At 29.2% G+C, this 138,061-nt stretch overlaps 2 protein-coding genes, 1 long non-coding RNA gene and 1 pseudogene across 3 annotated transcripts; all 4 read right to left on the reverse strand.

Moving 5' to 3' along the window:
- Positions 1–9,257: 9,257 nt before the first annotated feature.
- LOC147812565 (phospholipid-transporting ATPase ABCA1-like) lies at positions 9,258–19,025 on the reverse strand. Its single transcript, XM_087161918.1, has 8 exons — positions 18,953–19,025; positions 18,438–18,531; positions 15,725–15,864; positions 15,520–15,642; positions 14,483–14,674; positions 13,402–13,598; positions 11,451–11,627; positions 9,258–9,408 (listed from the first exon to the last, which is right to left on the reverse strand). Exons 2-8 carry the CDS (start codon positions 18,478–18,480, stop codon positions 9,396–9,398), a joined length of 885 nt encoding a protein of 294 aa, XP_087018044.1. The 5' UTR covers positions 18,481–18,531; positions 18,953–19,025; the 3' UTR covers positions 9,258–9,395.
- Positions 19,026–35,291: 16,266 nt separating this feature from the next.
- Positions 35,292–65,354, reverse strand: LOC147812566 (uncharacterized; annotated as a pseudogene).
- A 13,905-nt stretch (positions 65,355–79,259) lies between these two features.
- Positions 79,260–88,572, reverse strand: LOC107457123 (coatomer subunit gamma-2-like). The gene is made up of 4 exons (XM_087162352.1): positions 88,530–88,572; positions 85,874–86,019; positions 82,642–82,810; positions 79,260–79,322 (listed from the first exon to the last, which is right to left on the reverse strand). Exons 1-4 carry the CDS (start codon positions 88,570–88,572, stop codon positions 79,267–79,269), a joined length of 414 nt encoding a protein of 137 aa, XP_087018478.1. The 3' UTR covers positions 79,260–79,266.
- Positions 88,573–98,322: 9,750 nt separating this feature from the next.
- Positions 98,323–110,972, reverse strand: LOC139425778 (uncharacterized). The gene is made up of 3 exons (XR_011636922.2): positions 110,685–110,972; positions 108,067–108,161; positions 98,323–98,414 (listed from the first exon to the last, which is right to left on the reverse strand). It is a non-coding gene; the product is annotated as an uncharacterized LOC139425778 (long non-coding RNA).
- Positions 110,973–138,061: the final 27,089 nt, after the last annotated feature.

Below are 138,061 nucleotides of genomic sequence, written 5' to 3' on the forward strand. Positions count from 1 at the left end.
AATATTTTTTAAAAATAACTTTGCTTCACAGCTTTTCCAGGTTCATGACTGACAATTATAGTGCCACACTCGGTTAGAGAAGCTAATGTTTAACTTGGCATAGAATGCCTGTTGGAAGTCGTTATGGAGAAATCTTCAGAGGAAGGCATTGGCCCACATTGGGCGGTCTGGTCAACTATGATGATTCTGATGAGAATGCCAGTTGAGTTCACTTTCCTTAGCATCTGAAATGAACTCTTCTTCAAAATTTTTGGGTTCATTTGAATCTTTAAATTCTGAAATGAATTTTTCTGGGTTTCCATTGTATAATAGTTCTCTAGGTCAGGTCTTAAAAGTGATGATTAAATAGGGAAAAATTTTAAACACTAAACTACTTTTAACTATAGTTAATGTATAACACCAAAAGCTAAGTATGGGCAATATTTATTTTTAAAAAATTAGAATTTGAACTGCATTTTTAATTTTATACAGATATAGCCATTTTTTTTATCAGTCACTTATTTTTTTTTTAGTTTCAGAAAAACTTAAAAATGTAATTTCAGTAATTGTCGCACCCCTTGACTTAATGGCTTACGACAACAACAGATAATGGTGCTTTAAAATGCTTTGCCTTGTTTAAAAAATATGTTATTATCATTAATAAAACAAACTTCCTAAATAAATAGTTAGAGATAAATAAAAAAATACATTAAGCTAAAAAATCATACAATGCATTACCTGACTTGTATTTCAAAAGCAATTCCCAAATGGATCTCCTGGCATAAGGATCTACACCAGCAGCTGTGGGCTCATCTAAAATAACTGTTTGAGATCCACCCACAAACGCTATACCAATAGACAATTTTCTTTGCATGCCACCTGAAAATTAAGATAAAATACCGCGGTTTCAGTTATGCACATTATAACTATTACTCAAATAATTGACACCAAGAAAAATAATAAGTTAGAAAAGTTTGATTGGTTTAATAATTGATCTCACATAAAAGTTCTTACATTTGCATTGCTGCAAAAGCATGGAAAAAATCTAGTAGATTTTACAAAATAAAATACAAATTTCATGAATACATAGTAATACAGAAATAAAAAATAAATAAAGAAAATAGATACATGCATACCAGAGAGATTTTTTGAATATTTCATTTGTTTTTTGTTTCAGATTCATGTCCTTAATCATTTCTTCCTCCGAAACTTCGTCGTCTCCTTTCTACCGAACCACAAATGCTCACGAACAGTCAAACTAGTGAATTATAAAGAAATATCATACTTTAATTTTGATTCACATGACAATTATATTTAAATTTTATTTCAAGCATATTATTCATACGAGAACAGATTTCTAATACAAAATCTGGCTAATGTTAAAAAAATAATACTGTATTATTTTTCAAGAAAAAACCTCATTTAACTACAAAAAGAATTAAACGTAAGTTCGAAGAAAAATATTGGATGTTTTCATTCAAAATTAAAACAGAATTATTGGCATGAACAGGAAAAATAATAATTTGAAGTCAAGAAGATATATTATGAGAAACAAAACAAGTGAAAGTAGAAATTTTGTTTTGAATCCTGAGTTAAATTGTTTGCACGTAACATAGGATATCAAATCAGAATATCTGATAAAGTTCTGCATGGAAATTTACTGCCTTTTCCATGTTTTCCAGATTTATATGCAAATCTACCAAATTTCATATTTTCTTAAATATACTAGTTAGTCGAGTAAAAAACAGTTAAAAAAAATTTAACTTTAAAAGCACACTTTTCCTACCTTTTCACTTACAAAATTTAAAATATAAAAAAAATTTATAATATAATTAATTTAAAATATAATTTAAATATTTACGCATAGAAGAAATGTAGTAAAATTATACATATCTAAAGTAAAATAAGAAAACTACAGAGGTAATGAATATTAAAAGTAGTAAATTTTATTTTAACATGAAGTAGTTTTTTTCTATTTTTTCTTTATCATTTACTAACATATAGTATCTCTCTTTTTTTACTAAATATACACAAATTGAAAAAAAAATTACATTTTGACTAAATCTGTTTTTCTTATTACAAGCCCCATTAATTAAATTAGAGCAATTTCTAGTTTATAAGTAAAAGCAAAAGCGAAAAAGAAAACGTATTGCATTGTTTTACATATTTTGCATGAAGTGATTTTAAAGAGGAAAACATTGTTTCAGTTTAATATTTTCAAAGTAATAATAGGGTAATTTTTAAAATTTTTTAAGTCATTTTTTGTATTTTTAAGAACATTTATGGGGATTTTTTAGATAATCAAAATCTGAGATCTAGTTATATGAAAATATTGGAGGGCACAAAAATCAAAATTAAATACATTTTCTCTTGGTATTAAGAAAAAATGCAAGAAATAAAATTGCATTATGAAAATAAAAATTTCTTTCAGTTAGAAATTTCTCCTGATACATTTTGTATTAATTATATACAATCATTTACAATTCAGCAAAATTTAAGTTCAAAGAATAATGATGAAATTTAAAATCAGAGAAAGAATATTTAAAATGTGTACAGAAAGCCCGATGAAAATTAATACAATCATGCGTTTTAATCAAAACATTTATGTCAGATAAAAATTATAATATGGCTAAGCCTAAATTCCAGTATTCTCAATTATATTAGAGGCACAATACTTTTTAGAAAAAAACATTCAAATACAATTTTAAAGCAAAATTTTTAGCTGTTTTATGAAGACTTCTATAAATTCATAACTATTGCCTAATTTGGTTTATTATTTAACAATTAAAACTGAATATTTTTAATTAAAGTGTTAAAATTATTTTAAATTAAACTACAAAATTTAAATAAGTTTTTCTGATTATAAATTGCTAATTGGATTAAAAATAGCTTTAAATAAATAGTCGAAAGAGATTGACTCAAAACTATCATATAATAGATTTTAATTATACTTACAAAAATAGCAAGTAAGTATACCGCTCTTGGATAATGTGATATTATTTGCCCTTAGGAAATTTCATAACAAAGTTTCATCCAGCAATAATTATTTTTATTATTATTATTCAAGTTTCCAAAACATTCTAAAGCAACAAATAGGGTGGAACAATACTTTTTGCCGTTCATTAGTTCAAATGTTAAACACTATTGGAGTAAAGAATTATTAATCAAGATTTTGACTAAAATCTGGCAGCAGAGAAAATTCTGCAGAACCTGAGAAAAATCTGATCTGAAAATCCAGAGTTTTCACTTGATATCCCCTCAGTTACCAAATAGATAGAGTCAACCCTCATAAAACAGTTAAGTTTGCATAAAAATAAAGAAAAATGTCTCAAATAGAACATTATGGTGAGGGCATGTTCCTAAACTTCGTCGAATACAATCCATGTCTGTGCGAATAGCATGGCCATAAATCTTAGCAGTTCCAGTCGTAGCAGGAAACATCCAAGTCAATATTGATCTTAAAGTAAAAATTAGCCTCAATTAAATAAAATTCATAATTTAAAGAAAGCAATTTTTTTAATCTTTAGAAACTAGTTATCTATAACTAGTTATCTTTCTAGTTATTTTATAACACTTTACTTTCAACTGTTGATCATAATTTTTATTATGGATAACTTTTAAATACACACATCAGCATGATTATTCCAACATCACTATTTCTTTCATCAATTATCAAACAAATTGAACATCATTTCATCAGCCATCAAACAAATTAGACACTCAGATGTAAATGAATTAGATAGTTAAAAGCCTTTAGTATGAAGTTTTTAAATAAATATATTGCAATATAAATACAAATTAAACACTCAGTTGTGAGTGAATTATAGATTTTTTTGAGTAAAATCATTAATGGCCCATTTCAAAAAATTAATGCTTTTATGAATTCAAATCATTGATATTTTCAAAACAAGAAGCTCTAAATAAACTATATGCAGCATAATTTCAATGAACAATTATGTATTAGTTTACTTTTACCTCTAATCACATTTATTATCCCACCAGAAAAAATATTTACAAATGTAAGAGATGCCAAGTATAAATTCTAGTTCTAATATTTTTTTAAATAAAATATACAAGAATATTTATACATAAATGTGATCGACGATTTCTTGAAACTTCTGAACAGTGGATTTTAATCCAATCCAGAAGACATGAGAACTACTAGTTCAAGTATTGGAAGAAAAGAAAAAACTCTCACGATTAGTCTAACATAGTGAAAGCAGTCATGTTCAGGAAAGTTTAGTCAGATGAACCGATTGAGGTAAATATTTAGATTTTGGCATGATTATGCATATTTCTAGAAATACACAGAAACCTTTTTACAAGCAATTATAAAACTTGTTCAACTGAAGATAATTCCATCCAAATACAATTTCTGACAATTATTAACTATTATTAATTTGTTATTTCGTAATCCTCAGAGTATTTAAATTTCTTGAGTTCAACTTAGACAAGTCGTTAACGTGACAGGTTTCCCTGCTCATGACTTTTTCTACACTTTCACAGAGCAATTATCTGTGTAAAATATCAACAGAATTTATACTGCAAAATTTACTGTAAAGAAGACCAATCAGAATTTAATAAAGACACGTTAATTATTAAAAGTTAAAACTTTAAAGTTTTGACTTAAAGAAAGAGTAGATCCTTTAATTTCTGAGCCAAATCTTTCAACAAAAAACAAGCACCTTTATGTACTTTTTAAGCATGCAAAAAATATTTTTAAGCTCTATATACAATAACAAAATGCAAACATGATTTTACATGATCATGATGAAATGACTAGTTTCTGACAAAGAACGCTTTTCTTGATTCTATTGGCCATCATAAAATGATCAAGAGATTTTTCGGTTTGATATCAGGGGATGGAAATGAGACTATCATGCAAAATGCAGCAGAGTTGCACGCGAGAGTGCAATAATCTCTCCGAACCCAGTATATGCACACGCAGAGTCACAAGTATTTCATCAAACATGCAAAATGATTGGCGTTTTTATATATGGACAAAGGGTACGCCGAAATAGATTTTGGTTCAATGAATTGTGAATAACATTAAAATAGAACAATGTGAAAAGCACGTTTTTGCATAATACACATAGTAAAGAAAATCGACATAGTATAGAAAAAAAATCTCATTTTCAAAAAGGGAAAATGAAGCACTTTTTAAAAACACCCAATGGAAAAAGCACCCTTAAGGGCTTTTAAAAACTGAAAATAAGCACCTTTTAAAAAGCGCTACACATCATATTTTTTTAATAATTAGTAAATAAAATAACATTTCTATATGTTCTTCTAAAACAAAGACTATTTATTATGTAAACTTACTAAAGTTGGATCTTGCTTCTATATCTGTCACTGGTGCTTCTTTCAATTCTGTACCACACCAATAAGATTTAGTGACAAAGAAATACCATGGTTTTGGAAAGCCATACTGACCTGAAAAATTAAAATTTCATTTACTAATTGATTCTCTTAAAATGAAAAGGTATGAATATAGAATCTATTTAATGATTTGCATAGTACCAGCTCCTGCCAGTTATTACAATTATCACCCAAAATTATTTATCAACTCTGTGGAACCTCACATTGTTTCTCTATCTAAGTACTGTGGCCAACTCAGCCTTGTAATTTTGAACCCAATCCTGAAGACAAGGGAACTCCTGGCTCAAGTTTTGGGAGAAGTTTGACCTTCTTGGAGGACTGTATGATGGAACTAACCCATATTTGCATTATATGGAGCGGAAAACAATGAAAATCTCCCTGTTAGCCTGACTGGAAGGAGACTCTAACCCATGATCCTTCTACCACTGAGGATATTTCACGTCAGCACTGTGGTCTGTGCAAGCCGGATATGGAATTTGTATCGACTGGGATTCGAACCCGGTTAGCCTCATTGGAAGGCGAACGCTCTATCCCCTGAGCAACCATGGCTCTGGGAGAGATTCATTAACTAGAAAGTTCACTTACATGTCAAAGTTCGTACTTCCAACCACAAAAACTATTTCCGACAAAACTATGAAAATCACTAGCCAGATCCATTTTATATAGGTGTAAGGCTATCAGCCAGAATTGACTTTAGATCATTGTTTCTCAACGGGGACGGTGGGAGTATGCTGAGGGGCAGTGAACTTGTTTTGGGCTGTAGGGGGGGCGTTGGATATGCTATGGGCAGTAGGGGGGCGTTGGATATGCTATGGGCAGTATGGGGGCGAAGAGCATGGTTAGTCATTCAAATTTAGTTTTAAAACTCCCAAATAAAATTATTAAATTAAGATTAATTTAATAAGTAAAATAAATCTTAAATTAATATTAAATGAAAAAAATAAGAATTTTCTAAGACTGTCTCCAATAGCTGTGACTCATTCAAGCCATTTGGCGAAAATTGAACTCTTTTAGTATGAATATTTGATTTGATCAGTATTTCTTATGATAGTTTTCATTCACTTCTTTCAGTTTTTTCCCAGGTTTCGATTCGATTTCATTGTTTCTTTGGCCAGGTACGTGTGTGAATTAGTTTTCTATAGTATATTATTCATTAATTTTAAGAAATAGCTGATTTTCTTTCATCTTTTGCATTTTGCTGCCGCCAACAATGTCGTTTAACAAAAAGAAGTGTCGTCAATACAATGCCACTTACTTGAAGTTTGGATTTGTTCAATCACCATCGAACTTTCAACTACCTATGTGTTTACTTTGTAACAAAGTTTTATCGAATAAGGCCATGAAACCTTCTCGTTGGCAGGAGCATTTGCAAAAAATTCACCCTGACAAACAGAATAAAGACTTGTCATTTTTCAAGAACATCAAGGACAAGTTTCTGAAGGCACCTTCGGTCTCAGGCTTACTAGCAACCTCGTCCCAAAAATGCGACGATGGTTTGATAGCCTCTTATAAAATGGCAAAATTGCCAAATCTGGGAAAGCTCATACCATCGGCGAAGAGTTGATACTGCCGTCTGTTAAGGAAGTCTTAGAAACAGTTTTACACCATCCAGCAGCATCTAATGTAATAAAAAATATCCCATTAAGCAACGATACAGTTCGGCGACGAATTGATGAGATGGCGGAAGATGTTGAGGAGTCCTTATGCAAACTTTTGATATCGAATGAATTTTCCCTGCAAGTTGATGAATCAACCTTGCCAAGTAATGAGGCTTTATTGTTGGCGTATGTTCGGTTTGTTAAGGAAGGAAAAACTGTTCAGGAGATGCTTTTTGCTCGAAGCTTGATTATAGTTACCAAAGGAGAATCTATTTTTAACACTGTCAAAGATTATTTTAAAGAGAAAAACATTCCTCTTACGAATATTATGTCTGTTGCCACTGATGGAGCTCCTGCAATGGTGGGTCGACATCGTGGATTTATCGCCTTTTTGAAGAGGGAGGTACCAGATATTTTAGCTGTTCACTGCGTAATTCACAGACAGCATTTAGTTGCAAAAAATCTCAGTGACCGCTTGCATCAGTCATTGCAATACGTTATCTCTGCTGTGAACAAAATTCGCTGTAATGCTTTCAACGATCGATTATTCAGACAGCTATGCAAGATAAACGATGAAGAATTCAATCGTTTACTACTACACACTGAAATTCGCTGGCTTTCCAAAGGCGCCTGTCTCAATAGGTTTTGGAATCTTTTTGACTCTGTGCTTGAGTTCCTGGAAGACAAAGATGTAGTTCTGAAAGACAGATTGCTAGAATTTAAGATAGACGTTGCCCACATGACGGATTTATTTGCGAAATTTAATGGTGTTAATTTACAACTTCAAGGCGACGAACTCAATTTGATCACTTCAAAATCAGTTATTTCTGCCTTTCTAAAAAAACTAATTTTGTGAAAGCAGAATTTTGGTAGGAATGAGTTTAGCCAATTTCCGATCTTATCGAATATTAAAAAGAATGGTGAAATTTCCTGTGATGATACACAAGAATATTGTCAACATCTTGAGTCTTTGCACATGGACTTTTCTAATCGTTTTAAAAATGTGTTGACCCTGGAAGTTCCTCAATGGGTTATGAACCCTTACGTGAATATTGAAACAGCAGAGGTTCATATTCAGGAGGAATTGGTTGAACTTTCAACTAATGAAACTTTGAAAGCTAGCTTCCAGAATGGTGATCGTCTCACAGAATTTTGCCTTCAAGATAACATAAGTCGCCTCTACCCTGGACTGTGGGCTATCGTCAAAAAATTTTTAATTGCCTTCCCTTCCTCCTACCTTGTCGAGCGAGGATTCAGTGCTGTGACGGATCTAGTCACAAAAAAGAGAAATCGACTCGAAATTGTGCAACGAGGGGACTTGCGTCTTCATCTCACTAAAAATATTGAACCGAATGTTAAGAAACTAGCTCTGAACCATCAAGCACACTCCTCCCACTGACATAGTTACTTGATTGCTTCGTTGATACCACGTTTTAGTGTAAAAAATTATTTTTGATGTTTTTTTAATTATCTAATTAAGTTTAAATAACTCTTTTTAGCATAGATTTCTTTGTTTGTTTTCTCATTACCGTATTTATTTTTATTATAACAAAAAGATTGCGATTACCTGCCGGGAGAAAAGTATCGAGTTAACGTTCACACTAATTTTTTTAAAAAATCAAACAAAGTTAACGCCTAAGAATATTGCTTAAAAATGTTACCTCTTATAATTCAGCTCACCCTATGCTCCAAATAACTGAATTTTCACAAAGGGGGCGTTTAAACTCTTTTTCACTCCTTAAGGGGGCGGCAGCGTTAAAAAGGTTGAGAACCTATGCTTTAGATAGTATGCTAAAGTCTATTCTCAAATCGTAACCACCTCTATTTTATATTGCAAAGCAGGATTTTTAGAAAATTTGGGTTTCTATAGACATATATGCTGTTAAACACAATAATTAAAATAGATCAGTATTATTTTAAAAAGGATCAAATTACCAGGGCACATAGCTTCTATATACCATGTGAGGACTCCATAAATAAAACCATCAAAGAGTAGCATTACCATGACCTGTAACATACTGTAATCATCACCAGGAATGGGACTTTCGTGGATATTGGACCACTGAGCCCCGACACCCTCTTCTTCATAATGGCTGATGTAACTGCAACCGAACCCAAAAGAAACATTGGAAGACAGACTCTAAAATCACAAAATTGAAATGATCACTTCCAATATATAAAAATAATGAAAACAATTAGGATTCCTAGTGCATAAAAAGTGAGTTCTTACATTGGCTAGTTTTTTGCCGAGCGACATCTGATCCTCCCACATGACTAGAAAGGGATATGGGATGTATATGATAAAGAAGAGCATGCCACCTGCTGCTGCAGCCAGGTTAGCTCTAGAGAACAGTGTACTAAACAGAAATGATAACATAATTGTGGATACAGAATAGCACAAAAGAAACACAAATATCACACCAGGATCACTGTTCTCCATCACTTTTCCAAACTGAAAAATAAAACACTATAGTAAGTTTGAAGTCAAAAACACATTTTTGCTATAATTTGTCTACGGTAAGAACTCCCCCTGCCACAAAGTCTGAGGCTGTCTGCTGCTACGAAAATAAGAATAGCGTATTTCAGAGAGGGCAGGGTGAGTAGCCAGATTTTTCAACAAAAAATAAGCACTTTTTAAGCACTCAAAAAGTATTTTTAATCATTTTCCAGAAGGAAAAAAAATCATAATTAGGATCTGTGCATCAACAAAAATCATTTTTTTCTATCGTTTAAAGTACTTAATTTATAAACAAAAAATCAATAAAATTCAAAAACTTTTACATAATCATGATAAAATAACTAGTTTCTGATAAATACTGCAGAAACTTGTGAAATCATGTATTTTTTGTCACTTAGAACGATAATTGACAAGGCAAAAAAAAGAAATAATAATCTTTTTTTAAAAGACAGAAAATTCAGCACTTTCACAAACCCAGAACAAAAAAAGCCCCTTTAAAGGCCTTTAAAAAATGTAAATCCATTAAACATACATACATAAAATGAACATCACGAGACGAATCATTTTTTAACATAAATATATATCTTAAAGTACATCTTACAAAGAAATTGCAATAACTATACAGTTGGACTTCTATTTAACGAACTTCCATTTTGTGATTATTTTCGAGGAACCAAGAACATTTTGGAAATTTCTTCGTAAAATAACTTCCAAATAATGAAGTGAATTTTCAATTTAACGAATCTTTATTTGAGATCCACTATTCCCAAAATATTTAGGAACATTTTAAACTTGTTAACGTATTTTATGAGGGAAATGACCTTGAATTGATTTTCAAAACCACTTAACTTTTAGAGAAAGCAGTAAAATCCTTTACTTTTTTTTGTTTGCATTTCAAAAGAAAAACTCACACAAAATTGAGGGATAATATCTATAGTTATTAAACTTATGAACGAATGTGGTAATGTATGTTTAAATTTACTTTTATAATAAATGCATCTATAATTTAATACATAATTTAGCTTATTTTTAACTAAAAATGTATGTAGCATGATAGCGTAACACTTGATAATGTGTTGCTCTATTCTTGCTTCTCCATGCAGATTTCTTTTATGGTTAGGATTAATAAAATAAATAGTAGATACTAGTTTCCAAGATAACGGTGTATCAATTGTTATTTTAATTATGTCTAGTGTTGATGAATTTAAAACCTGTTTTGTGTATTTCAAAAAGTTATTTCCTATTTAACAAATTTTCCATATAACGAACTTATTATCATGATTTAGCAACTTTCTTAAATAGAGGTGTTGATCTGCATGACGGTGTTGATCGCCATTACTAATATTTTAGTGGTAGCTGAAATATCATCATTGATTTTTGTCCGTTACATATACATCGTAATTTGGATGTAATAAAATGGTCTCAGTGAAATAAATGAAATCTTTTAAGAAAATCGGATTTATTAAAAATGAAAATGGCCATAATTCAAAATTAATAAAGAAAAGAAATCCCTTAAAAGGATAAAACATTCTCTTACACTGAGATTTTGGTTAGCATGAATTTTCAGTTGAGATAGATATTCAACGGTTGGGACTGAGAGGCCCAAAAGGGCACACCCAGTCACCACATTTTTGAAATTGAAAGTGAATGAATTTGTTCCCATTGAATAGAACAATGATAACATTGAATAGAACAATGTAAAAAGCACGTTTTTGCCTAATACATGGCGAAAATCGCCATGGTGAAGGAAAGAAAATCTCTTTTAAAAAACACTACCCACCATGTTAAATGAAATTATTAACATTTGTGAGCTCATTTTAATCTGTTTGGTACATAAATGTAGCACATAATATGTATTAATAGTACGTAATAAATTATTTTCATAATGTATCGAATAAGATGAAATCTGGTAAACACAAATAATTATTATAGTACCACCGATTTCACATTAACGAGGTTCGGTTCGACTGTGTACATAGAATATCTAAATTACAAAATTAGAAAATCAGGAAAATGCATTTCTAATGGAGCCTTACTGATCAAATATGTAGCATGGATGTGAAAATTGCTGCAAGTAAATTCCAGTTTCCTGTGTTCTTCCTGTCTGTTCTCTGATGATTGCATGCTCAATCATGTCTTGCAGATAAGCAAATCCAAATGTGATATACTTCATGTCAATCCCTGGTCTTCTTCTTGGTCCAGGCGTATGAAACCTGTGTCACAATAAAAATTATATCAGAAACTGCAGGCAAAAAATATTTGTAATTAAATTTTAAACAGGCTTCTAAACAAAGAAAAAATACAATACAATGCAATTTTTTTCAAATAAAAAAAGAATAGTCATTTATCAATCATAAAAATATCAAGTAATTATACTTATTTCTTGACTAACTGCAAACAGTCTTAACAGACATGATTAATTCTTTAAATTATGTTGGTTTTAGTCTCATAAATATGAAAATTGAGTAATTCAAGCATGAAAATTTATTGAACCTATTAAAAATGCAAAAAAAAAAAAAATTCCTTTATATACCACCAATGCAGTCTTTAAAGTAATAAATAAAAATAGCTATTTACATTTGTTTGCTTTTTTAATTTTGCTTAAAAAATTGAGTTTACAAATGTACTGCATCAAAAAAAACATGCATTTAATTTATAATGAAAAGAATGAAAATTATAACATTTTTATTAAATTCAGTTTTTATGCATATAAAGAGCATGAGGCATTGTAGCAATAACCATACTTAAAACAAAAGGTGAATTTTTTTATACACATCAGGCTGTTCATTAGTATTGTTTCCAGATACTCAATGAGTGTCTGAAGTGTCAACCATATAACAGCATAACACACAAAAATATTTTATTAGCTACATGGAAGTGAGGGTGCTTAATGCTTCAATGAACTATTTAGAAATGTGGTTTATTTAACCCAATCCCTTTTTACAGTTTTGAATACAATCCAAAGTCAGAAAAAAATATGAAAATACTCATTAATGAAAATACATATGAGATTTATTTAATTTTTTTGAATTATAATTCCATTACTTTTTAGTTTTGCATACCACTACAACTTTTTTAATCTATCACTATTTCATAATAAGTTCTTCTACATTAAATTTTCACTACACAATAAATAAAAAAAATTAAAAAAAAATTAAAGTCAATTCCTACTTAGGTCAACAAAGAAAAGTTTTATTTTAGTTACTTTTTATTAAATAATAAAATTTTTTCCCCTGTATAAAATTAAAATTAATTAATTAAATTTAATGAATGAATTAATATTTAAAAAAATTGTATTACCATCATGCGTTAATCACTACAAGTTTAAAATTAATGAATGAGTCAAAGTATGTTTAATGGATGAATAAAAAGTATTTTATTAACAATTAAAAATTTGAACAAGATATATAAATATATATAGGGAGAGTATGAACTAATAGAAGGAATTGAAAAAATCAGACGACTATAAAAAGTATACATTTGGTGACGTGGACCACACGTCATGTTCTTTATTGAATTTATCTGACACAACGAATATAAAACAATTAAATATTTAAATGTGTACAATAAACTATCTTTTTGTTCAAATAGAGCTATAAGTTAGAAATTATTACAGATGTTATTTTTAAAATATGTGAAAAACTGAATCGCTTATAGTAAAATTTAAAACAACGACTAACGCTTAACCCATCAGAAAATTCCATTTCGTTTTTCGCTCATCCCTATTTAATGAATGAATTAAATATTTGGAAAAAACTGTATTAACATCAAGTGTCATCGATTACAAGTATAAAAAAATGTATTTGAACACTTGAGTGGATGAATAAAAAAGTATTTTATGAACGATTAAAAATTTGAACGAGTTATTGGGAGAGTGTGAACTAATTAATAGGAATTGAATAAAAAGTTAATTTACTGAAATAAATGCAACCATATTTAAATAAAAATAGTAAATGGAATTAGATCATAACCAAACACTTGACAAACCCGTCTCTCTTCGTACTGTCCACTTTACTGGACGCCATTCTTATTTTATACTGTATGAAATGAGGCAGTTGATCTCGATTTTCTATATCGTTGAACACAACACCAGCCCAAAGTTTGTTATCTTTAATAAGATCCAATTCAGTCATCACAATGTCCTTCTCTGTATTCAGCGCAACAAAACGATTCAATTCAAAACACTGCAAAGGGAAAATAATATTTTTAATCATTTAGTGTTAGAGGAAAAAATTACATGCAACAGAGATGCTAATTCAAATAGATTGCTCAGCCTTTCTTGCAAAATAAGCAAAAACCCAAAAATTTATGCTTTTTTTCCCCTTCTAAGGGAGAAAATAAAGATCAGTATAAACAACAAATTAGTTGTAATTAAAGTACTTCAATTCTTCTCATACCTGAACTATAGCTCAATGTTGGGAATTGAGTATGGGAATTAAGAACTATGTAAATTTTATTTTTCATTCAGAGTCCTATTTTTTTGCTTTCCTAAAAGTTGTAGAAAAATAACTGTAACGCCTGGCTTCCATACAAATAACTACACCAGATTTTAAAACAATAAATTTAACTTTATGCAAAAACAAAAGAAACTAGGCATTATATTTGACTCAGAGCCTCCAGCTCTTACATAACCAAGGGAGACCCTCTCCCGACCAAGACAAACATACAACTACCTTGATTTCTAACATACCTTCGAGGAGGTGACAAAGTGCACCCCAACGATCGCCAAACATTACAATAACAATAAAATTAAACTAATTTATTTCAGTGATATATTATTAATAAATTGGAACTATATTGGAAATATATTTATCTGTTTTGTTATTACTTCATTTTCACTAACTCATAATGAAATGTAGTAGGTCTTGTAAAAAATATTTATAACACTATATTTCAGTAGCCTTCTTATATGGAAATTGTTGGAGTAGGTCAAACTTTATTTTCTTACGAAATTGGTTTTAGTAAACTTATTTTTAGTAATATTTAGAGTAAATATTTTTTTTACATTTGATTAACTTGCTTTTACTTTTAAAGGTAATAATGATTTGAGAAAACAATTTCGACCTACCTCTAAGTAATCCCTGACCTCCTCAATCATACTGTTTATTTTATTTAACCATGCAGTTGAATTTGAGAGAATTTCTTTGGCTATTTCATTCATGGTTTCTATCACAATCAACAAGGTCTCATTTGTTTTTCCGGTAACAGTCACATTAGACAACAGCTCCTCCAACAAATCTTGAAATGGCAAGTTACCAGGCTGCAATAATTCATAGAAAAAAAAGTAGATTTGAAAATTGTTATGAGCATGCATTTGAGATTAAATTAAATCATGAATGATTGTTTAATTTTAAGAAGAGATTGATACGGATTGTTGATACAGTTTAATAATGTGTTAAGAGGTAAGTTATTTATTTTGTGATCATAATTGTTTAAGTAACGATTGATACTGATTGTTGATACAGTTTAATAATGTGTTTAATTTTAAGCAAAGATTGATACTGATTGTTGACATAGTTTAATAATATGTTCAGAGGTAAGCTATTTAGTCTGAAACTCGCCAAAGTCAAACTTACTTAATAGGTAATATTGTTGGAAAAAAAATGCCTAGAAATTTTTTGCAAGCTTTGTTTCAACAAATTGTAAATAATTTAAAAATTACAATAATTTTGTAACTGGTTGTAGAGAAAAAATATTTTGCTTCATATTAGGGTAGGTACTTTAATTCCGTCACACTAGAGCTGCACAATGGGGTATTAGCGGCGATCTGGAAAATATCACAGATCATGATCTTAAGACCTGTCATCGCAATTTTGATCCTCTGCAGCGGAGATAGCTCCCCTGCTTTGGTAGCCTGACGATCCGAAAGGTGAAGTTGAGCACTTTACAGTAGAACAGTTAAACAAGGACCGATAATGTGCATCTTCGGTTTCTACACAGGCTGATCAAAGTGGTCACTCACCCCGCTTACTGACTGCTGCCAGTAATGGTTGACTTCGGCGTTCTAACGGGTCTTTACGACCAATCCACTTTGGGACTCATATTTTTAAGAAATGTATTTAAGTTAAAGCTAATTTGTTTTAAAAAAGTGAAATACATAACTACTTCAATAATAGCTAATTGCTCATGGCTTTTGCTCAAAACTTCAGATATTTTAACAGACCAGGTGTCAAGCCACTGGTTGCTCAACTCAACGGCATTTACAAGGGGAGAAAAGGTTTCATTCTCCTGCAAAGTAAAAAAGTTTCAAATTTTTGAAATGCTTATTACAAATTACATATTTGAACAATTAATGAGAAAAACAACTTACTCTGGTTATAATTTTGAAAGCAGCTTTGCTGTTGGGTGAATAAATAATTTTCCCTCTCACAAACGGTTTCATCTGACTCCATAGCATACGAGTTAGTCTATTTTGTTCTAAAGTTCGAAACAGGCTGTTGCATTTGGCAGCTGAAAATAAAATAAAATAATGCTGATAATTTAAACACCGAATTTCAAGCTTCGGCAAAAATTCAAAATATTACTTAACTAACAAAATTAATACAAAAGAAAATGAAAATTTTAAGTTTATCAATGAATCAATCATAACAAAATGTTGTAAACACAGACATTATTTATTCCAGTAGTTGGAAAAACAACATTAATTTGAAGTTAACTATCTACTTTATTACAAACTACTTTTTTAAATTTTGTGAGTGCAAAATACTTTTGAAATATAGTTACTATTTCACTACTTTTAGGAGATGAACTTTGCAGGAGAACTTAATTTATACCTATGTTCAAAATAATTTTGAATAAAAAATTGACTTATTTAAACATGAGAAATTATTAAAAAATATTATGCATGTTTACATAAAAAATTTTTTTGCATAGAGACTTTTCCACAAATTCCTTAACTAATTAAAAATTAAATTACTCCTTATTTTTTTAATAATAGAGTAATTGATTTCAAAATTACTGAAACACTTTTAATGTTGGCCTTATTACAAAATAGAAATTTTAACCTTCTGAGCATATAAACTGGAACATTCTGGATTTTAATGTAGCATAAAGATGTTAATGAGTATGCATAACATTTATTACATTACGTACTGATTTAATTCAATTAAAAAAAGTTATAATCTAATACCTTCAATAATTTGTTTTTAAAGGAAAATAATGATTAATTTACGATGAGGAATTTAATTGAAGTAATGTATCTCTTGCATCTTCTGTGTGCATAGTAGGGTAACAGGTGTTATTAAACGTGCGTATAGAATTTTGTAGAAAGGGTAAAATACCAGCTAAAGGCATACCTTTTTCATCAAAATAGCCTGGAAATATAATTTTGATTATAACTATGGCCCAGAATTCAGTCAATGGCATTAAAAAATTTAAAAAATCTTGTGTAATTGATTAAAATGTTAACATAATTAGGGTGTTTAACAGCTTAAAACTTCAAAAAAAGAGACTTAGAGGGGATAAAAGGACTTTTAGATAGAGACCATTTTTAAAAACTTCTTCCAAAAAAAATACTAATTGATTTTCTCTATATTGATACAACTAATAAAATTAACATATGAACACTTACTTAAAACCTAGGATCTGCAGAAACTTGCTAATTATTGCCAAAAACCATGCTTTTTTTATCAACTTCCAATTTTCAAAAAAATGAAATATAAAGAGGTATAAAAGATATATTATCAAACATAGGATAATCTTCAACTGTTAAAAGAAAATTTTGAAATAATAGATTATAATTATTTCAAAATTTTCTATTGTTGTTTATTGTCTCTCCTAGTGAGACCATTATATGATTAAGAAAAGAATTTCACTTTAACTATCATAAAAAGTTAACCTCATACACAGTATCATTCAGCACAAAGGAAGCAGATGCTATCAATCTTGATTAACATTTCAGCACATTTATTAATCTCAGTTAGCATTTAATAGTCCAGATTAACAACAATTATGTAATTTTTCCTACGGTTTGGCAGTTAAGTACATAATTTACCATTAAAAAAAATTGAATTATCATTAGTTTTTTTAGTCTAAAAAACAAATTGAACTATCATTAGTAGTTCATGGTATCACTTTTCTTATTACGGTTATACCGGTTAAAAAATTATTTTTTCTAAATTCCGGTTAAAATACTTTTTTTTTGTCTATCTATAGATAGAAGAATAATGAATGAGACTATCTATAGATGGTTGAAGAGGTACAGAATTCATATTTTGAATAGGAACTCGTTTTAGTAAAAAAAAACAGTGTCCACTTTCACCGATGAATGTCAACAATCACATAGTGGCATTGGTGAATGTCCGAAGTACTTGTTATATCTAATTTGATTTATTCGTTGATATTATTATGTTTATTCGATATTTTAATATCTGCTGAGGATAGATTAGGAGAAACATCAGTTTGGAGTACTGGTTAAATGTATGTTAAACATAAACTGGTTAAATGCAAATGGCACTGAACCTTAAAATAACATCAGAGTAGGGTAAACTGTATACCGGGCACTTAATTAGACCTAGTAAAGACATTTACCAAAGTGAAACTGTCAACATTCACCGGTGGAAGTCAACAACATTTTGGTCATTCACAGTAACATATACACAAATAGAGTATAAAAGGCAAAAATATTAGAAAATTTCACATAAAGAAATTATCCAACATTAAAAAAAATATATGAATGTGAAATAAAGTTCACTAAAATATTAAATTTCAATGACAATTCAAATTTAAAAATAAAATTTGAGGAAAAAAGTCACATTTTTAGTATTTTAGTTTTTTTAACATACTTTTTTGTAGCCTAAATATTACTATTAGTAGTAATATAATTCAACAGAAATTGCTATTAATAAATAATAATCGCATTTAACTGATTTAAATTTAAAAGGATATTAAAAACTGTATTTATGTAAATATAATCACAGTTTTCAAATGTCTTAACCGATTAAAAAAAAATCCAAAATCTCGTTGAAATTACAATATTAAAAAGGTAATTTGTTACACAGGGATTGATAAATAAATGCACTTACATTGATGGGCAGCATACTTTAAGCCTTTGCTTCTAACCCACATAAGAATACGAAATAAAGATAATGGCCAGACTATTTCCACCACTAACCGTACCTAAAACATAAATAATATTTATTATAATCATCTACATCCTTATATGCACAAATATTGTTGAAAATGAATTGCTTATTAGTAGCTATAAATTTTTTCTCCTAGCCGGATTCTATCAGTATTTTATCTTAGTTTAGGTCAGTGGTTCCCGTACAGTGTTACACGGTTCCGTGGAAGAGTGAAAAGGGTTCCAAGAACATTTTAGAAACTTGTACTTATATTTAGATCCAATAAGTAATAAAAATATTTAATTAATATTTTGGTTGTATTTACGAAATTATTAAAAATAAAATGCCTATGAAAAATAAATTGAAAGAATTGGAATCGTCCTCATTTAATTCACATTAGCGAGATATTCGGTAGATTAACTGATTTCTGCACTTAAACTGTAACAAATACATAAAATGAAAAAATATATAACTACCTTTTGTCTCTTGTGAAGCGTAAAATTCTTCCATAATAGAAGGTACAATTAGTTCTAAAACCCCATTATAACTGCAAAAGTTAAAAATACATTGTGCTACAAAAAATAGGATATTATAAAAATATAAAATATTTAAAAATATTACAAAAATAGGACATTTAAAAATATTGCAAAAATAGGATTTATTAAAAATAAGATATTTAAAACCTGAAAAAGAAAAACATACTTTAGAGCTCAATTCAAATATAATCCTGTTAATTAATTAAATTTATTATTTATGAAATGGTAAAAAAGTTTATATCACACAGAGATTTTTATTGAAAAAGCTAAATATATATATACAACACCTTTTAATATGATAACTAGAGAACTGAAATTAAGTAAGAATGATGAAAATCATAAATTTAAATAATTTTTTTTTTCTAAATTGAATTTTTTTTTTAAATTTATGATACATATACATTTATGTGTGTGTGTGCTATTTCTTTACAACCAAATTTCTGTTTAACTATAACTATATTAATAATAACTCAATATTATGTTTATACTTCTAATTAAAATTGTTAACATTATATATTATTACATTGTTATTGTTATAAAATACTATTATATATAACAATAGCCGTAAAAATTAGCACACCAGAATGAAACAAAATTTTACTTATGTTAGTATGAAGTCAAAGCAAGTAAATTATCATTTAATGCAAGAAAAAAATACAAATGAATGGAGGCTTTAGAATAACTCTTTAGAATTATTGCAAATATTGCAAATGTAGGATATGCGATAAGGTCGTAAACTGAGATAAAAGCTCCTGTATGATGTACTGCTGTAAAAACACCGCTAAATCAACTTAACTGTGTAACTTGTTATTCCGAATGGTCCCAGATATGTACATTCAATTCCAATTTGGAGAAGTGACAGTATACAACAACATACTATAATGTACTTACTATATACTATTTTACATAGTTATTTTATTTAGAACATAAAGTTTTAAAAGTTTTTAGCACAATTTAATTAATAGAACACTAAACATTTACTAATAACTTAATATCAATATATAGAAAATTCTTATAGCAATGTTGCATAAAAAGAATAAAAGGCATCAGTTAGTTAGTAATCTTTCGTAATAGCAATCATATTTTATTAAGATTTTTAATACAGTTCAAGAATTTCTTAATCAAATAATATTAAAGTAGGATTTCAAAAATAATAATAAAAAAAAAGAAATGAAAAGAAAGAAAAAAAATTTAATTGTTAAATGATCTCCCAATTCGAAATCCATAAATTCCATTTTATGATTACTGTACTTTATTTTATTTTATTTTATATTCTAACCGTCGTTGAACAGCCAACCCAATTTTTTTTATTTATGATTACTTATGTTTAACTCCAAAGCCTTGTGATTTTAAACCCAAACCAGAAGACAAGGGAACTCCTGGATATTGGGAGAAATTTGCCTTCGCGAAGGACTTTTTGATGGAACTAGCCGCATTTGCGTTACATGGTGAGGTAAACTACGAAATACTCCCATAGTTATTCCGACGGCAGGTGACTGTAACCCATGATCCGTTTACCACTGAGGATATTTTGCGTCAGCACTGTGGTCGGTGCAAGCTGGATGCGGAATTCGTATCTCTTTGGGACTTGAACCCAGTTCACCTCATTATAAGGCGAACTCTCCATCCCCTGAGTCATTGTGGCTCATGATTACTGTATTGATAGTAGCCAATCAATTTTAAAATCATAAGATACGATAGTTGTAAAACTACGAAATTCAACCTACATGATTTGTTGCTGGATCGGCTGAAAATATTATAAAAGTGCATGAACTTGAATTCATCACCTCTAAAGTTAGATTGTGTATCAAATTTTCATTATTAATTAAAAATAGAGAGATGTTGGGTTGAAAATCGATATTTTAAAATCCTATTTTATCCAGCTGACCACCTATATCCGACTATTTTAAAATCCTCATTTACTTGAGTAGAAAACAGTGGTCTTCTGAACGTGCACAAAATTCGGGAATATCTGAACCTATATCTACATTAAAATTTTAAAGTTTGCGATTGTTTTTCCTATTAAAAAAGTCCCTTGTAATTATACAAGTACTAATTTTGAAATAAATGTTTCTTAAAATTTCAAATAGCATATAATTGTCTTAAAACATTTATATTTAAATAAAATGAGATATATTTTTCAGTAATTCAAACATAACAAAAGAAGAAGATTAACTATTTTGATACACTGTCAAATTGAATTCAGAAACTAATGTTTTTGCTTTTTCTTAAACACTGTACTTCTGTACTAGCTATAAATAAACTAAGGATCTAAGTGATTTGCAATTAGAACGGTCTACAGGTGTTAAAGTGAGAGGATGTTGCAAAACAGGGCTAGTCTAAAAAGGCAAAAAATAACTCGTGATGGGCTCAGGGGATAGAGCCTTCCAATGATGTGAACCGGATTCGAATCCCAGCGATGTTTGGTCAATACGAATTCCGCATCCAGCTTGCACCGACCACAATGATGACATAAAATGACCACAGTGGTGGACGGATCATGGGCTAGAGTCACCTTTTCCTCTGGCTTACCGTGGGTCTCGTGGTCTTCCTCTCCATGTAACGCAAATGCGGGTTAGTTCAGGGCCGCCTCGAAAGAAGGAGGAGTTATAGTTGAATAGGGGGTACTGAAAATGATCTTCCGCTCAGACATCATGCATCACGATCGATGTTTCAGTTGGTTTGTGTTGTATGTTGTGTTGATTACATAACAAAATTGTTTTTTTTTTCTTTAGAAAATAATGAATCCACTACTAGTATGAATGCACTACTACTAGTAAATAAATTATTACTTTAATTGTCCGTGTTTTGTTCTTATTCTTTGTTATATGATTGCATTAAAGAAATATTAGCTTTTGGAATTTTAAGCATTTTCATTAAAATTCTAAGGAATTTCTTCTAAGGCTTATTTAAAATTTGTTATTTTACGAGTGGTGATGAAAAAACAAATTATATTTTGCTTCAGTTGGTTAAAGCATCTAACAACACTGTCAGGCTTAAAAACTTCCCTTTGAATGATTTCTTCTGTTTGGCTATTTTGGTAAAACACATTTCAAAATGTAATTTTTTTTAATTTTTTTTTTTGTATAATACAAATTGTGCAAAATTGTCAAAAATGCAATGCTATTGGTAAATAGTTTTTAAGCTTTTGGTGGGAGAATTCAATGTAATTTTTATACAATTAGGGGAGAAAAAAATATTTTTAAATATTGTAGTTACCCATGAAATTGGTTACATAATACCAGTACATAATAATTTTGCTCATTTTATTAATAGTACAATACTTAAAATATGTTTCTAATACTTTTCTTTTGTTATTCTATATATTTGTTTTTAACCATGACAGGTTTAAGTTTTCTTTTGAATAGTTTCTTTTGTTTTGCTAGTTAAGCAATATTATTGCAAGATAGTATTTATAAGAACAAATGATTCACCGCCAGTTATTTTAATTTTTCATATCTTGTCTGCATTTTTATTTATTTATTTTTTGTATGATTGCATTAAGAAAACAATTTTAGCTTTTAGTAGCAATGCTAACTTTTCCCCTCTACATTTCTATAATTTAGAGTGATGTGACAATCTCTTGTATTTATATCTTGATACATAATGTAAATGTAAAAATAATTATATTAATGTCATTCATGAAAAAGTATTGTTTGTATGAAGAATGAGTAAAAAAATTTTACTGTATTCTGCACCTGCAAAGTTTATATAACTCATTTAAATTCACCTACACATTTGACGAAATATGCCTGATTTTTTTCCTATATTAATTTTTAAAAAAAAAAATTTTTGAAGTTTTAATTTCGGTATATACATTTTTTTTATCCTCTTAAATTCATTCTTTAGTATCTTATAAAATATGAATCTTATGCCTTTTAAACACTATTTTAAATGTTCAACACGTTTTGTTAAATGTTCAACACGAAATATTTTCACAATATAAGAATTAATTCTTATTATTATATTTTTTTTTTTATGTGACTAGTCTCCCACCTGAAAGTATTCCAATTATTTGGTTCAAAATTTCTTACTAGTAAATATCAATAGATTGAATAAAGATTTATTTGAATCATAAAAAGTATAGTTGGTTGTTCAACTTATGTGGATTTAAAATATAATTTGCAATAAATAATTGTTAAGCAACATCATAGCTAAATCACATTTTTATTTCTTTAAATTTAAAAAAAAGGTAATTTGGAGAAGAAATATTTACCATCTGTAATTAAAATTTTTTAACGGAACTCATAACATTTATCAAATTGACTAGTTAACTCTCTATACATTTAGATTCAATTTTTCTTATAGATGATAATTTCATTTGCACTAAATTTTATGAGGTTAAAGGTTTGGTAATTCAAGATGCAAAAGAAGCTGGAATACATGTATAAAATAAATTATGTTTAATTAGAATAAATTAAATTCTAATTAATGTCTCGTAATTTAGGCAGAAGAGAAATTTTTTAAAATTACTTGAAATTTGTTTTAAGTCAACTTAACTGATAACTTATGAATTTGCAGATAGATGAAAAAGTTATTTTTCTGCACTACTTCACATACTAACAAGGGAAACTAGGGAAGTGTGGCTCGTCAATTTTGAAATAAACTAGTAGGATGTATGCCTTATGAAGAATAATTTTAGGGGGCAACATTCGTTTCGGCCCATAGAGGGTCCTATGAGAGATAAAAAGTAATTAAGTATGTAGAAAAATCGGTATTTCATTACTATTAGTTAATTAATGCAGACTATTAGTTATTGTAATTATCTCATACTCCAATTAATTTTGTGGTACTTTCACGTACTATATAATGCATATTACAATATGAAAAAAACAATATCAAACGAATTCAAAAACAAAATATAAACGATCTAACAATATGAAAAAAAATTTTTTTTTTTATAAATCACATTTTTGGATAGTTTCCCTTTTTAGTTTCCCTTCTAAATATGAAAAAATTCCATCAGTTTGGAAAAATGCGTATTATATTTCGACTCTCATATAAATGAAATTTTTTTCTGTTTACTAGTTTTAATATTGGAAAATTTTTTGAAAAAAAAAAATTTAAAAAATTTGATGCCAAATTTTTTTTTTTTAAAAATGCCAAATTTTTTTTTCTTCTGAAAAACTACAGATATATTAAATTTTCGAAATCAATTTTGACAATAAATATGCATTATATAGTACGTGAAAGTACCACAAAATTAATTGGAGTATAAGATAATTACAATAACTAATAGTCTGCATTGAAGTAATGAAATACCGATTTTTCTACATACTTAATTATTTTTTATCTCTCATAGGACCCTCTATGGGCCAAAACGAATGTTGCCCCCTAAAATTATTCCTCATAAGGCATACATCCCACTAGTTTATTTCAAAATTGGCGAGTCACACTTCCCTAGTTTCCCTTGTAAGTAAATACAATCTTTTCGTTAAAACGAAGATTTCCTTTCTAGCCCAGATTGAAATTTTATGAAAAAAGCTATCTCTTTTTGACAACATTCAAACTACTAAAGAGAAAGTGAAGAAACGTAATGCGTGGCGTCACAAGACAAGTGCCGTGGCCCCCTGAAATGTAACTCCTCCTTCTTTCGAGGCGGCGGATTGGGTTCAAAATTACGAGGCTACGTAGTTGAACACTAGTAGTCGCAAACCCAAAAATTGGGTCTATTCAACGACAGTTATAAAATATAAAATAAAATTGAAGATTATTTTTTTAAAAAAAAATTCAATAACTTTTAAAATATTTAAGATATTTGTCCATTTTAAAGCCAAATAATTATTCACGTGAAACGGTATTTATAGCTTAAAATAATCATTTTGCTTCTAGTAACAGTCACTTAAACTGCGAATTTTTTTTATTTTCCTTGGCGACAGAACTTCGAAAGTCGACGTCAACCGCATGCAAATTTCGTCAATTAACGAAAGCACCTGTCACTCTTCCGGCAATCTAATTTTCGCGCAATGTAATTCTCCTGCGTAACCTTGATCAACTTTTTGAATTTCGATAGATTCAACTAGATTTTTAGACTTACTAGATTTTTTCGCCAAAACGAAACTAACATTAACTGTTTTAATTCCTTTTACTTAAAAGAATAAACGGATTTAAACAACAAATACATTTTCAGGCAAAATTCATAGTTAAATGGCACTTTTCAAGAACTAAAAGAAGTGTAACCAAGTAAATGAGTTTTTACGTTAAAAAGCTAAAATCAGTCTTAGCATTTATTTGACTTGGTGATTAAATTTCATTACTTACTGCATTGGTAAATAAAATGGACTTTAGCTGCCAACCAGTTATACACCGAAGAGCCATTACATTATGACCACCCTATTAATAACATGTAGGACCACTTTTAGCCCTCAAAACTGCTAGCACCGGCCGTGGCATTGATTCCACAAGGTGCTGATAGGTAGTCACCAACTGGTCCTGCGATTTCCTCACATTGCGAGGGGGTAGCGTGGCACCACGAATTTTGTTTTCCAAGTAGGACCACAAAAGCTCTTATTGGATTAAGGTCAGGTGAATTTGGGGGCCAAGACGTGACTTGAAATTCACTGGAATGTTCCTCGAACCAATCCATGACGATTCGACACCTTATGACATGGTGCATTATCCTGTTGGTAAACACCATCCCCTGCAGGAAAAACTGTTGCCATGAATGGGTGAACCTGGTCTGCAACTATGTTCAAGTAGCTTACAGACGTCAGGGATTGTTCTATGAGGATTATGGATCCTAATGTGCTCCATGAAAACATTGTTCCTAGGCTAGAAACCATGAAAACCTGGGCGAGACCATTGTTATAGATGGAGGGCGGTCATAATGTAATGGCTCTTCGGTGTATTTGATTTTTGTAAGCCCACATGAAAGATTTTTCTTTTCTTAATATTGAGACCCTTGTTTAAGTCAAAAATATTATTTATTTACAGAGCTCAAAAAAATAAATAAAAGGAGTACCCTGAATATTTTTTGATCTTATAATCGGATCTGTTAAGTTTTAAAACTGAATCTTAATGGTTCGAGGAGGGGGGGGGGTTCAGATATGCCAAATAATTAGATCAGACTATATTTAGGTAACGAAATAAAACACAAAAACTGTCACTCTGAATATATCTTTTTTATTCGACCTCCAAAATCTGGAAAATATGTCGGATTTTAAAAAAACGACTTTTCTAAAATTCAATTTCTCAAATACTCTTCTACCAATTTTGCTCAAATTTTACATTTTGCCATGTAAAACTATGTTCTTTGAAATGATGGCGAAAATTGTACCTGCAAAATTTGTTTGACTCTAATTAAATAATATAATAAAAAAACAATAAATATATACTGAAATATACTTTATGCATGAAATTAACTTTGGATAAACTAATTTTTTAACTGTTTGAAATTTTTTTTTTTCAATTAGGTTAAAAAGTTCTCGAGTTATGGCTAAATGCACAATAAATAAAATTAACATAAAGGGATTTAAGCTTAAAACCGCTCTCTGACCAAACTATGGGGACCATGCTTCCTAGATTACAGCTACTCCCTTAATTTTTGGATCAAAAATTCGGATTTATCTGAAAAAGATCTATTTATTTCGGAAAAAATACTTTTTTGTGTCGGATTTCGTAACTTAAAATATCGTATGAACTTATTAATTAGCATATTTTAAATAACTACTTTGAACCTTTAGATTGAGTTCTAGAACGTGAAGATCCGATCAAAAATTATTCTGGGTGGTCCGTTTATTTATTTGTTTGGCGCTCTGTTTACATATTTAAATATTTTAAATGAATTTTGCATTAAATATATTGGAATTTTGTTAAAAATTAATTTAATAAACGAAAAATTGTCATTCACTGTAGTAACACGTTATGAATTTATAAACTCATTCACTTGCCCATAGGTAAAGTCACTGCTGTTAATATTCTTACTCGTTTTTAATAAGCTTATTCACTGATCTTAAAGCGCGAGCCACACCTTGTTTGTTGTATGGAAATGATCCTATCTGGAAAATGTAAAAATTAAATAAAATTGTGCTTTTTCTGCTGTACAATTATTAAAACTTTTACGAGAAGAACTCTAATTATAAAGAAAGTTAACATAACAATATTTTATTCCTTTATATTTTATTTTGTAACCGTCGTTGAACAGTCGACCCAAATTTTGGGTTTACGGTTACTCAACTCCGTAGCCTTCTAATTTTGAATCTAATCTTATCAATGGAATCTTGGATCAAGTATGGGTAGAAATTTGCCTTCATCTAGGACTTTTCGATGGAACTAACCCGCATTTGCGTTAGATGGAGAGGAAGACCACGAGAACCTCCCACGGTTAGCCTGACCGCAAGGGAACTCTAAACTCGTGATCCGTTTACCACCGAAGATATTTCACGTCAGTATAGTGGTCGGTGCAAGCCGGATGCGTAATTCTTATAGCCCAGCCATTGCTGGGATTCGAACCAGGTTCCTCTCAATGGAAGGCGAATGCTTTATTCCCTGAGTCACCACAGCATTAAATTAACAATATAAACATATTATTTCAAACAAATATTTTTTTAAAAGAAAAAATTAATAATTTCGAAAATATTAAATCTGGGTCTCGTTCGTCGTCCCTTTAAACTGGCGACCACCCGCCCCTTTCTGCTGCCTTGATTAAAATTAAAAACATCTATTACCACTGAAAAACGACGTCTGTCGAAAGTACTGAGCTTTACGTTTTTTGTTTCAGGCCTCAGAAAAATAAAATTATATCCTATTTAGCCCACATGAAAAACTTTGTTTTAATGCATTTTAATTTTTTTGCTTTTAAATGTATTTGAGACATTTATGAAACAGCTATTATTTTAATCTGTGCGTTCTTAATAAACTTCAGTCAAAGTAGTTTATCTTAATTTTCTTACCAATTGTAAGAGATATATACTTATGTCGTCATTTTTCGAATTAAAGTAACTTAACTGAGATTGCCAGTCTATTTTTGGTTTTGGCGAATCAATAGGTAAATAAGTGCCAGTGCCAACGTTCCCTGTAACTCTGACTTACGTACTTTAGATAAATAAGATATCGTAAATTAAGAGAAAAAAGAAACATAAACAAGAAATTACCGTTTTTTTTACCCCATTTCTGAATTGTAAGAGATATTTAACATATATTTTAAATATTTTATTTCCAATGAGCTGCACAATCAGTCTTGCCGATGAGCAGACCTAGTGCGTTCTCCAGAAATGGTATCCACTCTTTCAGGACCACCACAATGGGTGAGATACCGTTGGCCATGTTAATTTGGACATCTAGTTTCTGCCACACTAGATGGCAGCACCGAGACTGTATTTGGATGCTAAAGTGCACTAGGAATTTAATTTTGCCGGAAGTGCCAAGAGCCAATAAGACACTCCAGGGATCTTTTACATGCCGCATAAGTATTTTAAGTATATCTTCATTTAATAGTATTTGAATCTAAACTAGACATAAAAACATAATAATTCCAAAACAATATTTACGCACATTGCAACAAGTCATACTTATGCTCGCCCTTGAAACATTTAACTGCTTACACAATTAATGTTAATAAACTATTCAAACTTGAAGCAAAAGTTTGATCAATAAAAAATTTAGATGCTAACTTGCATCTACTATTTGTATTCAATTAGTTAATTATGACGTCAACGTGGACCAATGTTTCCCAAATTGTGGTACGCATACCCCCAGGGGTACGGGAACAGCTTAGCGGGGGTACGCGTTCTTATGCGAAGTATCTTGCAACAAACAAAGATTTCAAAAAATTTTATTTAAAAACAAAGCTGGCCGTGAAAATTTACTATTACATATTTTTCTATTGGCCATTTTTTGCAGAGTTAACAGTTAATAATTAGTGTTGTCAACAGCCAGTTGTGATTTTTGACTGATGTGCAATTTTTTAATAGTAAAAATTAAATTCATTTTTTATTAGTGGTACACAGCGTTACGTAAAATTTAGAAAGGGTACACTAAAGTCATAAGTTTGGGAAACACTGACGTAGACAAGTAAAAAAATCCATTGATTTTATTTACAACCAGAATAATAAAATCACTCTTAAAACATAACTTTATAAAATTATTCATCACATCGTCAACCATATTTCGCGCTTTTATTCGTCTCATCTCTAAATTTATTGAGCTGTTACTTGTCAGTTGTTGGCAAAAATTAAATTAGAACTCTAAGTGATGTCTGATTTAATTAAAAAGAGATGATATAAACCAATGCTGATTTTTTCAATGTTAAGTGTCCTTGCTTTCCACGTTACTGACAGTTGACGTGAAACGTTGCGTTTGAGACCTTGAATTCGTTCACCGTGATGTATAACGTGCAACAACGTGTATAACGTAAAACTGGCAAATGTCTGAAAAGAAAATTCAAACTTCTGGTTTGCCTTGCTTGAAAATAAGCTTAATATTTTTACCGCAATATTTTTGTCAGGTTGAGTAACTATTAAGAAACAAAACCAAAAGACAAATTATTAGATTTAAAGACAAATTTATATCACGTGTTTTCTAAGCCAAAAATAAGCTAAAACTCTTTTTAGCCTTATTTTATTTTGTAATGGGAGGCATGCTTCAACTTTTTACTTTATGGCAAAAGTAGCTAATACTTATTTTGGATGTAATCTTTTTTGGAGAATGGATTGCTAATTTTTTTGGGGGTTAATGTTTGAAGGACAAATTTGAGTTCGCGGTTTGTAGGTTAAAAACTGGCTAAAATTTGTTTTAAACATTACTTTTTATAGAGAGTGAGGTAAGATTTCCTAAATATGGAATAACGCATAAATGCAGAATTGAAACTTATGAATTTTTGGATAAAATTTTGCTAACTTGTTTCGGCGTTGTAGAGTTAAAATGGACTAATGATTTTCGTCTATCGTGGGCACACAAGTTTTTTAATTTGATCAAAACTTGAAGGCAATATTAACCCTTCTGTTACGGTAACCTGCTCTGCTGAAGTACCACCAAACAGTACAACACACCAAGAAATGTTCACATTTCACACTATACTTTTACACCTAACTAATATTTCACTCTGAAATATGATAAATAGAAACTTGTTAAATATTACGGCCTAAGTCGCGATGGCTCAGAGCTAGAGCGTTCGCCTTCCAATCAGGTGAACCGGGTTCGAATCCCGGCAATGGCTAGTCGATATGAATTCCGCATCCGGCTTGCACCGAAAACAGTGCTGACGTAAAATATCATTAGTGGTAGACGGATCATAGGTTAGAGTTCCTTTGCCGTCGGGCCTACCGTGGAAGGTTCTCGTGATCTTCCTCTCCTTGTAACGCAAATGTGGGTTAGTTCCATCAAAAAGTCCTCCACGAAGGCAACTTTCTCCCTATACTTGATCCAGGAGTTCCCTCGTCTTCTAGATTGGGTTCAAAATTGCAAGGCTACGTAGTTGAACATCAGTAGTCATAAACCCAAAATTTGTGTCGGCAGTTCAATGACGGTTATAAAAAAAATAAAAAAATATGTCATTTCAATTGTAAGGAAGTAAAAAAAATATAAAAGTGTAAGGAAAAGGGAAGGGGGAAGACGCCGGATAACCCGGATTGTGTGAGAATCGGTTCTGTTTTCTAGTGGACAAAGTCTGAATTACACTTCAATAGTAAAAAAGAATGATCTACCATATTGGCGAATTGTTGTTAATTTTATAAACAAAAGCAATTTAATAATATTGGATCCAATCAGCCTGATTCAGATTTTACCTGTTATAGGGAATTTCTTAAAAAATATTTCCCTGAACGTAGGGATATTTCATTAAAGGTTAAAAAAAACGAGAAAATTTTAATTTATACTGGAGAATCACGCAAAATCCAGTAGTCTTCCCTAAAATTCCAGTAGGGTTGGCAGCTATGTGTGTTGAAAAAAAACGGACCACTTTGAATAACTTTTGACATAATGATCGGATCTTCACGTTCTGGGACCCAAACATAATTGTTAGAGAAGGTGACCTCGAATATACTAATTAGAGCAGACAATATTTTAAGTTACGAAATCAGACATAAAAACGCACTTTCTCCGAATAAACATGCCTTTTTTTTTTTTAACGGATTTCGGGTTTTTGACACCCAGAATAAAAAAATATTTTTATTATTTTTATTTTTAGCAAATATTTGTTATATTTTATTATTTTATTAAATGATAGTTGAAGAGATTTAAATAGTTAGATACTTAATATCTTACGTTTTTTCAAAAGTACGTAATTTTGCAAAGCAAAATACAAAATTCAAAAGAAATTGGTAAAATAGTTCTTGAGAAATCGAAATAGTTTAAAAGGAGACGAATATTTATAATTTGATTTCTCAGGAACTATATTCAGCCGATTTCGCCCAAATGTTTTGCCATGTAAAATTACAACCTTTAAAATGATGTAAAAATTGCATACCTTACAATTCAATTTCCGACAATTAATAAGTAATGTTTAAAAATAAAACATTAAAAATTTACCAACATTTATATTTTACTAGGAATTATCCTTGGAAAAACGAATTTTATATTTGTGAGCAAATTTTTTTTAAATCGCTTAAAAAGTTTTTGAGACATGCGAAATATACAAAAAGTGAAATTAACATTAAGGGGTCCAAAATTTGGATCGCTCTCCTGACCAAACTATCGGGACCATATTTCCTGGGTTGCGGCTATAATACGAATCCGTTAAAAAAAGGTATTTTATTTCAGAGAAAGTGCATTTTTATGTCTGATTTTGTAACTTAAAATATCGTCTGCAATAATTAATTAGCATATTTGAGAACACAGCCCTCAAACTGTTAAGTCAACTCAAAAAGTCAAGCTGGCGAAAAGGAATTTTTAGAGAGCAAAAAAGTTTTTTTGAAAGTGTCCTCGTAGGAGCAAACATTGCATGATAAAATGTTAAATTTCGTTGCAAAATATTAGATACTTTTTAAAGCTAATAAAAAGCTATTATAGCCGTAATTTTATTTTTATTTTGGTTCAAAAAAAAATTCTGGTTAACGAGTTTTTTAAGGTTAATAATCATCTACAAGGGTTCAGCGTTTCGAGGCAAAACTCAAACTTGAAGTTTCCAGGTCAAATATTAGCTAACACTTGCCATAAAACTGTTACTAACAATTTTTTTATAGTTTAACGTATGGATTAACGATGTATTAAAAAGGCTATAAATATGGAGTCAAAATTCAAACTTGTGGTTTTTATTGTTAGAAATTAGATAGAACTTGTGCTTTTCAGGAAATTTTTTTGTTTTTTGGGGATGCAATTTTTTTCAGATGATTTAACGTAGAAGTGCCAACAAACGACTCACGAAAGTAGTAAAGTGGCAGGCGGACCCATGTAAATATTAAAATTTTAAAATGTATGTTAGTTTTTCCTATTTAAAAAATCCCTTGTCAGAGATGCCAACTGCTCCGGACACGCCAAAATAATTAAAAAAAACGGTAAATAACTACAAAGTTAATTTTTTCAAATATTTGACTATTTTTGCTTGTTTTTAAAAAGGCATGACATAAGTAATACAAAGTGGTGAATTATATAAGCCTACGAATTATTTATAAATAGTGGTGGATAAAAATCTACTAAATTGAATTTATTAAACCAAGAATTATAAATGATAAACTACCACTTTAAAATATATATTTGCTGTCCGGAGAAAGTTGGCATCTCTGACTTGTACAAGAGTTAAATAGAAGAATTAAATCTGAAATACATCTTTCTTAAAATTTCATATAGCATACAATGGTATTCAAACATTTATATTAAAATGAAATAAGATAACTTTTCTTTCTTTATTTTTGAATTAGTGAAAAATATAACTATTTTGATGCACTGTGAAATCGAATTCAGAAACTAACTCTCGTTTTTTTTAAACACACTGTACTTCTGTACAAACTGTAAATAAATAAAGGCTCTAAACTATTTGCAACTAGAACTGTCTGCAGGTCTTAAAATGAGGGAATGTTGTAAAAATGAGCTAGTAATAATGTAAAAATAAACTTCAAAAAATGCACTGAACAAGCAGAAGCGTCTAAAAATGAAAAACATGGCTCGTGTTGGCTCAGGGGATAGAGCGCTCGCCTTCCAATTAAGTAGACCGGGTTCGAATCCCAGCGATGGTAAATCGTAGACAAGTTTCGCCCCCAGCTTGCGCCAACCACACTGCTGACTTAAAATATTTGCAGTGGTCGATCGTGTCTGGTTAACCGTGGGAGGTTTTCGTGGCTCTCCTCGCCATGTTATGCAAATGCGGATTAGTTCCATCAAAATGTCCTCTACGAAGGCAAATTTCGCTCAATACTTGATTTTGATCAATACTTCGCTCAATATTTACAATATCTAATGCAATAATCGTGGTAAAAATCTCATTAATAACAGTACTTGTCGAAAGAGTCATGGAAGCTCAGGAGATAGAGAGTTCGCCTTCCAATGAGGTGAACCGCTTCCGAATCCCAGTGATGGCTGGTTGATACGAACTCCGGCCACAGTGCTGACGTGAAAAAACATCAGTGGTAGACGAATCATGGGTTTTAGTCCCCTACCCGTTAAGTTAACCATGGGAGGTGTTCATGGTTTTCCTCTCCATGTAACGCAAATGCTGGTTAGTTCTATCAAAAAGCTCTCCGCGACGACACGTTTCACCCAATACTTGATCCAGAAATTCCCTTGGCTTCCGGATTGGGTTCAAAACTTGAAGGCTACGGAATTGAACATCAGTAGTCGCAAACGCAAACTTGGGTCGTCTGTTCAACGACGGTTATAAAGTAAAATAAAAATGTAAATAAAAAGAAAAAAAATGCCGATCTCATCAAAATTCGGGCTTTACTCATATGTTATGTAAACTTTGTTTAAAACCAATATCGCTGAATGATGAGCAGCTTAAAAAAACTGTCGATAATTTCAGATTCCCAAAAGTGGTCATAAATAGACGTGGTCGCTACATAGATGTGATCTTTCCTGGATGTTTCACTTTTCTTGTTAAAATAAGCACAACAAATATATTTTTTTAAAACATTAGTTTAACAAACAAATGTTACCTAATCAAGAATGAGTATCTTCTCAAGCTTCAGCTTTTCTCTTAGCTGTTTCGCTGCAATTGCTACAGAATAAAAGAAGCAGAAACCCCTGTAATATTAAAGAATGTTGGTGTAAAAATTTAATCTTAGTTTTTAGAGAAGATTCATTCTGCTTTAATAATATAGAAATATATTAAAAATTTTGAAGGGCAATGTAAATGAAAATGTTTTAATTACTATTATTTATTTATTTTTTAGAAATGCTATAACTAGGCTATAGCTTTTTTAGAAATGCTTTAGCTTTGTAAAAGAAAATATTAAAACAATTTCCACAAATATATCCTAGACAGTTTTGAGTATATTTAAATTTAGTAAAACATTGAAAATAGATTGATAAACTAATTAAAATATTGTAATACATTTTTGAACTTATTATGAGGGCATTAATTACTTTTGCTAATTTAAAAATTATTTTTGTAGTTGCATACTGGATAAAAAAAGTGCAAGAAACAAAACATGATGAACTCTCAAAACTATTTACAAAGTAAAGTATTTCAAGATTAATATGAGCTATTTTTAAAAAGTCCACCAGTATCTAGAATTTGTTGACAATTACTATATTACTAGTTGAAGTCATAGTCTTGTATGAAATTGCCTTTTTTTATTTCCTAGAAGGTTTGAGAAACATTTCTGTAAAAAATTCTTTTCATGAAACAATCTGTTTTTCCTATCTTGAATAGAAGGCTCCATGTGAAAATGAGAATTGCTCTTACCCTAATCCCCCTAATTAATTTATTCCCACTTAAATTCAAATTATATTCCCCTTATAATTTTAATTTATGAATTATCCCTTTATTTTAATAGCATTTTTTTAAGTTAGAGACCAAACCCTTGATTTTTCATGCATAGCATAACTTATTTTTTTTCTATCGCTCTGATACCTTTCTCTCTCTCTAGCACTCTTTCTGATACTTTAAGACGATAATTTTAAAATAATTATAAATATCAAAGGTTATTTTATTGTATAGAAAATATGTAACACGATAAATTATCTTTGTCAGTGTGATGACTGTATTATTGCTACAGGTTAATTAGATATCTGCATATAAATGCATAATGCAATTGATTTTGGTTAGAGATAAATGCCATTTATTTCAGTTAAAATATATCTTTATTGTAATTTATATATTGTTATATGATATATTTATACGTTATTATTATACGATATGCATATATATTTCAATAAAAAGCATTGAAGGAAAAACGTACATTGCCTATTAATGTTCCGCATGATGTCCAGGAGGACGGACGATAGCAAAACCATTCTACAAATAAATAAAATATTTTATTGAAAAAAAAGTAGACTATTTGTAGATTTATGTACAAATCTTGTAAAAAAGACTAAACAAAAAATGTACTTGGAAAAAACATTAATTGATTTTCGAAGTTTCTTATATAAATTATTTTAAAATATCAAAATAAGTATTTCATTTAAAAAGTGCTGTTACCGTTAAATCTGTTACTCTTTTTTCCCAAACTGTTTTAACCAACGTTTTGGGGCTTTTTCCCCTTAGTTAAAATATGTAATGATGAAATTATTTGTGTTACTGCATTTTATTGCTAAAGTCTTCAACTCCTCAGTAAGTTTTGTCCTTCAGTGACCTAAAGTATCCCTAAAAACTTTAGTCTTGGAAAAAAGTAATGTTTGAAGGAAAACGAAATTAAATATGTAAAGAAACAATGTAAGGAAAACAAAATTATTCTTATAGTAGTAATGAACAAATTAATTAGTTGATTTAAAAGATGTAGCAAAGCAAAAAATTTTCAAGATTATTTATATACTAACATTTTTCTGTAACATTCTTGCAGCACTTGCTGTGTGTAGATCATTCCAGGTTGTGTCAGAATCTACACCAATGCCACCACAAGGCAACATCACAAAATTCTTCATTGGAAGATCAGCTACAGTTGATTAAATATTAAACTTTTATTTTTAATTACTATTATCATTAAATTATAAACTTATAAAAGTTATTTGAAGTAAAAGAAAAGTTTCAAATTACATTAAAATAAGATTTAAAAATTTTTTTTTAAAATTTCCATTTTAAATTAAAAGGGTTACAAACAATAATTTCAATAAAATAAAATAATTATATTATTCAGTTTCTTAAATTAAAAATCTTTAATTTTATACCTATTTAAACTGAGAAATGTATTTCCATGCAGTTAGAAGTTAAGTAGTTCTTTATTAAAAAAAGAAAAGATTTATATTTCAAACTCATATAGTTTGCCGATACAGAATGTTATTAGAGAAGTAAAACAGTGCTTAAATAATAAAGTTCCAACTTCATGATTATCTTTCATTCAATTTTTTATCTTGTTAAGTTAATTAAAATTAAATATGAACAAGAAATTGCTTGAAACAGACAAAAGAATTGGATGATTTGGTTCTTTTTATTTTAAAATTTAAACTTAATGTATATCTCAATGAAATTTAAAAACTGATAAAAAAAAGTATTTACAACAATGAACTGTTTAGTTTCTGTACCACCATATTCTGTGTTCACCATATACTGTAATCTAGTCTTAATATAACGTAAAAAATTTTTTCAATCTTTGTATGAATGAATAATCATAAAACTGTTATCAAAACAAAAACCATTTTAATACCTAATTTGCTGGCATCAAGTTTCGGTCGATTCAAAGGATTGGCCTCAAATAAGAGAGTATATGATTCACTAAACAAGCAAACAAAAAGAAAATGTAATATTTTAATAAACTGTAAATTTAAGATTTAATATAAGTTATAAAAATGCACATTAAAAGTTTTTTCAAAGCATACCTATGACAAGACTGGATTTCTTCTAGGGTTTCTTTCCTGGATCTGAATCACTGGAAAGAATAAAACAAAGTTATAATTTAAAAGTTTTTAAACATTGAGAATGAATATGAATTTATTTTATGACATAAAATATTTACAATTAGAATATATGTCATTAAGTATTACAGAAATTTAATTACATGTAATTGCCCATATTTTGCCTACTTTCATAAATTTACAATGTGATTGAATTCTTTTAATATAAGCTTGTTAAACTTATAACCTCTGTAGTTCTAATGATCTTTCATTCCAGTCTTCTTTAAATCATAACAACATCCTTTTTTGAAATAATTAAAAATTTATATGATTACATACCTCAACAATTCTATTTCATTTAGGCAAAGGAAAATGCTATTTATAAATGACTGGTTATTGCAGTAATTTAATAATTAGCTTATAATTATAAGAAATTAACATTACAGTTTATGTATCATATAGCGAGATATAAGATTTTAGACATATAAAAATAACATATTTTAAAATATAGCTATCAAATTTCGTTCAAGAATGCTTTAGTATATTTTTCATCGAAGTTGCTAAAAAAGCTTAAGTTCTTCAGCATCTTGCAAAAGTAAAACTGTTTTCGGAAGCATTAAAAAAATATATATTAAAAAAAAATGAATAATTACATTTGCCCCTCCCTAAAATGGCATACATTTGTTAATATTTTTCTATTTATTAAGTTAATACTTTTCTATTTATTTCTACATACTAAGTTATAAGGATACTTTTGAGGAATTAAAATATGGTTAACTGTAATAATTAGAATGCAATAAAAAATATCCAAATACAAAACTCTTCAATAAAGGCAATTTTTTAAATCTGACCAGTATTTTGTTCATAGGAGTCTATTTTTTATGACACTCAGTCAATTTGAGTTCTATCACAGAACATTTTGTCTTTCTTAATATATTACCTCCTAATATTTGTGGATTCTCCTTAGGTAACACTTTTCTTATATTTTTATCTATACTAGAATTTTCTCTTGAGCTAATTTGATTGATTAGATATCCAATGAGTTTACTTTTGTATTTTTGGCAATGATAAGATTTGTTTAGTATAGACAAAGGCTATTAAAAACACCAAATGAAAATAAATGCAAATATTGTGAACTTGACAAAAAATTAAGTTGAGATCTTTTGACTATTTTGAGCCATGGGATTTGGTTATCTGTATTTGTTGCACCATTTAATTTTGCATCGAATCATTAAATAATTGCATAAGTATAAAAATGTGGCATTGTAAGATTATGAAAATGTTAATGGACAAAAATAAAAATTATGTATTTATTTGTTTTATATAAATGAGATTTCTTTAATATTCGAAATTGCTCTTACCTCGCATCTATTAAGAAGACTGGCTTCCTGTAACCTTGCCCATGTACTTTGTAGGCGACCACCATGTTCAGGATGATGAGCATTGTTACCACAAACACATTGATGTTTTAACATTAAACTGTCGTACAAAACACCTGTTAAAAAGTTAAATTTAGTATTTTTTTTTTTAAAAACAGAGCTAAAACTTTAAACAATAAGGGGTCGCAAATAAATACTTAAATGATTAAAAACAAATTTGTTATCAAATCATTTACAAATTCAATCAGAATGAAGGTGGGATTAAAATCATCAAAAGCCAGTTTAAATAGAGTTACTGGAATGTACTTGCCCTTCATTAATAACTAGCTTTCAGCTTCAATCTTAAATAACCAAGGTTTTTTATAATTTTAATCCATCCTTGATCTAATTCGCTAATAATTCATCTGATTTCAATAGCTTGTTTTTCTTTCTTTTAAGTATTACTCTGCAGTAGCCGGAATGTTTTTAATATAATTTTTATAAAGTTATTCTTTGAAGAAAGAGGTTTGTACCTGTTGTAAATGTATGAGGAGAATGAGCTTGCGTTTCCTGAGGTCTTCCAATCGGACTAAGAGCAACAAGAGGACTTGATAATGTTCGAGACAGAGGCCTTCCCAAATGATGCCTGATGTAGGTACCTATAAATGATCAACTAAAGTCAGCTTTTTTACACATATATATTGAAGTATGTATTTCTTTAATTATAAAGTTTTTTTAATATGTTTTCAATTCATGAAGTTAAATAATATAAACATTGAAGTCATCTAGTTGTGAAACCGGAAAAATTATGAATAAAACCTATCAATTAGCTTCAATAGGAATATGCTCTCATTTCTAAACTTTTTACAAAATTTTTTAATACAGCAGCTATATTCTTCATGCTTTGTATTAAAAGCAGCAGGTTTTGCATCTAGAGTATTTATCAATAATTTTTTGGGAAAGATTTCAGTATCGTGATCAATGGAAGAAAAATCGCCAAGTCTTGACAATTTTCAAGTAGTGGCCCAAAAAAAACTGAAAAAAAAAGCAGAAAGGGGGACCAACTCAAAGGGTATCGCTTGTAACTAACCTCTACATGTTTTTTGAAAAAAATTTGCAAGTTTAAAATCATTTGGCCCCTTGGAAATTGTAATTGAGGTGACAGACTACGTACAAAATATTCCCATTCTTTATATACCAATGTGTTCTGTATGGAGAAGAATTTTAAATCATTATAACATTTTTACATAGATATATGCTACATAAAGACAAATGTTATCGACAATGTCAACTTTCATCCATGAAAAGGTGTCCCAACGTAGAATTGAGTTAACATGTCTTATATACTAGTGAACTGGAATTAAATAATTGTAGTGGCAGACACACTACATTACCCCTTCACCAGAATTTTATCTGTGATAGAATCGATGAACAATACCACTAGTTGATTCATTGCTGTTTTGTGTATAGACTGGAGAGCTGTATTAAGTTCACTGGATTTTGATCGCTGGCCATGACAGTTACATTAAGATCATACATAGCTCCTGCGTTGTCATTAGCAGTTGAGTGTATACAGAGAAATATTGTGTAATTGACACTGAATAGCAACAGCGTGATGAGGACGGATGACTAATCTAAGTTTGGAACAGAAATAGTTTAGAAATGATTTCTTTATTTAGAGAGGGATAACGACATAAAAACTACACACTTAAAAATTTAACTATTTTGAAGAAAAGAAAAGCATCGAAAGTACTTTTTTTCTTTCTTGATATTCCATAACCTGTTATTAGTAGTATATATTTTATAAATTCAAGTTAGATCTTATTTAGAAAAAGAAGAACAATTTTAAAAAGTTCTAAAAGCTTTTATTTTGGAACTAAAAATAAAAAAACTGATAGGGAATGTACAAAAGTTTTAGACAAAAAATATTTTAATTCTTGAAGTTGCAAATTAAATCAATCAGAAGACCTCTTACTTGTTTGAGTAGATTATGTTGCTGCTGCTCACAGAGTCTCTTTTCGCGAGCATATTGTTCATTTTGTTGAGATGATAAAAGTATGGCTTGTGGTTGTAGCATTGAATGACCAAGAGGTAGTGGAGCTGACTGTGAGAGTCCAGAGGTCTTTGAATGGTTCTAGAATTGAAATTGAGGTAGATTGTTTAATAAACTTATGAAACTAACAGATTGAAATACATTCCAGTTCATTAAAATATCTCAACAAAAAATAAGCACCTTTAAAGTACTTTTTATACATTCAAAAGAAAGCTTAAGCACTATTACATTAACAAAATGCAAAATAAATTTCAAAGACTTTATATGATCATGATAAAATAATTAGTTACTGATAAAGAACTCCTTTCTTGATTATATTAGCCAAAATGAAAAGATAGAGAGATTTTTTGGTTCGATTTCAGAGGGTGTTAAATAAAGCCTGAAATTGAGAATATCTTGCAAAATGCAGCAGAGTTGCATTTGAGAGTGCAAGAATCTCATCGAACCCAACTCGGTAGTCAGTCCCAAGTATTTCATCAAACATGTAACATGCTTGGCGCTATTATACGTCACGGGCCAACGGCATGCCGAAATGGATGGTGGTTGAATTAATTGTGAAAACGCTGAATAGAACAACGTGAAAACCACACTTTTGCATAATACACAGCAAAACTCGACAAGGTAAAAAACATATCATTTTCGAAAAGGGAAAATTAAGCAAGGGTTTTTAAAAAACGAAAATCGAAAATAAGCACTTTTAAGGTCTTTTTTAAAACCGCTATGAACCATGAACATAACACTCTAAGTTATATTTAATCCAGTGATTATACAAACTTACCTATGTAATCTCTAAGCTTGAGCAACTTGATGCATCAGTGATTGTGGTAGGATATACACTCTACGCATACTTGTGATACCAGTAGAGCTGTCCAGTATTTTAGTAGGTTGGATATAACCTGGACCTGTTGAAGGTGTGAAGTCTTCATCAATCACTGTAAAAGACAAGTACATTTTTATTTATCAAAATAAATATTTTAAAAAAATTAGAAAATACATAAATGTTTCATATAAATTCATTAATTTATATGCTTGAATATATTAATATATTTACTTTTATTTCTATAAACAAAAATTTTAGAATATATATTATAAAGTTTATACAGAGTAACTAAAAATTCAACTAACCAATTCAGAGGGATAATAAAAGACACTAATAGAATAAAAACTGATTGCAGAACATGGTGCAGCAAAACGATATTCAGAGGGTTGAAATCGTGAATGGGGCAAACGTGACCTGTTTCTCAGTCCATGCGACTTTTTCCTATGAAGTCAAATTAAATCACTAGTTTAAGCAAGACTTGTGGACACACTAGAGAATAGTACGGTTTGTCATTGATTTGGCAGACTTCAAAAGCATAGGTGTCATCTCCATGTGCATTTGAGAATCGTTTTTATGTCGTTGTAGACTGTAAAATCCCATTTCCCTCTTAACGTGGTTGGCAATCCCTTGTTCTGCGTTGCGTTTTTATCCTTTTCATATCTAATATCACCCCTATGAATTTGTGAGTCAAATTTTGTAACATGCTGTATATTAAAGCATTTATAAATAATAAATTAAATTTATTAATGTATTTTTATTTATGCACGAATTATAAACAGATTAAATTTAACAAAACAAATTTAAAGAAATATAGAAATTTTAACGTACATTAATATATTTATTATAATTTAAACACATACTATATATCGATTTGAACGAAGTATTTTTGCATTTAAGTTAACAAAGAATCAAAGTTATTGTAAAACAAAGCAATAGTTTGAAGCTGATATCTTTTCAATTTGACTTAAAATTAAAAATTTATTACGTTTAAAAAAATTGCATGATTAATTACTACCTGGACAACTAGATTTTTAAGAATAAGAGAGTGTACCTGGTAATGCTGGGTAATATGTTAAGGACTGTAAGACATTTGATGCAAGAGGCATTCCTAGTCTTATGGTGGAAATATCTCTTTCCTGTACTTCAGAACCAGCTGGTACAGCACTTTTACCAATTTCCTGTAGAGTGGATAAAAATATTCAAGATTCAGTATAGAATATAATAAAAATAGAAGTTGCTTTAAAATAAAATTGAAAGAAAGCTCATTATTTAAATTAACTTAAAATTTAATTCACCATTGTATTGCCCTTAGCAGAAGAGACATATGCCTAAAGTGAGAGTTTTACAGAAGTGAGCAAGAACTGTGTACTGTTGACCTCTTTAATCCTTTGCTTACGGCTGGTACAACATGTGGACCACATGCGATGGTACAACATGGTTTACCGTAAGCAAAGGGTTAAGTAATGAGGGTGTTTACAACTTAGCGCCTAAGGAACTTGGAGGGTATGTTATAAGTATTGGTTTATATTATTTTTCAGTTCATTTTTCGATGCATTAAAAATGACATTTCTATATAAAAGTCAATCAAAGAAATTTAAGATTTAGATAATTTCTTTTTTAGAAGAAGTTGCTTCACTTGCTCAGAATTTCAAAGATTAAAAGAAGAAGAAGGATTGCAACATAAATTCTAATAAGAATCATTGATTATTTCATTTCATTTCTAAACGCTTAAAAAACAACAAGATATTATTTTAACATAATAAATGTAACCTGCACTAGAATGCACGTTACAGATATTTGAAGAAAGCATTACATTAAAAATATGAGCCCCAATTTATTTAAGAGGCATAATTATTTATGCCTACAAATGCAAAGGATGTTGCAAAAATTGAAATCATCGAATCACTACTGAAGAAAGCAGGACGAAAAACTTTTTTTTCAAATCCACTGTTTCCTCTGGCAATCAACCAGGTTTCAATGCTCTCAATAGTGATTTGTTATACAGTGTTTTTATTTCTAGTTTATATATTAATTAGCATCCGGTAATGTATGCAATTTTTTGAACTTCATTTTAGGAAAGCAATTCTAAAAATGCTTATTAAGAGGACCATGGAAAACTTCGTATATTGAGAATTTTTAAATATCAAAAGCTTGAAATTCCTTCACTTAAAAGTTGTGTATTCAAGCATTCAAAAAGTAAAATTTGTGCCAAAGTAAAACTTGGTAATATACAGGGTGTTCCAAAATTATCTTTACAACTTACCTTACAAATTATCTTACAGACTGGAAGTGCTTGGGGCCACCAATGGTGCGCACGTTGAAGTGTACTAAACAAAACTTTATTAGTTGCAGTAATACATGCAAAAGAAAGAATATAAATATCTTGTTTATTTTCGAAGTTATGAATTTTTGAAGTTGTAAAGAGAATTTTGGAACACCCTGTATAATAATTCAATGTTAAAAAAATGTTTCATAATTTTAATTATCGATTTATTCTTCTAAAACACAAGAAATTTCAAAATTGTGACTGAAGCTAGATTTCATAAGATATTTATAAAAGCATTGAATTTAAAATGTCAAACAAAAATGGAAAAAAAAAAATTTCCTCAGCATTTTGAACATAGGAGAAATAAATAATTCACAAGCAAGAGAAAGATAAAATTCTAAATAAATACATTTTTTTTATAGAACAAAATATATTTTCCTATGACAGTTCCAAAATAAACTTACAGCAGATGTAGGTACAGGAGGTCTCCCCAATGATATATTTGGCAAAGATGGTGATGAATACAATGTGAAATCATTGATACTACCTGGACTGTTGACTGAATTATATAAGGATGTAGGACTCTCCTAAAAAAAGTAATGATAATAAAGTTGAAGATTGTTTTACAATTTCAAATGCTAATTTGGTATGCTAAACAGTTTTAAGTGTTAAATGAAATTAACATTCTGTTAAAATATAATATTTCATTAATTTTAAGTAATATGCAAGGTACTTACTGAAGCAAAAGTGGTGTCTATGTATTGTAAAGTGACTATACATAACGAAAAGGTAATGTGCAAAGCGCTATTTCTAAATGCTGAAAAAACTTGGAGTTACCATTTCTATCTCAAAAACGATATGAGATATTGGAGATAAAATTGAATTAAAAAGTCTTAGATAGATTTAACACAAATTCAAAGATACCTTGTTGAATTTAATGCTAACAAAGAACTTTTAAAACAGTGAACAGCATTTTCTATATTATTATTTAACATTATAGTTATTTTCAAACAGAAAAATAAATGTGCCATTATTTTTAAAAGCGGAATAAGTCCATTTTTTCAAATTATTTTTTTCCCTCCATTTTCTAAGGGTTAGTCTTTGATAAAGATTAATCTATTTGGATGTTTTTAACACTGCAATTTGATGAAACATCAAAATGCAGCTGTGATTATTAAAATCGTAAGAGAATAAATAAACAACAGGTTCTTTAGCTTCAAATGGACCTACCACGTTAAAAAATAAACGCTCAATTTTGCGACAAACCTTTTTTTTCGATGTCTAAACTTCTCTTAGCATTATTCATTAGAAATAAATGTGTCTCATGTTAGTTAACTCGACACCGAAAACAACCTCAAAGTCCTAAAACTTAAGAACTGGAGGGGAGTTGCCATGGACAGAGGGAGCTGGAGAAGGCGTGCTATTGAGGCAGCCAAGGCCTGCAAAGGGCTGTTGCGCTCCTGAAGAAGAAGTTAGTTAACTAGACATTTTCCCCTAGATCGTCTCATTACGTCCTATTGTTTAAAGTCTGAAACATAAATATGCATTTTCCTTTTTTAATGCGATGATGTTTACAAAGCGTATATTCTTTTAAAATCAATACACTTTATAGATTATTTCCTCCCTTATTGTAACGCTTTCGTGATAGGAATGCTGACACTGCAATGTTCCGCTAGGTGGTGCTGTTGTAAGTATTCACATCTTTTAGCGCACAGCCTCTTTATTATACATAGGCACCATTTGTATAACTATAGCTGCAACCGTTCGGAAGTTTGGCTACAATGGATATGTGATACCAATATAAAATTCAATACCAAAAATACATATTTATCACATTCTTATACAGGGTGCGTAGCCAAATTATTCAACAAAAAATAAGCACCTTTTAAGCACTTTTCGAGCTCTCAAAAAATATTTTTAAGCACTTTAAAAAAATATCATATTCAGGCAGAGCTGGAAAGTTTTTGACAATTGGCGGTTTTATCTTGTTTTAACCGTCATGTCAAAAAAAAAAAAACTTCTGGCCTTGATTTTGACAATTGTCAAAAATCATGAAATTTTGAATCATGTAAAACGAATGGCGTTTTCATACGCTACGGACTGACAATACGCCAAAATAGATAGGGGTTGAATTAATTGTGAAAACGTTGAATAGAACAATGTGAACTGTGTCTTTTTGTATAATTCGAGATGAAAATCAACATAGTAAAGGAAAAAAACTAATTTTGAAAAAGGGAAAACTAAGCACTTTAAAAATACCTATAAAAAATAAATATGAAAAAAGCACCTTTTAAGGGCTTTTAAAAAACGAAAATCGAAAAAGAGCACTTTTTAAAAACGCTAAGCACCCTGTTATACACATAGTTTTTACTATAATAGTTATTCTGATAAGCAGTTAAGAGCTAATTCTATTCTGCTAACTTTTAAAACTATATATATTTGCATTTTAAGCAATATATTTCATATTGAAGATCTATGTGGCAATATATTTTAAAGATCTATTTCAGCGATCTCTAAACAAAAGTCATGCATTTAGAATACAGTAAGAAAAATAATAATTAAAATAGAGGGAGATGCTAGGATTTTTCTAATGGAAGGCAGGAAGTCTCCAACAAAGGGGCATCTTTAGAGTTCAACATAATTTTTTTTAAAAATATTTGCGGCGACTCAACTAAATCGTAACCGCGACAGTTATGATCAGTAATTTTAACTCTAACTTCTCATTCGTCAGAAGAATCCTAACTGTCTCTGTTGCACGACACACACACGCTGTACTCATTTATATTACTGTTCTTTATACTTAATATTTTAAATGTAAATTAATATAAACTTTATCAATTATTCTCATGAACTAGTGGGGGATCCAGCGAAGGGGGGTCATGAGTTCATGACCCTATGAAATGCGTAAATTGAAAAATAAAATAAAAATAATAATTTTTTTAATAGTTTACAAAAGAAATAAAATATTTTAAAAATTATTTAAGAGGGCATACACACCTAGGAAGGTCGGAAAAATCGATTTCCCCCCCCCCATCTAATTATGTTCTTCACTGTTTCAAGAATCATAATCCAAAAGATTAAAACGAAATTCGTCATAGTTATGTAATGTTCACTATGAAAAAAATAAATGAGAAGACTAGTATTAAAAACCCTAGTTTTTTTTTTTTTTTTTTTTTCAGAAATATTTTTAAAAAATTAATTGTGGAGGGGGGAATCTGAGTCTATGACCCCCTCCCAGGAAAAATTTCTGGATCCACCCCTGCCCTGAACACAACCAACCACCACATATTTAAATGAATTTGTTTTATTTTTCGATTAAAAAATTTAATAAATGTCCTTAATAGAAGAGGATATCTGATGCTGCCTGGGGGGATGATTAACGTAAAAAAAAATAACAATTTTCTCCTGTCTCGAAACTGTAATTCTATTAGAGACAATCGTTTACCCAGCTCTTTTCTTCTTTAAAAGATCTAACCAATAGAAATTATTGGAAACGTGTTTGAAATAAGTCAGATTTTAAAAAAAAATTTATTGCCAATGGCACGTTATAGATTCGAAGTGAGTAAATTACATCATTTTTGGCAAGGTTCCAAAATTTTTATGTTAAGAGTAGTGATTGCAGAACAATGTGTATTTTAATTGGAATGCTTGAAAAACTTGTATACATAATTATAGATTAATATTTAGGCCTATATCCAGACTATCTATATCCAGACTTTTAAATTAAATAAACTCCTTTCATATTTTTATTAGATTAATAGATTTCTTTACGACTTTAATGTAAGAAGGAGAAAAAAAACTATATTTTCATGCTATACATGTTAATTTTAATAGTAGTTTTAAATTATTACTTCAGTTTTTATTTTTATTAACTAATGCTGGTTAAAAAGAAACATTACCGCAACATAAATGCTAAAGCTTCACAATTTCGTTACCAATGGCATGATTATGGTTATGTGGTTAGGATTGAGCATAGGCCACCTTTACTTCGTAGACAAACTGGTAGTCATCCATCTGAAGCTGGGTATGTTTCACGCCGTCACTAGGGATTGAATCCCGGTTCTTCACTTTGACAGCCTTAACCACTGAACCATTGCGGTTTTACTAGTTTTGATTAGTGCTAAATTTAAACCCATTATGCATATACATTTTTTTATTATTTGATAATAAATAAAACATTAAATTATTAAAATTTAGAAATCATTTAAAAAAATTTACGAAAACAATGGCATATTCGAAACATTCACATACTTGTTTACCATTGTCACGGATTTAAATGATCAAAATAGTGTGATACTGCCCTTAATGTATACTCCTGAACTCCTTGTTAAAAACGAGGGCAATAAGCATACACATTAGCGGCCTCAAATTACTATTTATGCATGTAAAAAACAAAAACGTCATCAAAATTGGAAAAATACTCTCTAATCTACTGACAAATCTAATACCGAGGAACGGAAAATTCAAAACAACAAAACCTGTTTGAAAAACAGATAAAATTTTTTGGTGTTTCTATGAATAAGCTGCCTTTCAAATTTTTTCAGCAATCGAACAAGTTTTGATGTCAATAGTCTCTATTTCCTAGTTAATGATTTTCCTTTTTTCGATACCATTTCTATTTTTTTTCTCGCTTTTCTATTTTTAATTGACGTCCCTAAATTTGTATGTTTTTTCTAAGTTCATTTTTGACAAGACGTCAAAAATGTATACACCCTTTATTATTACACGAAAGTTCAACAATTTGTTAAAGATTAAAAAGCAATATACGCATCAGAAATTACTTTTACGTTAACAGTAATTTCATAATAAAAATAATATTTTAACTCTAAAGCAATTGCTGTCTAAGATTTATTAAAAAAACAAATTTTTCTTAGTCATTTTCACCGAGTTCTCTAACCTACTAATGTGTTATGTTAACCTCACTAAAACGGGTGGAGTTCATATGAAATTACGATATAGTAGAAAGTTGAGCAAGATTTACGTGATGCGATTAAAATAACATTTTAATAAGAGGGCGTATTTTTTATGAATTATATTTTGCGATACTTTAATTTGTCATGATATTAACCCTGAATATCGTAATTGATATGATATTAACCCTGAATATCGTAATTGATATGATATTAGTTACACGTTGTTCATAAAAAGAAACATGAGTAACTAATTTCTAAACGTTGACTCATACGTGTTATAGAAAGCTAAAAGGTCGTTTGGTTGGGCCTTTATTTATCGATACGCAATTTTTATTACTTTAATCCTAACAGTAACCACCAAATATTGGCAACTAATTACCAAATGTTGACTCATACGTGATCTTGAAAATTAAAAGGTCGTTTTATTAGCCCTTGATTTAATAATCGTGATTTGATTCATCTTATTACTTTTTCAAAGCAGAAACATATTAGCATGAAATTAAGCAGTTTTATCATTTCTTTAAATTGCCCTAGAATATATAGGGTGTTTGGTAACGACCGATGTTAATATAAATCTTTAAGATGATTGTAAAAAAGTATACACATTAGAGGTCGTGAATTAACAATTAATCTGGGGAAAAAACAAAAACGCTATCGATATCCGACGAATCCCAACTGAAGAGAGTGGGACTGAGAACATAAAAACCTGTTTGATTGCCGAAGGAAACTAAACAGGCTTAAAGAGCGATAACTAGAAGCACGATAGTTTCATTAGGCAAGAAAACTGCTTTTAACCTTTTTCATCTCACCTTCCTCCCTAGTGATTCGTCATTGATAAGTATTTTATTAATATGTATTTCAGGCTGTAATTATTGAACACCAAAGAGTTATAAACACATAAAGTACGGAAATGCGCGGTTAATTTCATGTATCGCTGCAGATTACTTAACAAGAAGAAGAGTTACTAAAGAGTTATTAACTTTTTGATGGGTTAAGGATTTTTAAGAAAGGGCGTACTAATTTTAATCTATAATAATAACACAAGCCTGCGAAATTGAACTTTTTGAAAAATACAAGAGAGGTTATTGTTGATTTATATGTTATTTGATGTGCTGATTTTGAAAATGACCTTCATTTTTCCCAATCACATCAGGATTTTTTATAAAATCGATATTAATGTTTTTACTAAAATCCTATTTGGAAAAGAATTCTCTCAAGCAATTTTGCATATACTAACCGGTAACTGTTCTCTTCATTCATTTTGATCTATGTAAAATTTAATCTTGTGAAAGAAAATTGATTTTTGAGCTATCAGCTAATTTTCATAGGTTAGAATGAATAAAAAATACTGTTACCAGACCGCAGAAGTCACCTCTGCAATAAAACAATAAGTTCCTTGTGTTCAACCTTTTTACATCAGTTTCTAGAAGAAAATCACCAACATACCATTTTAATTTGTTTTTATTGAGATAACTTACGTAAAATTGACGATTAACCAAGAATAACAAATATTGTGTATGTGTATATGAAAGTTTGAAACAAAAAACAAAACAAACAAAGCAAGCAAAAAACAAAAGAGAAAATTCTCTATTTAAGTATATACTCGTTTTCCTCTGAAACTTATTTTTGATGATCTTCTTTTATGCTTAATCTCAGGTTTATTCCGAGCTATAATCCAAAAGTAGTCAGCGAACTTGTTCTTGTCCCATCTTCCTTGATATTTACGCTCCTTATCTCTGATATCTTGATGGAGCCTTTCCCCTCGTTCTTCGCTGACTACTCCTAAATTTTCAAGGAAAAAGTCCGCGTGAGTGAAGGAAATGCATTTTTGCACTCATGGAGCAACCCAACGTTTTAAATTTGTCCAGCATTTTCATTACAATTTCCTTATAATCATGATCCTTGTAATAACCCAGAAATTTACTGACGACATCTTTGAAAGCAGCCCAAGTTTCTTTTTCCGCTTCTGTCATGTTAGTCTCAAATTTTTTATCCTTCATGAGTTTGCAGATATCAACAAATATCTCTGGATCAACAAATATTCCTTCTTTCAACTTAGCTTGGGATAAACCGGGAAACTTCTTACACAGGTATTAGAAACAATTACTATCTTTTGGAACAGCCTTGACAAACTGCTTCATTACACCTAATTTCATATGTAGCGGAGGTAACAGTACTTTTCTCGGATCAACTAAGCTGTTTAGAATAACGTTCTTGGTACCTGGGTCAAAACGTTGTCTTTTCAACCATTCTTTTTTGACACAATGTTGAGTCTTGTCACGGCTGTCCCACTCACAAATGAAACACGGGTACTTTATAAATCTCCCTTGTTGACCAAGAAGCATGGAGATAATTTTCAAATCAGCGTAAATGGTTCAACTGTGGTTGATATATTTTATTTTGTTCAGGACGAGAGCCAGGTTTTCGTAGCATTCTTTTAAATATACTGAGTGTCCAACTGGTACTGATGCATACTGGCTCCTATGATAAAGAAGAACAGCTTTGAGGCTTCTTTCAGATGAATCTATAAACAGCCTCCACTCATCTTTAGATGACATTAAATTTGCTGATCCAGGAACATCAGAACAATAGACCAAGTTCTCCTCTTCATCAAAGTACTTAATAAATTCCTTTTCACGATTCCTGTACCAATAAAATGATGTTCCTTTGGCCAATAAGTTTTTTCTTTCAGTCTGGAGCCTAACAATTCAGCTGCCTCTTTCAAAAGGCCAAGATCTCTAGTCAGATCATTAAGATCAACCTGAGAGGAGGGCTGAGGTAAACCGGCTAGAGATGGTTTATATTCGATATCGGAGCCTTGAACTTCTGGATGTTCCGAGTCTGAAGACTCTTGAGAGATGATTGGTAATTCAGCTGGAGGCAGAGGCACATCAGGTCCATGAGGAACGGGGCGTATGGCCGATGGAATGCTATCAGAATAAGATATTAGTCTTTGATTTTTCCGGTTATACCCACGAACATGGCTGGAACAAAAATAACAATCATCAAAGTGGTTTTGGGGCTCCCTCCACGTCACAGGAATTCCAAATCGTAAAGCAGTCTTCTTTCCTTGATGCAATAAGAGTAGATCATTGAGACACTGCACACAAATTTTATGAGGTGCCCAAGATTTGTCCTGATCTCCGAGTTTCATGCCAAAATATGCGAGATAAAGTTGTCTTACATAGTCTATAATGCTCCTCATGCGATTTTTAACAGCATTATATTCGCCGCATGTATCACAAAAGTCATCTGGGAAATTTTCACAATGTTTTGAACTCAAAGCCATGTTTCACGAAACGCACAGAAAAAGCTAACTTTAAAATGACTCCCTATCACGCTTGCTAGGGTTTCTGAGAGGTCAGCGGACCTAGATAAGGATTCTCACGGCGCTATTGGTAGGAAGACATTGTTACAGAGAGAGGGACAGTGACAGGAAGTAGTGATAGAGGGGTACTTTTATAGATTTGACCAAATTAGAATGCTGGTCAGTCAAGAAGGGAAGAAATTCAAAAACGAAAACTTTTTTATGGTAAATGTTCATTAAAATTCCAGTAAAATTGAATTTTTCTAAAAAACGTGACGTGATGGAAATTTTTCATTATTATTTTCCATTTCAGCACCAAAAAATACATTAAGTTCAGCTGTCAGACCTCTTGTATTTTTTTCATCGCAGGCCTGTGTAATAATCTTAATTTAGGAGCGACTCTTAGATGTGAGCAGTTTATATAAGACGAATTCCGGTTGCCAGCACTCTTGAGAAAGAACTTTCCACCAACTATTGTTAAAATAAAGTGTAAGAACTGAGATATTTAACAATAATCAAGCAATTTGAAATGAATTGCAAAAGCATTTAATTCTGGGGTTTAGGAAGCAATAGCTAGTGAGGGTATATTTTGCCGAAAATGAAAAAGAAGTCGTAACTTTGCTTAAATTTCTAATGAATTTTGGATCATCTATTCTGTAGCTGCTGAATCTCCTTATTTTTGAGGTAGATGTTTTTCAGTATCTAGAGTATTATCAAAATGTCTACTTTAATATTTTCTCATAATTTAACAAAGTTAATTTATAAAAAAATTTTCCACCATTGCTTACAAATAATTGAAAAATAAATTAAAATACTAACATTAACCGTTTGCGGAGATAATATAATTCTTGCTTTTAATTGTATAATTCTTGCTTTCATTTCGTTACCACTACAAAGAATCTTAATCAGTAGAGATTAGAGAGGCAGATGTATTTTATTACCGTCGTTAAACAGTAGACCCAATTTTTTGGGTTTACAACTACCAATGTTCAACACCTTAACCTTGTGATTTTGAACCCAATCCAGAAGACAAGGGAACTTCTGGATCAAACATTGGAACAAGTTAGCCTTCGTGGAGGAGGCGCAGGTATTATTTAAATATAAACACTTTTGCGATACATCACAAAGAACTTTTACAATTTAATTTTCCTCAGACTTAAAAGTTGCAGGAAAAATAAAAGAGATAGTGTGGCATATTGCGAAAACGATAGAAGTCATAAAAATCTTATAAAAAACTTTTAATATACAGTAAAATATCTTTCAAAAACCATACCAGCTCCAAAAAAGGAAAAATTCCAAAAAAAAAAAATTTTTAAATGAAATTTTTTTCTTCTTTTAAAGCACTATGCTATCCAGAATCTAATTACCAAGTTTAAACTTAATTGATTTAGTAGAAGTGGAGAAATCTTGTGCGCAAAATTGAAAATCTCGAATTGTGAAAACCCGATTTAAAGACATAACTTTAAATACTTTTGAAAAAAATAAGTGAGTTTGCAGACGATTCCTATTTAGAAAACTGGTGTGATATATTTATTGCTTTCATGAATGGGTTTCAGAATTTTTGCTGTAACTTTGGAAGTTATTTAGATATTATCCTATACTTTGTGTCTAACTGCTCAGAATAAAAAAGTTATAACATTCTTTTTTCTTTTGAAAAAAAAAATCGAATTTTTTTTTAGGAAAAGCTGTCTAGTCCTATAGGGTTAGGACCCCCCCCCCCTTACTGATAGAATTATCTGAGAAATAAAAAACTAATATTGTTTAACAATAAATTACTTTTCGCACAATTATAACATTAGTAAATTAAGTAAAAATTACCCAAAATTTGAAAACTCGGTTGGTCGGGGTGCCTGAGACAGAAGTGGCCCTTTACTACTTCATCTTGTGATGGTGGATCCTTGTGGTATTATCTTGAGGTCCTTGTATCCTAAAAATGAAAGTAGAGAATTAATATTGAGCACATTGCTCAAGTGATATTATATAATGATACATTATCACAATAAGTAGATAAAAAATTATAAACGAAATATACTTCTTGTAAGACGTTTGTTAAAAATTTAATTGTACATCTCAGGTACGATACACTTTCTCTCTCAACATTCTCACAGTTCACTAATTACTAAAGCATTGTCAAGTTTGTTACAAATCAAGTTGATTTGAGTCAACGCTTTCATACAATTACATGTCCGTTTCTTTCTTTTTGTATTTTTTCTTAATATATATATGATATATAGTTTAATATATATTTATTAAGGCCATTTTGAGATATTGCCATAAAATAATTTTCCACTATATTCGTGAATACTCAGATGGTCAGTGTTAAAAAAAGTGAGCTACTGGCCTCAGGGAGGCATTTTCAGCTAAGTTTTCGAACTCAAAAATTGAGTCAAAATTTGCGGCTTTGCAGTCTAACGCTTTCTTAAAAAAGTTTCGATTTAGTTTGTTAAAGTGGTGATCAAAACTGTCAATCTCTAGGTTCGTGTGTATGTCTACATTTCTCTGATACCACTGAGCACCAGTTATCTTTCATAAAATCTTGTTCTGCCTTCTTCTGAGTTTCCCAAACTCACTTTCTGAAACGTTACACCATGCTGGCGAGGCATAGGTCATGATTGGTCTGTCTAATCATGGAGGTGAAAAGTAACCTCTTCATTTTAAACTCAGTTTTTCACTGTACATTATTGATTGCAGTTCTAAAGTTGCAGCATTGGCTTTATCTTTGACATTTTTCACACGATCCGATCAAGTCCGACTGTTGTGAATGACCTAAGTATGCTGCTTTAGTTACTCCTGGTATCACTTGGTTTAAGAGTACTAGTTCATTATGCTCTCTAATTGGATTCCTGTTGTTCTGGATCAGTTAGGACTTTTGAACATTTATTTCAACCTTCCAATCTAAGCACCATTCCTCGTTATCGTATATCTTATCCTGCAGTTTTTCTATAACCCTGTTCAGGTTACTTGATCTTATTATCACACCTGTATCATCTGCATAAAATGCAGTTAAGCTGTTCCAATCGACAGGAGTGATCCTGTCGATTGGGAAATCGTGTGTAAAACGGATATATAAAATTAGTCCGAGTATGCTACCTTGTGGTACGCCTGCTCTTATACTCCTCACCGTGGAGCATGCGTTTTTCATTCTAATCTGAAAGTTTCTTTGTGCCAAATTACTGTAAACAAATTTTATTATTCCCTTTGGGAATTCAAGCTCAATTAATTTAAAAATTATTCCTTTGTTCCAATACTCTATTAAACGCTTTACTAATATCAAGTATCAACAAGCCGAAGTCTGCTTTAAGACTAATCCTCTGCCAACATAATCAACTAAACGTAACAACTGTTTTGTTGTATCCAGTTTCACCCTGAATCCATGCTATTCATCTGGCAAACAACTGAAAAATGGTTTGAGCCTAGTGTATGCTATTCGCTTCTGTATCTTACCAAGAGTGCAAAGCAAAATTATAGGTCGAAAACTGTTCTGAGATAGTAAATCTTTGTTTGGTATAGGAAATAGAATTATATTTGCAGTTTTACATATTTCAGGAAAGAAGTTCAACGACAGACATACATTAAATATCTTGGTTAAATACTCTACATAATGATCTGATAGGGTTTTGTTTGTTTTGTTCTTTATATTGTCTAAAAGATAATTTTTTTTTAAAAATTATTATTTGTAATATTTTAAACTATAAGCACTCAACTTACTGTAGTACTAGCAATAGTACCATCTGTTGAGGAATAGGAGAAGTATTTTTGCTATTAGCGGATGTTTTATTGCCGAATTGTTTTTTAATTTATTCAACAAATACGGAGAAATTTAAAATGTACTGGTAAACAGGAGATAGACGTAAATTACAGGAGTCTTTGTTAAGAAACAGCAGATTTGGCAGGCATATATTATACATGAAATTCAAATTATGTAAAACTTAATTTCAATGATGCAGAGAAAAACATTTAGAAAACTAAACCAAGTTAATTGCAATTTATACTTTAATCTCAAATAAATAACATAAATTTCATTTTTTTTCCTGATATTTCCTGGGAAAAAATAACAATATAACCATACGTTTAAAAAAGGCAGCAATATAAATTGCGTATAAGTTGAACTTTTCTAAGCAAGCATACCATTTTTACATTGTAAACTATTCTATTAAGGAAAAAGAGATTCTTAAGAAATATAAATGCCTAAAAATGCAGAAGATTTTAAAGTGTAGGTGATACGAAAGAAGTTGCAGGAATTTTTCTGCAATTCATTAAGTTTAAAATGTTTCTTTTTGCAAAATGATGATCGAAATAAATTAAATATAAGATTTAAAAAATAAGATAAAAATAAGATTTAAAAAATTATACATTAAATTAATTTTATTGTTATTTATCTTGATAACAAAATGTCAAAATAATGTCCATCATTGTTTTATCAAAGATTTCTAAATCACGAAAATGGATTGAGTAAGAAAGAAAAATAATTTTTGAGGATGATTCTAAAGCTAACATAAATGTTTCAGGTTTAACTAAAGCTCAGCTTCTAAATAAATTTATATTTCCAAAAACAATCTTGTAATCAAAGTACTTACTAAAATTTACTTAACATGTTAGCTTTTACTATACTAGCAAATAAAAGGAAATACTCGCAGAGTATAAATCTAAATAACTACAAAATTATCAAGATTCTAATGGGCTGAATAGTTTTTTTCTTAATATTTAAAGTAGAGATGTATAAAAAAAAAGAAAAAAAAAGGTGCAGTACAACTAAAACTTTTAAAAAAATTAATTGCTTCGTTAATAGTACTTAGAACTTTACAGAATAATGGAAATGTTTTTTTTAGCACCTACAGTCTAAACATTAATTAAGTACATTAGTTTATTAAATTTCAAACGAAAATAATAACGTGAAATTATTATAACGGATTTGTTTTTACCCAAAAAATAAAATATACTGATGGAAAAATATTACTAATTTGTTTTGCTTTTTTGCCCTCCTTACGAAAAATACTAAATTTTAACATTCTTTATCACAGTTCCTATTCTTCCAAAAACTAATTTATTGAAAAAAAAGTGCTTTCTCATAAGTTTAACCCTTAACACTAGGTTAAGATACCCTAAAAAAATTAAGTTTGAAGTAACTCTGAATAAAACTTAGTGCAAATTTAATTTTCAAGTATAAATCAGTGATTCTAAATTTCAGGAGTAAATTTGTTTCAAGCAACTTATGCAACAGTTGTAACATAAGTAATTAGTGGCACAGTCGATTTAGATGTTCACACAGCTGATGGAAAATTGGAGTCATGAGTTTGAACCTGGCAGTCGGTAAAACAACTGGAGTGTATATGCTGCAAAGTGTGCATTAAATCTCTTATGAATTAAAGTACTCTTGTTGGTTGGTTGTGGTGCTGAAACTTGGGAAGAGGGGAACCAGCTATGGTGCTGTCCATGTTATCTGACCAGGGTCAAAATTCTACATGAAATTGGAGTTAACGTTATCTGACCAGGAGCCAAATTACATGACATTTCTACCACGATCATAAAAATATAGAGCACCTGAAAAATGGGATAAGGACATGGTTAGAGTTTGACAATAAACCAACATTGCTCAGTACTAAATATCCATCTGCATTAGCTGGTCAAAATAATGAATAATTGGTAACCGCAGTAACGTAGATCTCTAATTTAAACATAATATCAGCAAACTATAATTTATCTTTCCCACAATACCCTAAACATGACTTTCTTTCTGTAACCCTTTATAATTAAAAATAAACATGCAATTATCGTGCACACCAGGGTAAAACATCAACAGGTAAATATTTCTAAAAAGAAATAGATAAATAAAAGCCGAGCATAAAATATAGTGCTCAAAAAAGCAAGGCAGACAACAATGGACTGGTGTGAAGAAAAGTTATGACATTCCTCACATCTGTAGCAATCTGTTCAGGGGGGGGGGCAATACTTTGTGTGAAGTGTGGAATTCGCACTAGTATTTTACCCAAAAAATAAACACTATAAACTTTGAAATATTCCTTATTAATTATCCCAAGTAAAGATTTTATAGTATGAACAACTTACTAACATTTCTTAGAAAGCATGCGTTAATTTCATTAGGAACAAAGCATGAACATAAATATTGAATATTTTTTTTAAATATAATTTTAAATTTGTGTTATTTATGAAATTGTATTTAATAAATAGCATAAGTTTCTTTCTCTCAAATTAAGATATAACACAAATTTTGCTAGTATGGAAATAGCCAAATCAACAAACGAATAAAAAGTTTGAATAATTGTGGCAGCTATAAAATTCTTAGAATGATCTTTATAAAAACTTTCTTTACGTCAAAAATTTTTAAAAAAAATAATGTTCTACTATAAGTAAACCTTTTAATTTATGAATAAGGAAACTTTATACTTAGAGTGTTATTTTAAATTATATATAATGGACTTATGCCCTTTTTTTAATCTAAACGTTAGAGGAGATAAAATATCGATTTTTTTTAGTGTCAATCATTTGAGCTAATTTTTGAAGCCAAATATTGCTACATACCTCCTTGTAACTTAGATATGGTAGAGTTTTTGCTGGTTTGATGTTGAATGTGCTCACATGGTAGGTAGTCCTGTACATAGCCATGACCCATAGATGGCACCCATTTTCATTGTCTATCACCTTCCTTGACCGCATTGAAAAAAAAACCTCCCACCTTCAAGATCTGAAATTTGAAGTAGCATTAAACAAAGCAGGAAAAGAGAAATAATAAATTAATACCTGTAAGTACAGAGAGATTTTATTCAAACAAAAGTAGTTGCTGGTTCAGAGATGCCATCTTTTTTCTGCACTAACTGAAGTTGCCCTAAATGTTCAATTTGCTTCATTCTTTTTCTTTAATTTCAATAAGATTAATAAAAATATTACAGCAACAGATTTTCTCCAGTTAACAGTAACAGATTTCAGACGACAATTAAATGAAAAGGAAGCAAAACTAGTTAGAACACCATTAGCTACGAGTAATTTTTGAAAACCACTATCACATTAATGAAGATTAATTTTATTATGAAACATTAACTGGTGATTCATCTCAGATCCTGGAGCCAATGAGACAAAAACAATCTGAACAATAAATTACTTCATTACATACTGAACGAAACCACAATCAAATTGCACTCTAGAGAACGACAACTTATACCAAAGGCCAGGACAGCCTGGTTGGTAGGACACTTAGCCCATGTACCGGAGGTTATGGGTTCGATCTCCACGTGTGACTGATGCACGTTGAATCCATCGAATCACAAAGTCCTTCATGTTCCCATAACAAATCATATCTCTGGGGGGTACGGATTTAGGAGTTTCTTGTCTTCTGGATTGGTTCAAAATCACAAGGCTATAGAGCTGAATAATAGCAGTCGTGAACCCAAAAACTTGTGTCGGCAGTTCAACGATGGTTATAAAAAAATTTATGCCAATCTTATTAGTTTAAATCAAATTTCATAATATACAAAACTAATGTCAATTTTTTTAATTACAAATGGGCAGATTTCATATCAGTAAAAAAAATTTTTTTTCAGTAAGTAAAAAATTCAATACAGTTTACATATAGGACATTTGCTATAAATAAAATGTTTCTAAAAAAAAAAAAAAACTTTATCCCAGCTGGCCCAAAACAATTTTGTTTTATACTAGAGTACATATTTGTTAAGCTACACGAGGACCACCATTCCACTGTGTGTGCAGTTCAGCACTGTTTTGCACTGATTATTTATAAAACTCTATATTCAAAATAGACGAGAATAAGAAAAGTTAATCAAGAAGTATGTTAAGTTGAGTTTTAATCGCTAAAGCTTAAAATTCTGCCATTTGTTGAATTGACTTGTTAATTGTTTCTGATTAGTTGCTTAGTGTAATAATGATGCTTTTTGTTTCAGTTGAAGGTCTATCAAACAAATTATTTAGAATAATTTGTAAAGATATAAAAGTTTAATTATTGGAGTTTATGCATATAAATTAAATACAAACTAGAAAACTAAGTAAATAAAGTAAAAAATAGAAAATTTAATACCAAGCACTGGTTTAACATAATCTACAGTATATCCATCCAGCTGCATCATTTCCGTAGGTTCCGACTTCTTTTCTCTGTAACTGCACATTGCAAAAGTATACGGTGGATAACTGTTGGATAACTTATAATATTAAAAGATAATAATTCTAAAGAAAGACACATGCATAAGTTTAACAAATTGAAAAAAGATTATAGCAAAACAAGATATAAGGTCTAAATATTTTGCATATTTTCTTTAGCAAACATCTATATTTTTATTGAATTAATACTGATGCTAATATAACATAGGGATTAAACAAACTATAAATAATATACTATATAGCAAGAATTTGATATTGCTCTATTACTTTGGGGGAAAAAACAAATACTAGTTTGAACATAACATACCCCAAAAAATGCAAGTTATTATATTAATAATAAAAGCTGATAGATATTTTTCATTTTAGTTTTTATTTTGTTTTTCAAAACTCACATTTGAAAAATAATACAACTAAATACTAATCACCTAAATTATTCATAAATTGAAAAGCAAATAATTAGGCAATAGCAAATTCTTTAAAATCTGAAACAGTCTAAACTAACTACTATTTTAAAACTAGAATAGTTTTAAAAAAATGAGTTTAATGTAATTTTCTTAATGATATATGACAGTGTTGGTGACATTTGAACAACATTCCTATCTAATTGTCAAAATTAGCCAGTAAGTGATCAATTTACAGTTTGTTTTCAAATTTTTGCAAATGCAATGCTTTTTAAAATTTGTTTACTTATTAAAAAAGTATCTAATTACCTACTATATAAGTTAACAATGAGTAACAAAGTTGTTAAAAATCATTGTTATTCCCAAAAAATAACAATTTAGTTTAAAAACAGATTCTCAATTTGCATGTTACTGCTATAATATAAATAGAAAAAATAACACAAAATTTGGAATATTTTTATGTTTTTTTTTGCAACTGATTAGTCATGGATCAGGGAACATTTTAAGACATTTTAATAAACAATAAAAACACATACCTAAACCAGCAAAAAAAATCTTCTTTCCCAAACTTGCTTTCCTTGCACAAATAAATACCTGTGAAATAATTTTCAACATAATTTTCATTAAAACATAAAGCACTCATTTCTGAAAAAAATATTAATTAAGTATGAATATGAATTGACAATAAAAATCAAACCAATGAATAATTTTTCAGTGACATTTTATGTCTTGATAAAAAAATAATCCGAAAGTATTTATCTAGTTTTGATAAGGCCTTTTCAAATTCTTATCCTCTGCTGAAAATAAAAGAAAAGTTTCGATCGTTGATTTAAGCTAAATTTTGATAATTATTTAATTCTTAGAAGTTTCAAATAAAACTAGAATTCCTGGGTGTCGTTGGCAGGGTACAGACGATGGGTATATGTGCCCTACAATAATTAGATATCTCTCAAAGTTCCCCTAAATATTTCAATCAAATACAGGAAGTTTTTCGTTAATCATCAACAGTCAGCAAGCCGCACGTTGTGCACCCCTATAATTAGACCAAAGAAAAAAAATTCTACATATATTCATTTTACATACCGTAAAAATTTTTTGAAGAGTTTTAGACCAGTAAGGAGCAAACACTGAATGAGGAGAACCTGAAAAGTAATTTTATTTCAATAAAAGGAGAAAACATTTGACTAAAACGTGAAAATATGATTTAAAATTTTTTTATTTTAAACTAAAAAAAGTTTTAATATAGAATTTAAATTAATCTGAGCTCGAGATAACATAGAAGCAACAGAGTTTCCAATTAAAAAATGAAGAAGGTAAAAATCTTTAACATTCAAAGTTATTGTCAACAATTTAGGATTAACAGAAAGATATCTTAAATTGAAAAAATCACAACCAGAGCTCAAAACTAACTCTAACTAAATAACTACAACAGCTAAAATTTGATTCAGACCATTATAAAATAAATAATCCATGACTTCTTTGGCCAGTAATTGATGTTACCGAATGGTACGCTATTTTGGTTATATGAATTTTGGTCACAAAATAGCATATTTCTTCATAATGAGGAATGAAGTTCCATCTGATGATTCCATATTCTATTATTGTCCATATTCTATATTATATTATTGTCCATATTATATTATTATCGATATTGTAAATATTCTATTCTCCATTTATTTGTTTCTTTTTATTCTCTAAATTCTATGATTTTATAATATTTCATTTAACATTCACGTTTTTCACTTAAAATAAAAATCCAAATAGAGACAAGCAAATAGACCACTGAAATTGTGTATGAATTAGTAATATATTTTTGTTACTTGTCCGTTGTACCTATGACAAAATTTTCTTAATTAACCATGATTACAATAAAGTATCAATCAGAACAAGTTGGAACTCGAGCCAACTCAAGAACAATAGATTCTTCCATTATACAGTGAATAAAATTAAAAATGATTATTAATGCAAGAGAAAATAAGCTTTAGGGTTAAAAAAAATTTTTAGAAAACGAAAATCACGCATATTTTTTAAAACAAAACTAATTGTTATTTGCTTTTGAATAAATATTTTTCTTGCATCATCATTTTGTAAATTCTTTAATAATAAAACACACCAAAGATGCAGAAAATAAGTATGTATTCATATTTCACAAAAAATACAAAAATTATTTAGCAAGCTGCAATGGTTCGGGGTAAGAGTCCCCTTGTCGTCAGGCTAACCATGGGAGGTTTTCGTGGTTTTCCTCTCTATGTAAAGCAAATACGGGCTAGTTCCATCAAAAAGACCTCGGTAAATTTCTCACGATGTTTGATCTATGAGTTCCCTTGTCTCCTGCATTGGGTTCAAAATTAAAAGGTTGCGGAAATGAATATTAGCAGTCGTAAACCCAAAATTGGGTTGGCTGTTCAACAAGGGTTACAAAAATAAATTTTTAGCAAAAACATATGACGCTTCAATTTATAATGAAAAAAATAAATTATCTTATTAAAGATCAAGCAAATTTTGCAAAAGAAAAAAAAAATTCAAAATTATAATCTTTTAAATAACCAAACCTCAGATCTTTCTCTTCAAAAACAATAACTCAGCACCCAAGTGTTCTAAAAATCACGCATTTCCAAACATCGTATCTCATGTTTCTAGATTCTTATGATTCCATCTTAATGACAACCAGCATTAAACAAAGCTTTCCCTTTTGTTGGTTTGTGGTTTTAAATCATTATACTGATAACAAATACAAAATACAAGAAATGTAAATGCACCCAGTACTTATCATCTGCATATTTTTAACATTTACGCTTGTACTGCTTCAAAAAGAAAAAAAAATATTCGGAAAAATCAACTACAGCTAAGCTTAAACAGTATTGCATACTCACACGAGAAAGAAACAAAGGACATTAAAAAAGGAAATGAAAAAACTTTAATAGCCTCAGTGACTACTCATTTTATAATAAATCAAAGTCGTAATAGAAGTAATAATATCTATTACACAATTAAAAATGACAATAATGATCTGAAAACAGAAACAACAGCCCCCAGTGGCCAAAATTAGCAGAAAATTTAATAATTTATGCTATTAGAGGAAAAAAACATCCTCATGTGTCGGCCTCTCACCGAGGAATTCAAAAAAATGGTGTGTGGCTCACGAGACCAAATCTAGAGCTATCATGTAATGAACCTGACATTATTAACTATATTAAACAGCAAAGAATAAAATGAGCAGGACATGTTATCAGAATGGATGAAGACCGTACCACGAAAAGAGTTTTCAATGCCAGACCAGTCGGCACACGAGATGGATAGATTATAGTCTATCTAGAATCTACAAACTAAGGCAAACAACGATAAAGAGCACAAAAATATTTATGAAATACAGACAGCTGTTTCGGATGCTCAAAGGGCAACCTTCATCAGTGCAACAGTGTTGCACTGATGAAGTATTTTTGCAATATTTTTGTGCTCTTTATCGTTGTTTATCTTAGTTTGTATTTTAGCACAAAGGTCGCCCACTTGTGTATTTATCTAGAATCTATCTTAAGAATTTGGAATCTATCTAGAAAATCTGAGATGGATAGATGGCCTAGAAAAAAAAACTTTTCGTCTCAAAAACTATATACTGGAAAACGCTAGCAGGAAAAAGGTTAGCCTAGACAAAACTTCTTGAGAAGGCTAAGGTCCACCCTGGGCTGTCGAGCCATTAATGATGATGAACAAAATTTAAATTTTAGAATAGCAGAATTCCAATAAATTTTTGTCAGAACATAAATCATTGATTTTCTGAAGTTCACGATTTAATGGAAAAATTAATGCCTCGCTAAATTTAAAACATTATAAGTAAAATAAACTGATTACAAAACCAATGCAAAAAGCTACAGCAATAAAGGCAATATCTTAAAATAAATATAATTAATAACATAATGGAGCAGTATTTAAACAATACCTATTGATTTCATTACACAGTCTAATCAACAGCTTTTTAGATTCTGATAACACAACATCTTCAACTGGTAATGAACAGACAACATCCTGGAAATGAAATAAAATTAATATAATACGACACAATTCATAGGCAATTAAGAGCAATGCAAAATAAATGTTTGAATTACCTTACCTAATTTACCAAACTTCCCTTTCACCTAAAATAAACAATAATAAAAGTTTATAACATTAAATATAACATTAAAAAATGTCAAAACCATTTCGAGAAAATAATTTGAAATACATATATGTTGACATAATAATGTGTAATTTAAATTTTATATTCCTTTTTAAATTTAAAAACTTTTTTTTAAAAAAATATATATTTTAAATCCATTTTTTAATTAAAACTAAAAGAAGTGATGCTAACATCCATATAAAAAGTTTAAGCGTATAACCAGATATCCTGCAGTTTTAGTAGAAATCATAGTAAATAGATAGAATTGAGAATAGAATTTAATAATAAGAATTGAGGTAGAATTTACTGTAGCGCTTTCTTTTTGTAGCCAGAGGAAACATTTCTATGTGTCTCACATTCCAATCAAATGAAAATATGGCACAAATTCCATAAGATTTAGCAACTTGAATTTACAAAGGAGTGTAAAAAATATACAAGTTAACAAGGAATTTTACATTTGATAACTAGTTTGAAAATCAGTAACTGTTATACTTGAAGTAAAAGATACGCTACGAACCAACTTGCAATCCTCAAGTATGCAACTAAAAAATTGAATTTTGCGTGTTGAAAGGAGCAATTTATTTATGAACTTGAGTTAAATTTTTTTTTCAAAATTGCAATTTGTTCAAAAATTTACTACAATTTTAAATGCTTTTCAAAATTTCATTTCAAAATTTTTCATTCTTTTTGCTTTAAATACTAACTGTTTATTTATGTTGTAGACAATTTTCTCTCTCTCTTTAGATCTTCATTTCATATGCTCACACTTGAGTTGAAGTTGAAAGTAAAAAAAGAGAGAGAAGGATAATTTGCCAAGTAACTTAACATTTATATTTAAATTATTAATTTTTAAGTTAATGAATTCTTCATTTAGAGTTAAAGAAATTAAGAATTAATTATTTGTTCGTTAAATTCTTAATAAAAGCTTTAATTAAAAAAAAATGTTTCAAATTTAAACTGTAATTTAAGATAAACATTACATATTGCAATCAAATAAAAATATTTCATTTTATTGTAACATATTTTTCCAAAGTTTCCTTTTTTCAAGTATAATTGATTACTTTCAAATCCAGACAATCTTTCATTTTGTTAGGATTAAAAATTTAATAAAGTGTGATTGCATAAAATTATAATAGCTATATATTTTTCTTTTTGTGATCTTTTTGAAAATTAACTTAAATAAATTGACAAACATGGGGATAGGGGAGCCTCTTGGTTACATAAAAAATTACTTTACGAGAAAAAAAATATGCATAAGCAATTTTTTTCACTACTCATTTTTAATATTAAACATTGATGACATTTATACGGATATTAAAAAAAATAGTTTTACAAAGTTTTTTATACTTCTATGAAAGATATGTTCCCCATTAACTTCAATAAAAATACATTTTAATTCTTATAGTTATTTAAACCTTAAAAATAAAATTTTAAAAAAACTCTTTTTATATTTTATTTTCAAACATAAAAATTTCCTTATCAAGCACTTTAAGAAATGGAAAATTAATACAAAACATATTGTAATTTTAAATTTAACAAAATTATCATATTTTTACAAATTAATAAAATGTTGAATTCCAAGCGTAACAGAGGGGAAATCACACAAGTATTTTGTTCTAAAAAATATATTAAATATATTTGAAAACAAAAATTCTACTAGAATATGATATTTTAGGGTGCAATGTTTAATTAATTGGCATAAATAATAAGAGATCCTCATAATTAAATTGCAAGTTAATTAAAAGTACTTGTAACAGAGGGGACAAATAATATCCCACATTTTTGGCATGCACTGTTATTTATGCTAAATTCTGTGATTTAGACCACCCTAAACATTATCAGGATTTTTTTTAAAAATTATCACATTTCAAGTTAAAATAAATTATTAATTGACTTTTAAAATTTCAAACACATTTTTTTAAGTCCAAATAATGCATCGTTACATAGAGGACATTATATGTAACAAATTTGACAAAAAGTAAAAGGGGAATATCACTGTTAAAAGTGACTCTTCGGTTATTTAAAGTTGGAGTTGACAGCACTGCTATATTGAAACCCGTGCTACATCTTTGTAGTTATATTTTAAAGCTTTTACTTTACCAGACCATGTTAAAAACAGTGCATTGTTTATTTCTTTCTTTGTTCAATTATTTGGGCAACAAAATTAACTACCCTAGTTTCTCCTTGAACTTTTTGCACTTGCAAAACTATCTATTGCAACATCAAAAGAATCCCAGTGTTTTAAATGGTGACTGGTGCATGTTAAATATATAAGATCACAAAGTCCTCCAAGTTCCAAAACAAATCAATACCTTTGGGGGGTACTGATAGAGGAGTTCCCTTGTCTTTTGGATTGGGTTCAAGATTACAAGGCTACAGAGTTGAACATTGGAAGCCGTAAACTCAAATTTGGATCGGCTGTTCAACGCCGGTAATAAAACAAAGTCAATTGAACGATTGTAGCAAGTAACTATGTTTAGTAGTTCTATGTAATTATTAGGCAAACAACGATGATTTTAATAGTGAATTCATATTTTCGTTACATGCACTCATTATATGGTGTTTTGCCTACTCATTAAATATAGATAGGTCGTAGCACAGCAAACTTAAATTTGCCAATTTTTAAGTTTGGATGCATCTGCTTTGAAACTTGATATGGTTCCATCAAGGTAAACATTTGGCTTTGTGGACTTTATATCCATTTTATTTGACAGTCATGCACTCAGCTCTACCATAAATCTGGTTAGAAAGCCTACCAGATGAGTAGAAATTTATTAAAAGTTTTTTTTTGTTTCGTTTCATCAGATACTCTGTTACTATAGGCTATTTCCTTTGTTTTTTTTTAAAAGGTTCCAAAATATGCGAACAGTAAAAAAAATTTTTTTTTTTTTTTTTTTTTTTTTGGAGATGCAGGTAATGCACGATTGGCTTTTTTAATAGTTTTCCCCAATGTTTAAGGAATATTATAAATAGAATATCCTTCCTGAATTTCCACTGCTTGTATTAGTGCCTTTTTATTTTCCCTTTGTCTTATTTTTTTTCAATTTAACTATTTCTCTGGTAAGGTTTTTTTTTTCAAAATACTTCTGTTATCATAAATTTTTGTTTTATATTCTTAATCTTTCTTCTGACAATATCGGTCCTTTTTTAACATTCTATTCTATATTCCCTCATTCTTTCTGTTGCTGTTTTCTCTCATTTTGACTACTGACTTAAAAAACTTTTAACTATAAACTAAACTCACTATCAAATAAAAATGGCACAGCTTTGTCTAAAAATTGTGTTCTAATAGTGGAGGAACTAGTTTAAACTAGTTTAATCAGGATGCATTAGCACTTGTTTACATTTCTAGAGTTCCTTTTTAATAGTCAACCAATAAATTTTGTGTAACTGAGGGGACATTTAGTTTCGTCCACTCTGTTACATCCCTTCTATTATATAGGAAACTTTAAAATGTTAAAAAAAATTTTCTTCACAAATATAACATAACAGGATTTTACTAATAGACTTTACTGTAAAAAACAAATATTAAGTTGTTTTAAGTTTTTTGTGTCATGAATAAAGTAAACTTTAAAGAATAATTGTAACAGAGCAGACAGTATATATTTGAGATAATTTTTGACTTAAAAAAAAGGAAAAAAACCTTTTTGAAATCACTGCATAATTAGACTCAGGAAGAATATATTTTACAATATAAATCAAACTACATGTAAAATAGTAATATTTTTAATAACTTATTCTTCTTTAAAATAGACAGTTTATTTTGGTAGAATAAATTAAGATTATGAATGCTCTCTATTTATGATAAATTTTACTATAATCATGCATAACTTCAAAAAAAAACTTCTGAATTCATAAATTACTACAAATTTCCTTTAAAATGATACCAAATACAAGGATAGTGCGTAAATTTTAAAAATTCACTACTGGTTTCAGTTGGCATGGAATTCAACAAATGCATTTAACATCAAACATCATTCATTTAAAGCATGCACATTTATATGTAAAACATGTACAAATTATTTATTACATATGCTCTTCTTATAGAAATTTTTTTTTAGATTTTTTTAATAGACATTTTCACAATGTTGCTAAAAACAAAGAGACGCATCACACACACTAAAATGGCACTTAAAATCAAGAAGACCCTCTAATAATAGAGGAAAAGAAATACTTTGTTACGTAATTGTAAAAGCAACCAGTTTAAATGTTATTTGTAATAAATTTATATAAACAGATAACTTTCAAGATTATGCATAATAACTATTAATGTATTGTTGCACTTATGCCAATTCAAATCCATGCAAAGCTATAATAAGCTTTCTTCTTATACATAATGTGATATGAATATTCTTTAACTTTTTTTTTGTTCCCAAAAGATTTAATTTAAATTAATAACTTTATAATACATTATTGTTATTATAGAAAACCAAACTTTTTTTCGTTTTTAAAATGAATGTTAAATGCCTTTATTTTCCCTTTTTTTTTCAAGAAATGAGCAATTTTTGAAATACTTAAAATAAAATTAATTTAAATACTGTGTCAATATTTGTGGCGTTTAATATTCTTCTAATTAATTTATAAAATGCAATTTTTAGTAATCTAATGTTAGCCTATAAGAAATAAATTAATAAAAAAATTTTAAAAAAAATTAAAATGCATGCTTTTTAACAAAGAAATTTCAAAATAAAAAAGGAAATTAATAGAAAATTTGAGAAACATCTCAATAAAAAGGAAATTCAGAAGAAGAAAAAAAACTCCAATTCTTTGGCAATTGTAGCAGGCTTTAAAGTTTATGAAAATATTATGAACACAGTTGCTAGAGAAAATAATTTTACATAGTTTGTGGAAGTTTATTTATGAACTATGTTTGACGGTGCACATGTATCAAAATAATTTTCCTTTCTTTAGTCTTTTGCTATTTTAGATCTTCATATTAATTTCAAATTTGAATGCAAATTGCATCTCATTTTTTCAACTGTTTAAATACAATTGTATGTTATATGAAATTTCAGAATATAAACCATGTCTCAGATTAATATTTTTATTTCATTACAAAGGATTTATTTTTTTTCTTATTTCATTTTAAGAACATTTAAGGTATGTTTCTCTTGGGCATTTTTTATTAGAGAATTACTTTTAAAAATACAGAAATAATTTGATAATTTTTCTAAACCTTAAAATGAGTATGACACTGGATTTTGAAAAAACATTCGAAACAAATAATGTTAGTATCAAACCATGATATGAGTCAAAAACAAACTAAGAAAAATTCAAGAAATTTTCTTTAGCAAAATCATACTGCCTATGTTCAGATATTGACAATTTTCTGTCAGAAATTCGGCTATCATTATAATGAAAAATTATTATTTACAAACTGCTTATATACATTCTATACTTTCCCCTCAAAAAATGTTTACTATCTCAAGAGAAAAAAGAGTGGGAGTGAAAGATTGACTATACGAGGACTTACAATAACTCAGATATATATACCAGAATCAGAGACATATCCAAACAAAGGCTAGGGGAAGGGTGATTTCATAATGTTAAAAACTTTGAGTGAGGACAGTAAAATAAAAATGAGGTAAATATTGATGATTTTTTTCATCTTCCTCTTTGATGTGTTGGATATGTTTCAAAGGTTACTTTTTCTAAAACATTTTGAAACATTCCGTGTGGACGATTATAACCAAATGCGACAATTTAGTGCAATTGCCACACAAACATGAAAGTTATAAAATTAATTGCAATAAAATTTAAAAATCCGTAGTTTTTTGAAAATTGAAAATTGGATACCTGAAACACCTATGCTATATGAAATGATTTTAAAAAATTATAATTATTGAAAAATTATAGAATATGTACAGTAATAAAGTGTTTCCTTCTATTGTTTAAAGTTCTTACTTTGTAAACATAAAAATCAACAAAATGCAAAAACATTTTCAGAGATTTTACATAATCATGATAAAATAACTAGTTTCTGATAAATAGTGCAAAGAAAATCGTGAAAATCGTGCCTTTTTGGTAATTTAGGACGACAATCAACGCAGCGAAGAAACAAAAATCTCATTTTGAAACATAGAAAATTAAGCACTTTTGACAGCTTTTAAGAAGCGTTTATTAAAAATAAGCAATTTTTAAAAACTCTACGCATCCTGTTTATTTTCTTATTTACTTACAATTGAAACTTTACACAAGCTATTGACTGAGTCCACACAGGCAGAAAAGGTAAAAATTCGAACCATACATCAAAAAGTAGGACAGTTTAAGAAAGTTAAAAAAAAAAAATTCTGACAACTAAATTCCTTTATATAATATTTCATTGTTATCTTGCAAAAATTACAGATTTAATACATGTCATGATCTGGTAGATCCTTTAAATTCAAACAAGGTGACATATAAAGTGTAATCAGGGGTCTGTCTGGTTTTTTAATGAGGTACCCATTTTGTGAAAATTTAGACATAATTTGTGAAACTTAAAAATTATAATAAAAGCTCAACACAAAAATATTGTAAAATGCGAAAATATTTTCAAAAATTTTCCCTTCAAATAAAAATCCTTTATGACTAAATTTCAGTATATTTTTCCCCATTTAAAAAATATAATTTTGCTATTGTAATATTGTGGGCTTAAAACTGCATCCAATTTCAAAATTCCATAAAAATCATTGTCCATACTTGAATTTCAACTTGAATTTAATAAAAACATGCATTTAACGCTACTATCACTAAAAGTCTTTTTCATTATGAGACATTTTCGACTAGGTCATACAAAAAAAAATTTAACGGAGAAAAAAAAATTTTAGGATAAATTAGAACTGTTAGAATAAATTCACAATAGTGTTTAAGATAATGTTCGAATGTTTACAATAATTTTGAATTTTGACTTTCTGCAAAGTTTACAAAGGGAGACCCTCGTTGTTTAATTTTAAAAAACTCAGCTAAAAAAAGAGAAAAGAAGCTTGCTTTGAAATGGCGTCAGCGGCCGGTTAGGTTTATAATATTGCAGTACCTGACCAAACACGTGCCACCTTTTCCTAAAAGACATCTGGCAAAAAAGCTCCATCTTTTCCCTAGATTGCAACGAGAACGGGATTCGCACGAGAACTTGTTTTATTAAAAGTATTTTGTGAAACTACTGTTTTCCTAAAGTTGAATTTGGGAAGTTACCGCTAGTGGTAGTAAATATACCCTGGACAGACCCCTGGTAATAGTAAAACAAATCAAAATGCAGTAAACTACCAATTTCTATGGTCTGGTTCTAGATGAAAATCCTATTCAGGAAATTTTATGTAGGTTATCAAGAAATATTTGGTACTTGAAGTAAATTTAAATTGATGAATTTAGAAAAATGGCCCGAAGAGCCTGGTTATAAACCCCACAGGACCGTCCAACAAGCAATCAAAAAGGGGAGTATCTTGAGTGCATTAGGAAAGTTAAGGAATCCATGTGTATTGGCTATTAACCGATCAAATTTAATGACAAGACTCTTTTTCTCAGCCTTACTCATTCAAATGTGTTGGTAGAAAAAAAAGTGTGAGAAATAATAACGAATTTTAATGAAATCAAAACATCAGCAACCATATAACGGTTTTAAAAAGTTATAGAAAGTAATAATTTACCAAACGTAATAATATGTAATAATAATTATTTGTAAACGTAATAATTTGAAAGTAATAATTTGAATTCGAAATTCACAGATCGTAATAACATCATCTAAAAAGGTAAGCAGCACAGAAAAATAAAAAAAATTCGAAAAGCTCATGTATATTTACAAAAAAATCGAAATAAAAAATACTGACTGCTAAAACCGAATGTTTCTCATTAAGAAATTTCTACAAAAAATATCTCCATTTTTCACAAAAATACATTTCCCCCCGCAAAACTCGGCCTCAAAAAATTAAATCTGGATCAACCATTGTATACATAACTTTTCTTTTACGTTTTCATGTGCAGTGGCAATGTTATTGATGTACTGAAAATTGCATTCAAAAAACTGAAAACTGATAATTTGACTGAAGAAACCTTCATTTCCATATTTGATCTAAAAAATCTGTTATAATAAATAATGTGCGTAAAAAATCGATTAAAGTAAAATTGTTTTAATATAAAACATAAATCTGAGAAAATGAAAAAATAGTTTACAGTCATTAGTATGTGGCGTTGCGGTCTGAAATGCAAAGTCCGAACTCAGGGCCGTAACTACGCCGGGGCAGCCGGGGCACCGCCCCGGGGCCCCGACGGTCAAGGGGGCCCCATATGAAGAGACCACATCATGTTTTTTTTCCCTTCAAAATAAAGCACTCTAATTATATATATGTAGGAAAGAAATTGTGTTAAGATAGAGTTGATGAAAATTTTCTTTTTTGTAATTGCGTACCTACTATAACATAAAGGGAAGGGTAAAAAACGGTAAAACACCTTTTCACAAATTATTTCCCTTTCTTAAAAGAACTAACACGCTTTACAGAGAAGGGGAAAGGCCTCAGCTGCATGTAGTTGATTGCGTCAGACCCAGTGGCAGAGGGCCCCTCTAAAATTTAGATGATGGGGCAAACGATGAGTTTCGCCTCTCCCAAAATTTAGACACTCACAAAAATAAAATCAAGTAAAATCAGTAATTTAAAATTTTTTTTTCAATTTTGAAGCTATTTTTGAAATAGAAAACTTTATATTCCTATAACATTTACGTGCCTTGCCTCTTCTGATATTTAGTTATTCGCCAAGGCGAAGTCTAGTAAAATAGGTAATTTTAGAGGGAAAGAAAAGCTATTCTTTTTCAGCTTTGAAGAGATATACATCAAGTTATTCTGTTATGGGCGATTAATATCTTTTTTGACGTTTGGAAAAGTAAAGTAAAAGTAGAAAAAGTATTTTATTTCCAATTTTTACTCTATTTTCTTCCGAAATAGCAATGAGGGGGCGAACATAGTGTTCCGCCCCTTCTGAAATTTCAAAGTGCTCAAAAATAATAAAAATTGGTAACTAAAAAAAAAAAAATTTCATCTTTGAATCTATTTTCCAAATAAAAGTGAGGGGGCGAAAAATTTGCTTCTCATCTTCTGAAATTTAGACATTAATAGAATAAAATCAAGTAAAGTTGAAAATTTTAGAAGAAAAAAAAATTTTGTTTCATAACTTCGACGATATTTTCCAAACAGAAAACTTCATTTTCCTCTTAAATTATAGTAAGGGGATAGAAAACTTTAATTTCTTCTGATATAAAGTAAGGAGGGCTAAAATTTTTCTGTATTTTCAGAAATGTTGACATTTGAAAAAATAAAGTCCAGTAAAATTGTTTAAAAAAAAAAAAAAAAAAAAAAAAAACCTTGAAGCTATTTTTCAAAAAGAAAATTTTGTTTTCTTCTTAAAGTGAGGGGGTGAAGAATATACTTCACCCCTTCTGAATTTCAGACATTCGCAAGAATAAAGTCGAGTAAAATTTATATTTAACTCTTATTTTCGACTTTAAAACTATTTTCCAAATCGAAAACTTTAGCCTCCCCTTCTGAAAATTTGACATTCGCTACAATAAAGTAAAGCAGAATTGAGAATTTCAGAAAAAGAAACTACTTTTTTTCCCAGTTTAATAGCTATTTTTCAAATTAAAATAGAAATCCCCCCACCTCCAAGAAAAATGCTTCGTTTTCGTTTCAATTTTTTTCTGCATATTACAACTTTTAATTTATTAAAAAAATTTAAAACAAAAACACGAAAAGAGAAGAGGAGCACATCATAAAAAAACATAACAAGTGTTTAGAAAACTAAAATAAGCACCACTGCTTTGCATCCTGGAAAATGCATTCTACACTGAGACTAATAGATATATTTGAAAGCATCTTATGACTGTGGGTGATATGAAGGTGCTAAAACCTTCTTACCATCCACAGAGTTGACCCACAGTTATCTGACTCCTCAAAAGATAGCCCTTTTACACCATGGGAAAATGACTTTTCCTTCTTTAAATTTCCTTAGTGATTTTTATGACCCTGGGCTCTTTTGTGCTCTTATAAAATGTCCTATATTTACAGTACCATCTATATGTCCCTCAAGTTGTCTTAAACTAGCAATTATCTAGATGTTCTAGGAAAACAGATGTAAGCTTTTAAGGAATCCAAGGGGATGACTCTTGTTAACATTTACTTAGGTCATTTTGTCAAGAGATTTTTTCTGGGACAAACGTAAAACGTTGCAGTTAAATTCCAGTTTTTAACTCATTTAATTGCGTCATTTAAATTAACCATTTTTAATTCAGATATAAATTTTCTGTTACCTTTTGTTTTGTTTAAATTTTGAAATTAAAATTTAACTTTAATTAAGAGTTTTTAAAATTATTTGCAACTTAATTTTTTCAAACATAAATCGTGATATCAATAATTCCCATTCTTAATAAATTTTTTCCTTGGAAAACAAGAAAACCAAATGTAAATTTATTTGTAAGGAGGTAAGTAAATGTTTGCATTAACTCATTTAATGCATTTAAATTTTATATTTATATACTGTTAGAATTCTTTTATAAGAATGGTAACATAAAAATTGCTTTTTTTATGTTCGTATATAAAATTTTATTTGTATAGTACTTTAATTGATAATTTTACTGTTTATTGTGTGCATGGATTTTGTTCTTATTTTATATTTTTGAAATTATTAAGACCTTTAAATTTCTTAAATTGGAACTTCGAATTTTTAGGGTTTTTAACAACTTTGTTTCCATTAAAAAATTTAATGCAATCTTTATTTTATATTAAAAAAATCATATTTAATTTAATAAAAAAACGCATTTAATTTAATAAAAAAGCTATGAACATTAGCTTAGAAATCCGTAGCAGTTAAAATTTATTGCCATGACAAACCATTAAGAAGAATTTTTTTTTTAATTAGCAAATACGCTTTGGCTTTTTCTCATTTTTTTTCATAAAAAAAAAAAAAGAAACTATTACTCTTTGTCATAATTTTGCCACATATCGTAGGTTCAAAACTAAAACGACACTTCTGCACTATCTTCTCATTTTATTTGAATGAGAAGTGAGTGCAGAAGTGTCGTTTTAGTTTTGAACCAGCGATATGATTACATGGCGTCATGAATACATAGACCAAATATTCAAGAACGAATTCTTTTCAAAATGAAGCTATATTTTCTAAGGACCTGTCCATATTGGAGAAAAAAAACAACTTTGTTTTTTGTTAATCGATGTATATAATAGAGAAAAAATTTCTGTATATTTTTTCAATTAGGACTTCTTAAAATGTGGATATATGTGCCGATAGTGGATATATGTGCCCTTCAGTTTCCATAACGCGATCAAAAACTTTTAGATTTGAAACTAAAAAATAATTTTAATTATTATAATGATTTTGTCTTGAAAAGACCTTCCTAACGGTATAGTAACCGGATTCAACAGGTTTATAAAATTGGTATTTTATGATTAGCATTATATTTAGAGGAAAAGGAGGCTACTGTGGACATGGGGTACAAGAGGAGACAACATGAATAGCTTTCCCCTCCCCAGTCATATTTTCTAGGTGAGATGCCGTAAATTGGTAACATTTACGTGCAGTGAACCAAAAACGTACCACCTAGAATAACTTTTGATTTAATGATCGGATCTTCACGTTCTAGGGCTCCATCTTAATAATTCGAGGGTGTGACTTCAAATATGCAAATTAATTAGTGCACGATATTTTATTTTAAGTTACGCAATGAGACACAAAAACATATTTTCCAGTTCAACAGATTTGATTTTCTAACCCCCGTAATATAGGAGGTAGCTGTAATCTGGGAAATATGGTCCCAATAGTTGGGTCGGGTGAGCTATCCAAAGTTTGGATCCCCAAATGTTAAGGGAATTGAAAAATTTTTGCACACTATTATAAAATTCTTTTATCTAAAGATAATTCCATGTAAAAAATAACTTTTAGTAAATATTTATTATTTAATAATAGTCTGATGTTGTTGATCATTTACGTCGCACTAGTGCTACACAATAGGCTATTGGCGACGGTCTGGGAAACATCCCTTGAGGTTTGATCCTCTGCAGAGGGGATGGCACCCCCGCTTCGGTAGCCCGGCGACCTGCACGCGAAGTCGAGCACTTTATGGTAGAACAGTTTAACGAGGACCAATACTGCACACCCTCGGTCCCTACGCAGACTGATCCAAGTGGTCGCACACCCGCGCACTGACAGCAGCCAGTGATGCTTGACTTCGGTGATCTGCTGGAAACCGTGTTTTAACGATCAGTCCACTACGGGACAATAATAGTCTGAAAACTTTTGAATCGTAAGGCATATTTTCCTTTTGTATCATTTTAAAGTATCTAATTCCACATGGAAAATACAAAATTTGAGCGAAATTGGTTGATTAGTTCTTGAGAAATTGAATTTTATAAGTACGACTTTTTTAAAATTTAATTTCTCAGGATTAATCGATTTCGCTGAAATTTTGTATTTCGCCATGTGGAAAACTTACAATGTTTTTTAACCAATTTTATGCGAACAAATAACTTGTTTTCATAAACATATTTGCTAACATAATACATAAATAGCTAAAGTGACGATTAGAGATGGAGTATCTCGATATCGCACGCAAAATATCATAACTGCATGAGTATTGTTTTTTGTAAATCAAAGTGTGAAATATATCTACACATTTGTGCCTGTTAATAACCTGTTTTGTTACACTTCACTTTAATTGTTATTTATTCCATTTTCCACTATTAGTGTAAATTTTTTTAAAAAAAAAACTGTACTTTGTTAGAGATTCACTTACCACAGTTAAAAATTTCAAATTATGTTGCCCTTCATTTAATAGTCTGTAACTTAATGAAAACTGATATTAAGGTATAAGTCATTATTTCTAAATCTTAAATTTTTTGCCTTGGAAATGATAACTTACTCACTTAATATAAAGTTTAAAATTTTGGTCAACTGGATGCCCCACTTGAAACCTGTACAGTACAGAACAAAAATAGAAGGTTTTGTTTTCCTTCTTTCTAATAAACCCATATATAAATAAATAAAAACATTTATAAGTTTATACATCATTTAACACGTTTTTTCTACAATCCTTGGTTTTTGTCAGCTTTTTAGGTAAAAGGAGAAACAGTTTCGGAAATATCTCTGGAATGTAGGCAAAATTTACGAACTTTCGACCTTCTGATTAATACACAATTCGAATTGTGAACAAAAAATCAAATATTTACCAACAGAAGCATTTAATGTTAACATCTAGTTGGTTCATAGAAGAATATTTTTCTTTTCAATAAAATATGCTATAAAAGGTTAAAATGAAATTCAGAAAATTAGCATCAATGCAACAATTGTAACAATTTTGCTATTAACGATTCAAGAAAATAGTGATTGGTTGGCTTTGCCGAGAAAAAATAAATCATTGGAAGAGAAGAAAAAAGCTTTCAGAAAAAGAGTGCAAGATAAAATCTATTATTAAATTATAACCAATTATTTTTTGGAAAGTTAAAAAAACACTAAAACATTTTGTTAAAAGAAAAAAAAAATACCCCCAAAGCATTGGAACAAACAGGAACAGTAAATAAATTCCGCCTAGGGAGCGCAAATATACTAAATCCATCTTCCACCTCTATTACAATTCCTAAACTGCTTAGTCCTATAATCTCCAAAGGTTTCGCCAATTATTTAGCACCATGGGAGAGTTTCATATGGCATTCTAGTTTAGCAGGGTAATAATGGAAAGAATTTTAATGCAAGCAAAGTATTACTAAGTTGATGTTATTTCAACTGTTTGACGATAAATTTCAGTCTAAATAAAGTGGATATAACATATGGCAAAGAAATTCAAATTAAGAAAAAAATGCTAACGTTTCCTTAAAATTCCCCGATTTTTCTAGGTTTTAATCCAAATTTCACTGACTTTTCCAGTATAAAAATAATTCCCTGATAATTCCAGGTTTTCCAGGTGAGTGGCCACCCTGAAAACGTTGAAACTATGTCAGTGAAATAAACTTTTGTTAATTCTGCTGTTAAAAAATTTTAACGAAACCGAACTTTAACTAATTTTAAGTTTAAATTTCACCCCCAAGCGCTAGCCCACTGGTTGAATTTGTTAGCCTAAAAAAAAATTACAGCTCTACCTTTGTTAAATAAAAGAAAAGGCAAACTAACTTTTGTCAGTCCTTTAGTTTCCTTTGTCTCGAACGTCATCAACGGTAGAAACATTTAATTTAGATCACTAAACCATTAAAGTCATGGCCAAAACAAGTTATAGCAAATTTTACCCTATAAACAACAAGTGCGAAATAGAGTACGGCTTTCAGGAGAACTCCTCCAGACATCAGCCTCGTATCATGGTGGGTACTATAGCCAAAGAATATGCTTACCATCGACGCAGACTTTTAGTCTGGAGGAGTTCTCCTCAAATCCACACAATAGATATATCACAAAATAAATAAATTCGTTAGCAAGCCAACCAAGAAAGAGTAATGTACAAACAATTTTTAGCTTGCTTTTGACTTAGAAAGTGTAGTGATTCATCCTAATGATAGTGTACTGTAGGAATCGTAATTTCAATTTAACTTCATAAAATTTATAGTCTGAATTTTTTATCTTTCAAATTTTGCGCATTCATGGTTATAGACGAAGACTGTTCAGAATTTTTCTTTGTGTCTCAAGTTCACGGAGTTTATTCAAACTCTCTTTAGCACATGCTGAAAACTACAAATTAGAAATTAGTCTACAAACGTTACATTTTGTGTCAGAAAATATTTAGCTATCCACAGAATTAACACAGAAAATATTTGTGTTAATTCTCCCATTAATACAAAAGAAGTTACAACTAAAATGCAAATTATTACTCAGGAGTCACAAATCAGAATTCCAAGCGTTAGCCCATTGTAATAATTCTCATCCCAACAAAAAGTCGAGGCACCTTCTCCCCCCATTGTCAGAAAAAATAAATCTCAAATCGTTATATTTAAATAGCCCAAACATTTCTGAAGCACATAATTAAAATTCTTACCAAAACTATGATGCAACACAAAAGACTTTTCCATAAATCTTCCTCTTCATATAGACATCTCCTGCAAAATCCAAACAAAGGAGTGAGTTATAAGCATTTTAAAAGGAACAATTGAAAATAATACTGTTTAATTTCCAACACTATTAATGTATATGTGAATAATACATTTCAGTTTTATTTACTTAAATAAAAAACTGAACAACTTTGTTTAATGAATTCATACTTCCCATTCTTCTGTCTACCAAAATTAGCCCGCTAAGCAAAATTATAACTACTGAATTTTTTTTTATAAAATGTTATTCTCCTTGATAATTTTTTAATTGATTCTGTACTAATTTTATCCTTACTACTTATATCTGATAAATGAAGGTGTCAAACATTTCAAGGAATAAATTATATAAAAAAGTTTAAAATTAATGCATTTTACCTTAGCTGCTAAGTTTATGACTTTAACATCAGATAGAAAAGATTAGATTGCGGCCTCCTAATTATTATCTAATATAGCTAACTATTTCCTTGAACCACGTTATTTTGAAAAGAAATTGCAATTTTTATTTACATTATTTAAAATTCAAGCTAAAATTTGTTTATTTTCCTAATATGGCCTAAAAGGAATTTAAAGAACTAGAAAGTCCTAGATACTTCAATTTTTTTAAATATTCTGGAATATGGTCTTTTTTTTTTCGAAAACCGATTAAGTTCAATTTCTGAATTTGAACACATCGTTTTTTGAAAAACAACCTCTTGTGCTCTTTTAGTTAAAAATTTATAGCCTTATAGTTCGGAACAATAATCCACGAAATTAATGAGTAATGTTTATGCGTGTTAATTAGTTAATATAACACTGTACTGTATGAAAAACTTTATATCAAAACTAGTAAACACTTTGAAAAAAAGAACTTAAATTCTTTTTTTTATTTTTAAAGAGAGTTGAAATTTTTTGTTTTGATAAGTGGCTGGCAAGGAACGTAATAAATGAATTACAAAGATCTGATCTATTAAGTATTTTTTTTCTCATGTTAGCTTTTACACATTACCAACTTTTTACTCTTACAAAGTATAGTTTTATACTTAATTATTACTCACAGCTCCAGTTATTCATATCGTGTTTTAATATGTTACTATTAAAGGAAAAAATTAAAAAGAAATTGCATAATAGGTATATTTAAAGGCAATATGTAAGATATAGTTGAAATGCCATGATGGTTTAGGGTATAGAGCGCTTGCCTTTCAATGAGGTGAAAATGGTGCGAGTTCCTGTGATGACTGGTCGATTCGAAATCCGCACCCAGCATGCATCGACCCTAGTGCTGGCAAAAAATATCCTCTGTGGCAGAAGGATCATCGGTTAGAGTACCCTTGCCGTCAGATTAACCGTGGAAGGTTTTCATGGTTTTCCTCTCAGTGTAATGCAAATGCGTGTTAGTTCTATTAAAAAAAGTCCTCCATAAAGGCAAATTTCTTCCAATACTTTATTGTCGCGTGTGTTCTAGTTGAGGTTCAAAACTAAAAGGCTACGTAGTTGAACGTTGGTAATCGCAAATCCAAAATCGGGTCTGCTGTTCTACGACTGTTATAAAATACCTTCCCTACCGATACCATTTATGACCCAAATACTACAAATTTGTATTTTACCTTTAAACGTTAGCCCGCGATAATTGGCAAAATAACAAAATAGGTTATAGATAAATTTTGACACATAAAACACAATATTTTACCATTAAACATCAGCTCATTTTATTTTCTAGCCGGCCTTGAACATTGAATCCGTAGCCAATGTCAGCTCCAATATGCGGTCAAGCATTGGGGCAAACTAGCCTTCTGGAAGGACTTTTTAATGGAACTAACCCACATTTGTGTTATATGGAGTAGGAAACCACGAAAACATCCTACGATCAGCCCGGAAGCAAGGGTAAAACATTGGCTCATTGTAGGAAGTCGTTAGTTTATAAAAATGAAGGAACATTTAGTATCTTTCATAAGCATTGCTTATTACCTTCCTCCCCATTCGTCAGAAAAAATAAACTTAGAAGCTTTCATTATATTTGCGAAAACCTGAAATTTCATGCAGCATGAAATTAAAATTTTTACTAAAACTATGATGTATTGTATAACAAAATGCAGATCAATTTTATGACCTAACTTAACCTCATGATAAAAACAATCTATTTTGCAAAATGCATGGGAAACAATTAGATTTCATATGAAATTATTATTATTTCAAAAGGTTTTTTAGATTATAAATAAATTTAAATTAATAAATTATAATATTAATAAATAAATTTAAAAAAAATATTAATAAAGTTTGAATCTTTTCCTTACAAATCAGTCAACATTGATAGGAAAAAACCCGGTATACTTTACGAAATATAAACTTCAAGATAATTGCTGCATAATGTGCGAAATATTTTACACATAAGGAATTTAAGGGATTTTTTTATAGTAATCAAAATAGAACTGCAATATTTTACAGTTATGATTGACATTAAACATACTTTAAATACTATGTATTATGTTTATACATGATTTTGAATATTTAAAGGCATTTAATTCAAAGACAGTTGAAGGAATTTTTTAATTAATTTAAAAAGAGAATCCTCATCCCTATTATACTTCATTATGTTATACTTATTTAATTTTCAAGTAAGCCATAATCTGTGCAAAAATTTTATTTAAATAGGGATTTTTTTCAGGAAACTTGCTCAATTCTAGGAAATTTTTCAAAGATGTACAAAAACCATTAGAATATTAAATAAACCAGTAGACCAGGAGAAACTGACAAAATCCAGTAGAGTTGGCAGCTATGTTTTTATTTCTATGAAATCAATTTTCTATTTTTTTAAAATTGTTTTTAGAATTGTTCAAAGAGTAGAAAAAAATTACTATTCAATTAGAACTTGATAGGATTAGTTTTTGGTAGTTAAGGGAAAAAAACTTATTTCAAAGAATAAGTTTTTTTCCCGAAGTTTTTAAGTTTGTTTAAGAATAACATTACGTAAACTCTTAAAAACCATAGTTTTTACAACTCAACCGTTAGACTGTAATAGACTATGAAATTGTAATATTTAGCACCACTGCATACAATTTGCCAAAAGTAAGAAATCCCCGAGTCATTCATCAAGACCATGTGGCGGTGACTATGGTAACGAGGTATAACTATTTTAAGTAGGGCTGTGAGGTCACTGTATAAGACAGATGATGGCTCTGATCTATTGTGTTAACTCTATAGTGAAGTGAAACTACTCTCCCTAAAATGCACTATTCTTGTTTCCATAGCAGCAGATGGCCTCAGACTTTGTGGTGGGGGGAGTTCTTATCGTGGACAAATTATATATAGCATGCAGATCTAGTAAAAACATTGAGAATTAAATAAAACTTACCAACTAAAGTATCATTGGGTAAGCTGATGCAGGCATATGCTGCACCAGGAGCACTGTACTGTAATTTTGAGCAAGGAGAGTAACAGACCACTTTAAAACCTTCACTGGGGTCAACCTGAACATAAACGTTCTCCAACACTTGATCTAACAAAGTGTTCGTACAGTCAAACTGAAACAAGAGTGCTTTTCTTAAAGAGTTTTTCAATTATTTTATTACTACATGCAGGAAAATATATTTTGTAGAAAAATTGCATTAATAGATCATTATAACATGCAATATTTTAATATTATGGGATGAATAATTCTGAGAAAACTAAACGGAAAAAATAATTTTGAATTTTTTTTCTTTTTGTTTTATAATTGAAATGAAAGAGAAGCATATTTTGTAGTGATTCTACTAGATTTTATAAGCTATAAAATCAGGAAACTTTGAATTTTTTAGGAAAAACAGATCCTCATTTAAAACAATATGTCAATAGATTTAAAATAATAACGTTCTGTGGATCAGCGAATAGAAAAGCAATGATCGTCTGATAATTAGGACTGGGTCATAAATCGCAAACTATCAATTTAACGGATACATCGCCATGGTTATATAGTTGCTGTAGTTTCTTGCAAGCATCTGAATGCTGATTTAAGCCGCCGACATAAGAGGATTGTGATTTAGCGATATAACATACGAGGATCTTTGCAACTAGCTACGAAGATGTTGATTTTATATTGAAAAGAAAACTAAGCTGACTTCGTGATGTTGAATGGCAAAGACCGAATTGCATCAGAAGTCGCGACTTTCTGCGAGGATCTGCTTTGAAATGTAGAACACAATGCATAGTTTTTTGATGCACCCTCTTTCTTTGGGCTTTTACATTTGGGCATTACAAACATACTCTTGAAAAAAAATTTTGATAACTAGAGCTGTTAGGCAAGAAAACAAATATCATTAAAAGGAAGAGTTAAAATAAACAATGCATACGATAAGCAGAACGAATTTTAAATACTTTTAGCTTATAAAGTTACTCACAAGTTTTTATGCAGAAGATTAAAGCTGATATCAGAATTACAAAAAGAAGAAAACTGTAAACTTCTATGCTAGGAATAATTATAGTAAGTTACTATGCGTGATGATACCTTAAATTAATAAAATTAATTTTATTTCGTATTGAATATAGTGAATAAAAAATAAAAAGGCAGAAAAAAGAACGGTGATTTTTAAAAAAAAAATAAAGTTATTATCTAATAAATAATTCAAAATAATAATTATAATAAATGATTCTCTAAAATAAATAATTCAAAAAATATTTAAATCGTTGATTTTAAATGTTTATTTCAACCAATCCACACTTCATATCTCCCTCCCTTATCACAATTTCAAGATAAGGGCACTTATTTTATTTCAGTAGAACAACATTTCAACCTTCCCTCATCTTTCGTTTCCTCCGATGTATTGTCTTGTTTTGATGATCACGTTCGGGTCACCAATGTGGGGATAGTAGTTATCGACAATGTCAACCTTCATCTGTGAAAAGGTACCCCAACGTAGAATCTAGTTATCATGTCTTATAAACTAGTGAATTGGAATTGTGTTTTGGTAGTGATAGATACACTACAGTACTCCCCATCAGAATTATAGTTATGATAGAATTCATAGTTGATTCATTGCTGTTTTGTGTGAAGCCGCTGCTGCACTTTTAAGTGCTGATAGTGAGAGCTGTATTAAGTTCACGGTTGTGGTCGCTCCTGTGCTGCCAGCGGCAGTCAAGTGTATACAGGCCGATGCTGTGCGTGATAGAGGCTGAGTAGCAACAGCATTAGAAACTGGATAATGTCACAGTCACAAGTCAACTGTTCACTGTGGACAATTCATCGAAGTAGGCGTGTTTAGATCAAAGTGGTAGTTTCTGTCAATGAAGACGTGTTCACATCTTGTCCGAAGGTCATCAATGTGGGGAGAGGAGTTATTAACAATGTCAACCTTCATTTATGGAAAGATACCCCAACATAAAATAGAGTTAACATGTCTTATATACTAGTGAATTGGAATTTTGTTTATGTAGTGATAGTTACACTACAGTCTCATAACAAATGATATTCTTATTACAGTAAAAGGTCCGGCGGAGACAGTTTTTGAAACTTTACATCTATCGTTCACAAATCCCTGTGGCAGAATTTTTTGAGGGTTTTCTGCCACATACCTCTCCAGTGCTAATATCTTTCTGCTGTGTACTTTAAGTAATAACCAATACATATGTTACTAATTTAAAGTGTGCGCATGTTTCTAATTATAAATACAAATGCTACTAATTTCATGTTACTAAATTGCAGAAGCGTCAACTTACTTTACAACAAAAACTTTTAGGATAAAATAAAATAATTTATCAAATTGAATATGTAATATTATTTTAATATAATATCATAGGCAATATTCCCGCATTTTGTAAGATGGAAACACACAAATTATTTCTTTTTTTGTATTTGTATATCATCTCATTAAAAAAAAATAGAAAATTGTGATATCCATAGCTAAAACTACCACCAAAAAAAAAAATCAACAGCGAAATCACGCAAATCGGACTTTTTAAGAAGAGGTTACTAAATACGGCATTCCATTTTGAGATTCAGTAGTTGTAATAAAAAATATCATATTAAAAATATTGGATTTTTAAAAACTGTTTGAAAATCAATAGCAATAAATGCATATAAAATAGAATTCAGCAGAAAAGGAAACTGAATTTTTTACTTCATTATTTATTATTTTTCATTGTTCGCAAATGAAAATAGAAAAATCATAAGCATTTTTTCCTCACTCAGATGCATGAGAAAAGCATCTTCTGAATATAATTCTGAAGGAAAAATAAAATCTTTCAAAATTTCTGCAGAAAAGAAAACTAAAACATTTTTACTTCCCAAAGGAAAACTCTTCTTGCAAGAATTCGGTATTGGTCTGCGACAATGCCGCCACGATTCTGCCATGGTGTCAAAAATTATACCAATAGTTAAAAACTAATAATTTCGCGAAAATGCCTCAAACATCACATTTGATGTTTATGCATCAATTGATAAAACTTGTAGTATTGCAGAAACTGATGAAGTACAGATTTAATACCATTGCGAACAATGAATATTTGCAATTGTTTAAAACAATGAGGATTTTTTTGTATTATTCTGTATCAATGAAAAACAATGAATGGTCCCAGGAAAAATGATTGATTCAAATGCAAAAAAGATTTCTTACCTGCAACTCAATGTGGTTAGTGAATGTGTGTTTAATGCATCTAACAACAAACTCAGTCTCAGATTCAGTGAGTTCAATAGGAAGAGAAGATTTAAAGAATGGACTCAAGTTCAATGAAGAGAGCTCTGGAACTGCCGACAATTGATCTGAAAAAATCAAACTAAAAATATCAGAGATGTCACAGCTTTTGTTTTAAAGAGAACTTACTTAACTTTACAATAAAATAAAAGCTTTAGCGACAATCAGTTTTAAACTTTAATAAATGTGCACTTATTTCTTAAAGGGCAGGTAAGTCCTTTTTTATTATCAATCAAAATATTTATTTGTGAGTATTTGAATGAATTGAAAAATATTAGCTAAGGTTAATAGATTTGGATGCTTTTTCTTCCATTGGGGTGCACAATCTTCGGCACGCCGACTGCTTATGTGCAGCCTGCGAAAGCTTTTGAACACAATCATATCTGCCAACATTGGCAAAATAAAATAACGGAGATTTTACCAGCTACATTTTTTTATGCTATGAGAAAAGTTTTGAGACATTATGCATAGTCATGTAAGTCAAAAAGGGAAATTCGAAATAATATAAGCACTTACATTTTGTGAAGTAAAAAATATGTATATAAATATTAATATTTAATATATTTTAAACCATTATTTATAACTACTTAAACTATTTTATAATCATCGTTGAACAGCCGATCCAATTTTTGGGTTTACGACTACTAATGTTCAACTCCGTAGCTTTGTAATTTTGAACCCAATTCAGAAGACAAGGGAACTCCTGGATCAAGTATTGAGAGAAATTTGCCTTCGTGGGGGACTTTTTGATGGAACTAACCCGCACTTGCGTTACATGGAGAAGAAGACCACGAGAACCTCCCACGGATAGCCTGACGGCAAGGGGACTCTAACCCATGATCCGTCTACCATGGAGAATATTTCACATTAGCACTGTGGTCGGTGCAAGCCGGATGCGGAATTCGTATCGACCAGCCATTGCCGGGATCGAACCCCGGTTCACCTCATTGAAGGCGAACGCTCTATTTCTCGATCAATTTTTGTTGTTATTGTATGAAATTCTGCGTGGTTTAAAGAAAATGTTTGCGCAATTTTATTGTATCCCTGGTTTACATAAATTACTGTTGTTATTCGATTTAATTTATCTTGAAATATTTATTTTTAGGTGGTGTAGAGGCCGCAATAGGTGGTGGTGAGTAAATTTCAAATTTTGTAAGTGATGGTAACCAAGTGAAAGTATTTCTTGAACTCAAAAATATATTTCAAATTCTTAAAATGATTTTCATGTTCTAATTTATAACATTAAATGGAAATATAAATATTTTAAGAACACTTTAGAAATGAAACTTCTTATACGACAGATATTGAATGTTGGAAAAATGAAGTTCTTAAAAATTTAATTATTAAAATTCATTTTATTATTTAGATGGTGGTGCAGGAGTTATCGTGAGCAAAAGCAAGAAAATTTGAAACGTTAAGAATTACACACAGAATGTTCCATATGACCACCCTTAATAAACATTTTTCGACACCATGTCAAAAATAGAGTGATAAAAACATTCATAATAATAAATTATTTAAATTTTATCACACTGAAAATAAATGGACTCTAAATTACGAGTTGAAAATGAACTAAATGAGCAATAAAATATAGAACTTATGAAGTATTGGAGTCTACTAAATAATTTAGTCCTTATTCTCTGTTACTCAGAACTTATTTAAAAATTAAAAAGTATAAACATTAATAAAATTTTATTAGTAGATCTGACAAGAGATTTTTTTAACTTTCAAAGCTGCAAATAAGAAGTGTCTAGTTTTATGCAAAATAGTTACACTAAGATGACAGGTCCAAGCCAGATATTTAAAAATAGTTAATTTCGAAACAATTGATTAAACTTATGCAAATAAAAACCCTCCCTTATTTCAATATTATGTTAATAATGTATCTTAAAAATTAATTGTACTAAAATGGTAAAATGACTTAAATTTAGTTGTTGTTAAAGTTAATTTTCACTTTTAGGTCACTTTTGTCCCTTAAAAGATATAATGGACCAATCATAGAAGAGAAAAAATTAAATTATGATCATTCTTAATAAAAGAAAGAGTTTGAAATTTCATGAAATATTTGTATACTTAATATGATAAATAATCATGCAAATTATAAATAAATTAAATAAAATAAAATAAATCCTTTTAGGATAAAAAATATTTCAAACGGTTATATAATGTGCAATTTTTTCAGTACTGTATCAGTATTGCATAGATTGTAAAAATTTTTTATATGTACTATCTTAATATTTATAAATCAAAAAGGATATATTTATGCTTATAATCTGAAGGGTTAATTGCTGAATATTTTAACATTGCCAAATTTTATTTTGAAAGAAATTATCTTAAGAAATAATAAAAAAGAAAATACTTAGAGGTAACACTTTTCTATGTCTCAATTAACATATTTATTGACTTCATTGAATATATGTAAAAAGTATGTCGAAATATATTTTATGTTGGTCGATAGTGTGCAGATTAATTTATTAAAAATTAAAATACTATTCCATAAATTATGGTTTGCCGAATGTCACATTATCTAAAAAATCGCTTATACACAAAAATATTAAGACTGATAAATCATATTTACCATAAAAATGTCCAAAATCCTTGTGTGCTGAAAAATAAAACATAATGATGCTATTTTTTTTAATGAAATAACACACTAATAATATTAAAAATAAAATAAAATACACAAAAAGATTTGATAATATCAAACACTAAACAAAGTTTTTCCTACAGTGACAATTTTTTTAAATGATAAAAACTATCGTAACTGATCAAATATACCTAATTAAAATGCATATCCAACAGCTTTTTTCAAGATGACGACTAGCATGTTTAATTATTTAATTGCAACAAAACATGGGAAGTTTGGTTTTTATTTTTAATAATTATTATGAGGAGGAAAACAAACTTTTAATTTTTTTTGTAATGATAAAACTTCACTGTATTTTTACTTAGTATTGATAATAGTTTATTTTTTTAAAAATAAAAATAAAAAATATAAAGGAGGACCAATACCTTCACCCTCGGTCCCTAAGCAGGCTGATCAAAGTTGTCACCCACCCGCTTACTGACCGCAGCCATTGATGCTTGACTTTGGTGTTCTACTGGGAACCGTGTCTTTACGATCAGTCCACTGCAGGACCATCAAAACAAAGAGTGAGCTAGAACTGTTAAGCTGAAAAGTGAGATAAAGCTGTTAAGTCGAAAGGTGCACTACAATCCCTTTCATCTGCTTTCTAAGAAATTGTCCATTATCAGGTGTTTTATTACAACGTTAGGTTCTTTTCCTCTTGCCCTTATACGTCAAATTATTTTTAACCTCTCTAGACATGAGGTTCTGGGTTTGTCAGAATGCAGAAGGGTTTGATGTCAGGATATGAGGAATTTTCTTCTAATCGAAATAGGGACTAGCTTTCAGTTTTATGCCTATTCTGACAGATAAATAGAAAAGGTTTTCTTTGACTTTTACTAGGATTAGCTTCAACTCTTTTAACATTAAATTTTAGTTACTGACTTATTTGAAATTTCCAGAAGAAAGTTAAGCTTTATAAATTTGCACAAATATGAATAACTGAATGCTATTTTACAGTTATGCTCATACTGTAGAGCAAAAATAATATTATTCTGTTCTTTCTATTTATCTGCCTATTCTGCCTAAAACCTTTTCTATTTATCTGCCTATTCTGACAGATAAATAGAAAAGGTTTTCTTTGACTTTTACTAGGATTAGCTTCAACTCTTTTAACATTAAATTTTAGTTACTGACTTATTTGAAATTTCCAAAAGAAAGTTAAGCTTTATAAATTTGCACAAATATGAATAACTGAATCCTATTTTACAGTTATGCTCATACTGTAGAGCAAAAATAATATTATTCTGTTCTTATACAAATTAGTTATACTATTAGTGGTCATCCGCTTATAGGAATCAAATGCTTCAGGTATGAATTTGATGTCATGATTTTAAAAAAAGAATTTGAAAATCAGCAGCTTTAATTGCGAAAAAAAATGAAAATTCGGATTTAGTGATAATCAAGCGCAGCTTAAGGTAATTACTCAAATGTTAGAATCAAATTCCTCGTTTCCAGGGGTCTGTCCAGACATTTTGTGAAAGGTCCGTTTTTCGTGAAATTGTGAAAAAATTACTCACATTCTTTCAACCAGGAATTCACATTCTTTTATGAATTTGTGCAAATAGGGTCCGTTATTGCAAAAAAAAATTTTTCAAGGAGTTTTTAAATTTTAAAGACATACAAGATTATGCTCAACACTGTAAAATTATAATTAAAAAAATTAAATTTTAAAAAATAAACAATAATTGCTGCTTCTAAATTAGAGATGCAACATACAACTATTTGGTATTTAGCCTATACTGCTGAACGCAGTACATTAATTTCGGACGAATAATGGAAGAAGCATCTGCTGAAGACAAAACGTAATTCGTTTGCATCCATCTTTCTTGTTTTCTGCCCTGGAAAGGGTTTATTTGAATAATACAATAATAATGAAGATAAACAAATTTGTGAAGGGTCCGATTAAAAGAAAAATCATTTTGTGAAGGGTCCGTTTTTATGTTAAAATATTTTGTGAAAGGTCCGTTTTTAAGTTAAAATATTTTGTGAAGGGTCCGTTTTTATGATAAGATATTTTGTGAAGGGTAAGTTAACGAACCCAAATTTCTTCTAAACAGACCCCTGGTTTCTAAATAATATTGAAAGTAAAATTATATGCTATTGTGTGTAAAATTAATAATATGAGTTTTAAAAAATGCATGGATATCAGTCGCAATAAGCTAAAAGAAAGTCATTAAAAAAACAATGGTGTCGTTGGGTCAAAACGTGACTAATAAATGCACAAATATAATTTTGCAAATCGTAACAATGTTTAAACAATGTAGAAAACATTGAGAAAGTTTTTAGTATTAATAGCCAATAAAATTATTGAAGAAATGCAAGGATGTAATAGTATCACAGTGCTTATGATACTATTCACACAACTCAAGCGTATTGAAAAGTAATTACTCAAAGGCATGATTCAAATTTTGAGACAAAAACTATGAGAAAATCATTTTCATTAATTGAAAAAGAAGAAAAAAAAAGAGATCGAAACACAGATTCGTTATGGGATCGCACGCATTGAATGTGCAATTAGAAATTCCCATGCTGTGTGATCACATTAAACATTTATTCATTCTAATTGCTCGCAAATAAATGCCATTGAATAAATGATTCTTTAATTACAAATCGGAATTTGCAACAAAATTGCTATTCGTTAAAATATAAGTTTTAAAAACAATGAGAAAAAAAACTTTTAAATTTGCTATTTTGGAATTACTTTTCAGAATATCAATTTTATACTTTAGTGCTTGACTCACTTGTTTATTAATTCTAGACGAAAGTATTATGAATTTTTTTTTCATTCTTGTGTTGTTGAAGTTTGTAATGTAAGCAAAAAAAAATATGGATATAAATCTTAATCTAAAGAGGATTTTTTAAAATCCATTATTTATAATCACTTAAACCATAAACACTCAGCATACTGCGGTACTAGCAATAGCACCATCTGTTGAGGAATAATAAAAGTATTTTTGCCATTAAAAGATATTTTATCGCCAAAATTTTATTTTTAAATTTCTTCAACAAATATGGAGAAATTTGAGAATATAGGGGTGAACGGGAGATAGTTGTAAAATACAAGAGTAAAAAAACAGGAGGCTTTGTCAGGTATGTGTAAGTAACGAAATGTAAATTTAAGATTAACAGAACTAAAATAAAATTTTTGTCGGAACTTAAATTATTGATTCGCAGAATTTCGCAAATTAACAGAAGAATCACATGACCGGCTCTAAGGATTGATTCTTACGAATCAACATAGAGTCAAAAACACAATTTCCGATTTTTAGCATTTCATCAATTGCTTTTAAGACTAATTGATTTCATTTGTCTAATAGAAAATGTAAGCAAAACTTAGTATTTAAATTAACTTTATTTCAGTGACTGAAACATGGTTTTGAATTTAAAAAATTTAGTCTTTTTTGAGTGAAATAAATCTGCAGACAAAACAATTTATAGATGTTACTATTACAAAATAAAAAGATTCTTTTTTATTAAAAATATGTTAGACACTCAGCCACAGCTCTTTCGGGGGTTCAACTTATATTTCGTTTTTCTTCACGAAGTCCATAAGATTTAGAAGCTTGAATGTACAGAGGTGTGTAAAAAATGTACAAGTTAACAAGGAATTTTACATTTGATAATTAGTTTGAAAATCAGTAACTGTTATACTTGAAGTAAAAGATGCCCTGCGAGCCACCTTGCAATCCACAGGTAATTGAATTTTTTGAAGAATTGAAATATGCATGTTGAAAGGGACAATTTATTTATGAACAGAGTTTTTTATGTTCAGAATTTTTTTTCAAAGTTGCAATTTGTTCAAAAAATTATTGCAATTTTAAATGCATTCGAAAGAAACTTTTTGCATTCTTTTTGCTTTAAATAATAACTGTTTATTCATGTTGTAGGCAATTTTATCTCTCTCTCTCTCTCTCTCTCTCTCTAGATCTTCATTTCATATGCTCACACTTCAGTTGATGTTGAAAGTAAAAAAATTATATTTAAATTATTAATTCTTAAATTAATGAATTCTTTATTCAGAGTTAAAGAAATTAAGAATTAATTCTTTATTCTTTTAATTCCCAATAAAACTTTAATTAAAAAAAATTAAATTTAAACTGTTATATAAGATAAACATTACATATTGCAATCACATAAAAATATTTCATTTTATTTTTTATTGTAACATATTTTTTCAAACTTTCATTTTTTCAAGTAATTGATTACATTCAAATGCAGACAATCTTTTATTTTGTTAGGATTAAGAATTTAATAAAATGTGATTGCATAAAATTATAATAACTATATATTTTTCTTTTCGTGATCTTTTTGAAAATTAACTTAAATAAATTGACAAACATGGGGATAGGGAAGCCTCTTGGTTACATAAAAAATTACTTAACAAGAAAAAAAATATGCATAAGCAATTTTTTTCACTACTCATTTTTAATATTAAACATTGATGACATTTATACGGATATTAAAAAAAAATAGTTTTATGAAGTTCTTTATACTTCTATGAAAGATATGTTTCCCATTAACTTCAATAGAAATAAATTTTAATTCCTATAGTTATTTAAACTTTAAAAATAAAATTTAGAAAAAACTCTTTTATGTTTTATTTTCAGGCATAAAAATCTCCTTATCGAGCACTTTAGGAAATGGAAAATTAATACAAAATATATTGTAATTTCAAATTTTATAAAATTAATATATTTTTACAAATTAATAAAATGCTGAATTTCAAGCGTAACAGAGGGGAAATCACGCAAGTATTTTATTCTAAAACATATATTAAATATTTTTTAAAACAAAAATTGTACTAGAATATGATACTTTAGGGTGCAATGTTTAATTAATTGGCATAAATAATAAAAGGGCCTCATAATTAAATTGCAAGTTAATTAAAAGTACTTGTAACAGAGAGGGCAAATAATATCCCACATTTTTGACATGCACTGTTATTTATGCTAAATTCTGTGATTTAGACAGTCCTAAATATTATCGGTAATTTTTTTTTAAATTATCACATTTCAAGGTGAAATAAATTATTAATTGACTTTTAAAACTTCAAAAAAAATTTTTAAGTCCAAATAATGCATCGTTACAGAGAGGACATTATATGTAACTAATATCACTGTTAAAAGTGACTTTTCGGTTATTTAAAGTTGGAGTTGCTATGTTGAAACCCGTACTACGTCTTTGTAGTTATATTTAAAAGTTTTCATTTTACCAGACCATGTTAAAAACAGTGCATTGTTTATTTATTTCCTTATTCAATTATTTGGGCAACAAAATTAACTACCTTAGATTTTCCTTGAACTTTTTGCACTTGCAAAACTATTGCAACATCAAAAGAATCCCCGTGCTTTAAATGGTGACTGGTGCACGTTAAATATGTAAGGTCACGAAGTCCTCCAAGTTCCAAAACAAATCAATACCTTTAGGGGTACTGATCGAGGAGTTCTCTTGTCTTTTGGATTGCGTTCATAATTACAAGGCTACGGAGTTGAACATTGGAAGCCGTAAACTCAAATTTGGATCGGCTGTTCAACGACGGTTATAAAACAAAAAGTCAATTGAGCGATTGTAGCAAGTCGCATTGTAGCGATTGTAGCAAGTTGCTTTTGTTTCATCAGATTCTCTGTTACTAGGCTATTTCGCACAATTGACTTTTTTAATAGTTTTCCCCAATGTCTAAGGAATATTATAAAGAGAATATCCTCCCTGAATTTCTATTGCTTATATCAGTACCTTTTTATTTTCCCTTTGTCTTCTTTTTCTTCAATTTAACTATTTCTCTGGTAAGGTTTTTTTTCTCAAAATACTTCTATTATCATAAATTTTCGTTTTATATTCTTTATCTTTCTTCTGACAATATCGGTCCTTTTTTAACATTCTATTCTATATTCCCTCATTCTTTCTGTTGCTGTTTTCTCTCATTTTGACTACTGACTTAAAAAACTTTTAACGATAAACTAAACACACTATCAAATAAAAATGGCACAGCTTTGTATAAAAAGTGTGCTCTTAATAGTGGAGGAACTGGTTTAAACTAGTTTAATCAGGATGCATTAGCACTTGTTTACATTCCTAGAGTTCCTTTTTAATGGTCAACCTATTAATTTTGTGTGACTGAGGGGACATTTAGTTTTGTCCACTCTGTTGTTACATCCCTTCTATTATATGAGAAACTTTAAAATTTTAAAATTGTAAGAACCAAATGTTAAGTTAAAAGGTTTTTTGCGTAATGAATAAAATAAACTTTAAAGAATAATTGTAACAAAGGAGACAAATGTATTTTTTGAGATAATTTTTGACTTAAAAAAAAAGAAAAAACAACTTTTTTGAAATCACTGCAGAATTAGACTCAGGAACAATTTATTTTACAATATAAATCAAACTATATGTAAAATAATAATATTTTTAATAACTTATTCTTCTTTAAAATAGACAGTTTTTTTTTTTTTTTTGTAGAATAAATTAAGATTATGAATGCTCTCTATTTATGATAAATTTTACTATAATCATGCATAACTTCAAAAATAAAACTTCTGAATTCATAAATTACTACAAATTTCCTTTAAAATGATACCAAATACAAGGATAGTGCGTAAATTTTAAAAATTCACTACTGGTTTCAGTTGGCATGGAATTCAAAAAATACATTTAACAACAAACATCATTCATTTAAAGCATACACATTTATGTATAAAACATGTGCAAATTATTTATTATATATGCTCATCTTATAAAAAAAATTAGATTCTTTTATAGACATTTTCACAATTTTGCTGAAAACAGAAAGATACTAGTGACACAGACTAAAATGGCACTAAAATCAAGAAGACCCTCTAATAATGGAGGAAAAATAGACACCTATGAGATGAAAATAAATGAAAAATAGTCAGTAAACTTATAAGTTTAGAAAAAATAACTTACTGGCTCAAAATTATAGACAGGCAAATCAATTTGCATCTCGTCATCATTTAGGCTTTTAGCTTTCAAAATGGCACTAAGAGTTCAAAATTCCATAATTTCTGATTTGTTATCTATAAGAATAAAATAAGTAACTAAAATTCGCATAATAAATAAACTATTATCTGCAACAAAAAAAACTCTTTAAATTTAACGGTGGGGATAGTAGTTATCGACTATGTATCATCTACGAAAAGGTACCCCACCATGGAATCGAGTTAACATGTCTTGTATAATAGTGAATTGGAATTGTATTTTTGTAGAGGTAGACACATTACACTACTCTTCCACCAGAATAATATCTGTGATAGAATTCTATGAACGGATGCCACTAGTTGAATCATTGCTATTTTGTGAGAAGACGGGAGAGTTGTATAAAAATCACGGTCCCTCCTGTGTCGACATTAGCAGTCGAGTGTATACAGGCCAACATTGTGTGTGATCGAGTATGAGTAGCAACAGCGCGAGGAGATGGATAATGTGGCAGTCACAAATAGAAAGTCAATTGTTCAATGTGGAGAATCCATCAGAGTAGACGTGATCAAATCGAAGTGGGAGTTTCTGTCAAGGTAGGCGTTTTCACATAACGAACATCACCCATGTGGGGAGAGAGTTTTGGTCAACCTTCATCCATGAAAAGGTATCCCTGTATAGAATTGAGTTAGCATGTCTTATATACAAGTGAATTGGAATAGTATTTTTGTAGTGATATACACACTACATTTAGCTATGACGAAAGTTAAAACTTTGTTAAATTTCAGTCAAATTAATTTAGTCAAATACCAAATTAAAACTCTAAATATTAATGAAGTAGAATATTGGTTGTAATCATAATTATAATTTTGGTTCCCGATTAAGCTTTCTCAGTTAATAGTGTAATGAATAAAATAAATAAAATCAAATAAGTAAAATAAAAAATAAATAAAAATCAGTAATGGATAAATAGATTTATAAATAAATAAATAGATAAATAAATGATAATAACTTAATACTTTTAATCCTTAGCTATAAAATAAATGTCATCCTAAAATAAGAAACAAAGCTGCAAGAAAGCGGATAATAAAGGACGAATCTATAAAATAAAATAACAATTTCTTAAATAAGTCACCCAAAAAAAATTATCAAAAATATTAAATTACTAAAAGTATTGAAGAAATAATCTGTATTTAATTGAAATTAAAACATATTCAATCAACAGACAAACTTTCTTAAAAATAGAAGGAGGAAAAAACAATAAAAATGTAATAAGTAAAGATCTTCGATTTATAAAATAATAAAAAGAAGAAAAATCATAAAGCAAATTGGATAAATAGCAAAATATTAATTAAGAGGATAAAATTGTGAAATTAAAAAAAAAATAAAAATCTTATTTTAATGATAAATTTTAAACTAAAGAATAAATAAATAAATAAAAATATATAAGTTAATTGAAATTAAGCCAAAATTATAATAAGCTAAATAAAGCCAAATTATAATAAAAGAAAGATTTAATAAAATCATTAAATTAAATAATATAAAACAAAATTAATGATTATGACAAAGAAAAGAAAATATTAGAATAAAAGGTCAATTTATTAATCAAATTAAATAAAAACAACCCTAATAAATTACCAAACAGAATTGTTTGTTTAAAAGAAGCTCTAAGATAAATATTAAAACCTGGGACAAAGCAAGATATGATGAGATCAACTGGATTTAAAAAAATTCCTTATCTTAAAATTCATGAATAAAAGGAAATAATTTATTGAGTATGGATGATTGTGAAGAGGAAAAAAAATCTCAAAACATTGGGGATTCAGAAATGTAACACTTGTAAAAGGAGGAAGCTGCAATCTGCTTCATAAAAAAAGATATCTTATCTTAACAATAAATAATGCTCTAATTCTCCTCTTAATAATAAAGTATGCATATGTCTAAACAATATTCTGCTTTTATTTTTTTATAAAAGCAGATAAATTTTAAAGAAAGCAAATGTAATTTTACATAAGGCAATTAATAACCCTACTCCGAGAAATCAGAAAACATGCAAATAAATTTTTGTTTCTTTAATAGATAGTAAAAGAATAAGTATGGCAGACGATAAAAAACTTTTTGTTCCTAATAATAGTGTATTATCCAAATACATATAAAATAATAATTTGTCACAATAAATCAAGGATAACGGAAATTGAGAAATAAAAGTGAATTGAAAAATACTTATAAGATAGAAATTTTAAGCTCCTTAACTCAGACATCCAATTGACAACACTCCAGCAACGATTAAAAATAATAGAATCTCAAGGATACTCCTAATCAAGGATCAAGGTGCTTATCCAAATTTTTGAACAAAAAATAAGCACCTCTTAAGTACTTTTCAAGACTCAAAACATATTCCTAAACTCTTTAATTTTCTAAAAAAATATAATGGGATATTTCCGTATCGTGATCTGTCGCACCAGCTACAATCGCCAAGATGCCAAATAGATTTTAGAATTACACATCTTTTTTTTTAAAAAAAAAAAGCCTGACGATGTTTGCCCGGATAATTTGTCTTAAAATGAGACCATTACATACAATCCAATACACAATACAATACATTCAATATACATTCAGCTAATACATTCAGCAATCAACAGCTGATGGTTAGTAACTGATATCAGTTTTAAATTAAGTTATAATAAAGTTAAAATACCACATTATAAAAAAAGAAATCATTAAGCAAATCATAAAAAATATTCTGCTAAAAATTTAGAATTACTGCTAATTTGGAAACAATTTGGAAACAAAAATGAATGAAATAACATACTTAAGGTAAAAAATAAAACGGCTGAAGAGTTGCATGACCACAAAGGTTAACTTCACAGGTTGGAGAAAACCATTTCAGACCAAACTTATTGCCTAGAGATAAATATATATATATATATATATCCAAGAAGAATAAATAAAATGAATTTAACATTTTTTTAAATTTGAAATAAAATCTATACAAATTATGCAGGAATATTGCATACTACAGTGATTAAACATGTTTAGAGAATTGCTTAAAAAATGAATGACTAGGTGTACTATTATTCCTTTATATTTATTTTTACAGTGTCTATAATCAGAGCTTTAAAATGAAGATGGTTTGTTACTACAGTATTACACTCATTAGTTCTTTAACAGATCCTTGAAAACTCGAACCTGCCCTTCATTAATAACAGTTTTGGATTTTAAACTTCCAGTATTCAGTTTGCAACTTTTTAACATCCTCCTCAATATCTTCCAACGAGCTGTGATTGCTCAAGGGATACAGCATTCGTCTTCCAATGAGGTTCGAATTCCGCAGCCGGCTCACCCCGACCACAGTGATGACGTAAAATATCCTCACCATGTAACAAAAATGTGAGTTACTCCCATCAAAATGTCCCCTACAGGAGCAAATTTCTCCCAAAATTTGATCTAGGAGCTCCCTTGTCTTTTAGATTGAGTTCAAAATTACAAGGCTACGGAGTTGAACATTAGTCGTAAACCCAAAAAGTTGGGTCTGCTGTTCAATGATGGATATAGCAAAAAACAATTACTTAAAACCATCTTTTCCTTAACTAATAACCGAATCCTAACAATTAAAAAAGCTTAAAATTTATCTGTTTATTAATAGTAAATTTTTAAAAGTATACAAGTATTAAATAATAAATTATTAAAAACATAGATTAAAAAGAGAAAGAATAAATGTAATAAAACACTGGACTACATTTAAATAAAAATTATCGCCATTAAAGCACAAAATAAAAAAACAGTGGGAAAAAACCCCAACCAAATAAACAAAACTGTTATACTCTGCATCTTCATATTTATAGTAAACAGTATACTTTCATATTTATAGTATTTATAGTAAAAATACGTGAGCAAATATTTTTTTCCCTGTAGAATTATATTCTAAAGATACTTTTCTTATTCATCAGAAAGGAAAGAAATACTCCTGATTTTTCTGTTCTCAATTCGGAATTTAAAAAAATTTGCCATTGACAGGCTTGCTTCAGCTAGAATTTTAAATTGATAAAATAAAATAAAGTAAAACAAATCTGAAATCACAGAAGTTTAAAAGATAATTTGCTCCATAAATGATGTTTTTCCTTTTATTTTTTCAAAGAACACCATAACTATTTAAGGAACATGATAAAAAAAAATATTTTTTAGTAAAATAAGACTGAGTGGGGAATTTGTTACACATTCAGATATTCGGAACACCATGAAATTGCGATGGCGGAAAATTCCAATTTGAATACTAGATTTTTCGGAGACCTAAATCCATGACTTTTCATGATTTTAAAAAAAAAAATTAATATCATGACATTTCATGACAAATTTTGTTCAACATCGAAATTCCTGACTTTTCAGGATTTTTCATGACTTTCCAGGAGTGCAGATTATACGTCTTAATGCAAAACAGTGAAATAAACTATAGTTGTAATTTGTGACAGGGTCGTTACGTTTAAAAAACTTTGTTAAAACAAGTTTGAAATAAAAAAATAAAAATGTGTTTTAAACATACTTAAACATAAAAAATTCTTATTTAAAAAAGAAAAAAAAATTTTAAAAAAATTCCAGAAACTAATGGAAAAATTTTTGAGTAAAAAAATGTCTTAAGCTAAAAATAAAATTAAATGCTGTGTAAGAACAAATGGTCTCAACATTTGGTTATGTACATTGTTAAATAAGGAATTGTTTGAGTGTTATTAAGATAGCAAAGCTTGTAACAATATTGAAAGCTCTAAATAAATAAATTTTTATGTTCTTAAAGGAAATGTGATTTAACATAAGGTTCTTTTAGATTAAAAAAAGTAAAGAATATCTATGAAAAATATACTGTTCAAATCTAAAATAAAATTAAAAAAAATCATTTAAACTAATAGAGATATTGAGCAAAAATATGTTTTAAACAAAAAAAAACAAAAAAACTTTATTTTAGAAATGCATTGAAGAATTCTTTCATCATAATTTAATAGCAATCATAAACTGTTTAAAATTTTAATTTAATGCTTGATACTTTAATTTAATGCTAGAAATTTCTTTCTTTCAAGGTAATTTTTTCCATTGTGAAAGAAATTTTCCACCCTTGATTATTAAGGCATAATATGCCTTAATAATCAATGCAGAATATGCTTTAATAACGCCAAGGCATAATATGCCTTAATAATCAAGGATGGAAAATTTCTAAAAATTCATATTATGAATTTTAAATCATGGGTTTAAATTATCACTTTTTAACGCTCATTATCGATTTTATCGTAAATCTAAGAGGCTTTTCGATCGTGTTTCCCTTTAGTTATTGCTAGTTTTCTCACGTAGTTTCGAAAAATCCTAATATTTTAACAGAATACTATCACAACTCACAAAATTAGATTCTGTTTCAATTTTCTTTTTCTTTTGAAGCTTAGAAATTGCTTTAAAAATATTTAAGATTTGTAAAACCTCTTATAATTTACTTAATAAAAATATCTTAAAATTGAAGTATATTTTCCACTAAATGTTGAAACTTATTTTGCAATTAATAATTTTCTGCCGTAAAAACTCTCTTAAGTAAAGTATTTTACTTTACTTATGCTTACTAAAATATTCATTTCAAATTTAATTGTATAAACAGTAACGATTTTTATTAATAAAAAAGTTCAATATAAATTTTGAACATGTAAAATAAAGAAAACCATCCATTTAATTTAGTTATTTCGATTAATCTGTACTTTTTTAATAAAGGAATATTTTAAGTAATTAGTTTTGAATTCTTTAATTTTAAATGAAATCTAGCAATTAAAAGTATTGAATTTTACGCAAACATAATTCTAAGATAACTGTTAAAAAGTATTCAGTGCTTCGAGCACTCATTTTAAATAAAAATTACTATGATTATTATTAAGATTACCTTTTATTGGGGAATCTGCTGTGGTTTTATTGATTTCTATTGGTCAATCTGCTGTGCAAGTGACCCTTCAAGCAAAAAGATAATGCACCACAACTATAAACTAATTATGATAAGGGCACGAAAAGAATAGCAGTTAAAATTTGTATTCCATTAATTTTTTTATTTTAATATTAAAGAACTTCTTTCAAGAATTTTGAAATTCTCTATTTTCTATAATAGGCATAAAATGAATAATTTAACCTTTAATTTAAATCGGCAATTTTTGAGGTCAGTTTATTAATCGGAGAATATTTAACAGAATTTCAAAATTCTCTATTTTCTATAATAGGAATAAAATAAATAATTTATCATTTAATTTAAATAGGCAACTTTTTGGGTCAGTTTATTAATCAGACTAACTAACACTTAACTAATAGTATTAGAACTTTTTTTCTATAAAATAATACTAAAGGCAACCGCCCCTGAATGCTTCGATAGCAAAGCCCCAAAAGTACAAACACAGCTCCTTTAAGATAGTTTTGCTCATTTTTTGCTCTTTAGTCTTGTGTTACTTTAATATTTTTAACAGATTATCTGAACTATATAATAAGGTTAGAAATGACACCTCGTTCTCACTCGCCTATCCTTGGAACCGCAGTTTTTAACGCATCACTCTCTTATTGGACCAATATATACACACAAAAATTAAACATTGAATATATATATATATATATATATATATATATATATATATATATATATATATATATATATATATATATATATATATATATATATATATATATATATATACATATACATATATATATATATATACATATATATATATATACATATATACATATATACATATATATATATACATATACACATATACATATACATATACATATACATATACATATATATATATATATATATATATATATGGTAAAGAAAAAAAATCTCCTTATCGAAGAAGGAAAATTAAGCACCCTAATGAAAAAAGCACCTATAAAGGCTTTTAAAAACCAAAAATAGAAAAAAAGCACTGTTATGCCCTTTTCAAAAATGCTATATAAATTCGAATAGTGAAAAATTTTTCACTTTTTTACCGTTTTTTAAGAAGAGGCTAGGGCAGGAGTGGGTTAATACGTTTGACAAAATTAGAGATAAAGAAATTAAAGTAAAAAGTTAAGATTCTGTTAGCTGATCCTATAAAAATAATTTAAACATTTATTTTTCCGAATATAACATTAAAAGGTCACTGCTCTAATCATAAATACTTATATTCATTAATACGGTAGTATGAGTAAAACTGTTTCATTTATTTTGCTGATAATGAAACAATTGTGTTTTTATAAATTATCTTTTCGGGAGGTAAAAGAAACTTTTTAGAAGGCTATAATGCTGGGAACTAACTGTTTTATGAACTAAAACTAATTAGACATTTTTATAAGACATATCTTGATTAGCCGCAATAGTGCAATCTCGTTTAGACATTAATATATAAATTAATTCAATATCTGGATTTTATTGATATTTTAATGGGGATTCTGGTCCTCTTTCCGTAATGGTTAGTTTTTTTTTTAAATATATCTTTATATTTTATTATATATTCATTTTATTATATATTCATTTTTTTTTCTTTTCAGGTTTGATTTTTATCTGTATGAATTGTGAGATTGCGAATTTTTTCATACCACATGACCCGTCACTTGGGTTATGAAGGGGTTCTGTGTAGATAGACTTGATCCATCGGTCTACTATGGTTATAAAAGCTTAACCTGATCAAATGTTTTGTTACAATAAACACTTAGAGGAAATTTTTTTAAAAAAAGTAATAACAAAATCATTAAACTTTCATTTCAATTTTTAATTGCGTTTACTTATTTAGTTTATCCATTTTTGGGTTCTCGGTGCAACATCAGGTTTCGGTTTAACTACTGACAACAGAAGAGCTCCAGTTTGTAAGCCGACAGTGTGTGTCCCCCTAATGAAGGGCTGTTTTTGTTAACATACATATCTTTAGAAATTCTTTTTTTTTTTTTTTTTTGAAGTTATACTTCTTATGCGACTTCCAACAAGGTTGCGTTAAACGTTTAATGCTACATTTTTATTGGCCGGGAAATCACGTGGTCGGATCCAGTTTACCCTCATTCATTTCCATATTGTTTTGGTTCTCATTAGCATAAAAATAATAAAAGTCATAAAAGTATTGTTTTTCTATAAATATCTTTTTAGTTCGTTTTAATACACATATAATTTAATAGGGTAGTATTTTTTTATTTTCAAATTTAGTGGATAACAATTGTAAAAAATGAGTGAAAGCAATCCCACGGACAATGCGACGGATTTAAGGTTATGTCAAGGTACGTCTCTTGTGAATATCAATTGATTGTTTCTCTTCTGAAATCACATTATGACGCATTCACATACATTATTAATAAAAAAAAATTTTCCAGGGCGAGACGATGAGGCAACCACGAGCACTTCCACTGGATCACGAGGGAAAAATGCACAATATTATCGTGATTACAGAGCGCGGAAGCGAGCGGAGCAGGAAAAAGAGTCGTTGAATAGAACTAGTGATCCTTCTATGACTGTTGATTCTTCTACAATTAACGTCGCAGGTTGCGAAGTTTAACTTCTTCCGCTCGGAGGGACTCCACGTAGTATTTTTAATTTTTTTTTTGCTTGATTTGCGTTTCTAACTTTCTAAATTGTTTAATTGAGACAAATTTGGTTATAGCTGCTTTTAGCCCTTTTTCCACTTTGACTTATTATTTTAAATGTTGCTCTCTTAACTCGCATTTTTCTTAATTTGCTTAAATCTTTAATTTTCTGATAGGACGATAACTCTATTCGATCAGAAGGTACTTTTTGATGACGTTGTCGGTTGTTGACGTACTCACGGGTGATTGTGACACAAAGTGAAAAATCCTGAAGATTTTATGTGTAAAAAATGGATATTAAGATAACAATTTACGAACCATTTATGTTTCTTATTTAATATAATTTTTTGAACTAACATTTATAATTAAATTACCTACTAATGAGAAATTTGGTTTAAACACCTTTATAATAATTATTTCTAGAAAAAACTTACTTCTTACAAGAATCGCGATGTAGGATTTTTAAATCGTGTGAATATGTATCGAAATATTGCATTTTAAATCGCGTAAATGCGAATCACGATGTAAAATTTTTAGATCACGATAGTAATAAAACCAATGCGTAGATTTTAATTCACGTGTAAGTACGGAAATCGTTGTTTGACATTACAATTGCGTGAATACAAATCGCGACATTGGATTTTATGCTCTCGTGAATAGGAAACACGATGAAAGATTTTTAAATCTAGTGAATATGAATCGTAACGCGTGACTTCTAAATCAGGTAAATGCAAAAATCGATGTTTGATATTAAAATCGCGTGAATAAGCATCGTGATACTAGCACTAGCAGATTCCGATTCAGTTCTATATATTCAAAATGACAAAAATCCGCCAAATCAAATAAATCTAACTGGGCAAGAATCACATGTATGAAGACGTTTTGTTAACAGAATATAGTATAAGTTTTCAAATTTCGTAGGACTATAAGTTTTTGAATCGCGGGAGTCGGCAAACAAATGTTTGAGAGATGTTTGTGGTTCACTTCATGTTATTAGACCCTGAAGGATCCGAAAAATTCGGAATACGATTAATTGTATTCCGATTCATTACAATTCTAGGAACCTCACAGTTTCATACTTTTGACTCTTCGTTTCAACTTTCACCATTTCTTCGATGTGTTTACTGGTGAAGCTAAAATTTAAAGCATATAAAATTGTTTCAAATATTCACCAATCAACGATGAATGATGTGAGCTTCCAACAATGTTCATCAAATTATAGCAATAGATAAGTAGCAGGCATTCATAAACAGGAATCACGAAGAAAAATTGTATAATAAAAGTTATTTTTTCTTTCATAAGTCAATTGCAGGAGATCATTAACTTACATTTTAACACCAAAATGTTTTGCTACCTATCCCACATATAAAAAGGTATATTGAAAAAAAAAGCTTTTTTTTTTTAATCTCAAGCAAATTTTTGAACATAAATACGACAAATTTAAATTTCAACTTTCAAACTTTAGCCCCCGCAATAGCAATCCATTATATCACGGAAAAGTTTCGTTTGCTAAATCGCGAAAAAATTATAGCTAATACATATCTTAGTAAACTGTTGGGCAAAAAAAAAAAATTTAAAAGGTGAATTTAGCCTCAAGATTCAAGCTCAATTTTGGTCTCGAACCGGTTATTTGCATCCGAAATCGGAACCGGTCCGCGGACCGGTTCTGGTCCGGGGATCAAATAGTACCTCATGTGGAACATTAATTTGTTTCTTTTTTTTACTGTGTATTTCTCTCTGGTTTGTGCGACTTTCTATGGACATTAGACAAAAGTTAACTGGGTGCTGAGATAAAACTAATCGGCGTATGACTCAAAACTCAAGATCAGTCACCTAAGCCACACCCATATCGCATAAGTAAAACTGTATTTTGTTTCGAAGGCTCACTTTAAAACAATTAGATCAAAATTATTAAATCGAAACCATCTAAAATAAGACACATAACGTTCGCTCTCTGCTACAGTAGGCAGTGGTAAAATTATCAAACGTTATCTGGACCGTTTTGATTAAAAGGTTCGGAAGCACCGTTATATACCAGTGAATCGGTATTGAAAAATTGTAGTGATAGATACGCTACAATACTCCCCCACCAAAATTTTTTTTGTTACAGAATTCAATGAATGGATATCACTATATGATTTATTGCTGTTTTCATGAGAGGCCGGAAGAACTGTATTAAGATCACTAGATTTTGAGCACTGATTATAAGAGCTGATCCTCTGTTGCTATTAGCAGTGTGTACAGTGCCCCGTTGTGTATGATCGAGACTGAGCAGCAACGGCGCGAGGAGGATAATGTGGCTTATTACAAGTAATAGAAACTGTTCATTGTCTTCTATGCATCAAACTAGACACATTCAAATCGAAGTGAGTGTTTCAGTGAGAGGTTCAAATCGAAGTGGGTGCAACTGTCAAGATAAGCGTGCTCAGTTCACTCCAATGCATGGGGTACGTTAACCGTTATCTATCAAAACGAAGTTCAAGATAGAATCCAGTTAACATATTTTATATACTAATGAATAATTGTAACGGTATAGTTGCGCTACAGAGTTTTTGAACATTAATATTTGTACACGGAAAATAATTGGTAAAATATCTTTTTTAAAATGATTTTGACACTTATTACATTTTAATTACCAGAGTTGAATTAAAAATGCAGTGTAATAAAGATAAAAATTTGTCCACTTCAAATTTAAAAAGAAATATTTTTTAGCTTCTCACTTATCGGCATCATCTATGTTAAGGTACCCCACCATAGAAGCGAGTTAACATCTCTTATATACTAGTGAATTGAAATTTAGTAGTGGTAGACACCCTACAATACTCCTCCACCAGAATTAAAGCAGTGATAGAATTCGATGAATGGATACCACTAGTTGAGTAATTGTATAGTTGTATTCAGGCCGACGTTGTGTGTGATCAAGACGGAGTAGCAACAGCGCGAGGAGGTGTCGCAGTCACAAGTAGCAATTCAACTGTTCAACGTGGGCGAAGTAGGGGTGTTCAGTTCGAAGTGAGCGTTACTGTCAAGAAAGGCGTGTTCAGATCGAAGTGGGAGTTTCTGATAAGGTAGGTGTGTGCACATCACGTCCGAAGACCGTAAACTTAATACAGCTCTCCAGATAAGCATTCAATAGTACAGTGATCTTAATACAGCTCTCCCGGTTTCTCACAAAACAGCAATGAATCAACTCGTTGTATTTGTTCATCTAATTCTATCACAGCTATAATTCTGGTGGGGGAGTACTGCAGTGTGTCTACCACTATAAAAGTATAATTCCTATTCACTTGTATATAAGACGTGTTAAGTCGATTCTATAGTGGGGTACCTTTTCATAGATGAAGGTTGACATGGTCGATAACTACTCGCGCCCCACAAATGATTACTTTAAAAAAACATTGATAAGGAGCATACCGGGCACTTAACTAGACATATTTCGGACATTGTAAATGTTAACAACCACCAACTTCAGTCACTCACATAAACAATTACACTTGAGCAAACGAATGCATAAATAGAATGAACATTTTGATCTATGGAAAGATTCTAGAGGCTGATGTTTAAAGGCAAAATTCGAATTTAAGTCTCAAAAATTATTTACAGCTTACTTTTCCCATGCCATTACTCTTAACAATACTTTTAATTTGCATTAGAATCTACTAATAATTCCCTACAATATTCTAGCGTTTGTAGGTAAAGTTCAAAAAAAAAATTTTAAACTTTATCAAAAATATGCCAAAGCTTGTTTAGAGGAAAATTTCAAACTTGTGGTTTCCAGGACAAAGATTCGTATAAACTTGTCTGAGTCATATATTTTTGACAATTAAGTTAAATAAAAAATATTAGTGAGATGAAAATGAACTTGTTTCTAGGTCAAATTACAGTTTATCAATCCAAAGCATTTTCTTTCAACAAATGTCAAACGCTTATAAGGATTACTGGGTCGAAACACGTGGAAATCTTAATTTATGGAACAAGAAAATAGAATTCTTACCAGAACTATGTTGCAACACATTATACATACAGCTCAATTAACATCACAACTCTGTCCTATCCTGAAAATAAAGGCCACAACTTGTCCTGAAAACACTGCAAAGATAAAAAAGAAACATAAGCAATGTTTTAATAAACATTTAAAATCACGAAATGATCACAATTCACAACATTTTTTCTCTACAAAATAAATGTGTGCATGGAGCTAAGGATCACTGGAACAGACAAGCAAGTGAGTAACGTAAAAGAGATGACTAAAGATTTTAATATGCTTTCATTAGACTTGTTAGATAATTTCTTAACACACGATCTGAACATTAAAAACAAGTAATATAAATTTAAAGTTAATTCCTGCAATTCAACAAGGAAAAATTTTATTTTAGTTACTTTTTATTAAATTAAAATTATTCCTCCCATATGAAACTAAAACTAATTAATAAATTAATATCAAGGAATTAAATTTAATGAATTAATATTTGTGAATTATGGAGTTAATATAAATGATATTAATGAATTAATATTTGAAAAAACTGTATTAACATTAAATGTCATCCACAACAAGTATAAAAAAATGTATTTGAACTTGAATGGATGAATAAAAATTATTTTATTATTTAATTATTTTATTATTTTATTATTCGATTGAGCAAGATAATAGGGAGAGTTTGAACTAACAGTAGGAATTGAATAAAGTAAAAATAATCAAACATAAGTACTATTGTTTTATGGTTTCTCTTACAATGCATGCTTTCGATTTATTTTATTCACTAAATTGCTAAAAAGTATTATTTTTCTAAAAGTTGTCCGGGGAAAAAAAAGGATCACGATTTTCTTCGATCGCAGAATAATTTCAAATACTTATTAAAATCAAAATTCTTATCAAAATTAATCAATTTATCAGAAGTTGGATACAGGATAATTAAGCCGTAACTTTTTTGACGTATAGGATAAGAAATTTTGACAGGCTAATGATTCCTTACCAACCGTTAAGCAATTATAAAATTCGGTTTTCCAAAGATAATTTCATGCAAAAAATAACTTTTAGTAAGTATTTATTATTTTATTTAATAATAGTTGAAAAAGTTTTGAATTATAATGCATACAACTTTTTACATCATTCAGAATAATGTAATTTTTAAATGGCAAATTACAAATTTTGAGTGAAATCGGTCAAATAGTACCTGAGAAATTGAATTTTTATATACGATTTTTTTAAAATGTGATTTCTCAGAAACTATTGACCGATTTCGCATTTCGTTTTTTTTTTTTTTTTTTTTTTTTTTTTTTTTTTTTTTTTTTTTTTGCAATGTTAAATTAAAATTTTCTTAAAATGATGTAAGAGATTGTATATCCTACATTTCAAAAATTTTAGACTGATTTTAAATGAAACAATAAAATATATATATATATATATATATATATATATATATATTAAAAATATTTTTGCACAGAATTATCTTTGAATAAACGAAATTTATAATTGTGTGCAAAAATGTTTCATTTCGCTTAAAAAAATCTCGTGATATGTTGAAATACGCAATAAAATTAAAGAGTCAAAACTTGGAACAGTTTTCCTGATCAAACTATGGGGACCTTATTTCCCGGATTGCGGCTTCCTTCTATGTCTTGAGTGTCAGAATTCTGAATCCGTTGAAAAAACCATATGTTTTTTCAGAAAAAGTACGTTTTTATGACTTTATGACTGATTTCGTAACCTAAAATATCGTCTGCACTAACTAATTAGCCCCTCAAACCTTTAAGATTGAGTCTCAGAATATAAAGATTCGATCATTAGGGTCTCTCTTTTCTTTTTTTGCGCGCTGCTAAAGATATATATTCGTTTTTTTGGGGTTAGGGGTCACAGTAACTTTGCAGAAGTTTTTTTAAAACACAGGTTCATTTCGTGGATGCTTTACATGCTCATTTAACTTATAATCAATAATTTATCTTCAAAAAATAGTTAAACTGTTTAATTTTATTAAAATTTGGAAAAAATTAATTTTTTTATACATGTTATCAACAAAAAAAAATTTTTTAGTCCTTAAAATATTCATCTTAATATTTTTGTGCATTCGCTTGTTTATATATCAATTCGAATTTTTTTATAGATTATTTTGTAAAAATGTAGAAAAAAAAAACTAAAAATTCCTGTTTGGTATACATAACATGCTGTAAAAATTGTAAAACCTCATAAAATGCTTATTCCATGCACAGTTCAAATAAGTGTATTATACTTAAGATAAAAAAAAGTTCACTTCAAAGCTTTATCTTAAATAGAAAAAAATTCTTAGGGATTTAATTGAGATTAAAACACAAAATCATCATTTATGAGAAAAAGCACTTTAAAGTCTGACTGCTGATCAAATTTCTGTTTTAGGGCAATCTAAAATCATTCATAACTTTTTTAAACATGTAGATAGAGAGATGATTTTTTTCAGTGCACTTGAAATAGTTTGAAGTTTTATTTTAAGCAATAAAACAAAAATCGGTATTTTGGTCATATTTTGGGTACTGTGCATATAAACGTATAAAGAAAACTGCAGCATGAAATGCGTGCTCATATTTAAAATTAATAGCAATATTTGAAATAGTTGACAAAATAGATTGAACTTTACTTACAGCAGAAGATGCATTCACCAAAAATTATCCTTTCTTTTTAGTTTCATCTTTTTAATTCAAAAGGAAATGGATTCATCTCAGTCAGTCCAAACCTCAAAGATCTCACTTTGTCAGGTTGTTCCCGATTTGTTAGATTACTGAACAGAAATGTCTCCTACAAAGCTTAATAACATTGGATTACAATAAAGAGACATAATTAATATCAAGAAATTCTAAAAACAAAGAAAAGTTAAAATTGAAAAGAAGAAAAGTTAACCACATTATAAGCAATTGAAATACAGTACAAGGAAAACGACTGAAATAAATTACTAAACTTAAACAGAGAGGGAAAAAAATTCTAGAAAAATTTATGAGACACATTAGGAAAAAATGTTAAAAAGAAAACCAATCATTAAAATACAAATAAAAATCTAGAAACATACAAAAAAAATGAAATTTTAAAAAAATGGGAGCAAAACAGAAAACGAATTAACAAGATATAAAAAAACCACAAAAAACAAAAAGGTTAAAAAAATTATTCAGCAAAGAAAAGTTAAACCTATGAAAAATTAAAACTAATGAAAACAAATGAAACAATGTCGCTGAAAACAAATGGATTTGATCAGATGCACACATACAAGAATTTTACCAATCCAAAAAACTAGTGTACACAATGGAAAAAATTGAAGGAACATGGGACAAAATGTGATACACCATTTGGAAAAACAAAACACTTATTCAAAAAACAAAAAAAAGCAACCATTGAAAAAGACAGTTAAAAATATCGAGAAAAAACAAATACATATTGAAAAAAAACATTCATGGGAAAGGAACACAGAACACACATATCAGAATTGATTAAGTAATAGTAAACAATAAATCAATAAGCAGTAGAAAAAATACTGGACTTATCAAAAATCGAAAAAATGAAAACAAATTTTAGAACGCAAACACAGAATAGAAAAAAAGAGTCTATATTAAAGAAATCGATGAAAAGCTGGAACGCAATGGATAACATAAGAAAAATAATAAAACAAAATTGGAAAAAAAAACTGGAAAATTCGAAAACAAAATTTAGAAAAGTGAAAGAATTGAATGCAAGAAATAAAAAATATGGAAAAAATGATTGCGTAAAAACCATACATTAAGAGCTGTTCAAAAAGAAAAAAAACAAGGCGATAAAACAAATTGCGAATTGGATCGAATGCACTTGAACGAAACTGTGTTATCAATCAGAAAACATCCTGAAAAAGCTGCAAAAAAATATTGAAATATTTCAAAACGCACATAAGGTACACATTGAAAAAAATTGAGAACATAAAATTGAAAACATAAGGAAAAACTGAACACGTAACAAAGACATAAAAGAGGGAGTCGTTTAAAAACAAGACGATAAAAGAATGGGGAAATTCGATCGAATGTATTTGAACTAAAATTTTGAAAAACACATTGGAAAAGCTATAGAAAAACAATGAAAATATGCAAAACACACTTAAAGCACACTTTGAAAGAAACTAATAGCAAAACAAACACTGAACGAAAATATTTGGGACACAAACACTGGATAAAAAATTTTAAAACATAAACATTGGATGAGAAAAAAATTGGAATACCAACACAGAATAAAAAAAAAATTGGTATACAAGCACTGGAAGAAAAAATTTGGACCCCAAATACTAATTGAAAAATTTGAACCACAAACACTAATTGAAAAATTTGAACCACAAACACTAATTGAAAAATTTGGAACACAACCACTGGACGAAAAAATTTAAAAAACAAACATTGGATGAAAAAATTTGGAACACAAACACTGGGGGGAAAATCCGGAGCACTAACACAGTGTAAAAAAAAAAAAAAAAAAAATGAAACACCTACACTAGATGAAAAAAAAAAGGAAGACAAACATTAGAAGAGAAAGTTTGTAACACAAATAGGAAAAAAAAAACTAAGAGAAAAAAAATAGAATAATGTGGGAAAGAACGGAAAACGTTTTATGATGAAACAATGGTACAACGGAACGATTGAAATTCGTCGCATGTGAATCCGATGAAAAAACCAGATGTAAAAAATAAACCGCGTGTGAACCAGATGACTCGAAAACCTGATGAAAAAAATTAGAATAATGTGGAAAAAACGGAAAACGATCGAAAATCGTCGCGTGTGATTTAAAAGTGAGAAAATCTCGAAAGCTTGTTAGCGAGCGGCACATTTGAATGAAAATAAGCTAACCACCGGAGAAAAAAAACCGAATAAAATTTATTCCGTTTTCTATCCAAAAATAGAATAACAGAAATGCATTTAACCAAGCTACTTTACCTCCATGCATGAGTGTGTACTTCCAGCATTGCACCATACAATAAATACATGAGCGTTTACTTCCAGTATTGCACCATGCAGAACTTAGGATAAATAAGTGTCTTACCTTACAAGCATGAGCTTACTTATTAACATTGCTAAGTATAACCATTTTCTAAACGTCACGTAAGAAATCTTTTAAAGAGAATTAAAACTTACCAACAGTTACTCTACACTATTGATTTCATTCATGTATGTCAGACCGGGTACTTACTGGAGTTCTTCAGATATTCTAGGGAGGAAAAATTAAGAAAATTAATCTCTATTCATAATGGGCAATCGAAAAAGTGCGCTGCTGTCATGCATTAATACTTATTAATTTTTCGATCGTTAAGAAAAATAATTTGTTCCTTAAGCGTAACATTCTTTATTTAAACAAGATATGGGTGATTCTCACGAAATACGACAATTGACAGTCTTTTGCTCCAAGATCTAATACTACTAAAAGAACTTTAAAAAAAATATAGTATTGCTGTTAAAAGATTAAAATGACTTTGTATTACCATTGACTGTTCTGTATATTTAAAAAAATTAACTGAATTTCAAAATGTCATTTTCCGGGTATGTCACAAACAATATTTCCAATAATAACTAACTTCAGAACTTCCCATAGATTTTTCAATGTCAATTTTTTTTATCTCAACCGTTGTAAGCATTTCTAGAATATATGCAAAGAGTATTATTTCCAAAAACTTAGTTTAAAAGATTTTTTTTTCTGTCAATAATTTGTTTGTCATATGAAAATCAGTCATTTTTATGGCCACTTTTTTTTAGTAATTTAAAACCAAAATAGATAGGGCCAGCAACCAATACCTTAGGTTAAGAGATTAATTAGAATACCATCCAATCAGAACATGTCTTATTTCAGGAATAAAGAACCAACTTTCTGGTTCAAAATTCATTTCAAAAAATTTTACAAGGTGAGTAGGTTTTTATGTTCCCATTTTCCTGTCTTCTTGAAATCATTAATAACATGAACTACATAGATTTACCTGAGTTATTTTAAGAAATTCTGTTGTTTTCTGCGGAAAGTAAACTTCTTAGACTGAAATGCTAAATTAAAATAAAGTTAAATGCTGTAAAATGGCAAATTGTCATTATTCTGGCTGTCATTTTCCTGGCTTATGAATGCCATCAGTTACCATAAAATTTTTTAAACAGTATAATGTAAAGTGGGAAAGCAAATATTAACCTAAACCCAGTTTATGTAAGATTGTAATATGCTTGCATATGTAATCAAAGTTATTTATTTATTTATTTAATGATTATTTATTGTTCAAAATTTCCTTCTGTACATGTCAACAACAAAAGCATTTTTGATTCTTTATACAGTGGATAAAAGAATTAATTTAAGCAATTCATGGTCCATCTAACACAAGGCTTCAGGTTTTTTTTCAAAACACAGATAGTTAAAATATAAAGGATAAGCTAAGAACATCACTGTACAATTTAATTCTGCCAAAGTCTTTAAACTTTACTTGGGTGTATAAAATAAAGAATGTAATAAAGTTGTAAGATAAAATTAATTGAAATATTTTGAATTTAAATAATATAATAAAAAATTCCTGATGTAAATTATTATAAAGTTAATTTTGATAGATTATTTCAAAACATGAGGCCTAAAAACAATCAAGGAAAAATAAACTGAGAAAAAAAAACGAGAAGCCGAGAAGAAACGGTATGTTTAAATTGTTCACAATAATTATTTTTGCAATTTATTCACATAAAAAGTTAAAATTAACTTTTCAACTTTGTCTTTTTGAGTTTAAGTTGAGTTACTTACTATTAGCTTAAAATGATTGTTTTCTTAACTTCGAAGCTAATATGTCATTTTCCTGGCATTCAAAATTTGGTGAATTCCTATTTTATTTTTTTTCTTGAGCAAATGTCAATAAACTACACTGCTGTCTGTAAGATATTAATAAATGTAAGTAAATAAATATACAAAAAAAAAATTCAGATTATTTTGAAGACTAAATTATCTGAATTTTTCTGAAATTTTAATTCTCAAACATATCCGTAAGAATGGCTTATATTAATTTGTGATCACTGTGTATATTAATAAGTGATCGCTTATATTAATTTGTTATCTCTGTGTATATTAATAAGTAATCGCTTATATTAGTTCTAATTGAGTTCAAGATTTGTTTCTTCAAATAATTTAAAAGGATATTAATAATCTCGGAACAAAAACACAGGGAATATGCCGTTTCCCATTTTTGTACAGCAGTAATTTAGTGCACGATTCCTAAATCTATTAAAAATTCTATGATATTACTGTATTGTTGACAGAAATCCATTATTTTTTAAATTTGATTAAAGCGAAGAATCAATAATTATGAAGAGACAAAACTCCAACCTAAGTCCCATAAAATTTGGAGCTTTAAATTCTGCAAGTGAGATTATATGACTGCAATTCGTGAATGATTTTTAAGTTTCAACAATTGAATCTCTCGATTTTTACTAGCAGTATTAAAATTAAAAGATGTCTGATTGAAAATATAAATATTTTGATTTTTTAAATCTATTGCTAAAAATTCGCTTTTGTATTCGTAAAAAATTGGATGTTTTAAATACAAACAAAAATAATGAATATCAGCACAAAAATCCTAAAATCCATGGAAGGTCGACAGTTTAGGGCTCCATTACTGAAAAAATTAGAACCCATGAGTAAGACGTTGCTTAAGAATGTTGAAGTAGTTCTTAAACTCTAAATACCTTAACCTTTTGTTTATGGCTGGTGCAACATGTGGACCACAAGTGATGACTTAACTGGTACACCATAAGCGAAAGGTTATTATAATACCACTCTTTAAAATCTTTCCAAACGACTGTGCAAGCAAACATTATCATAGTTTTAACTTAAAAGAAATTAATAAAACTAGGAATGAAGAGAAGTTTGACTTTAGTCATCGTTTGACTCCTGTGCTTTATTTGAATAATAAAGATTTAATGTATGGACCAGTTTACAAAACATGAATTAGTGCGCGCAGTGCGTGAAAAATGCGGTGTATTTAAAATTTTATTTCTCAAGAACTATTCGGCCGATTTTGTAGAAATTGTGTTTATTATCATTCAAAAATGTTTTCGTCAAAATGATGTAAAAACATGTATGATTTACTATTCAAGTTTTTTCAACCATTATTAAATAAAAAAATAAATTATAAATAATTATTAAAAATATTTTTTTTGCATGGAATTATCTTTAAATAAATAAATTTCATAATTGAGAGGAAAAATTTTGACAAAATACGCAGAATACGATGTGGCAAAATACGGAAAAAGTAAAATTAAAGTTCAAACTGGATAGACTAGTTCCAGATTATACTTTTTTCCAGATTCCGGGTAACCTTACCCATATTTTGAGGGTTGGCAAACCGATTTCATAACAAAAAAAAATCGCCTGCACTAATTAATTAGCATACTTGCATACTTAAGGTTTGACCCTTGAACCGATAAGATTGAGCCATACTACGTAAAACTTAGATCATTAAATCAAAAGATAATCTGAAAATTTCGTTTATGTTTATCTTTTATGCACTGTGAGAATTGCGGATTTTACTCGATTGTAAATATAAAAAAAATTATGAAATCAGTTTCAAATTAGAATGAACTCACTATCATATATAATTGTTAAACTTACCTGATATACAAAAAGACTGGAGAATTTTCTAATTATTTCTTGCTCTCTTCACCTGTGCCTATGCATTCAAAAAGCCATTCATCCATACGAATAAGATCTGAGAACACAAGATAACGGCTTCGATAAGCTAAAAAAATCTAAGACATTCATTAGTTTCACCTGAAAAAAAATTTATATTGAAATCTAAAATGAAATAATTAAAAAGTAAACATTGTGCAACAGTTTTTAAAGAGTAAAAAGTAGACGTATGGCTATCGAGGTCGTAAATTTAAAAATGAACAACAATCATTCTAGATTAAATTTGGTGATTACGAAATTAGCAGTTGATAGCACTGCACGTTAATATAATTAATTTGTAAAATAAAATTCAAATTTGTAGATAACATTTTTAATTCGTTTTTTCTAGACGTATTAATTCTTCATCTCTTATAACCTTCGATAATTCTTACCTGCATAGCACAATTTTTTTTTTCTCTAAACTCAGAAGCATTAAAACATTCCATTATCCGTATTCACTTAAAATATTACCTTCTGTTTTATGCATGGCACAAAACAGAATAAATAGAGTTAGCTCCACATTCAGAAGAGTTTTTTCATAGAATAATAATACAGGTAGACTGCTCATTTATGATTGCCAACAAGAAAGACTCTTATGACCAAATGGCCAATAATTGCTGTGTTTAGGCAGGGCTGGACATAACATTTGGTGAACCTAGTCAACCCCATAGGAGTGTCAAATAAAAAAAGCCCAAAAATTCACATTTGATTTCTTTAAAAATATTGAAAAAATGTTTCTTCCCTTCTCCACGTGATTTTTCTTTTCTTTCTTTTTAACTTGTTCTCTATCCTGCTAATTTCCTTTTAAAAAAATTCATGGGTGGTTAATATTTTCTTTAATGTGATAAAATATTTTCTTTAGTGAGATAAAATTCGAGCTATAATCTATACTTGTATTTATTTTATGTATTGTTACATATTGCCATTATATATATATTGTCATTATATATATTGCATACTGTTAATTGTACTCAAAGCGACAATAAAATACAAAATTAATATTTCCTTACTAAAAATTACTATGCAACGTATTTAATCACCAGATAAATCAAAGGGAAATTCTATAATATCTCACAAACTTACTAATAAAAAATGCAACGGGTGTTTAATAATACGTTTATAAATGAAAATATTAGTGCTTTAAAGCATTTTAAAATGTATTTTAAATAATTACTTCATTGCAATTGGATATAAAATAATTCATACTTTCTTTTAAAATGAGGTAAAGACTTCGAAGTTCAATATATGCTGGATTTTTAACAATTACGTTATGGAATAAATTACAAAAAAGTTTTACAAAATTAACTTGTAAACTTATAATTTTTAGTTCAATATTTTTCTTAATTTATATTTAAATTTAAGATATTACCTAAGCTATCCGAATTCATACCCTATAAGCAAATGCGTGAAAATTAATTTTTGCTTTGTTCGATTTAGTTAAGGGTTTTTAAAATCTTCATGATAGGTGGCATAAGTTCAATTTGAACAAACATTCAATAAACTCGCAGCATCGAATTTTATTTCATGTTTATTTTTCAAAAACGGAAACATAACAAAAAATAGAGATTCCATAAGGAAAATATTTTCCTATTAAGTTCAACATTCGATTGAAAACAATTAGATTAAAATTAAATTTATGAAATATGTTTTAGAAAGAAAATATTACATTTCGCACAAACTCTTCGAAGTTTTTTAACTGTCTTCAATTATTTCAATTTCATTGTAAATTAAAATTCGCAATTAGTTTGTCTGTTTTTTCAATTATATATTATATTTTGCTCTGCGTAAATTAATTTTGCTTGTCCTTAATTACAACTCATCATTTTTACAAAAACAAAGCAGCTTATCTATTTAAAATATACGAAACTTACCAGTTAAACTTAAAATATTGGGTAACAACTTGACTTAAATCTTCCATACCTCAATTTAGAACAATATGAGTTTACTAGTTTCTCAGAAAGTTTACCTAATTCTCTCACAACCCAATTTAAAACTATAAGTTTATTAGTTGCGAAGAAAAAAAATAGAAAATTTAATGAAATCTTTTAAATATTAGAAACAGCTATTCCCCTCTTTTTTTTAACCTACATAAACTATGTTTTTTAAAAAAAAGGAATTTTTGAAAGTATTAAAAAAGTTATTTATTAATTTAATTTGATCAGGGGAAGTTAATTTTAAGAGGAGGGGTGGGTCTTATGATTCGGGTAGCAGTCTAATCCGATTTTATTAGTCTATGGATAATTTTGAACTCTTTATTTGAATGTTAAGCCAACAGTCTCATTTTCTAGAAGCTTTCTATTTAGGAAAACAGAGAATATTACAAAACATATTCAAGAGGACTAAAATAAATCATAACACCTTTTTACATTAGAACAAAAATCTAAGAAATAGAAAGAAAAAAAATCAGAAAATTTAGGGTTTTTAAAAATTAAGGAAAGAAAATTCAATATCAATAAATTATATAGAAGTGCCAACTTTCCGAGCAAAATATAACTAATATACAGTAATATATACAATATAGGCAATAATATATAAAATTTAAGCATACAAAACAGGTAACAAATACAATATAGATAACCTAAATACATATAACATATAACGTATGCAATAATATATATAACCTAAGGAAATCAAATCAAATTAACTACTTAATTCTATATATGTATATCTATACATAATAATAAAAGCGGCTGTGTGTGTGTCTGTCTGTCTGTAATCACAATATATCGCCCCAGAAGCCTCGCCAAGGCACGAAACTCGGCACATAATTGTGTTTTGACATAATGAAGAAGTATTTTTTTTCTTTTTCAAAAATTTTGATTAGTTATTTAGTTATCAGTCATTTTGTAAGTCTATGCTTTTCGTCTGCTTTTTCGTCTTCAAAGAGCCATATTCAAAAAACTATTAAAAAATGCATATACTTTTCCCCACTCTTATGCATGCTAATGCGAACCTTACAATTGAAATATTAATTTTCGACAACTTAAACCAATAATATACGAAGGAATTAATAATTTAATTCTAAAGTTCGCATTAGTTTACATTTATTAAAGAGGAGAAAAGTTTAACTTTTGTATTAAAAATGTGGCAACATATTCGATACGTAAATAGAACGCTTCGCTTTTATATATTTGTCGCTGTTCATAATTGTTATAATAAGTTTTTCTTCTTCTTTCCACGCTCTATTTTTTTTCTTAAGCGAAGACGATAATTTTTGTAGCGATATTGTAGTACTTTGTACAACTAAAAATTCTTTTCACAACACTTTAAAAATATTTACTTTATTTTCTTTATATATACAGAGAACAGTCGGCAAAGAATTCGATTAGGTTGAAAAACATTTCGCTAAAAAGGAACGAATTCCAAAAGAAAAAATAAACAACTTAAAGAATAAAAATGCTGATGCCAGCCAATTTTTTGAAAGTTAACTTAGAAATAACAAACCAAATGATGTTAAATAACAAACCAAACGATGTTAACAAAATGACGTAGAAAGCGCAACTAGATCAAAATTATACAAGCACAACTAGATCAAATTATAATACCTGAGTGCTTGACGTAACAGATATAGAAATAGAATTTGATACCATAAAAAATTATATAGAAATAGAAATTGATACCATAAAAAATTTATTCGTTTTCGTGTTCTTTTCATGTAGTTTTTTCTTTTCTTAAGCGTTGTAGCTATATAATTTCAAACATCCTCAAGAGCTATAACACATCTGCAGCAGAACTGGATATGAAGACAAAATAGCTGGACAGGAACACTATAATTGTCCACTAATCTTCAGATTTCCTGCTATGTTTTAAAAAACTTTATTTGTGAAAACCTTCAGCGTGGCGGACAGCTGGCCGCCTTAGGCGGCTAGTATCTAATAATATTATATATGTCAGTTTAGAATTAAATGAAAAAATACTTAAGAGTTACTTTTTCTTCAAACATAAGCTGCAAACGATATAATTTCATATCAGTTGGTAGTCAAAGGAAAAAATATTTTTAACAGATTATAAAAATTCTCATTTCTCAACCGTAAAACCGTATTCCTTATTACAAAACCATAATAATTACGGATAAATCGTAATGGTTGGCACCTCCTTAAATCGAAGAATAAATAGAAAGTTTCAAAATATAAAGCTAATTCGCTTCGTTAATGTATCAAACAATTGCTTACCATTCTAAAAATAAAAATGGATATTTTAATTCTCAGGAAATTTTAAGAATATTTTATTTAAGTCCAATTAAAATAAAAATAAAGTTGGAAAATAGGTACTTGAGGGTCTTTTAACCTTTCGTGCATTTATATTTCAATTATTCGTAAAAACGGAAAATGTTAAAAGTGGGAGCATTGTATTTCCTTAAGTTCTAAAAATATCTACCAAACATTCATATTTTAAAAATCTGCGTTTAGAACTCAAAAATGTCATCATTTTTTTAATTGAAATAATTACTAACAACATTAAACAAACTTCGGCTAAATACCAAACTACCATTTATTTTCCTCTTTTTCAAAATATTTAGTATGTGTGTGCAATACGGGATTAATTATGAAACTTTCTATTTAAGAATAACATTTGAAAACAATTTGAACAAAATCTTGTCATCCAATCAAAAACACATAATGCATGATGCGCTAACATTTTTGTATTTACATTATACAATATTGTAAAAACACGAATTTCAGATTTACAAAAAGGATTCAAGATTTAAATAACCACAGTTTAGCTCATTTAAATTCAAGAAGGAAAAAAAACTAAACGTTGGATTGAATCAATTACTAAAATTTTCCTATTGAAATGTCTTAAATTGGTGCAATGTAGAAGGTAAAATAGAATTGTTTTTCTCTCAATTATTCATAGTAACAATGTAAATACAAAAATGTCACAATAAAAAATGCAAATAACTTTAGCTTCTAATATTTACACTGCTTGGTAATAATTTTTAAATCTAAGCAAGCAGCAGCTCTTATATTTTTTTGTTGTTGAAAGTTTATATATCATGCTTAATTAGTTTGAAACATTAAATAAAGTAAATTTAATATTTTATTATTTCAAAGGCACATTTTAGATACCTAAATATGTGTATGTTTAAACATAAATTTTGAAAATAACAAATATGAAATTTTCGTTAAAACAATTTAGTTTCCTTCTTAAGATGTAAAATTTTAAGATATTTCTTTTTGGGACAATTTCAATTTAAGACTATCTCAAAGAGGGAAAAGCTATAATTTTTATAAACGAAAAACTCTATCATTTAGAATAACAGTAAGTACAATACCAACACACACATTCTTTTTCTAAATATAATTTATATTTTTTTATTGTAATGTAAAACAAAATTTTTTGAACAAATCAATATTTTCTAAATTGTATTTCGAAATAAGTATCAAGTGCGATAATTAAATACCAATTTAACTATCGTACTTGATACTTCAATATGATTCATACTTACTATTCACAAAATGCTTTCTATACTGTTTTTAGAGAAACCCCGAGGAAATTTTTTCAATAATAATAATCATCTATTTCCTCAGACAGGAAAACGATGAATGTTTTAAATGAAGAATATTTTAATACAAAGCTTATTCAAAATGAATAATCTGTTGTTTTTTTTTTCTTTAATTTATGAAAAGAAATTTGCATTTATAATGAGATTTATTCCATTTTTTGGTTCACTTACTTTTTTTAATTTTTTTTTCTGAAAAAATTACACAGTACAATAAAGATTTGTCGAAAACTATTTAGTAAACTATTTATGTTAGAAAAAGTATTTTAAAACATAGAACTATATTAAATATATTAACTCAAAAATAATTAAGTTTCTGCATTTAAAGAAGCTATTTTTTATGCATTTGTTTCCAAAAATAAACATTACTTTCCTAAAAGCAGACTTCCTTACCTTTCTTTCATTTATTTTTAAAAAACTACGTTGATTATTCTGTAAGATATTTGCATATAATTTTAAAATAAATGTGAGATTTATAGTTTTTTAACCGCACACACTTTTTATGCTCAGTTTAAACCAAAATGCAATTTTTGAGCTAAATAGATTTATCAGTTGATTTAAAACTGTTGCGACACTTCTTTAAATTCAGAACAGAAACTTTCCAATTTGGAAAAACAAATGCATCGGAATTTAAACTTGGTGAACATTCCATTTTCACTCTTTCATCGGAAGATTAGGATCATATAGAGAAATTGGTGTTTGATTTGACTAAAATCAATTACCAAAAAAACCCATTAAAATAGACACTCAAAATGTTAATAATTAAGATTTTTAGAAAATATTTTCCTCTGAATGCATTTGTTTTTCCATACATTAAAAAATATCACAATTCAAAAACATTTTTAAAAATAGAAAGCTCTAGATCTTCAAAACCATGAAAGTATTGCAGAATTTCCTTTCTTTTAAAATATATTAAACCTTCTTTCCTCAAAGAAGTATTTTAGACAATCTTTTATAAGTTAAAGCTGGATAATGAAACCATTCTACTAATTTCGATTATTTTTCAGTGCAGCTATCTAAAACTAATATATTGTGTATTTACAAAAAATAATTTCTTCAAAGGACTAATATAGTTTTTTGGAACCGAAAAAACTATTACGGATAAGAAACCGTCCATCTTCCTTTTTGTGGGCAATAGGCAAGTATCGCTGGGATTCGAACGCGGTTCATCTCAATGGAAAGCTCTATCCCCTGTGCCATCACGGCTCTCGGTTACATAACTTTTCTTTTAGAAAAGAATAGTAGTCAAAATTCTGGCAATTAGAAGTAAATATTAAAAACTGCCTCTAAGATGACTTGAGTCAAAAATTACGCATACAAACGAAGATGGACGTCACTGGAGCACCCGGGTTCGTGAAGCCCGTATTTGCTTAGCACTACAATTTTAGCTGACGCACTTACAAGTATAGATCAAAGGTGGTGGTAAGCTGACTCTGAGAAAAATAAATTTCAAGGCAAGCTAATTTTCAGAGCAAGAAAACTCGAAAAAAATAAAAATCTAAACGAATATTGCAAGCATTTATCCACGTTCACTCAAAATTAAAATTTAAAGTTTATAACTTTTAATGTTCCGAAAAATAAATTTTAAATCGGGTTGGACAAGGATCGTTTCTCCTCAGAATAATAGCCACCTAATTATCACAGTGTAATAACTCTCGTGAAGATTTTCCACGTTTAATGATTTGACAAAACTTAATTATACCCTCAAAATGCACAAGATGACGAACCAACCGTCATTTTTGCAAAAAATGGACATAAACCGTTCTTCCACATTAATCTTCCATTTTCTTTTTCCCCATAAGTTTTTTTTTTATTTGAAACGTAGAAATTTGACTTTTGAAATTAAAAATTTTTTTAAAAACATTTTTGCAATTAAATGTTTAAATTTTATAAAATTTATAAATTTTCAAAAGTTAATTTTTTTATGAAAATAAAATATTTTTATTTTTTAGTTTAAAAATAAGTTCTTTTTACTCTTAAAATAGAATTTTTTTTCCAGAGAATTACACATGAACAAAAGCAATTCACAAGATGAATTTTTAAAAAAAGTGAAGAATTTAGAATAAAGTTTAAAGAAATATTTTTAAAAAAATACGCATTGTAGGGTTAAGCAAACCCCCTGGGGGAAAATTTTAATTTGAGAAGAAAAAATCAATTAGATAAGTCAATATGATCTCTTGATTTGTGGCCCGAAATTCGGCCTTGAGAGTTGCGTTATGTTTAATTGTCTGGCGTATATTTTAAAAGATAAGTCTTCAGAAACAAGCAGATCATACATTATACAGTCTCATCGGGATTATACCAACCGGAAACTTTTTCTTTTGTCTCTTAAAAATTTCTTTTTTGGAAATAAATTTCTAAGCTTCTGAGTTCAGTTCAAAATTACGAGGATTTATAGATAATGCACTAAATTCTATATAAATCGCTATGTGACATTCCACGTCAATTCTGCATGTCGTTAAAAACACGGTGAACGCAATTCGGCGCGTGTGGACTTTGTCACAAGCTTCGCATTTTCAGTTAAACATATAGCTCTCAAATTTGATCATTGACACTATTTTGTGAAACCTGTAAACGAGAAAATACTTTTAAACATTAGATATACATTAAAATAAGTTAAAAGACAGTTTTCAACCAAGTTTTTAACTTATGTACAAAAAATTAATTTTTTATATCAAATTTTAACATTGACAATAAATTGATTATGCATTTTCAAAAGTATTTCAAACACTGCATCGACAACTCAGTAGAAACTCTCAAATAGTAAATATAAAATAAGAATAAAAAAAGTAAGTACGAATCTAGTTATAAGAAATAAGCAAAATCAAAGGAGGGAGGGGTAAAAGGTTAAAAGTAAAGGGGGAAAGAAATGGTCAGTTTAAAAAAACATTGAATATCAAAAAAAAAATATATTTAATAAAATAATTCGAAATAGCGAGCAAAATAAGTAAAAAAATTAGCGGGAAAAATAATTCGAGAGATTTAAGGAAAAGAAGTAAAAAACATGCAAAAGGAAGTAAATATACAGGAAAATTGTAAAATATATATCTTAAATTTAATTCCCCCCCTTAAATTTTGATGCCATGCATTAATTTAAAAGTAACTCAAAATGTATGTTAAATTTCGCAAGTTAATTTTCTCACGTATATACTCTATGAGTATGGTTGGAACATCTATCACAGCCCCTCACCAATGGAATGCCACGGATCATACATATGAAAGCACTTCTTTATGAAATCACCATTGAGGAAACCGTGGCAGAGTGTTACATTGCAGGGCTCCCTAATGATGCTCTCATAGAGTAGTGCGTCCATATATTTTTCCCCGACATTTCATAGAGTGAGGCAAAGATGGATATTTCAATTTCCACGTTACTCGTAATATGCATGTGGTCACATCAGGCCACTCCCACGCTACAAATACAAAAGTTAAAACAAAGTTTTAAAAAATCTCTACGAAAATACAAAATTTTTTAACTTGCATTTACTTTTGTTTACTTCCTTTTCAGAAAGTGTGACCACGAATTTTAAATTCAATTGCTAAGAAAAGAAATCAAAAAAGGGGAATTTTTGTATTTAAAGTCTAAATATTTTTTTTTAGTTCACTGAGAAGATCTAGGAACTCCATGACATCATTCATGGTCAGAAAAATGAAATTTTTCAGGGTCATATTCTTAATTCGTGTTAGAAACCCTTCTTTTTTTCTTCTAGGCATTCGAAACAAGCAATGATTCTCCATCGAACATTCATATTTTGATTCCTCCTCACATCAGCGTACACCAGCATCCTCTGATTGGTTTCTGTTATTCACTATTTCTGCATCTCAGATTCTTATTTTTTTTTTTTTTTTTTGAGACAGTGAAATTTGTTTTGTTTTTAATAATCATGGACCCATTATTTTTACATTCGCCATTTTCTTCATCGCCATTTTTAAGCTTTCTACTCAAAAACTAATATGAAAAGGCAGAAAATAGACTCGTAAAAATGGATTGTGGGCACACCCACATCTGAATTATTTAATAATGTGATTTATTTTTTCCACTATTTTGCAAGTGTTAAGAATATATTAACTTAAGAAGTCTAGTTGTTCTTACCTATCAATTTCAAGCTACTAAAAAGTTTCCTTTGGCGAAAATTTTGCTGATATTGGTTGTAAGCATTTATTGGATGCAGTATCAGGGTTCCTGTTCTCACAATTTATTTACCAGAGACAGACCATGGTATCGAGAAAGCATTAAATTTAACATATTTCAATCAATCTTTTATGTACACTAATTGAGAGCAGTCAGGTCAAAATAATTCATAGTCAGAGACTGCTTATTCTTTTATATAATAGAAAAATGGGATGAACAATTATTTAATTCCATCCTTGCGATTATGAATATTAAAGGGGAAAATAAAAATTTTATTGGTATTTTCAGTTGAACTTTCATAATTTACTTCAAATTTATTTAATTTCCCTACATCTGCCCCCCCCCTTTATTTTACTTGCGTCTTAAAAAACAATTTGGTGTTAAAAAGTCAAACTCTGCTAGATCTTGCTCCTTTGCCACATTTTTTTTCAATCTAGAATTTCATTATATCTTAAAACATTGTAAAAAAACATTTTTAAACTTTTACCATAAAAAATTATAAATTTAAACAATGATCTATTATATCTCGAACATAAATTCTTTAAATATTTAAGATTGATGCAAAATTCTCTCTTAATTAATGCAGGAACCTTAACGCCACGTTAATGCGATTTTTAATATGTCTTGTACGAAAAGACAAATATCCAATGAGATAATCATGGTAAAAATGCCATGTTAGAGAACAATGCTTGTCGAAAAAAAATTGGATATTGATTTTTACCGCTTTGGAACTGAAGAAAAATGAAAATGGTATTTACGACGTTCAGATTGAAACACTCAACAATTTAGAGCGAGGTTAGAGAATATAAAGGGATGCAAACCATGAATGGTAAAATTATTTACCAAACAATTGATCAGCAAAAGAAATATATTTTTATTACAGTCTTTCAGTGATATTAAACAGCTGCAATAAGAATTACAGTACAAACTTTTAAATGCTTACAGTAGTCGAAATATTAAAATTGATTTATTTTATTGTGATTGATGGATGCTCATAAATTATTTGAAATTTCTTTTTATTTGCTCAGTTTAATGAACGTCTTCAGTAAAAATTAATAAATGGGAAATAAACTAGAATATTTTTTTTGAAAAATTGGTGCAAGAACTGATAAAAAAAAGTTGAATTATTTGATAATTTCAAATGTTTAAAACTGTCCAAAAATTTCAAAATCTTGACTCATTCAAATAAAAATATTCGTTTTTTTGTATTTATTAAACTATTTCATTAATGAAATAAATAAATATAAGATTGAACAATTTATTTTTGTTCCTTTTAAAAGTAAAAATAAAATTATGAACTAAGAAAACTCTGATATTTAAAGTTATTTGAAATTGATTATGTGGGAAATTCGCGAGCTCAACCATCTTAGACAAAAAAAAAAAAAATTTATCGATGTATCAAAATTTTTTGTAAATTAATAAAAGGAATTTTCGTTATATTTTTTTGGATAATTTTCTTTATTTTGAAAATTTTTAGATCAATAAAAAATAAATTTTATTATTAAATTTTATTATTATTATGTTTGAAAATAAATTTTAAATCTTCAGATTAGAATTTATGGATGGATTCGAAATTTTTGCATTTAGGAAAGGAGTAATCCCCTCTTTGCCAACTGTACTTATTCGTCTCTACCGTTCCAAAATTTTCCTTCTTTTCAACTTATGAAATTAAAGTTTCCAAAAATTGCGAGAAATGCAAATTAATTTGAAATCTTTTTTTCCTTAAATTTACTTTAGCATATAACAAACAATTTATTCTCTCTCTTCTGTTAATTCAGCTACATATTTTTGATTGAAAAAGAAGTTTAAAGACGTTTTAAAAAAATGGTATTGTTAAAAATGAATAGCTTTGGTCTAACCGATATGTACGCTGAGCCTAATGAAAAAACTTAGTATTAAAGCATAAATATGTACATAAAAAAATTTTGAACTTGACAGTTTCATGTAAACGTTTTATATTCAAATAATGTTTTTTTTTAAATTTCACCCAAGAAGTTTTAAAAAAAATAAATCCTGCAGTTTCCGTGATTATGCAGCAGGGTTTCTGCTACCATATACACAAGGAAATTGCTTTTTGAAACATTTTTTCTTTCCGTTGTTCCACCATGTATTATCATGCTAAGCTTTAAATTCTTTCAATTGAATATGGCCTAAGAGGAAAAGAAAAAAAATTAATTTCAGATGCTCGAGGATTTTTTTTTTTTTTTTTTTTGGCAAGATTCAGAATGATACGTAATTACATTATTTGTAATGCTTATTATTTTTTTTAATATTAAAAGAAATTTTATATATAAAAGCAAAATATAATTCGTATTTTATTAAGATTCCATTCGAATGCAAGTACACTTCCTCGGTCCTTGTTGCAGGCGCTAATGAGTGTCAGTTGTGTTACCTATCTGTTGCACATTAATTGTTTAATACATAGGTGCTCTTTGAAGTTATAGCAGCCAGAATTTTTAATATGTAATTAAATATTTTTAAAAATCTACTTCTTATTTTAATTTATGATTCAATACTTTTGTTTTGTACAACTTGATCAAAATCTGACAGTAATATTTAATGTTCCTTCTAACATAAAAGAGTCCTATATAAAATTTTGATAAAGTGGTGACCCGCCATTTGTCTGGTGGTTTAAATTGCGGCCCCCGGCCTCATGTAAGTTGGAAACCCCTGATCTAAAATGTAATTATGAACTGTGGAAAGAATTTAAAACGTATCTTAGGCTGCTGTTAAATATTAATGATTTATCCAAGCTAGATCACTCGTTAATCAATTAATAAGTGCTTTATTTCAAACTAAGGTATGCCAGGAAATAAAGCAACTGAAGTAATAAAAACAAAAGAATTGGTGGACACATGTCCAATTCTTATCTTTCTTCTTGGGTTATACGATTCTCTTCTGCCAGTTACGTGGGCGATTGCACAGAAGTCACGAACAAAAAAACTTTGCGACTATTTTAGTGTGATTTACCTTACAAAAATCTTTGATAGCAGTAACTGATTTTGTGAACAACAACGCAAGTAGATTTCAGCACTGTCAAAGAATTTGAAAATCATAATAATTATCAATAACAGAAGAATATTTCAAAAGAGCTGTTTATAACATTTAGTTTTTTTTCCTTCAAAACCAATACTGTTTTTTAAAACTATTTGACTTTTAATACTTTAAACTTTTTAAAAAAAAATTAGAAGACTTTATGTTAACTTTAATTAAAGGTCATTAAAAGATGAGGTGCCAAACAGAACAGCAATTAATATTTTATAATATTTAACTCTGAACAGTAAAACGTATTCAAAAGAAAGATACGCTACGCAGGTACACCTGCGTGTGTACAAATATTAGATATAAAATTCTATTCACGCAATTACGAATTTTCAGCAGCACTTTTTTTCCTACAAATCAGGGAAATCAATTATGAGGCTGAGCCTCTTCGATAAATTATTGGAAAAATGATAAATTTGTAAATATTGATCCATCTATATCGAAAACTAATTTTTAAATTTTAAACGCTATTTCAAATATTCCAGTTATTTTACAGGATGTAATTTGAATCAAACACTTGTTTTTAATTTTAATTTTAAGATATGGGATTAAGATTTTTGTACCCTTTTAAATTATGATTGTTCAATAGGATTTTAAAGTAGAAATGAATATCAAAATAATAAATTTGCGTTTATAGTATGAATCATACTTATGTACAATAAAATTTTATTGAGTAATTCGTTGTCATTTGATTTTTTGAAATAATTTTTACGGCCACTTTCATAGAAACAGTAACAATTTGATAAATATAAAAAACAATTATTGTCAAATTCAAATAGGCTTAGGCTATAACAGGCTTAGGCAAATAGGCTTAGAATAGAAATTGTCTTATTAATTATTAGTAACGTCTCTCTTTTGGAGAAAAGGAAACAAACAATTAAAAATTACGGCTATTTTCATTTTGCATTAGTTGTTTTATTTAATTGACGATCTTATGTAACAGGATATGTAGCCAGGTTTTTAACGAAAAATAAGCACTTTTTGCGCACTCAAAAAATATTTTTAATCACTTTTCAAAAAAAAAAAATTTTAATCTGGATCTGTGCAGAAATAAAAAAAAATTCGATTGTTTAAAGTTCTTAATTTATAAACAAAAAATCAAAACAATTCAAAAGAATTTTCAAAGATTTTAACATAATTATGATAAAGTAACTAGTTTCTGATAAATATTGCAGAGAAAAGTGCAAAAAATCATGCATTTTTGTAATTTAGAACGACAATCGACACGGTATAGAAAAAATTCTATTTTTAAAAGATAGAAAATAAAGCACTTTTTACAAACCCCGAATAACAAAAAGCACCTTTAAGGGTTTTTTAAAAAACGTAAATCAGAAATAAGTACCTTTAAGCACTTTCTAAAAACTCTACGCACCCTGCGTAATAATGCAACCTTCCTGAAACAGATTGGTTGAAGAAAAAAACTCTTGAGAGAATTTGAATGAAGAAATAATCATTTTCTTAATTAAGAAAACCTTTAAAACACAATTTAAGTATGTTTTGGACAAGGGAGAAAAGTGTAACCAAACCAAAAATATTCTTTATTAATCAAGAAATTTGGAATGTATTTGTTTTAAAATATATGAATCTTAAAAAAAAAATATGAATCTCAATATAAATATGGTTGTTGACCTTCATCTATGAATTACTCAATTCTATGAACCCCAGCATAGAATCGAGTCTTATATATTAGCGAATGTCTTATATATTGTATATAATGTCTTATATATTAGCGAAGTGGAATTGTATTTTTGTAGTGATAGGCACATTACAGTATTTGTTTTAAGAGCTATAAATAAAAAATATGAATCTCAATGTAAACTTTTTTTACTCATTAGCTGAACTAGCATGAAACGTGTCAGACGAAATCTTTTTTTAATATTTTTTTTATTTAAAACTGAACATGTTCCGGTAAAAAAGGATTTTACTGTGAAAAGTACCAGCATAGTGAGTGGCGGTACTTTTTGTCGCAATTTGAACTGGAATCCCCTTATTGCAAAATTGATCCAGATTGTTTCAATCAAGACATAAAAGCACTTTAAGCTTTTGGTTTCTGCGATAAGGTGTTTAAAAGGTTTTCCTTTCTGATGAGCGATGTGGTCTCTTTCACACTGTATGCCCCTAAGTATTGCGGCAGGCAGGAATCACACATCAATAATAATTTTTTGGTTAAATTTTAACCAAAAAATTTCTTCATCAATGTAAGTATGTATAAGAAAGTTTACAAAAATCTTCATTTGTTTTAAAGTTACATTCGCTTTTCCTTTTTTCTAAAATGAATAAATAAAAAATTCGTTACTATTGAGTTTGAAACATTTCACATTAAAGCTTTGAAGAAAAAAAGAGTTTATAAATACTTAAGCTAAATAACTGTTTTCAAACTCATACAATAACGTATTCAATAGGACTTTTTCGAATGACAAATATTTTTTATAGACAAAATTATGAGGATTTCTTTAGATTAATTCCGAAAATATATATTAAATTTACGTACATTTCCTTTTTAATAACAATAAATATATTTTTAATGTTCAGGTTGTTTAAGAAAAAGTTCATACGTACAGTTTTTATTACTGCTAAATGGAACACTTGAAAATAAGTATTATCTTGGCAATGACGTCATTCTCCAAACTAAGCTCTATTAAAGCTCTTTTAATTACGTTATAACTTTGACCAATACAGTACGTATGAAATATTAAAAAAAATACTAATTTAAAAATAGTAATGAATGCTGGACCGAGATTTTATTTAAAATAATTAGCATTTATTTAATGTAAAGGAAATATTTAAAAAGATGCATTGAAATAAATAATTCCTTCAAAATTATATTTTTCACACAAAATGGGCATGAGACTTACAAATTATTTTGTCCCTCTTATTTTTTGCATCAAACTTACTTCATATCACCGTATGATTTCATTACATTGAACACGTAACTGTGATTTGGGCTAGGAGCAGTGTAAGTGCCTGCAGCAATTATGCTATTAAACACAACTTTCAACAACAAAAATAGTGATAAACAACATTTAATGAATCATAATGGACAACGCTTTCAATATAAATGTTAACAACAACAGTCTCTTGACCTGCTCTACTTCCTGTTAGAAAGTATACAGCTGCTTACTACAGTTTATTCTGCGAGGCCATATTTTAAAACAGATAATTTTGTTTCTAATAAAAGAAATTAATTACATAATTTCTGAACTCAAATCTATTGTATTTCATAACAAATTAATGAAATTATTAATTATTAGTGAGTTTTAAGAGAAAATTTGCTTAGTTGGAACTGGAACTACATTAATTTTTTGGGGCACCTACACAATTGTGTTTATCCCCAGTAGAAAACTTGTTGTGCCTGATGAGCTAAGATTTCTTCAGGTGGAAAAATTTTACATGAAGTGATGAAAAAATATCTAAGTAGACTTAGGGAGAACTTGAAGAAGATCTAAAATTTGATGGAAAAAAAAAAAAAAAAAAAAAAAAAAAGGGGGGGGGGAATTAGTTCCGAGATCCTATCGCCCTGTTGGCCTGTGGAAAGTCATGGAGATATCACTAGAGTCCATATTTCCTGGGGGTCAATTTTCCTATGCATCCGAAAAGGGTTTTCACATTTTTTTTAGGCTCACCCGTTTATTAAACATAAAGGGGAGTATATTACAAGGGGGGAACAATTGATGATGATAACATGAGTATGTACAATGCAAATGAATGGGGTCACTTTTTTACAGGGGGTTCATAACAGTAATAATGTTAACAATATAAATAAGTATGAAGTGGGTTATTTATTTACAAGGGGATTTTGATATTTACAAAATTCTATAAAATTTTTACGTTGAGAAGACAATAATATGATATTCAACTAACAAAAGTTGAAATTATTTTAATTTGCAGCTAATTTTTATCATAAAAAACAAGAAGCTTTAAAGTTCATAATTAAAAACTTCATTGGAATGTGAATACTTCTTCGTTTCTACAGAAATATTTTGCCATCTCGTGGCGTCATCTATCTTCTAAAAGTGACACTAATCGGGCAACCGTAAGGTGCTTCCATCTGGTGACTTTTCTGAACTTATAGCTTGGAAATCCGAGAATTGGATTTATAAATCTACTCATAAGAGAAGAAGAAAAGAAAGTTTTATAAAAGTGAAAAATAATGAAATAATTTATTTGGAAGGGTTTATTTTGAGTACAGTTCTAGGTCTATATTTATTGGATTGATGGTAGTAATCATAGATTGGGAGATTTTGGATTTCAACGTTATTAATAAGGGGCAAATTATTGAAAAATTTTGTGGCTAGTTTGTGGAAGTAGTTATTAATGCTTTTGATTTTTAGGTCTTGACTAATTTTTTCATTTCTGTAGTACCATGGTGCATTTGCGATGCTTCTTAACGTTGTATTTTGAAGGGTTTGTATTTTTTTCAGGTGGGATTTCGCAACACCACCGTAGATAGGGCATCCATAGCTAACTATGGGACGAAGGATCATTTTATAGAGTAGGAGTTTATTTTTAAGGCTTAATTTTGATTTCCTGTTAAAGAAAGGAAATAGAACTGCTCTAATTTTTTTAAATTTTTGTGAGATATTGTTCGCATGATTTTTAAAAGTAAGGCGTTTATCAAGATCCATGCCTAGATAAGTGATGTTATCCTTCCAGGGAATTTCGGTGTTTTCGATTGAAATTTGAGCTGGGATGGGAAGAGTTCCTCTCGAAAAAAGGATTGCTTGGGTTTTATCAATGTTAAGAGAGAGTTTCCAATTATTGAACCATTTTTTAATTTGAATGAGATATTCATTTAGGATGTTAATTATGTTGGTTTTACAATGGCCTTGTGCTAGGATAGCTGTGTCATCAGCAAACAGAGCTAGTATTGCTTTATCATTTTTTGGGATATCATTGATGAAAATTAGAAAAAGGGCGGGGCCAAGTTTACTGCCTTGCGGCACACCACTGCTGATATTATGAGTTGCAGATGAGGAGTTGTTAATTTTTACGAAAAATTTTCTATTTGTTAAGTAGGATCTGATGAGTTTAATTAGGGGTACAGGGAAATTTAATTTGAATAATTTATGAATAAGGCCATCAATCCATACTTTGTCAAATGCCTTTTCTAGGTCAAGAAAGGTTGCTCCGGTATGTTTTTTGAACGAGAAGCCATCATGAATGAATTCGGTAATTCTGAGAAGTTGGTGGACAGTGGATAGTTTAGGTTGAAAACCAAATTGTTGGGGGGTAATTATATTTTGAGTATCGCAGTGGTATCTTATTTTATTTAAAATAGCATCTTCGGTAATTTTGCTAAGGGAAGATAGAAGACTTATTGGTCTGTAATTTACGGCTCTGGAGTGGTCTTTGCCAGGTTTGGGGAGGGGTCTTATTTCGGCTATCTTCCAACAATCGGGAAAGTAGCAGAGTTTAAAGATTTCATTAATAATGTGGGTGAGATAGAAGATAAATTTAATAGGTAAATTTTTAAGCATTTTATTGTTGATGGAATCTTTGCCTGGGGATTTTTTATTTTTTAGTTTTTTAATTGCAGTTATAATATCATTCGGCAAGATATTATCTGGTGGATGGTCAATGGGAGAGTTTTCAATGATATTAATGGAATTTTGAACGGCGGATTGGGTTTCTTGGGGGACTTTTTTATTATTACTGAGTTGGTTTTTTAGACTTTCTGCCATAAGATTAACTTTATTTTGGATGGAATAGACCACTTTATCATTTTGTTTATCGTCAATTAAGGGGGGGTAGAAGGTTTTCTTTTTTTTGAAATTATTTACTGCTCGCCAGATGGAGCCATCTTCTGGGTTCAAATTTTTGATGTAATCTTCCCATTTCTCTTGTTGAAAATTACTGATGTCAGTTTTGACTCTGCGATTTAGTTCCTTAAGGAGGTTTTTGTCTTCAGGGTGCCTCGTTCTTTGCCATTTTTTGCGAGCTCTGTTTCTATTTTTAATAATATTAAGTATACTTTTAGGAATGAGGCAATTTTTAGCGTTTTTAATTTCTTTGGTTGAATTTTGATGGGCTTTTTTAATTGTGGCTGAAAGTTTTTCTATTGTCGCGTCAAGATCTTCTTTAGAGTTGATCGGGTTAAAGTTAATTTCGGCATTGGTTAAGGTATCGGCGTAGGAATCCCAGTCTGTATAGACTTTTGGTTTTTTATGATCGGGCGGTATTTGGAGATCTAGGTTAATGAGAACTGGGTTATGGTCAGAGGAAAGCTCATTTATTGTTCTGGACTGGACTTTAAAATTAAGTCCTCTGTGAATTGCAAAATCAAGTGTGTTGGCTGTATTTAAACCGAATCTGGTTGGTGTATCAGGAAAGGAAAGGTCTAGTTTTGCTTTTTCAATAAAATCTTGTAATTTTTTACCATTTTTATTTGCTACTGGACAATTCCAGGCTCTGTGTTTGCAATTAAAGTCTCCTGCAATAAGGATATTACGATTAATGCTTAAAATATTTTCAATGTCTAAAGTAAATGCTATATTAGCTTTGGGATTAATATAAATAGAAACCAGTAGGTAGTTGTCGTTATTAATACATATTTCAATAGCCGTGGCTTCACAAATTTTAAGGGGGGGGAGGAAAATTTGTCGGTGGGGGATAAGGGTTTTTATTAAGATTCCTGTGCCTCCGTATTGGCCTCTTGTGCAGTTACTCCGGGGGGTATGAAAAAAGGCATAGTTACAAATTTTGATGGGTTCATTGGGTTTGAGTTTGGTTTCCTGAAGTAGAATAATATCGGGGTTATATTGCTGGCAAAAAATTTTTAGATCATTAATTTTGGGTCTTAATCCACCGGCATTCCAGTGGCAGATGAGGATATTGTTTTTAGTGGTTTGTTGCATTATTGGTGTTTGAGTTAATTCCTTGGTTATTATTTCTGAAGAATTGGTTCATTATGGTGAACAACTGATTTAGGGGATTTTCGGTGGTTTCAATATTGTCATTGATCGTTTTAAGATCCTGACTAAAAATTTTTTCAAGATTTTTAACAAATCTTACAAGCTCTGAAATTTGGTCAAGGGCATGTGAGCTTTGTTCTGCGTTTAGATTTTTACTTACGTCTGGCCTTGATCCAGATTCTTTGCTATTATTGCCATTGCTCGAAACGGCTCTGGCAAAGCTAAGTTCGGGAGTTGTCTTTTTTGCTATGAAGGTTTTTGGGGTATTTCGGGATTCCACATTTTTGGTACCTTTCTTATTTAGTTTTTTAGGGGCTTTTGGACATTTTGAGTAATTTGCGGTGTGTGGTCCACCGCAATTGGCACATTTAGTAGGATCTTCGAATTTTTTAGTGCAATCTTTTGTTGCATGTGATCCTGCGCATTTTACACATTTTGTCTTGACGTGACAATTGCTGGAACTATGGTTCCACCCCTGGCAGTTGTAACACTGCTGGGGTTTGTCTCTGGCTCTGAATGGTTCAACAGTCACTTGCACACAGCAAAGTTCTGTGATGTTGTAAACTTCCTCGATATTGTCGGTTTTTTCCAGATGGATTTGGAAAATGGGAAGGGGTGACTGGTCAGATGACCTTTTAAGTTGGTTCACCTTTTTTACTGTAAAATTTAGTTTTGTCATATCTTCCTCTACTTCTTGCAAAGGGGTACTTATAGGTACGCCTTTTACCACTATTTTAAATGGCCTTTCGTTAAATTGGGGGATAATTACATAGTCAATTTGATTATCATTTAGGAATTTGGTCAGTATCCGGTGGTGGTCGCTTGTGTTTACATACGCCTTAATGTCTTCCCCAGACACTTTAAATTGAATATCTTCTTTTTTGATGATTTTATATATGGCGTTACACAACGCTCTTATATTTGAGTTTGTTTTAATAATTATAGGGGCAATTTTATCTTTTGGGATATTTAAGGGGGTTTGGGAGGGGATTAAGTCCCTCACCCTTTTGGCCTTTTTTGTTTCTCGTAATACCTTGGCACGATGTTCTAGGTATTTATTTTGGGCGGCTGTGCTTTTGGTATGGGTATTATCCGAAAGTTCGCTGCTCAGTTCGCGCTTTTTATTTTTTGAAGTTGTGGTGATATCCATCTCGTTTTCCGAGTCGGAGCTTGAGATGGCTTTTTTTGTTGGGGTTGGGGCTTTAATCCCTGCCTTCCGTTTTTTAGATTTTTTAGATTTGGTTTTCTTAGGAATTTTTTCTATTTGATTACAGGAATTGTTGACATTAGTGTTCTCCTGGCTACCGCGGGGGCAGTTGGAAGAAGTCGGAATGTCGAGAATATTATTTATATCGAGGTCATTGCTATTTTTGAATTGAGCGCTCTCAATGGCACTCTTTACTATGCTCATGCTGATTTCGCCACCGCTGTGGGCGACCTCGTCATTGCACGAGTCGTAGGTTTCATAATCGACGGAGTCGTCGGACATTGGAAAGTCATTAATTACATTAGTATTTTTGTCATTATCACTATTTGGTTTGATATAATTTGGATGGTTACGGTTATAAATTGAGTCAAAATTTTTCATGCACCAGTAATAAAACTTAGACTTACCGTCTAGGTAGATTACTTTGGCATTTGCTCTGGCCAGTCTGGTATTGATCTCCATCATTTCTATATCATCTATTCCTGAGTTTTCTCTATCATTCTGAAATCTATCATTCTCAAAATGTTGGAGTTGCCAGTTCCGGA

Source organism: Parasteatoda tepidariorum, chromosome 4, assembly GCF_982258835.1.
Source record: "Parasteatoda tepidariorum strain Cologne lab strain chromosome 4, Ptep-v5.0, whole genome shotgun sequence".
Lineage (NCBI taxonomy): Eukaryota > Metazoa > Arthropoda > Arachnida > Araneae > Theridiidae > Parasteatoda > Parasteatoda tepidariorum.

Bases quoted from the DNA above. Each gene is read 5' to 3' on its own strand.
- LOC147812565 (XM_087161918.1), bottom strand. From the start codon at position 18,480: ATGTGGGTTAGAAGCAAAGGCTTAAAGTATGCTGCCCATCAAT. The intron at 14,675-15,519 runs GTAGTTATGTAT...GAATTATTGCAG, and splicing joins AGCAATTAGCTATTATTGAA to CCTGGTAACTTGCCATTTCA. The intron at 13,599-14,482 runs GTAGGTCGAAAT...TTCCCTTTGCAG, and splicing joins AGGTCAGGGATTACTTAGAG to TGTTTTGAATTGAATCGTTT.
- LOC107457123 (XM_087162352.1), bottom strand. From the start codon at position 88,572: ATGTTTTATTTTTCAGCACACAAGGATTTTGGACATTTTTATG. The intron at 82,811-85,873 runs GTAAGAAATCTT...CTCTTGTTTCAG, and splicing joins CTAACCACATTGAGTTGCAG to TTTGACTGTACGAACACTTT. The intron at 79,323-82,641 runs GTAAGTTTTATT...TGGATTTTGCAG, and splicing joins ACCCAATGATACTTTAGTTG to GAGATGTCTATATGAAGAGG.